The following is a 144,179-nucleotide window of genomic DNA, read 5'->3' as shown; positions in this document are numbered from 1 at the left end:
TGCCTGCTGAAGAACGGTCATAACCGAAGGGATTACCCAGCCCTGCCTCCTTTAACTCTTTCATGGAGGCCGACTTTGGTCTCCTCTGGGATTTGGAGTGATAGCCTGCATCTTTAGAGCCCCAGGATACCCGGGTCCTTGTTGGTACTGGGAGCTGATTCTCTCTTAGCCTCATTTTCTGCTTTTATCAAATCAAAATGGTGTACTAATTTGGAAAGTCACTATTAATCTTAAGAAATTATGATTCCTACGTCCTGATTGTTCCCAGAATTTGTCTCACACAAATTGTAAGCTCTTTATATGCAGAAATAACATTTTAAATTTTTCTTAGAGAAAAGAGGGTTGAGGAACTCAGAAACCTACAGTTAATGGAGTAAAATCTCTCAGACTGACACTAGTTGCTCCATCAAAAACATAAAAGCATAAACCACAGAAAGATAAATTAAAAATAATAATTTCTTAGCACAAAATTACTTAATATAAATCTTTTTTAAAACATTAGTTTTTCCTTATTATACAGTTAATAATAAATTTTTAAGTTTTGGAAAAATTTTAATAAGAAAAATCTTTTATAATAATTTAATGCAGAAAAAATTAAATATTCCAATTATATCCATTCTTTTCAATTTAGGGAGGAGAAACTACAATGATTTGTCCCCAGATATGGAGCAAATGATCTACCCTACAATTTTTTTCACATAATATTTTGAGCACTCTGTTATACTAGTAGTTTTTGAAATCATAACTTTGATAGTTACAAAATATTCCACTATGTACAAAAGCCATAATTTAATTTTTACTACCATTGAGAGACATTTAAGTCATTTCTGAATTTTCCTCGTTATAAATAACATTGCAGGGAACTTTCTAGTATATGAATTTTGGTGCTCATCTTCTCTTACTTCCTCAATTGGTATTAATTAATTAATTATTATAATAATAATATATGATAATTAATTATGTTATCACATTTACTCACATTATCACATTATCACATTATCACATTTACTCACATTTTTAAATGTGAGTAAATTAATTATTAATTAATTATCACATATGATTATTATAATAATTAATTAATAATTAATTTACTCACATTTAAAAAATAAGTTATTTAATGGCCAAAATTTTTGAAAGGTTTTTAAGCAAATGATGAAGTAGCTTCTACACTATTTTTCGTAAGGATCCTAATGTAAAGTCAAATGTGCAGTTTCATGAGGCAATTTTGACAGAGGCATCTAGTGATGTATTCTTTGTCATGTACTTGCAGAATCTGGTGGAAATATCCTCAGGGTTAGATCTCAAAATGCTGTGGATGCTCAGAAGTGTGTTGTCTGCCCAATATTTACTCACACACAAGTTTCACCATCTGATTTTGTCATGTGACAGGAATAAATATTTCACATGTATATCTTGCTGTGTAATTTACCAAGCACTTTCATATGCACTATTTGATCCCAACAACAAATGTCATAGAAGGAATATTTTATCTTATTTCTAAGTGAAGTAACTGAGAATCAGCTTTATCTTTCAGAAAAATAAATCTATGTCAAATCCCATCCTCTCTTTTTGAAAGTCTCTGTGGTTTTACCTTCATGGTAAAAACCTCGGTGGTAGGAGCATTCCCCAGCATGTAGGACCCTTCCCAAGCTCCCTGCCCACCCTCTTCTCCTGCCTCACCAAGTTCTTCCTGTGTTCTCACCACCATGCTCCGCCCACCCCTACCCCGCACCAGCCCTCCTTTGCCTTGAGGCCTCTCCATTCATTGCGAGGTAAACTACTTCCATCCTCTTAGACTGTTTCAAAGGGTACTTTTGCAAAAGGCACCCTAGAAGGCACAAGTTTTTCATTTACAGTTTAGGGTCCTCTCTTTTTATTGTTCCACTACTATAGCACTTACTGTAGTGTATCTGATTGCATGTACTTTTTTTCCCAAATAAATAGAGTACCTTTGGGGTAAAATCACTTCTTATCTCTGTAATCCCACTATGTAGCATGCCGCCTGGCACACAGCAGCTGCTTTGTTGAACAAACCAGTTTGGGGGCAGAGCCTCAGATCCTCAGTGTTCGCTGAGGTAGTCTAGGGACCCAATGGAAGCTACGAGAATAAACACATTTGGAGAAGGTGCTGTACAAATACAAACATGAGTTCTTCCGTTTGTGGGTTCCTGCCCTCCAGCAAAGGTTGTATAGTTTAAAGCAAACCTGCATTCTTATAAAGTTGTTTCTTAGAGGAATAAAGAAAAAAGCTAAAAATATTGAAGAACAATTTCACACGGAATGCAATAGCAGGGGTCCTGGTCTGGAAGCCACACTGCTTGGTTTTTGTCCTGGTTTGGCGATTATCAAATTAACTGGTAAATTAATGTCTAGCAATTAATGAATTAACTGGCACACGCAGCACCTTTCAGGCTTGGCTTCATTATCGAAGAACAAAGGATCTGGATTAGGCAACTCTAATCCCCTTCCCACTCTATTAATTAGCTATGAAAACACTCTGAGGTATAATACATAAAATTAATCCCTTTATACAAGATGAGGCAAAAGTATGTTTACAATTGTTCATATGGAAAATGATACAGTAATTAGTAAATAGTAACACAAGAATAAACTCTGTTTTGCATACTCACAACTGTGAACCGACGTTTGCCCCACACTGTATTACTTTGCAATTTGTTTTTTTTAGGATTTTTATCACTATAAATTTTCACTAAAATTACCTATTTCATATCTGTTACAGGTTTTTCAATATCTAAGGGGCAGGTGGGGAATGAAGTATTGTTTCTCAGCATCTCCTTCTAAACTGGCCAACCAAAGCACTCTCCTCTGCCCAGACCAGGAGCCGGGCTCCCTCTGCCCGGGCCAGAAGCCTGAGGTCTTCCGCTTCCATGTGTGTGACTGGGATCCGGTATGGCTCAAGTTCAGAGGTGCTTCTTCTAAGAAAAAGGACAAATAAACCCTTAGGCAAGAGTCAGTCGCCTTTCCTTGTGTTTTAGTCAGACTTGCCACCCTGGATTACTGTAACAGAGCCAGTTACAGGCCAAGCTAGCTTGGGGAGCTGCCCAGGATGCTGATCTATAAATGCCATTTAATCATCACTAATAAATTTAAATATGCAGCATACCTGAAGAAATGAACATTGGCTCCATTGAAACCGAAGCAGACAAAGCATTCATGTGAGGCAAAAGAAGATCCCCCAGCAAGTCTTTTTAATGCACCCAGGAGGCTGCAGGGCAGACCCCAGCATCTGCAGGACTCACCGTCATACCAAGTCAGCTGACAGACCTGACCTGGGGTCAGCAGCGTCAGACAGCTGACGTGCTGACAGATAATGATAGTGCTGAGAGTACAGGAAATTCTGTTTACAGAAATGAGTCACTGATTTTACCATTCTAATTCTGGGCAGTTTACTATGCCTCCACGTAGTTGCCTAGTTTGGAAGAATTGCAGGTAATAATTGATTTTTAACTCACAAAATAATAGGCATATAATATTAATAAGTGTAAAATTAGTTTCTCTATATGTGACAGTTACTTTTATGTGTCATTTGGCTGGGCTATGGAGCCCAGCACCAGTCTAGCTGTTGCTGTGAAGGTATCTTTTAGATGTGATTAACATTTAAATGGGAAACTCTGAGTAGAGCAGGCTACACTCCATAATGTGGGTGGGCCTTATCCAATCCACTGAAGTCCATAAGGGCAAAGATTGAGATTTCCTGAGGAAGAAATACGGCAACCTAGAGTTTCCAGCTTGTAGATTTTGGACTCAAGACTGTAGCCCAAACTTTTTCAATTTCCAGTCTACTGGCTTGCTCCTCAGAGTTCAGGCTGGTCAGCCTCCACTTTAGCAGGAGCCAATTCCTTAAAAAATTCTGTGTGTGTGTGTGTGTGTGTCTGTGTGTGTGTGTGTGTGTGTGTATCCTATTGGTTTCATTTCTCTGGAGAACCCTAGTGCGTTATACCCGTACCTAATTTCATTTGAACAAACTTTGAGAGTGCCCACCTACCAATATATTAAGAAAGACTACTCCAATGGAGGAGGGTGAGGGGAAGGATGGGGAAGGCAAGATTGGAGGGCAGAAATTCTGCCTGAAGATCAAAGGCTAAAGTAAACTGTTGAGGAAAGGTGGCTCCTAGGCACAGCCTCCAAGTGACAGGGCGATCCACGTATCTATATCCCACAAATAACCACGGTCTGCTGAGGGTGCTTTCCCTAGGCCAGGCACAGCTCTGAACTCCCCACACATGCTAACTCATTCATCAGGACAGCAGCCTTAGTGAAGGTAGGTAGTAGTTGTATCCTGTAACACAGATGAGGAGGTTGAGCCTCAGAAAAACAGTAAATTACCACCTATCTGTGGACCCAGAATCTATATCTAGACTCTGACTCCAGAAATTAACCTCTAAATTTAACCGTGATGCTAAAATTGTCCTCACAGAGAGAAACAATGTCTGCCAAACAATCAACTAAAGGGGAAAAAAAGCATTTTAACAGCAAAGAAATTAGAGAGTAGAATGGATCATCTGGCATTTGGGGACAGAGCTTAGCTAGTCTGGTCTAAAGGATTTTACATTTGACCATGAGTGCTCTTGGCCTTCTCATTAAGAGAGGTTGGGGTGTGGAAGAGCAACAGAACAGTAACAGAAGAGTAACATTTATTGAGTTCCTGCTATTACTGCATCCTTACTGCTCTCCTTGTGGGTTCCACTGACACCACAGGAAAGGGGGTGGCCTTGTCACCACTGGGCAGTGATGACAGGCCTGCCTGCCTCTCCACTAAGTGCCCTCTGCCACCACTCTAACCAGGAGGAGGTGGGGCACCTCTTTGATCCTGGGTTGGGTAGAAGTCTCCGCTCCTCACAAAGTCTTCACTGTTATTACAGGGGTTGGAGCTTTGTTACTAAAATGAGCGAAAAATCCGGTTCCCTAATCAGCATTGTCTGACACCATTTGGGCAGGGTGATCTGGATCTGCCTCTCAGAGCCCAAGCAGGTAGATAGAGTCCAGACCTCCCACTCCACCGGCTGGATGAGTGGGGGTGAGGCTGGAGTGCAGTGATTTGGGTCTAAAATTTTCTGCTTTGCTAGGCTACTCCTCACCTGGTTCCCTGGCTAGAGAGAGCAGGCCTTTGTTAGGGCTTACACTCATGGGTGTTTAGGGGTGATGGCGTCAGCTCTTAATTTGGGATAAATGACGCTAAAAAAATGTTAAAAACTCACCAATGGATCTATCACACCTTGTGCACTGAGGTCCCTAGGCAATCTGCATTCTTCTCTCACCTTTCAGAGTCTGCTTATGTGTGTTTTTATATTAATGCTTTTAGTTGTACTTAGTAGGAGGAATAGGGGGAAATAGGTTCACCCCATCTTCCTGGAAACAAAACGTTTGACCTATTTTTGAGCATCCGAAAAGCCAATCTGTCAAACCATTTTACAAATAACTTTAAGTGGGAGAGTTGTCACCACAAGTCTTAACGGTGTTTTCAACCCCCTCGTGGGTGTGGCCACTTCCACTTCATCCGGTCCCAGCCTACCGCCGTCTTTCTGAACATCTCTCCTTACCGTTTTTCCCCCCTCCACTGGTCTTTCCCATTTAGAGAAAACCCAACAAATCGTCCTGCCCACCCTCCTCCGAAATCTTAGAGAAGTGTGTTGAGTGTCTGCCATGTGCCCAGTTCTACAGAACGTGTCCAGCGAAAATCCTCCTTCACCTTGAACAGAGAGAAAGTTGCTGAAACATTTTTACCCTGATGTTTATTAAGTGACCCTGACCAGTTTCTAAACTAAGTCACAGATAATTATTATTTCAGGTTCATTTCATGTTATCCTCTGAAATATTTCCATTTTAGAAGCCACTGGGTATTCCAAAAGGTCAGTCACTCCAAGTCGTCTTTAGAAAAGCAGCAACAGAACGAGAGAAAGGGCTGCGGGTTTGTGCCCAGTGCCCTCTTTGCCTAAGTGACACAATTGAACCGATACAGTAAACTGAAAATAATGGCCATTAGTGCTTTTTAATTTGGGGGGGAACACATTTATATTTTTCTTCTAAAATAAATAGAAAATCTAATATAAATTACATAATAATGATCAATTACATAAGAATTCTGAGTCATTTCCTATGTACCACGAAGGTTATATTATTTTAAGAGTAACAAGTCTAGAAAAATGTGTTTGGTGAGATTCAAAAACCTATATTCAAGTCCTCGCATGAGGGCATTTTAATATGAAAAGCATTTCAGAATGCTTACATGAAAGAAACCCAAGGATTGTAAAAAACATAGTTTATGAAATATTCTTAAAAACAGTTGAGGTCTAAATATAAAAAATTCCAATTACACTTTCCATAAAGATATGTCAATTTTGAAAGAAAGGGACAGGTAGTAGAAATTGGAATATACTCGCAGAAATTACAAGTGTCATATAATAGGTTTAAAAACCTCCTTCCAAGGACTGCAAACCAGCACTGCGGGACAGACGACTCAGGGCCCGCACCGCCTCACCGCTGGGAGTGATGGGAGCAAGAGCAACAGCCCTGCTTTGTGTTACCCGTGTCACAGTGGGGAAGACTGGATACCCAAGTGGGAACGAACAGAAAAGGTCATCTCCGGGGGTGCTAAGTGCTGTAAAGATAACCAAAGATGATGTTTGGGAGCACGACTACAAGAAGGGTCTCTCTTCAGACAGGGTGTCTAGGGAAGGTCTCTCGGAAGAGGTGGCTCCTAAGCTGAGACCTAGAGGCTGTGACGACAACACAAGTACAGGGCTTTGGAAAGGAAAAAGGATGCCATGTTTGGGAATCTGAAAGTCGCCAAGCGCCCTGGAGGCCAGAACAGGGCAGGGGTGACGGAGTGGGCTGGAGTGGACAGCAAGTGAGATCACTGTTGGGAACCGCCCTGACTGGTATCAGAGGCTGAAACCCCCGCCTAAGCTAAGGCTAAGGGAACGCCCTTGGAACCGTGAGCCAGCAAGGAGACAAAAGCTTATCTCCCTGGCAGGAATGCTGCTTCTGCTGCTTTATTCATAACTGAACCCCCAAAAAGCTTGGTCGGTTAGCCAAAGACGGGTAAGATTCCCCACGGGGGAACGACCTAAGCCAGGCACGATCACTTTGGGAGGCCCCCCAAAAAGAAGGACTTGGGGGGCTGCAGCAAAAGGGGGTGATGGACCCTCACTCCTCGACTTTGACAAAGTCTGAGTTCTCAGCGTCTGGAGGAAAATCTCCTTATCTCTTGGTTGCCTTAGTTCCCTTGCTCCACCTAAGCCTAAAACAATGACAGGGTGGTGCAGCTCGGTACTGAGAAGTGCGGATTTCCCGGGGTGATCAGGCCTAAGAAAGAACATGTAAATTACTGTGAAACCTCCTTTGTTTAGAATGCTCTCAGTTGAATGAGAAAGGTCTTAGGAGGAAGTTAGTTTGTTCCTCAGTCTTACAGCTCTTTGACCCCAACTCAATAGACCGGCAGAGTTCTTTGTTTTCTATAGTTCCTTACTTCCCCTAATGAGTACTGTACTTTACCTGAATTATTATGCAAAATGAGCCCTAATAAAAGCAGGTATGGATGGTAAATCAGCGCGCTCCCCACTAGGGGGGGTGGCCATTCTGTCCCTACTTCCCCACAGAAACTAGTCTGTCTCTGTGCATGTGTCGTTATTTCTCGCGTGTTTATCGTCGAGCCATCCACAGTGTTCCGTGGTCACTGCTGGCCGGTGACCCACGCGCAACAGATCACGGTGACTGCACACCGCAGCGAGGACTCCGATTCCATGGGCCGCACCGTGGGAACCCACAGGGAGGAGCAGGGAGAGAAACAGGGTGACAAGGTGAAAAACATTCCACTACCCCCAGTGAAGCTCAAACTGTTTGTCAGCGTTTGGAAGGAGATGCAGCCAGGAAGTTAGATGTCTGAGCCAGGAACTCAGGAGAGAAGGCTGGTCTAGAAACATCGATCAGCGACCAGGGTGTATAGTTGCCATTTGTCTTAGTTACGTTTTCCCAGAAGCAGAGCCTGACACAAGCATTCTGATGCAAACAGATATTTGGGAAGTGCAGGAAGCCCTAACAAGGAAAAGTGGAAAGTGGTTCAGAAAAGGGAAGGTAGCCACTTAAAGATGCACCATTATGCAAATTACTAAAGTGGGTGGTGACAAGGAAAATCTGGAGAAAAGGACAAAACACAACAGGCTTTCCCCAGAGTTCCTTTGTCCCCACTTGAAGGATACTGAAAGCTAACTTTCAAGTCGTGGGTGGAGGGTTCCCTCCAGGCCTGCTGCATGCACAAGCAGAGCAGACTCTGCGACGGAAGGCCCAGAGCTGCAGGTGCTGGCAGGTGGGAGCTGGCCAAGCTTCTCCGAGGGGCCGTGGGACTCGGGGGAATGAGGAAGACTGCGTGGATCAGTCATCTGAGCAGTCCAGATTTAACACTGTGACTGTAGCTCTTGGTCCACACTCTTACCCACCACTCTCCACTGCCTTGTGATACAATGTGTTTCTTTCAAAATATTTAGAAAATACTGAAAACATAAAGATAGTAAAAATATCAAGAAAGTCTCCAAGTTTGTGAGTGCCGTCAATAAACTGGGAAGTGAATCTCCTACCTTCTACCACTTGAATCCTTGACGGGTCAGAGTAATTGCTGTTAACAACCTTTGCTCTAATAAACACCAGTTACATTTTTTAATCAAAAAGAGGTTAATGTGATTGTTCTTTAAGAATGGTCAATAGAAAAAAATTATTTGCTGCATTTCAATCATCCTCCCATGTAACCCAATTCCTTTGTCATCTGTTTTTGAAAATTCAAATCCTCATTATTAATTTGAATAGGATTAGCATTCCAATAATATATTTACATAAAGGCCATATTTTTTCTAGTGTGCTCCCTTTCACAGTTTTCAGTATTTGGTAGTCTTAATGCTGAGGGTCAGGGTTGGAAAGCTGCTGAGGGCGCCCTCACCAGCTTTATTTCCAAACTCACACACTTTCCTCAAAGCTACAGATGGGTCCTGAGGCCTTGGTCTACACAGACTTCTTTCTGTAATGCATGGGGAATGACCCAGATTTTTTACATGCCTAGGACCTTCTCTGAAATAGCAGGCTGCATTAAAAGAAGGGTTTATATCGGGAAATCAAACAATTTCAGCTAGGAACTACCCAGAGATTTTATAATTTGCCATTACGTAGGATGCATCTTTTGCATCAGTGATGAGAAGGCATTCTGCCACAGCGAGTCATTTCAATCGATCAGGGCTCATCGTCACAGGGCTAAGAAGGCAGAAATAATCTAACCATCCACCTAAGGAGATCAGCTGGAGAGCTTTGTAGATACAGCGCAAGAGAGCTAAGCAGGCTGTCATCAAAGAGAACACCTCTGTACCAAATGAAAACACTGTTCATTTTTCTGAGCCCTTGCTCAAATAATTTTTTTCTAGGTACTTAGAGCAAAAACCCTATTTCTAAATTTCTTCTGGAAGTGTGATATAAAAAATACCCAACATATTTACTAGAAATGTTGTTAGTCTTTTTCTAGGACACTGTCTGACTTTATGATATACCCTTAGGACATATCAAATACACCAAGACTTTTTATCTTCATCTACACAACTCTCCAAGGAGTGGTACCTTGAATTCATTATGGTTTCAAATTAAATTTAAATCCACAAATTTCTCACTCATGCTGTTCAAAAGAATCTACTCTACAATATTTGTTTATTAAATATTTGCACTGTTTGCTATTATCAATGCATTTTTAAAGTGGAAAAAAATAAAATTTAAAAATACCAAATAAGGAAATAATTATTCCCCATTTGGAGCTTAAGCCCATTGTTCATACACAGACCTTATTAAAATCAAATTCTGAACCATTTTTAGTACAAGCAAATTGCATTTAGTATTTTACGTAAATTTTACCACTACAAACTACAGAGTTGCATTAAAGGAAAAAGCCTTTCCCATTACCTCCCAGTGGCAGTTAAAAGCATGTGCAGTTGCATTTGAGGGCTTGCCAGGTCCTGGTTCTCCTTCCTGGCTCTCCAATACCCACATCTGCCTTGAGGCTGGTTTGAGGCTGAGCCTAGCTCCCCCTCCTAGCCTGCAGGTAGGGATGTCTAGGAAACTATGCCACCCTACCTTGACCTCAGTCCCCGTGAGAATTTCCCTGCAGAGCCGGCCTCCGCTGCCCCCTGCCTGTGGTCACCCTCCGCATGCAATGCTTGACCACTGAGGACAGAGAAGCCTGGGAAACAAACACAGGAGCATTTTGGATTAGAGAAACAGAGTATCAGAAATTATGGGTGTACATTTCACTCTTGGATGTCACATGAGAGTGGCTGAATTATTCGTTCTCAGTTCATAGCGCATTATCATCAGCCATCATATACCAGGTTTTCTTCTTTGTGCTGTTAACAAATTAATGAGATCATTTGTTTGTTTGTTTATTATCTTGTTCTCATAGCCAGTTCCCTTTCTACTGCTCTTCTATAGGAAGCTATTCTGATGTGTATGTATATATCTTTTTGTGTTAAATGTGTTGCTACAAAATGTTCGTTAGGGTATGTGGTGGGGGGCATGTGTATGAAAGAGAGAAAGAAACACAGATCTCACTTGGGATTTGGGGTGTTTGAAAGGTTTCTGAGGAGGTAAAAATACAAATACAGTTGATGACATAACCAATTTAGTCAATAACCTCTGCTCTGGCAAGGGCTTGGCAGTCACGCATCCCATCGGAGCCTACGCACTGTGATGTCGTTATAGAGCCCGGTGCCCTTCCCTTGGTATCCCTAGAAACACAAACCTCCTGACAAGAGACCATCATCCTGGAAGTTGAGAAGTAAATACCAGGTTTTTTTCTTACACTTGGTGGCACCTTTCAATCCCCACACTCCCGTTTCCTCCCTAGTCCCTTTTGCTGTACCCAGGATAGGACTAATAAACAGGGAGATCATTTGTCATAATAAACACTTGGGTGCTCTCCAAGTCAAAGTGTTTTCACCAACCAAAGAACAGCATGATGTAGTGGATCAGAATCTTCACTGCTATTTCCTGGCTATTTCACTTTGGAAAACTTCCACGTCCTCAATGAAAAATGAGATTAGTAATAACTGCCTTCAGCTGCTGTTAGAGTGATGACCAATGTAATTGAAGTGCCCAGCAGTGCCTGGCACATGAAACGCACTCAACAAAGACTGCTATTATTACGTATTATTTCTAGGGATGCCAGAAAGAAAAAAAAAACATAGGACACCAAGTAACTTTGAATTTCAGATAAATAACGAATAATTTGTTAGTATTACCATGTTCTAAATACATAGCATGGGCATACTTGTATTGACATTATTTTTTATCTGCTAAATCTGGCAACCCTAATTATTTCATTTGCTCCTTAGGGCAAACCTCAAAGTAGACACTGTTCTCGTTCCACAGGTGAGAAACCTGGGGCTCCAGGAAGTAAGTGAAGTGAAGTGATCCATACACCTCAGTTGGCAGAAACTGTTTTGTTTTTAACACAGATATTTCCCCCCTGAAATAGAGGGCTTTTTAGTCTCTATTTGTCTTTTTTCTCTTTACCCTCCTCTCACCTCCAAAGTTCTTTCCACAGCCACCTACACATAGACACTCTGTGCCCAAACAGCTGACATGACCCAAGAATGAGGGCTGGCATGGAGTTGCTGGCTGGCCTGAGCTCACATGGACCCTCTCTCGCTCCAGAAAGGAGAACTGACTTTAAACACATTATTGAGATGAGGTGTATTTTTTAAAAAGGTGGATAACAATACTGTTATTACTTAATACTGACAGAGCACATGTTGACTTCCACGCCATCTTTAGTAAGGATCTAGTGCGTGTACCCAGCCACGAACCGGCTCCATGTGTGAGGTGGAGGACAGGACGGTCCCTTCAGTAGATCATTAACATCCTCAAGGTCAGGAACCAGAGTGTTTTCTAGTATTTTGTATCTTATTCACCTGTCCCCCACCTACGTCATTTAGCTGTGTCTTGTTCCTCGTGGCTTATCAGCATCCTCATCAAAGGGCAAATGAAGGAGATGAGTCAAACCAAGCGCTGACTGACACCAGGTTCGAGTTAAATAGCTGTCAAGAGTTGGCCTTATCATTGATGATATTAGAAGGAGGTAGGAGAAGAACTTTAAAATCAGCTTTGGAAGACCTTTTGAGGGGCACACCCCAATGTGAAAACAACCATCCTGGACCTAGAGGTCAAGAAAGATAAATCTTGATTCTCATCGTAGGGAAGCTCCAGGGGAAGTATCCTGCCCCGGGTCCTTTCATCGTCTCTTCAGTAGAACTCAGATTTCTTATTTCTGCAAGCACAGCAAAGGCATTTTTTTCTATTGTAAGTATACACTTGGAAAAAAAAATTAACACCCCAGGCCAGTACTTGTCTATGGTGTTAACTCATGCGGCTAAAATAAGAACTCCCTGCACGGAGCACAGGGAGTCTTGTGGGCCCTCGGGTGAGCGCTGCGTCCAGAAGACTGGCCCCTCTTCCCCTACAGTGCATGTTGCTGACTTCTTTCTTCCCAGAGCCTCTTTTTACTGTACAGGGGTACCCTTTCCTGCCTATGTTAGCTTTTATTCTTATTGACTGACTTAGTTTGGTAGAAAAGCTGAATTTGATGTATTCTTTTTAATCTGCACGAAAAAGTCTCCTCTTTCCCCTTTCCATATTTATAGCAGTCTGATCCGACATCTCCGAGAAGGAAATGACTGTAAGGTGTGGAAAACACTCACAGCAGCCTGAAGAGTGACAGGCCAGCTGGGCCCCAGATCTGCTCATTGACAACCCCTGTATCTCAGCTCATTTCTGCATACCGACTGGAGGTGTCTGCCTGGAATTTCAATTGCTCTTTCTTTAATAAATCTGCAAATCCCTTAGCTCAGGAATCAGTTTCCTTAAAGCAATGTTTCCAGATTGTGGGCCACAGACCACCTGCATCAGACTCACCTGACATACTTATATAAGAGGCCAATATTTGGGTCCTGATGCCGACCTACTAATGAACAAGCATCTGTAATTAATAAGAAGTTTTTAAAACTTGGCTTTAGAGAGCATATAAATGTGATTTGAATTGAACTTTATGGCTTATTTCTTCAATTGCCAGCTAGTATGGTCTAGCTAATACCAGTCTGTGACTTCATCACTTCCCTGCCTCTGCTGGCCTACGAACCCAGGACGAGAATGGCCGAGGGAGTCAGGTCATGACCACCTCTGAGAGGATCACAGGGCAGTGCAGAGGGGCCATGTTGGGGGAGGCCAGCATTCATTCTGTCATTGTACCCATGGGCACAACTGGATTTTCTACAGTGGGTTCAGTACCTGCAGGACCCTCTCAACTGAAACAGCCTCCATTAGATCTACACCGGCGGAGGGAGATACAAATGCTAATTCCACACACACACAAACACCAGAATTACATAAAGCTTATTTAAGAAATAACTGAAGCATGAACACATTCGCTAATATATTGAAACTGCAAATTAAATATCCTGTGGTTTTTCCATTAACTTTCAATCCCTCCTCATTAGGAATCGGTCAGACTAAAATCATTAGTCAGATTTGGTTAAAGGAGTTATCTTTTACCCGATCAGGTCTGGGTTGGTTTTGTTCCCCCTTTGTCGGGCACCTGTGTTGTGACCAGCTCCTCTTCTATTTTAGGCTGGTCCCATTGGAATGGTCATTTCCTGATTATGTGACACCAAATGCCAGTATGCCAACATTTCCAGGCTTCCGGTAATTTTTCAAAGTCTGGATCTTATAACGGAAACTGTATCAATTTGGTCTCTGTGTTCTTTCTCCCTCCCTAATTACACAGAATTGAAGGAGTTCCTTCTGAGTCCTGATCTCTCTGAAAAATGTCTGTCCCCAGAGAAAAGCATGCAGTTTGCTGTCTGCCCCTCCCTCTGCTCTGAACCTCCTACTGTCGCCTGTCACTGTCACGGAATGGCTGCACGTGTCAACATTCTGGCAGATGACAAGACTTTCTGAATTGCAACCCTGTCCCCTGGGAAAATTTCCTATCTACACAAAAAAACCCTCTTATTTTATCACATTTCCAAACACTCTCGAAGCCATCCAAGATGTTCCTGCCTCTGCTGTGTAGGCATCACTATGGTGCTTGCATAACCCTCCCAGTCCATCTGCAGCGGGGAGAATAATGCTCCTTTCCTGAAGGGGCATGGCCTTCCTCTACCGCTTCCAGACCAGAACAGGTCCATAGCAGCTGGGAAAGCAGAAGTCCGTGGGACCTTTCTTTATCTAGTGGGTGTGCTGCCTTCACAGAGCAGCTGGGGAGATGAGGCACAGGTTCATATGCCATTTGCAGAGAAGATCCTGCTCCTGTTTGCTTTGTGAGTGATAATATAGAGATATTAGTAATAGGAGCTTTGGATGCGTAAGGGAGAAGCGATGATGTTGAAGAAGAAAGATGCTGCTCCCCTTCTCCCTTGAGAATGCACATAGTTAGTGACCACCCAGGTTCAAGTACAGATAATCATGTGAATTTTATCTCATGAACAAATTAGGCTATCGTTGCACCAGACAATAAATATGACACAGAGTCTTACTCAGTACATTGTAGGTGTTGTTGGGCCGACCATGAAGTCCTCCAAAGCAGGACACTGAGTTTTAATACATTCAGTGCTTCAATTTTGTTCAGATTTGATTTTCAAAAGGATGAGGTGCTGTAATTTTTTAAATCACTCCAGAAAATGTCTTTCTCAAAAAAGTCCTACTCCTTAAGGAAAACATTCCATAATGAAAAGCAATAAAGATCTACAATTGTAATGAAATGAGAATTTTCTAGTTAATTTGGGCAGAGAACTGAGTTAAGTCAGGAAATCTGTGTTGCAAATCTTTGATGCTCTCACTGAATAAAGATGCACTAGAGGCATTTACAGTCGTTTGTTTGGTGGGGGTTTTTTACTATAATTATTTTGATGATACTATGTAGGCCTGAATTATCAAAATAGAAGCTTGATTTGCTGGAATAACCTTCTTTGTGGGAAGAACAAAAAGAATTATCCCTATAACTTAAAAAGGGGGGAGCTTAACTGTAGAAATCCCAGGGCGCCTCTGAGCAGAACACAGACTTGCAGAGGTGAGAGGATGGATCCAAGACATGTATTTATTAATCAACAGGTATTTATTTATACCAGGAGCTTAACTGGTCAAGCAGTGGCCTTTCCTTTCACTTTAGTCATTTGGAGCAAACAGCAAACTGTGGTTGCAAAATGTTTCCAAAGATAAAGATGTGTATAAAGTAAAAGTGTTTTGCCTCCCATCTTGCCTCAAAAGGGTATAACAACTTTGTTACCCTACTAACAATTTCAAATGAGTCCTTCTATATTTTCTTTATTTAAAAAATAGACACAGACAAAACCAAAGGGAGTAGGACTGAGGGTGGGAGGTGGGGATGGCTGGGGTAGGAGGAATGGTGGTGGGGAAATGGAGACAACTGTACTTGAACAACAATAAAAAAATGTTAAATATAAAAGGAGGAAAAACTAAAAAAAGAGAAAAAAGTACATGTGCATATATTTATCATTTTCTTTATATTTATGTTATCAACTATAGTATTTATGTATACATATTATTTCCTATATATAATTCTTTTTTAATATATTTTATTGATTATGCTATTACAGTTGTCCCATTTCCCCCCTTCTCTCCCCTCCACCCTGTACCCCCTCTCCCACCCACGTTCCCCCCTTCAGTTCATGTCCATGTGTCATACTTATGAGTTCTTTAGCTTTCTACATTTCCCGTACTATTCTTGCCCTGCCCCTATCTATTTTCAACCTACATTCTATGCTACTTATTCTCTGTACCTTTTCCCCCTCTCTCGTCCTCCCACCCCCCTGCTGCTAGCCCTCCATGTGCCCTCCATTTCTGTGGTTCTGTTCCTGTTCTAGTTGTTCACTTAGTTTCTTTTGGTTTTGCTTTAGGTGTGGTTGTTAATAATTGTGAGTTTGCTGTCCTTTTACTATACATGTCTTTTCTTTATCTTCTTTTCTTAGATAAGTCCCTTTAGCGTTTCATAAAATAAGGGCTTGGTGATGATGAACTCCTTTAACTTGACCTTATCTGAAAAGCACTTAATCTTCCCTTCCATTCTAAATGAGAGCTTTGCTGGATAGAGCAATCTGGGATGTAGGTCCTTGTCTTTCATGACTTGGAATATTTCTTTCCAGCCCCTTCTTGCCTGTAAGGTCTCTTTGGAGAAAGCAGCTGACAGTCTGATGGGAACTCCTTTGTAGGTTACTGTCCCCTTATCTCTTGCTGCTCCTAGGATTCTCTCCTTCGTTTTTACCTTGGCTAATGTAATTATGAGGTGCCTTGGTGTGTTTCTTCTTGGGTCCAACTTCTTTGGGGCTCTCTGAGCTTCTTGGATTTCTTGGAAGACTGTTCCCTTTGCCAGATTGGGGAAGTTTTCCTTTATTATTTGTTCAAATATGTGCTCAATTTGTTGCTTTTCCCCTCCCCATTCTGGTACCCCTATAATTCGGATGTTGGAACTTTTAAAGGTGTCCTGGATGCTCTTAAGCTTTTCCTCGATTTTTTGAATTCTTATTTCATCATGCTTTCCTGCTTGGTTGATTCTATCTTCCTTCTGGTCCACTGTATTGTTTTGAGACTCAGATTCCTTCCTTTCACTATTGGCTCTCCTCCGTGTATCTTCCTGCATCTCTTTTATGGTAACCTGCATCCTTTCATCTAAATTGCGCCCAAAATCAACCAATTCCATGAGCTTTCTGATCACCAGTGTTTTGAACTGTGCATCTGATAGATTGGCTATTTCTTAGTCGCTCAAAAGGATGAGTCCTGGGGGACTGATCTGTTCTGTTGGAAACATGTCTTATGTCTTTCCCTGTATTTCCGGTCTGGTCGCTTTAGTTACGGTGGGGGGCAGAACCTTAGGTGTTCACCGGGGCTGGGCACCCCAGTCGCTAGATTGTGACATTATATGTGGGGGTGGGGGTGGGAGCGGGGACGGGAGGGAACAATGGTGGTAGTTCCATTCTCCTGGGCTCAGGCCCTTCCTTGGGATCCTGGGCTGCGAGCTCTGCCCTGGTCCACAATCGCTGCCCCACTGGGTCCGCCAGCCGCAGCTTGCGCACTCAGGGATCCCCGCTGCATTCTTGCGCCCCGGATGGGGATGGCTGTCGCGCCGATTTCATGCCAAATTTTCCCCAACCTCCACGCGCCGCCAACCCGCGCCCGCCCGGCTCATCGTCTCCTACCAGTCTGGATGTACGGGTCTACTTCAACTTCTTGGCTGTCCGACTTCCATTCAGATAAACCCTCTATCAGTTCTAAGTGTTATTCTATCTGTAAGTTATTGTTGTTCTAATCTTGGTTCTGCGAGGAGTTACGGTGCATCCACCATTCCTCCATCTTGCCGGAACTCCGACAACCTCTAATTCTTTATTATGTATTAATACATATCTAAAATAATCTGCAGAAATACACCTCATTATTTTACTTGACTACATAGTATTCTATAAACTGAAAGTCTGTAACTTAAAATTTTGATCACTACCTATTGGTAGACCTTCAGTTTCTTTCCTAGTTTTTGTAAATAAAAAATTGCCATAATAAGTTTTTTTTTTAATTTTTAGAGATCAGAAGGGAGGGAGAAAGAGAGAGAAACATTGATGTGTGAGAGAAACATCAATTGCTTGTCTCTCACATGCCCCCAGCTGGGGACCTGGCCCTCAATCAAGGCATGTGCCTTGACCAGGAATCGAACAGGTGACCTTTCAGTTCCCAGGATGGGGCCCAGTCCACTGAGCCACACCAGCCAGGGCTCATTTTTTAATATATACATTTATATGCAAATGTGTACATTTAATATACACTCATTTGTGTTTTTTTCTGTTGAATATATTTTCAAAGGTATGCATTGCTGTTTTTAAGATATATGCAGTTACTTTTTTCTTTTTTTAATTTAATCTTTATTGTAGTTTTTCCATGACCATTTAGTCTCCTGGTACCTCCCTCCCCCAGCATTTTCAATTTTAATAAAAATGCCAGATTACTTCTGTATAAATTATGGCAATTAACAATTACACCAACAATGCATGTGAGTTCCTCATACCTCAGCCAGCATTTAACATTACCATTATTTTTAATTTTAGAATCTAGTGGTTAAAAGTGGTAGCTCCTTTTTGTTTTAATTTAATTTTCCCCCATTACAAAGGTTCATATTTATTAAACATTTTCCTTTTCTTTTCTGTGGACTGCCTGTTGATATCCTTGGGCCATTTTTTATTGGATTATTTATCATTTGCTGGCACGCTTGCTAGAAGCACTTTGAAATATAATCCTTTGTTATGTGTGTTGCACACATTTTTTCCCAGCCTGTTGGATTGTCCTCTGACTTTTTAAAAATATTTTCTTTTGCCAGACTGAAGCTTTTAAAAACATTTTTCAAATTTTATTGCTTTTTTTTTCTGTCTAAGGAATTACTTCCACTACAATCTCCATCCAACAAACACACAGGCATTCTCTGCATTTGTTAGCTCTTACAACACCTGCAGGTGCCTCTAACATCTTGCAGAGCTGGCTTTTGGCTATTTTTTCCAAACCCTTTTCTGCATACTCTCTTCCTACTCTCAGCTTCAATTCTGAGGAGGGGTGGGAGTGTTCTGTTTTGGTTTTTGTTTGCTGACTTTGTTCTGTCAAAGAAGAAAATAATATGTGATTAGTATTAGCAGGGATATTTTCATTGTATAAAAGGGCTAGAGAGAAGGAAGTGCATAGTGCAGGGAAAGCAAATATACGACACAGGGCCCCATCACTCGTCACCCCCTGCCACACACACCTGCAGCACGCCCATGTGCCACGACCTGTAAATCCCTCTCAGTGAAGCACCTGCCGCAGGTGGCATTTCTCAAAGATGGCCACAACTGCATTTCCCATCCTGTAAGCTTTCTAGAACCTTATTGCTCCCTTGTGGAGATGTGGAATCTAATTCCCCTCCTCTTGAGTTTGGACAGATTTGTAGCTCACTTGTAACCAATAGAATGTAGCAGAAGCAACTTTGCTGGACTTCCAAAGTTAGGTCATCAAAGATGTTACAACTTCTGCCTTCTTAGCTCAAATGATAACTTTTGAAGATATACACACACACATACCTTCAAGAGTGATCATTTATGCATATAAATTGATATATATGTATGTTTATATAGAACTATACATGTGTGTGAATTATGTATATGGTGTGTGTGTATGTGTGCATACATAAGAGAGAGAGAGAGAGATGCCTTCTCAGTCCCCAGCTGCTCCAGACCAGCACTGTCCCAATCTCTGCCTAACTGTTCCACGTGGGAGACCCTGAGCCAGAATCACCAAGCTGGGCCCTTCCTGAATTCCTTACTTAGAGAAGCCAAGAGTCATAATAAAATGTGTATTGCTATTTTAAGCCACTAAGTTCTGGGACAGTTTGATAGACAGTAGTACATCATTAGAATGGCACACTAGATAGTGACGACCAATGGAAAGGAGTTGTCCATGACTGGAAACCTGTTTATCATCCCTTTCCTAATTCTAAGTAAAATTAAAGGCATCTATAAGTAAAATATTGAAACAGAGGAATATTGGAAGTACCTTGAAATCACTCCATTTTTTTTTCTTTTTTACCCTTAGGTATAATGCTTGTTCTGCTACCTTTGCAGATTATTGTAAAACATTCTCCCCTGCCCTGCCCCCCAAAAAGCATGAGAAAACTGTAAGTAAAGGATCTAGAACTGAGTACTGGAGCAGCATGAAACCATTTACATACTGCCTTCCGGTCCACATCAGTCCCTCACTGTGCCAGGCAAAATCCCTTTCAGCAAGAGCCAAGGGATTGTTTGTGCTGAGCCTGACCCTATTCACATATGTGCTTCACCTTATTTTTTTCTTGGTTCCCACTTGTCTTCTATCCTCTCCTTGCCTCATGTCCGAGGTAATCCATGGAAGCCACTTACATGTAACCTGTACCCTTCCATATTTTTATCTGTGCTGCACAGCCAGAGGTACACATACATTACTGTGCTAGTGCTTCGACACTTATAAATCACACAGGCTGTGTTACCTACCCAGAAGATGGCAAGCCACACCTCCATGCCTTCCTCCATTCCTCCGCATTTGCACCATGACGCAATCCCCACTACCTCTCCCGCCCCCTCCTCACAGGGCTTCCTGCAGTTCAGATCATGTGAAGCCACAACATTGCTACCTATGTTTTCATCTCTCCGTCCTTCTTTCTTCCCTTCCATCATGTTCTTCCTAAATGTTTAGTTATTCTTTGGATTTCATCTCAAGGAATTCAAGCTGTGAAACAGAGATAGGCACTTGGGCAGGAACTCGGGAGGAACGGTTGGCCAAGGCCCTTGTGCTTCTGGATTCGGAGAAGAGACAATGCCCGCCTCCCCCCAGGCTCGCTGACGTCTCCCCTCAGTAATTGCTTAGCTGCCACTTCCACACCTGCTATGCATTCCAGAAGACAAGTTAGAAAAACACTATTAGTTATTCCAGCTATCATTATCTTATTGTCACCATAGCGACAGATGTTATGTGAAATCAGCTGCATTATTATGAAAACAATGTAGGTTGAAATTTGGCCTTGGGGAAGTTGCAAGGAACACAAGATTCAATTCTGATAGACTCCCCTGTGGGTCTTCTTTCCTTTACAATATATTTTATTGCAAGACAATAATATGAAATAAAAAAGTCAAAAGGTCATCTTTTGAATTTCTTCAATGGCTGCTTGATTCAATATTATGAGGACAAGTCTTGATAGGACACTTGAAAGCAAAATCAAAAATGTGCAAATCCACAGAACTTCAAAGCAGCCAAAGAAACCCTAATGGCAGATGTGTTGTGTACTGAACACTGGCTGAGGTAGCATTATTCTTCTGAACATCAAATTCTATTTCTGGACCAAAATTAGGAATAAAAACACATATATTTAGAATATGATTCCACCCCATTAAGTAATTAGAGCCCTGATTCATCGCAAATGAGGCTATTTGGGATCCAAATGGCTGCTCATAAATCAAACTAAATAATGGCACAATCAACTTTTTAATGCCAAAGAAGACACATAGAGATACCCAGGATGAAATAATACAATGGATGGAAAAAGTGGAGTAAATTGCCGTCACCATTGTGCTGACAATGAATTCAGGAGACCTAGTAGCCTAGAGAGCATGTCCCTGCAGGTGGTTGGGGTGTGGCTCATGCAATAAGCCTTCAGGGTCAGAGGGACTTTGAACCAGGTTTTATTTCAAAGGCTTATAAAAAAAAAATTCTGATGACTTGCATGAAATTACCCAGGAAGGAGGCAGGCCTAAGACAAAGATGTTTTCACCATAGGAAAGCCTAGAGATCAGATTAAAAGAATTAAGTGGTAAGTAGACAGAAGTGTAGTTTCAGTTTCTAAATTGTGTTGTTATAACTATAAATTAGAATTTGGGTATATTGCAAAGACAAGTTTATAAACTTCTTTAAGAAGTTATGGATGCCAAAGGAAAATATCATGGATATCAAGTTGAGTATTTGCACCCTTTATCATCCTACTTTCCTGATGCTAAACATCATGTGGTAGTTTATGCAGACAAAATTCTTAATTAGGAAATAAAAAAACTTGAAAATCAAATAATGAAGTCTAATGAATCTTAGGGAAAGATATGGCTACATTTATATGTTTATTATTCTAAATCTGGCTAAGAAGACTTTGTGGGAATATAAGGCATTGCAACAGAAACCTACTTCTAAACTTTCAGTCTGCTCCTTACTAGCTGTGTGACACAGATAAAGCCCTCGGTTTCCTCGTCTGAATCTCCACCTCACAATGCGAGAATTGAATGGGAAAATGCACAAAGAGTTTATTTAAACTCCTGGGGCACAGAACTATTATAGTTGTTGTTGGCGTTCAGCTGTATAACCCACCTAACAATTTGAACAGCTTTTTTCAGAACTGACGAGGTTATAGCTAAATATATACATTTAAAAACAAACATTATTAATGGTTTTTTTCAACTGGTATGAGAGACATACCCATCGGTCTTCACATTCACAGTGATGCCAAACAAAGCCTGAGGTCTATATATTCCAATTACCTGGTATATCTGACCAGGATTAGAAATTATCACCAAAAATATGTAAATCTGAAGAGTTTCCTTAGAGGGTTTGCAATAATCTGAGAGACAGCAAAATAAAATGGCCTAAGAAGTAATGAGAACAAAGAAAATTGGAAATAGACCCATGTTCTTAGACTCCTTTTTCCATGATAAATGTCAGCCTTCCATTTGCAATATCATATTAAAAGAATATAAGTGTCAATTTATTTGGAAACTCATGTGTCTAGGATTTAGATCAACATATTAATATCATGGGTAAATGTGCTCCTACAGCCATCTGAGGCATAAGAAGAAGAGTAATTGGGAAACAGTGAAAAATTATATAATTATATTACATTTGTATATTCCAGTGAAGCTGACAGATAACCATTTACCTCTGAAATTGGTTTCTGAGAAATGAAAAGAACACAGGGAGCCTGTAGAAAAATCAAATGAAGCTTGGTGAAGGGCTTTTCAAAAGGCAGGGTACATCTATTCAGAAAGCCACTCCCACCCTGAGTCTTATTATTTCAGAACCACAACATGCAGTATCCAAAGTAACATGATCTGCAAACAATGGGCCTCAGACCATTTTAATATTACAGTTTTCCAAAGAGCTCCCTGAGTGTCTTCTGGACCAAACCCTCATTCACAAGAAAACATCTTTGGTCTTTTTTGATGATCGTCCCATCAGATCTCAAAAGGTTGAGAAGACATTTGGAGAAGGGCCTAGAAATGATGACCTCTTCCCAGTTGTGCTGCCCAAGGTGTCGTGCTGCCTCCGCAGGTCTTCGCCTGGGACACTCCTTCCCCTGCCGTCACTGACCTGGAGCGCTTTTCTGTGACTCCCAGGGGCTCTTAACCACACCCTCTCGGCCACAGTCCTCCTCCCCACCACTCCAGTCTGAGAAGTACCACGTAACTCCCGTTCTCCATCCTTCCCACTTGTTTATTACCAGAACAGCAGTATAGTATAGAGCAACCATGCAATTAAGTCGTTGTCCAACTGTCTAGGGGTCAAGTTAAATCTGATGTCTGACCTAGGAGAAAACATACTCAGAAAGTTCTTTTGTGAGAAGCTGTCTCAACTTTTCTCACCTCTTCACTGAGGTACCTCCCACTCTGATCTAACCGGAGAATGAATAACTGTGCTTTCAACACCCTGAGGATAGACACGTATTTGTTTTCTACAATCCCATTCAGAGAAAGCCTTCAGAAGTCTGGGTTGGCCGTGAGTCTCCTCTAAAGTCTCTCCTCTGTGGGTGGCCTGCATCCCACTTCAGCCTGGGGCTACAGTGACACACTCAGGAGACCCCACACTGTGGCAGCTCCAGGATTTCTCTGGGCCCCCAGGGCCTGTCCCACCTGATACAGCATCAAGACACGAGTGCTGGAACTCCAAGCTGGCCTTGGGGGGCAGAGGAGCGAGGAGTGCCACATCAGGCAGATCCCTGTGAACACCGAATTTCAAGGATAATGAATTTCCTGAGGAAATTAGACAGACAAGCTTGGGAAATCAAGTCTTCTTTGCCCCTGTTTCTTCAGTTAAAATGTGTTTCATGAGCACGGAGTTGTGCCGAGTACTTGTCACTTGAGTTGTCGGGGAAGTATAAATTCTAAAGCTCAGTGTGTGTCTACTCACTGACCTAACCTGTGAGTTGCATTCGAGTTACACACGCCCATCCCAAAACTCTGCTTTATGGCAGATGGAGAGCTCAGCCCTTCAAACTCTTCGCCAGTTAAGACTTGTCTTTTTATCTTGAAAATGTCTCAATTAGAAATAAATCTTTAATATCTGGGACCTGGGGTCTTGTCATTTGGCCAAAGAGGATATTCTTGAACTAATTTCCAAGGAAGTCTTTCTAACACCCATAACCTGGGCCAAAGAGGTCTGGCTCATTAGGGAACATTTCTGGTAAACATCCCCAACATCTGGATATTTGAGCACTAAGGTCAACGGCTTTGGGAACCCTTTTGTTGTTTACCTTGATGGCTATGAAAACCTGGAACACGATTGAGGGCTAAAAAGAGCTAAGTGCTTTAAGCGGAAATTCAGTAAACACACAAAAGAAGAATAACATGCATTTCCTGGAACAGCATGATGGGGAGATTTTTCCAAACCCAGGTCTGACGACCAGGTTAGAGATCTGGTGAGATGGAGCACTGCTCCCTGAAGTCCGGGATTCTTCAGCTAGGGATTGCCTGCTTACCTTTCCTCTCTGCTCCCTGGATTCTGGGATTCTGATAAATAATTGTGAATATTTTCCACACTGAAACTAGCATTGTCATGCTTTATGGCATCGAAATATGAGGCTTTAATGAGCCATTTATGTTTTATAGAATATTCAGATATGTTTTCTGAACAATAAGAAGAAAGGAAGGAAGGAAGGAGTTGGGGTTGGGAGGGAGGAAAAGAATTTGGTTCTGTCTACAAATAATCCATTGCCCTATCTTTACACAAAGCAGAATTAGGTAGAAATGCAGGCATATTAGTTAGATTAGTTAGAAAATAACTTAAATATTGTCAACCCTGCTCAGTTCAGTCTCAAATCATATAATCTGCTCTAAGTATGTAAATGTAGCAACTTATCCCCCACTCGAAATTCTCTTTCCTCAAAATTTTTCTTCTATATTTTCACCAATTCCTCCTTTTGTGTTACATGTATGAATCACTCCTACTGAGAATCATTAGGGAAAAAAGGACCTGAGGAATGAAAGTGAATATTTTTATATTCTGTTGAATATAAAAGTATAATTGGTGAGCTTTCTGAATAACAACTGAGCAATGTCCACCAAAAGTCTTTAAAATACGAATAGTTTTGACCCAGAAATTTCATTTGTATTGTTATAATTGAATACAATGCAAATGTTTAGCCACAAAATATTTAATATAGCATTTTCCTAGAGGGAAAAATATTGGAAGCAACCTCAATATCCTACAATAGGAGGATCAGTTCAGTAAATTGATTTTAGTCCATACAATACAATAATACACAACCATTAAAAGCTATAGTGCAATGCAACCTAGGGTTAGAGTATGATTTTCAAAAGGTTAAAAAAAAGTGTCAAAAATTTTAATGCATTAGTTAATGAAGAAACCATTAGATGTTAAAACTGGAGCAAAGGGTATTTGAGAAGGTAGGCACTTCTGTTTAATTTAACAAACAAATGTTTAGATTAGATTGCTGGTTAATGTCCAAGACGACAATGAATCACAGCTTTTGGGATTATCACTATCCACCCCCCACCCCATCAACCCAGTAGAAATTATTTGTATCTCAATAGAAATCTACAAGTTAACCTTTGCCTCTGTTGAGTTGTTAAGCAGTCTATCAGGCAGTAGAAAATCAATAAAAGTTGCCAGCTCAGGAATACCCTGGAAAGACACCCACTGATCTCTCTTACCTATTGCTAGGTTTCACATGATTTTCCTGATACCACCTCTGAGAGCTGACGTGAGGATTGCATGTGTTAACACGTGGGAAGCACACAGAAAAGTGCCTGGCACCAGTAATCATCATCATCGTACCATCATCACAGCTGTCCTTTCAAACTTTTGTTAATTTATTAAAAATCGTTTACTTATAAAAACAAACAAGACAAAGCAGAAGACAGAGTACAAGTTTTCTAATGAAACATATGTAATATATTGGAAGTTCAGGAAAAAAATTCATCACAAGACTGACTCTTTTCTAAGAGAGGGTATTGAAACATTCTTCACAAGTGCCATTTCATTCTATTTGTCTCTAGAACATTGCAGGTTTGGGAGGTGGAAATCAACAACTTCCAGTGACAAAATTTAAAAGGTCTTGAACATTTGGACTCAGAATGAGACAAACGAGGCAGTGGGAGGCAGAGAGGAGGAGAGCTTTTTAGAATGCAAATGATTAGCAGCAAAGCAAATGAATTTAAAAGCCTTCCCAATGGGGGATCATGAATATGTTTCTCCAGTTAGAAATGTTAAATGGAAATACATTTTTAATGCCCATACTTACTCATTTAAGATTTATAAAATGTCACTTTCACTTGATTTGTTTAATGTTTTGCCTCTATTGTGTTGTTTTAATAAGCATACAGCATATTATAACAGCTTTCGGTGTTTAATTTGTATCTTCAGTTCTACAGTCCCAGCTCTGTTTTTCCATAAGACTTAGGTTCCTCAGTCATGAACTCTTCAATCACAATGATTTCAAGAACCCTGGTGCTTTAGCAAGTCTCATTTGTACTTCAAGTTTGTGTAACAGATCTTAGCTGTAAGATCTCTATTTCCCAATTTCTATTATAACCACCAGCTACAGGAAATAATCCTCAGGAAAGGTTAGGAAAGCTATTTACTCCAACTGCTCTTACTTTAGCAAAACTGACTCCTAAGCATCTAATCAGAATTTTGGATCTCCTCCACAGGAAAATAAAATGAACGTATGCTCAGACGCTTTGTACATAATTTCAGGAGAGTTACTGAGTCACTGAAATCTCTCAGTGGGTCAGCTGAGCCTGTATATTAAGAATGGCTGCTTTAGGCTTGTTTAAGATTTTATCATAGAGGATTTCAAACACACCCAAGAGTAGAATAGACAGAGCAGTTTAATGAACCTCCTTGTACATATCACCCAACCCCAACATTTGTCATTTGTTTGGGGCCAATTCTGCACTAATTCTATCTTAGTCTGTCCTTAAATCAAGCTAGACCACCAGATAACCATAGATCTGAGATATATTACTGGCCCTTTCACCAAATGGCCCTTAGGCTTGATTATGACTTTGGAATGCCTTGATGAATACTCAAGTGACCCCTAGAAAAATTTGCTTCTGTATCCCTTATATATTCTTGTTGAGGAAGTTATGGCCTCCTTACCACTCCACCCTCTCCCAGAGCTCATTACTGGGAAATCTGCACTCCTCCTAAACTCCTTTCCTGCAATTATTTTATGAATACTATGAATCCTAGAACTGATCATTTTTTACTGAAGTTTTTGTTGGTTGTTTAAATATTGGTCTCAATTGCAAGTGTCACTTTTTAAATTATATTAAAACTCATTTCTGGCATAAATGTTCATTTTTGTTGTGATTATCTCATATTTTGCCATTTTATTGAACTTTAAAATTAATTCCAAGAATTTCTCTGTCATGTCTTTTGAGTTGGGTGTGTCTGATAATGTTCAGAGTGTGTGAAAATGACATCTGGAAACAAAAACACTGAGACTTCTTTTCTAACAGATCTTTCTGTGAATCCAGTTCCATATCTCATGGCACTGACCTGAAATTCCAGGGTGTTATGAAATAATAATGCTGATAAAGGATCATCTATCATATGTTTCTGATTGCAAAGGGAGTATTTTTGAGTTTCACCATTAAATGGAATCTAGGTTTTGATTTCAAATTGACGTGCTTTCTCACATTAAGGAATGCTCCTTTCATTTTTACTTCACAAAGAAATTTATTTTATTTAAATAAAAAATGAGGGGATTCTCTCAAATACTTCTGTGACCTACTTAAAGATGAAAATAGTCCAGTCTTAAATTATTCATTAATGTTATGTTATTTCAGTATGTTTACTGCTATTACATTTAACCACCATTATATTCCCAGAGGAAAAAAAACCCATTGCACGTGGTAGGTTATTATTGTACATACTAGTAAATCTTATTTGATCTTTGGTTCATAATTTTTACATGTATATCAATAAGTGAGATTGGTCCATAGCCTCTAATCTGCATCTGTTTGACTTTGGGGTTTATTTTATAAAATGAAGTGAACAATATTTTATCTTTTTCTATTCCAGATTCCTTTTTGTAGCCTGGAAATCATCTGATCCTTGAAAGGAAGCAATACAGTTAAAATAAATTCAAGGTTAGAGCCTATGGAGGAATATGAGTAACTTTCTCAATTTATTTCATATTTGTGCTTTGTGCGAATTTTTTAAAAAGACCTTAACAAATGGTTTTACTTTCTAACTTACTTTCATTTTTGTTAAAATGCGAAGATCTAAACCATGCCCTTAAAATGGGGAATTTTATAATATATAAATTATATTTTAACTTAAAGTGAAATGTGAGGGTGGAGCAACATAGAAGGAAATCAGTACTCTTGGACTGTCTAACGTTTAAAAAAATTGTAAGCTTTTATATTTAAATGTAGTTTGATGGGTTTACAGATATTTTAGTTTTCTTCTATGATTGTAAGAAAAAAAACTGGGAAGGATGGTTGTTATTTAAAGAAGTTATAATGATTTCTGCTATAAAAATCCAACACCGTCTTGCGCTATGTTAATGAAAGCAGTAGAGATGGGGATGTAGGGGTGGCCAGGCTTGCTCTGCTGTTTGATAACTACTGCAGCGTGAAAGAAATCCCAAGTCTTGTGCCAAGTCCTAGCACTAATGCTTTTCAGTCTGTCTGTGCTAACATGTTAAAATATATTAATATATATTAAAATATAGGAAAAAATAAAATAAAATAAAATAAAATCTATGGTATCTGGTATGTACTCAGTGATTGTGAATTCTATTTATTTATTTACATAATGTTCGTGTCCTATTGATGAGCCTATTGTCAAAATATTCAGAAGCTGTCAAAAGGAAAAGGAAAGACTAATTGCTTTCCTTGGTAAACAAACTGTAAAGCACTCAGAGAAAAAGGACATCCTAACTTACTCTTCTCAGTGTTAATGCCAAATCTTGGAAAAGAAGATTGATAACTGGATTGGACATACAGCACAATTCTGAATGAAGTAAATTATAGTAACTGTGTGCCAGAATTTTATATCCTGTCCCTGCTCATTATAATAGAATCCAGGCCTCAAACATTACTTAAGGAGTCAGTAGAGAGACTTAAAACATTTACAAGACCTTTGAAGCCATCTGAGGACTGGGCAGAGATAATCTTCAGCATCGCCCAGCCCCTGAGGAAGTCCTGCTGCCAATTCAGTCTTCGTAACTGAATCATTATAGAAAACACACACCCGATAATAGGCGTGGAGGCTGTAAAAGCCTCGTGAGATCTTTTGGAAGGCTCTCTGTTAACACAAAGAAAATTTGGCCTCCCTAGTATTTTTTAACTAATAGTAATAGAAAATAAGATTACTCAGTTCACAGAAGTGTCTTTTTATGTCAAGCACAGGCTTGACTAGGTCTAAGAATAAGAAGAATTAAGATTAAATTTACTGGCCCAAGGATACGAGCGACTAAGGCCTACCAGAGACATGTATCCAAAAGTAGTAAGAAAAAGCATGTCTGGGAATGGAAAATGAAGGCAGTTGGGCAGGAAGTGAGCATATGGTAGAAATGGGGGAAATTGTGGAGAAACTTAGTATACTTACTTTCTTCAACTCATCACAAGATACAAATTTGTAACCCCTGGGCTGGAGGCCCCTGCTATAAATGACCCGAGTTCTGACAGTCCTGCTGGCTTGAGACTATATAATCAATAACTGCATCTTACTATAGAGCCTACTGCAAACTCTGCCCACAGTGTATTAGTCTAATGAAGACTAATAACTAACAAAACACTGTATGTTCTTCAAAAGACAAACCATGTTAACAAATATCCCAGCTTCTCAGAGTGTCATGCAGATATTCTGCAACATTCTTTGCAGTACTGCAGACTCAGAGGGTCTCTGGCATAATCTCACAGCTCTCAGTTGGTTTCGTGAGTCATGCAGTCTATCACTTTGACAACTAGGGCACCTACTCCTGCAGGGTTCCACTAGGAAAACCTCAGAATCCCCCTCCCTATAATCTGGCCATGGTTTACAATTGGCCCTTCACCTAGGGCCAATCCTTCCACGTATGCCCCACCCACACCCCATACCTCAACTAGTGCCTCAACCAGTGTCCTCACTGCTCATCCCTTCTCTCTTCGACATCTTCCACTGCTGCCTCTCCACTCTGTCTCTCCTCTTAAAAACAAAACAAAAAAAAAAAAAAGGAAATCAACCAATTGCTTCCCCATCTATTTCCCTCTCTCCCTCCTTTTTGTAACCAAATTTCTCAAAATGGTGCCCATTTTCACCATCTCTGTGGCTACATCTCCTTAGATGATCCCCCACCCACTCTGCTGTGCCTGCCACCTCCCCAATTCTTCAAAAAGGCCTCACTCAAGTTCAGAATGGTTTTGGACTGCACCCAAAGAATGGCTTTGGACTGCACCTTATACATCCAGTGGTGATCAGGCTCTCAGCCACATCCTACGTGACCCTCACATTTGAATCATACTGGCTCTTTAGTTTCTCGAGGTTTAGATTTCATACTTGTTGTCCTTCCTTGAATTAAAGCCCCTACTAAGGGAGCTTATCACCAACTTATGTCAAGTTTTCATACATAACTGCTTTGTTCATTCCAAACCCCCAAAGCCTAGCACATGAGGCAGTCAAATATATTTATATTTGTTCAAAGATATATATATATATACATATATATACACACACATATATATATATCTTTGAACAGATATTTTCAGTTACAGCACTTTTAGCATGAGTCATTATTTCAGCAGTATTTCTTTAAGCACCCTCTTTGTTCACAACTCTTCAATTTCTGAAAACCTACCACCTTAATTGTACATGAAATCTAAAGAAAAATGTCCTTGGAGCAATTGAAAAAAGAACGGTGTTTATTCATGACAGAATAATGTCAAAAACACTAGAGCTAAAAAAATCCCTAGAGGTCATTTAATACCACCCACACTCCACACAAACATTATTGGTCTGCTGTGGAGAACACCGAAGTCTGGAAATGATTACTTAAGGCTTAGTAGATATTGGGTGGCAGAGCTGAAGCTGGAACCCAGCTGCCCATCCAGAGCTGTTGGTTCCGATGTAGTGATGAGATTTTGATGATGAACCACTGGGGCTGGGTACTGCACAAACATTGCATTTACAGTCACTGTACATTTTCCCCTTGGCTGCTTTGACTTAAAACTTGATTAAATTTCAATTCTGTGTGGAAATGGAATTCCAGATATGGAATTAGCCAGGTGTCATCCACAATACAGGACTTAGATAAGAGGTCTAATTTGGTTCTTTGTTACTATTTGTTAGAAGTTTTCATCCCAAGGTTTTGCTATTAAGCTGAGCAGCACTGGTTTGTCTTTACTCTGGTCCTTCTCTGTGATATAAGCATATCAGCAGAGTGTAATTCACCCAGTCACTCTTCACTCGTTTGCCCACTTCACAGCCCTCTTCTGAGTGCTTTGTATTTGCAGGACAGTGTGTTGGGTGCTATGGAGGATATGATGATGTGTGAGATGCAGTCTAGTCCTCAACAAATGAGAGAGGAAAAGGCAATTGCCTGATGCAGGATGCAAATAAGCACAAAATCCAAAAACCTGCAGGAAAAGAGTTAGACATAGAAGAGAGGAAGTCCTAAGAAAGGAAGAAAAACTATGCACCGAAATTTATTTATCCTGGAGGACCAGTTATTCCCAAGGACTGGGTCGTGTTGGTGACCTGAGAGTGATCAACGAGACTTTTTTAAACTATAGTGTAACAGAAAAATCAGAACAAGACTAAGATTGAGTCTCAGTAAAACTATAATTTTCAATATGCAAACATTTATTCACTAACATTTGTTGGGATTCTGTGTATGCAAAGAGAAAGTTCCTGTCACTGATGGTCTCCAAGACACCTGAACGAGAGACAGCTGCATGAAGCCCATGATTATAAGCGTCTCCTCAAGGTGTAATGGCAACACGAAACAGGAGCATTCACGGCTGCTTGCATGACAGCCAAACCTGTACAGCTCTAAACAGGTCCTCATTAAGAAATCCCTGAATTCAGAAGAAGGTAGGCCAGCCAGAAGAAATACGGTGGATTTGATTTGCCCGATGAGGTATAGACCCCGGTCTACTCCATTTCTAGTCTTCGGTCCAGTACTTTCTCTCTCTCCCACGTGAAAGACAACCCAGGGAAGGGTTTCCCAGTCTGCTCAGCACAGCGGCAGTGAGAGAAATGGGACTCAGATTTCAGTGTTCTGCCTGGTCATTGAATTACTCTGCTTCCTGAACACAAAGTAGTCTTAATTTCAAACAAGAGAATTTTCGTAAGCAAACAGAGAACATGGTCAGCCACAAAGGAAATGCAACAGAAAATTAAAGCTGAAGTAAATTCATTTGTGATTCTAACAGATTTTAAAGAAAACCTTAGGAAATACAGAATTGAGCTCACTGGCAAACCTGAACAATTCAAATGGCCTTATATTAACAATTTGAATAAATCAAGCAAGTGTTCATATAGCCATTCTCTGGGCTCAAGTCCATCCTACGTATTCCACACAGATGTACATCTTCATGGCAGCACAGCATTAAAGATGCAGCAGCAAACCAGCTCACAATGCAGAGTGTTCCCTGAAGGCCACCTCTCCCCACCCCCACAACACTTACAGCATGAAGGTGTGTGTGTGTGTGTGTGTGTGTGTGTGTGTGTGTGTGAAGCATAGCTAGAAATGGAGGTTGCTGCTTCTACTTACTCAGCAGGTATTGAACTCTTTAGCTGCTAAATATGTTCATCTCAGTGGAAATTCCAAAGCACGCTATTAATTCCCTGCCTAAATAATAGTTTCCATCATATGAAAGAGCAGAACTCAGCAGCTTCAGAGCCTGTTACAGCATTACTATTTCCAGCATCATTACAACACTGTTACTTCAGTGTCATCTAAGCTTCCTACACCTCTGAAGTAATATAACTCAAGCTGAAGTAGTTAATGGTTGGTGTGAAGCATCCTCTCTTCTCATTTTCTTGACTTTCAACTTGTTTCTGTAGCTTTTGAGCCACTGTTTTTAAGTACACAAGTAGGAAGATACATAACCAGCAAAGCACATAAATAATAAGATTTTTTGTTGTCATATACCAAAAAGGTATGTCTCACCACGAATTCTCTTAATTGCTCCTCCACTCTTCCTTCTTTAAAACAATAGCCAGAAAGTTCATATACAGGGTCCGGCACAAATAATGCCCCTTTTTTATTACAAAATCTTTCATTACAAAATCATAAACATGGAATTTTGTAACATAACAATATCATACTCAAGTACACCATGTGACATTTTAGGTGAAACGTTCAAATTAAAACTATAAATTATCACACCCATGTTATTCCCCCACCAACCACACTCAGTCAGGTGTTACTTCTACCAGAACTATATTATCAAGTTTTTAAATCTTACATTTTTGTTCTCTGAAAGGTAAAATAAAAGAAATCTCATTATTGTTTTAACTTTAGTGTAATTATGAGTGAGGTTTGTATCTTTGTGTATGATGTATAGTTTTAGTCAAGTTATATCTTTTTCTGTGAACTATGTTTTTTGCCCATTGTGGGACTAGAGTCTTTCCCATGGCACTCTGAAGTGCTCAGGGAACTCATCAGCAGTGGGCCATGGGCTCCCTTCAAGCCCGAAGAAGCCCTGCCACCATTTCTACCCCTGCAGATGACCTCCAAGACAGCAGCAAAGAGTCACTTCTAACTTAGGCTGACCACACTCTAACACTTCCACCAGAAATGGGGCAAAGGATTGCTCTACTCGCAGATTCCCCAACTTAAAGGGGGGAAGGGTCTTAGCATCCCCCAAACCAGAACATGACAGGGGAGGCATGGAGAGCGTGGGCCTGCCCACACTCCCCTCAGTACCCAACTCTCCTTCTTCTCCTGCCCAGGCCCAGGTGTGACGCTCTCATCTGGTCTGGGCAGAGGGGATGAGCGCCTAATGCAGCCAGTCATCTACCAGCTTGCAGCGACCAGCCTGTTGGACAAACAGGGCTGGTGACATTACACAAACACAGCTTTATTTAGTTTTCCCCATCTCTTAAACACTATTTCGTGGGTTATGCTTCTCCTTCACCAGGATAGTTTTAGGGACTCTCACTGAGGATCTCTAGACACCTTCCATAACTGGCTCTGAGTGTTTAATATTGACTGTATTTTGCCGTGTATAATGGGCACTTTTTGCCCAAATTTTTGAGGGAAAAATAAGGATGCGCATTATACATGGGTAGTACTAATTCCCTATCTATATAAATGCTTTTAATTCTTTTATTTATGCTTATGCATTAAAAGTACAACCCTAGAAAGCAGTAATGATATTCAAAATAATGATAATGATATACAAAATAATGATATACAAAATAATACCCTGGAATATGACAATCAGTTTTGTTTCTAAATATAAATAAATAAAAATTGAAATAAAAAATTAAAGTGAAAGACGTTTGTTCCTGAACATTTCGGCTAAAAACATGGGTGCGCATTATACACAGCAAAATACGGTACATCTCTACCCTTGAGAAGACTATAGTCCCCCCTCTTCCCAGTTTGACCTCCATCCCCGCTGCCTCGCCCTTGTCCATCACAGCGCCTCCATTGATCCCTTTCCCGAGATTCTGAACTGTTCTTGTGTAAATCCTCCATGATCTGTAATTAATGTGATGCACTTATTTTCCTGTCCATCACGTCCCTTGATTTGAATGCCCCATTAAGCTTTGCTCTGTATTTTCATATGTCACTTAACTCAGGTACCCCCTTCCTCCAGGCTTCAGTGGAGCCCCAAGGGAGCAGCTCTTACTTTCCTACAGCTGAACTCTTTCTACCACGCCTCTGAGGGACAGTCAATATTGTTTGCATGTTAAGCCATTTCTACATTCCTAACATCTTGAATCTTTCTTACATTAAAATATCCCTATATCTGTTTACTGTAAACTTTTTCTCTTCAGCATATGATGCAAAATATTTAATTTATGTTTTTATAAAATGCAAGAGAAATAGCCTTGCTACTACATGACCTAATAAGCATGTTAATATGACGTATTGTTTTAGAACTTGGAGATCATCATTTTTACAATCTCTAATTCTGCCCAAAGAATTCTATCAACAAAGAAAAAGAAAATTTTTTCAACAATGGCCTCACTCACTCCAACACAATGGATCCACTCAGCCATTTTCCGTGTGCACCGACTAGGTGTTTTGATCCATAACATGCAGGCAGTTACATTTTCCTGTTTCCGTCCGGTGCCTGACAGAGCGTGTACAGAGCCCTAGTGAGCATGGACTCTTTAAGACCTCAATTATTTCCTCATGCAGTGGCCACAAGAAGGAGCATTTTTAATGCTCGTGTGCACTAGAAAAGCACCATTTAATAGTGTGCTCCCCACCTGGGGGTTATGTTGCCCCCATCTGGAGATTTGGAAAGTGGAGGTGGCATTTAGGTGTCACAGTACCTGGCATCTGCTCCTGAAATTTAGCGTCAGGGGATCAGGAATGGTGACTTCCCACAACGCACAGAACCATCCCACACAATGGAGAAGTGTCCAGTTCAAAAACCAACTGTGCCCTCTGATGAAACAGTGATGTAGTGGAGTGTAGCCTGTATCACTGAGGGCTCTTAGTTGCAAACAACAGAATGAATTTTAGCTAGTTTAAGTGAAAATGGAACTTTAAAGGATAGTTGGTAGTTCACAGAATCCCCAGTGGGTCCAGAAAACCAGCCTGGATGGCCAGGCAACAAGAATGCCCCATGACACTGCCGGCTGCTCCTGAGGAAACTTGTTGGCAGGTACTATGCTCTGCCAGTGTGCACCACCTGCAGGGGGTGCGGGACCCCAGAGAACACCTTCCCCAGAGTGGACTGATCACAGGCAGGGTCTCCCTCTTGCATGGTCACTGAACTCCAGTGACAAAGAAGGTGGAGAAGGTGAGTTCCTGGCCTGTACCTCAGGGCCTGTACCCTGGGGAGCAGGGATTACAAGGTAGAAAGTTCCCCCAACATAGGAAGGGTATTCAAAAGGTGCTGGGTGGTCACTAAGCATGACAAGTGTCCAGGAAATCACTGAAAGCCCTCGTCACATTCCCCTCCATAAAGACACTTTCCAAGTAGACCTGAAAAAAATAGCTTCCAAATTTGTCTTCCAGAATCTTAAAAATATATACTCAGTGTCTCCCTACTTTGCATATTCATTATATTTTCTCTACCGCCATTACCATATCAGATACTTTTCGGATGGAGCATACATAGCACTTCTGTTTCTTTCCTCAGCACTGCAGTGCCTATGCAGCTAGCTATAAGACTCATTTCTTTGTCCTCTTAGCTCCCACACCTTTCTACACCCCACATAGTGTTTATAAAAATGTATTTTTAATTATGGGTAAGATAACATTCATGTGGTTAAAAAAATAAGCAAAGAAACTACAGTGCGCTTTGGTTCAAAGAGAGCCTCACGACATTGTGCCCATGCTAGTTGGCAGGAAGCGTGGGGAGCAATCGCGAGCGCTGCGCCTGTCTGCTCTGCGGTCACTTAAGAATGAGAGCACCATACACCCTACAGCTGCTTAGGCTGACAGGACTGTGAGCAGAGGGGTCAAAAACATCACACAAATATATAGGACAGTGTCACAAGACACTGGCTTTCCAAATATAATTTGAACCACTAAAGGGAAAGAAGCATTACTTTACTGGAAACAATTAGTTGATTTCTCGGTTTTATGGTTCCTGTCTTTGGTGGTGTAATAGAACTCCAGGGCCTTCAATGAGTGGCTAGTGATGGGATATGTAGAGGAATAAATATTGCAGTTTACGCCTTAAATGATCCTAAATTGCCTGAACTTATCAGTTACATTTAATGATATAAGTAAGTAGTTTTGCACATATTACACTAGAGATATTAGCACCGTCCTCCAGATCTCAAATGACCTTGTTACCCCCCAAACAGTGATTTAGGAAAGAAGTGCTGTGGACAGTGTCCGCACTGGAAATCTGCGGACTCAGAGCGGGTTGCTCCAATACTCAGTTTTACTACAAATGAAATAATCCACGGTTTTGCCTTGTGAGTGTGTGCACTGCCATCCAATTCACTTTGGGACTTAGGAACTTTTTTTTTAAGTAGACTGGGTGTATTTCCTTTTCAATATGAATTCTCTCTACCTGAAAAAGACTGGAACTCAGGAATGCATCTACAATGTGTTCAAGATAAAACTATTGGGATGAGATTTGAAAAGGATATAAACAATGGATGATGATAGAGTATCCATTCATCAATTTACATTTGGAGATACTATAGGTTTGTTGTATTTAATGATAAAATGGAGTAACTTATTAATTTGTTACATAATGTGGTAGCTAGTTTATGTACCTGTGACCAAGTGCAGAGGTGCAAATATCTTATTGGTCACAAGCCTGAAATAACGTCTAAAATACGAAGCCAAACTGCTTTAATTACCTCCTTATGGGAACACCTGACTGCTGGGGTGACTGGTGTATTTGAGGTTTTGGAGTGAATAGTTTGAATCTTAAGTATGTTCTTGATATAAATTTAGTGTATCTCAAAGGCCTATAGTTAGTTTAGACTGAGAAGATTAATACAATAATAATCTAAGATTCAGTAAAGCAGGACCAAGTTCAAGCTGACAGAATCTTGTCCAGCTGTTGAAAATATTTTTTTATATGCCTTAAAATATTCATATATGCCCTGGCTGGTGTAGCTCAGTGGATTGAGCGCAGGCTGTGAACCAGAGAGTTGCCAGTTCGATTCCCATTCAGGGCACATGCCTGGGTTGTGGGCCAAGTCCCCAGTGGGGGGCAGCCACACATTGATGTTTCTCTCCCTTTCTCTCTCCTTCCCCCTCTCTCTAAAAATAAATAAATAAAATCTTTAAAAATATATCCATATAGGATCTACTATTTTTCTGGTGACTAAAAATATTGAAATCTGGTCATAAATGTATGTGCCACTGCGGTTTCCCTGAATGGAAGTGACAACACAACATGACACAATATAAAATCTTCTAGAATTCCTATGGTTATTGACAACAGACTCACTCAGAGTGGCCCAGTTAAGAAGACCTCACACCTGAATAACTAGCTAAGTCAGTGGCATCAGTACAAGCAGCATCTTGGCACAGGCACAAAGAATCTGGAATCTTTGGAAATCACCCAGCCAAACTGCTTCAAACAATAGATTGGGAATGGAAGCCCCAAAAAGTAAGTTGGTTTGCTCAAGATCACTTACTTGTCAGAGGTGGACCCAGATCTTCCTCCTGGACCAAACCAATGCTCTTGCCCTAAGTGCACAGCCTCCATGTCAGAAGACAAGACTTCACAGCGTACAGTGCCAACTGGGACAATGCGTTCTGACTGTGTGACCCAACGAACAATTGTTCTATGACTCTGATTAATGGGGGCAAGGTCATTTTGACTATTTCAGAACCCAAACTTAGATTTTTAGAAGTTAATGTCTTATTAGTGTTTTTTTTTTAATGGAACCATCAGCAAAATGTGTTTTATTGTGTACCATCCATTGTCTTTGTAAGCCTGTTTAAATGAAGGTTTATTGATAAGGGTTAGAATCTTTAATTCCTAAATTAGATTATCTGGGTTCTTTTTTTTCCAGTGCTATGATAGCAACTGACTTCTCTCAGATATGCTCACAAAACTTCAAGGCTACAAGGAAGCTGGCTTAGTCAAAAGAAAGTGACTTTCCCTTTGTTACACATCCCGAAGTTGTGAAATACAGTGTACCTGGTAGAGAGAGGAAGTGCATTGTGGAAAGAGTATGACTTTGAAGTAGAACAGATCCAAGTTTAAATTTAGACCTACCTTTTATTGGCTTTATAAATAGCCATTTAGCTTTATAACCATTTAACCATTTAGAGTCCCGGTTTCTTAGTTTGTCATCTGTAAAACAGTACAACTTCCGAACGTGGTCACATAAAGGAAAGAAATGTAGTAACATGCCTAAATCACCTGGCACACAGCCGGGTATTTAACAAATGGAAGCTATGATTCTTAACTGCAATAACAGTATGGCATGTAACCCTAGATCAAAAAAATATTCTTAGTCTTCCAAATTGTTTGAAAAGATGGCAATAGCTCCTTGAGGACAAGATATTTATAGATATATGCTGGGAAGGGCTTTCTCTGAAGTATTGTTAACTTAGGTTATGGGACAGTGAAAATAGCCCTGAAGCCCTGGCTGGAGAGCTCTGTTGGTTGGAGCATCATTCCATGCACCAGGAGGTTGCAGGTTTGATTCTGATCAGGACACGTACCTCGGTTGCAGGTTTGATCCCCTGTCAGGGCACATATGAGAGGCAACTGATCAATGTTTCCCTCTCTCATCCATCTTTCTCTCTCTTTCTCTCTCTCCCCCACCCCTTCCTCTCTAAAATCAATAAACATCTCCTCAAGTGAGGATTTAAAAAGAAAAGAAAATAGCTCTGGAATTTCAAGGTGGGGCCCTCGGTTGTAGTTCAGGGCCAGGTCCCTCACAGCAAGCAGTGTGGCTTGGATAATGCACTCAACCTGGAGTTTGTTTCCTCATTTGAAAAACAAGGCAAGTCCCCACATATCTCGGCTTACAGACAAAGCCCTCTCCCACTGAACGGGGTCTCCTGGTAAGCAGCTCCCAGGTCTTTGCATCCAAATGGACCTGCTCCTCTCATCTTTGCTACTAATGTCACTTTAGTAACACATTATTAGCAGTTGATGAGATGCTATTTATATTTTCTTTGCATTTAACCTTGTGTTGTTAATGCTCTGGGAAGCTGATCTGAAGTGATTAACAGTCTGAAGTTGAACATGATCTGACAACTGCTCTGTCTCAGCATAAAGGATGAGAACCTCAGGTAAAGACACCCTGAAACCCGCAGAGCCGCCTTTAGACTTTCTTACACCAACAGAGCCAACAACTTCCAAGAGTGACAGACAATGAGGAAAAGCGACAAGGGAAAACAATACATTTATTAAGAAGCATGAAAATGCAAAAACATATTTATAAATAAATGTAGTTAATTTACCCAGTGAAAAAATAGCTAAATTCCAGGAGTAAACTGGATTTTATATTTGAAATGGTTACATATTTGATCTCTAATAATTTCCCCTCTATCATGATCTCTCAGTAGCAGCATTTTACAATGATCGTAGAAAAAGCTGTTAACAATGATTATCATACAAGGGGAAAATTTTCAACAATTTTCTTTAAAAATAATCCAGTGCAAACAAATTCAGATTATAAGGGATACAATAAGACCCGGGCTTATCTTCAGAAAAGTATAAAATAAAAATCCCAAACATTTATTCATTAAGAAATGAAAAGGCAAACTACATTTTGATCATTGAAAAATAATACATATGGCTATTATAAAACATTCTCAACCAGTAATTGCAATAATTACACTTATAATTCAAGTACTAGTATTCAATAAACATTCAAATTCCCATTAAAGTAACACCAGATACGGTCATGTGTGGACGATACTTCTTTTTGATTTACTATTACAACAAAAATCATGTCAACAGGAAGCAAGTGACTCTTTAAATACTCTATTTTTTTAATCTGTAAATGATTTCTCACAGTCTGTATATTTTATCTGTGAAGACCCAAGGACCATTTTACAACAGCTAATTAAGAAGTACTTTTTATAAAATAACCCTTGATACTAGAGAAACAAACATTCCCACACACATTTAGCTTTAAAAATAAAAATAACAGGACAGAATCAGTTTTCTTTGGCAAGAAGTTGTGAAATCCTTACCCAATGTTGGTGTGCTATAGTAAAGACACTATCAAAGCACTTCTTTGGCATTTACCAAAGAGCTATTTAATCAGCCAAAAACATTTCATAAACTGGTACCATGATATTAAGGCAGACCTTATGTCAAAGTTGCACGGAAATCAACATCATTTTCTTGATTACTGCTGTTAATGGGTCTTCCTTCAAAAAGCTCCCTTCTAATTTTGGCCTGAATCTCAGGCTTTAATAAAAGTTCTCTTATCTGTTTCACTTTGGACTTCAGAACCATTCTTTCTTGATGCAAAGCTTCCTTAATTAAGTCCCGGATTCCAATACGTCTCTTGCCTACAGAAAAAAAGATTTATGAAACATTTTACATACGAACACCAATGAAAAACATTAAATGTGGCACACTGACTTATCAAAAGAGGGTTAAAAAGAAACCTTTAAAATGTTGCCCACGTTTTTATAGAAAAGGTTGCATTTTGCCAAAAATATATTATTTACCTGAAACAAATTTGCTGTAAATAAAGATCACTGCATAGTGACAGCAGACGTAGGACAAACATAAAACGTTACAGACTGACTATATGTATAACCTCAACAGTGATTATTTTAAACTTAGCACTTGTTAGCTGTGTGTGTGTGTTGGCCTCAGATAAAGTAGTCAAATGCCCTGCTAAGCAATATAAACGGCAGTATTCCAATTATGGCAAGGCCCTTCCACAGCCTTTGAGTCCATGAGGCATAACCCAAAGTCCCCTCTCCCCGGCCATGGCTGAGGGCAAGTGAAAATTGGACCATTCTTCTTTCATAAATTAATTTTCTCTGCTAGTCCCAGCACTCCGTTTTTCTTCTGTTGAGTTTCAGAAATGCAAACACATTGATCATGAAAGCATCAGGCAACCTCCACAGACGGGACAAGAGACACTTCAACAGCACGTTGCAAATCAGTCCATCAACTCAGCAGAGGGGAGCAGGGATGCCTCTCACGTAGTAGCGGGGCCTGCCTGCCTTTGGGTCTCATTTCCTGTTGTTGTCATTGTCAGTGCCATTCCTACCAGCCTCTTCAGTTTTCACAGAGTTCCCATCCCCTGGCTTGTTTTTGTTCTGTGTTTCTTCCAGATACTGCTGGACAGCCTTGAGCACTGCATTCTCCACCAGCCTCTTACTGAGCTTTACCAGTTCAGCATCATCAGGCTCACTTCCATTCTTATCACCTACATTCCACAACAGAGAAGAGAGGTCACTGAGATCATACTGCCATAGAAACCCAGCATGCATGGGCCGGCCAGTTCACTTAAAAAGGGCAAATGTCCTTCAATCTGGTAAATTAAATCTACAAATCAAAGAACATTGGCGTGGCTTTTCATGGGGAATTTGCAGAAGCAGAAGACTGCCTATTCCTGAAGACTTCAGGTTGAAAAGTAGTTCATAAGCCCCAGTCTAAAAATATTCTACCTATAATGCTGGAATTTTCTCATTTCTACACGGAATTTTTGTTTTTCTCTTATCCAAGGCCAATTGCTGCTATTGAAGTTCATGTGCCCACCACCTGGAGCCTCAGACATGAATTCACCAACTAGATCTGTGTCCGCCTCTCCTTCTCCACTACTAAATGCCAGGGGATCAAGATTTCCCTATCAGCTAACTACTTAGGGTCACTGATTTTATAGTGTTTGCCTGTCAGTTGGTTGTTAACTAACTCTTAGCACTCATAAAACTAATATTCTTTTTAATCTCAGTGCTGTCACTAGAATTTATAAAATAGGAAACTCTTCAAGGAAGAGTTAGGCTTATGATAGTAAACTAGAAGATGTTGATATTTCATGGCCATTTTGTTTTCCTGTTAGCAATGGTCAAGGTTTAATTACTCTCTTTCACTTTACTGTAAAAGGGCTGGTTCTCGTCTATTCTCATGCTATGCATTTCCCACTCACTCTCTTCCTTGTCTCCCTTCACTGAGGAAAAGCACAAGGGAGCTCATCACTCGTGTCCATTCAGTCTCTCAACTCTTTCCACTGAGCAGTGGACTCAGAAAGGCAGATGACTGGAGGCGAAGATATTTGAGCACCTAAATATCTTAAGCAAATACTAACAGACTTCAGAGGAGTTATAGACAGCAATACAATAATAGCAGGGGACTTTGATACTCCACTTGCAACAATGGATAGATCATGTAGACAGAAAACCAGTAAGGAAACACTGGATTTGAACTATACTTTAGATCAAATGGAACTAACACACATACACAGAACATTCCATCCAACAGCACCAGAATATGTATTTTTCTCAAGTGCATATGGAATGTTCTCTAGGACAGACTATATGTTAGGTCACAAAACAAGTCTCAGCAAATTTTAAAAGACTGGAATCCATACTAAGTATCTTTTCTGACCACAATGGCATGAAACTAGAAATCAGAAAGATGAAAACTGGAAAATTGACAAATATGTAAAAATTAAAGAACACATTCCTAAACAACTAATGAGTCAAAAATACAATCAAAAAGGAAGTAAAAAATATCTTGAAATAAACAAAAATGGAAACAACATCAAAACTTATGGATATAGAAGCAGCAGTGCTAAAAGGTAAGTTAAGAGCAATAAATGCCTGTATTAAGAAAAAAAGGAGTATAGTCAATAATATTATAATAACTTCATATTGCATCTAGTTACTAGACTTACTGTGGTGATCACATCATAAAGTATATAAATGTCAAATCACTACATTGTACCCCTGAATTTAATATAATATAATATTGTATGTTAACTACACTTAAATTTAAAAATTAAAAAGATTTCAAGTTAACGGACTAACTTTACATCTCAATGAACTAGAAAAACAAGAACTAAGCCCAAAGTTAACAGAAGAAGGTAACAAAGATGACAAAGATCAGAGCAGAAATAAATGAAATATAGATAGAAAAACAATTTAAAAATCAATAAAACTAAGAGTTTTTTAAAAGATAAACAAAATAGATAAAAACTTAGGTGGACTTTAACAATAAAAAAGATCAAGTACTAAAATAATAAAATTGTAAGTGGAAGATGAGACATTATAACTGATACCACAGAAATACAAAGGATCATAAAAGATTACTATGAACAATTATATGCCAACAAATTAGACAACCTAGGAGAAATGGATAAATTCCTAGAACATACAACCTTCTAAGCTGAATCATGAACAAACAGAAAATCTAAACAGACCAATAACAAGTAAGATTTATTATTATCAGTAATTAAAAACCTTCCAATAAACAAAAGCCCAGGACAAGATGGCTTCATAGGTGAATTTTACCAAACATTTAAAGAAAATTAATGCTAGTTCTTTTCAAACTCTGCCAAAAAACTAAAGAGGAGAAAACACTTCCAAACTCATTTTATGAAGTCAACATTACTCTGATACCAAAGCCAGAAAAGGACACGACAAGAAAAAAAAATTCTAGGCCAGTGCCCTCATAAATTGAAATATAAAAATTCTCAACAAAATAGTAGTAAACCAAATTCAACAACACATTAAAAGGATCATATGCCAAGATCAAGTGAAAATTACCACTGGTATGCAAGGATGGTTCAACATATGCAAATAAATTAATGTGATATACCATATTAACTCCAGTTAAATAACAGAACTGTATTTTGGTCTAATCCTACTCACATCAGGTCTATGTATTTTTCATAGACCACATTAGACCTCTGCAGTCACATAACCAGTGCTTCTGTGATTTCTCTTGGTCCACAATGAAGTATACCTGTTACTTCAAACATTAAAAGATTTAAAACAGAAAAATCTTCCCATAGAAAGTTAATTTTCTTTTTTACAGCCAAGTAATATTTCATTGTGTAAATGTCTCCCTTTGCAGCAGTATGGCTACACCTGGAGAACATTATGCTAAATGAAATAAGCCAGTCAGAAAAAGGTAAATGCCATATGATTTTACTCATATGGAATCTAATGAACAAACTGAACTAACAAACAAAACAAAGACAGACTCATAGATAGAGAGCAGGATGACAGCTAAGGGTCCGGGGTAGTGTAAGGGGTGGAGGGGTGAAGCAAAAAGGAAAAAGGACTCATGGACATGGACAGCAGTGTGGTGACTGTGGGAGGGACTATAAGGGAACTAAATGATAATGGGCAAAAAATACAAAAAAGATTAAGTCAAAAAAAAGGATAAAAACAGTTAATTTTTCCCTTTAACTTTCCTATTTGTTTATGCTTTTACTATTATCCCAAGTCAACTAAGCTCAATAAAAGATTGTAACCACCTTTGACTACGATCTTTCCCTCAGCAACTCAATCATCAAGTCTTATCTATGTGCATTTCTTCAATGTATCTGATAGAACCTTTCTAGATTAATAGTTCTAAAATATCTCTTTTACTCTTCCTTGTCTTCACGAGAAAAATTAAATTTGTCTTGCAAGGCTTTCCAAAACTCACCTCTATCACCCACCATTGCTACACTTCCATTGTCAGCTTCCAATATCTTCTCAGGAGCCTCTACACCATTCCCTATTTCTAGATGGCACTCCCTCTCTCTCATAAATTAAAATCCCACCCACACCATGAAGCCTTCCCTGACTAACCAGCTAAAAGTGATGAACTTCTACTTGATTCCAATAGCTCTGACTGCATGTACAGTACATGGTCATTTGGTCATTCATTCAAATATGCACAGAGGACCTACTTATCCACATGGTTATTCTAGCCTATGGGGACACTGAAGAGAACAAAAAATAAGTCCATTAGTTTTCATAATTTCTTACAAATTATAAACATTATGTATTAATGCATTTATTTAAAAACTACTAATTCAAGTTTCTAAAGACATAGTAGTCTTAAGTGCAAAGACTGTGTCCTAGGTTTCTCAATTATCTCCTACTCTGCTAATGTATGACACAGTTTACTAAACATAATACGGGCTCAACAATATTACTCTGTCAAGTGAACTATTGATTCAAGTCCTTGCAGGCAGTACAGCATTTTTTAATGTTTCTATCTTTCTATAAGGATAGCCCCCATGGCCAGAAATTTAGATTTAATATGAAACTTAAATCAAGAGCACAGAATTCCAAAATAATCCAAATATCCATTTAAAAATGTCTATCAACTTTGCTTGATGAACCTGATCACTATGACAAAATATCCAGCCTATGGGGCAAATACTATCGGCTATAACAAACTCGTTAACCAATCAACAAAATAATACAGAAAATTTTATAAATGAATCTTCCATATCAGTACTAAATCCTAACTTCACCTTCCGATCTCCACAAACATCCTTAGACTCTCAATGTTGGCCGAGGGAAGAGTCTATCGGAAGGCTCATCACAGAGCCCTGCAAGAATGCAGCAAATCAAAAAGTGTGTGCATCTTCATTCAAATGTGTTCACACTTTTAACAAACTTAATTCAATGTCATTAAGGAGGTATCTTAAGTTAAAGTTATACTGTATTTTTCTCCTGCTCACTATTGAATAAAGGTACTTGTCTCCTGCATTGACCTCTAAGATAAATAACCGCATTCATTTTACCCGAAGCCTAGTTAACAAGGTACATAAGTTACCTTTTAATATTCCAACAAAAGTACACATGAAAACATTCCCAATAGTACATATTAAGAGTATGCAGCCAACTCTTGATAAAAAACATAATTTTTTGTCTACTTGGGTTATTTAATATCATAACTACTTAAACTGACAGATTAACCTTTGTCTTTGGCACTGTTATTTTGTAAATCTCCCCAGAATACCTTTGATTAATTTCTTAGGAGAATACTAAAAATATTTTTAAAGGTAATGAAAAAATTCTGTTAAGTCCACTAAACACAGCACTATCCCTAAAAAAGAAAACTTTTGTTCAAAACAAACTTAAAGTAAGCAATTCCACTCTCTTAAGAGTTGAAACATCAATCCATGGTATTATCCATACTTGTGTCTTTGTTTATATTACCTGATTTCTAATACCAACCCAGTGCAAGGATAAAATTTATTTTTGTGGTCAAAAACAAGAAAGTAAGTGAACTTCTTTCTGGCAGCAAAAATATTTTTCTACCTACTAAGTTGATTTAAGGCAACATGAATGTGGCTCAGCTGTTGTTATGTGTGATCTAACACAGTAACTGAAGGGCCCCAGAAATCATTACCACCCCCACTTACCACCAATAGCTAGGTGCCTATTTGTCCTGACAAGAATAAATCATGCTAATATTTTTAAAAAGGAAACAAAAAAATATTCTTTACAATGCCATGTAAGACTAAGGGAAAAAGTGCCACGATATTAAAAGTTTTCACTTGTCCCAATAGAAAGCCCAGCTAATTATTTTGTGGATATCAACAAACTGATTCTAAAGTTTATACAGCAAGGCAAACAAACATAACATAATAGCCAAGACAATATCGAAGAAGAAGAACAAAGTTGGAAGACTGACAGAAGCTGACTTCAAGATTAACTATAAAATTATATTAAGACAGTTTGGTATTGGCAAAAGAATAGGTAAATATATCACTGGAACAGAATAGAGGGCCCAAAAATAGACCCACACAAACATAGTCAACTTATCTTAGGAAAAGGAGCAAAAGCAATACAATGAAGTAAAGATAGTATCTTCAGCAAAAGGTGTTAGAACAACTGGACATGCTTGTGTGAAAAATAAACCTAGACACAGACCTTATACACTTCACAAAAATTAACTCAAAATGGACAACAGACCTAAATATAAAATGCAAAACTGTAAAACTTCTAGAAGATAATAGGAGAAAACTTAGATGACCTTGGGTATGGCAATGAATTTTTAGATGTAAGACCTAAGACATGATCCATGAAAGAAAAAATTGATAAGCTGGACTTCACTAAAATTAAAAATTTTTGTTCTGTGGAAGACAGTGTCTAGATAGTGAGAATACAAGCCACAGAATGGGAGAAAATATTTGCAAAAAATGGATCTCATAAAGGACTGTTATTCAAATATGTAGAGAACTCAAAATTAAACAATGAAACAACAACAACAACAAAAATAGAACAAAGAACTTCAATGAAACAGAATAGAGAGCTCAGAAAGAAACCCACACCTATATGTCAATTAATCTATGACAAAGGAGGCAAGAATGTCCAATGGGGTAAAGACAGTCTTTCAATAAATGGAGATAGGAAAATTGGACAGATACATGCAAACAAAGAAAAAAGAAAAGAAAAGAAACTAGATCTTCTTACACAACATACAAGAATAAAATTAAAATGGATTAAACACTTAAATGTAAGACCTGAAACCAAGTAAATCCTAGGGGAGGGAAAAACACAGGCAGTACAATCTCAGACACTTCTCACAGCAATGTTTTTTCTGACATATCTACTTGAGCAAGGAAAACAAAATTTAAAAAAATCAACAAATGGGACTATATCAAACTAAAAAGCTTTTATATAGCAAAGGAAACCATCAACAAAATGAAGAGACAACCTACTGAATGGAAGAATATATTTGCCAATAAAATATCTGATATAGGGTTAATATCCAAAATGTATAAAGAACTCAGACAACACCAGGAAATCAAACAACCCAATCAAAAAGTGGCAGAAGACCTAGATAGATAACTTCTCCAATGAGGACACACTGATGACCAACAGACATATGAAAAGATGCTCAACATCACTAATTATCAGAGAAATACAAATCAAAACCACAATGAGATACTACCTCACACCTGTCAGAATAGCTACCATCAATAAGTCAACAAATAAGAAGTGCTGATGGGGATGTGGAGAAAACAGAACCCTAGTGCACTGCTGGTGGGATTGCCAGTGGGTGCAGTCACTATGGACAACAGTATGAAGCTTCCTCAATAAATTAAAAGTGGAGCTACCTTATGACCCAGCAATTCCACTTCTGGGTATATATCCAAAGAAATGCAAAACACTAACTCAAAAGAATATATGCACCCACATGTTCATTGCAGCATTATTTACAATAGCCAAGATATGGAAGCAACCCAAGTGCCCACTGACAGATACCTGGATAAAAAAAGCTGTGGTACATTTATACAATGGAATATTACTTGGCCATAAAAGGAATGAAACCTTACGTTTTGCAACAGCACAGATGGACCTAGAGGGTATTATGCTAAGTGAAAAGAAACCAATCTGAAAAGGCTACATACTACATGATTCCAACTATATGGCATTCTAGAAAAGGCAAAACTACGAAGATAGTAAAAAGATTAGTAGTTGCCAAGGTTTAGGGGAGGGGGAATGAATATGCGGAGCCCAGGGAATTTTTAGGGCAGTGAAAATACTGTTGGATGCCATAATGAAGGATACGTGTCACTTATACATTTGTCCAAACCCACAGAAGATACACCACCAAGTGAAGTATAATGTAAACTATGGACTTCACTATGGAGTCATTACCATATATTGATGTAGTTTCATCAATTACTAGGGCTTCTCTTTTTCAGTTCTGTAATATTAGTTCTCTTAGTCCAAACTATGATCCACAGTGTTCCCAATACAATTCCTACCATAATGGTGGTGTTTCTTATTGGAAACCTTGGTGAGGTAATGGAACTACTGGTGGTGATATGACAGAACTTTGACTGTGTGCGTAAGGAAGAAAATGCATGAGATATATATGAGCTTGAAATCCAATTCTGCTATTTTCTATTTGCACAACATTGTTCACAGTCGCTTCAACCCTAAATATCCCTTCAATGGGCCACTAATGAGGACAGCATACCCTGCATTGCTGCTGTAAGCATCAGAGGTAAGTTATAAGAAGTGTCTAACATCGTGCCTGGAACACAGTAAGCCTTCCAAATACGGTAGTTATTTTATCAGTAGATTTTATACATGTTTTATGGTTAAGAAGAATGAGCTCAATGCCTAATAAATACCAATCATTAGTTTACTCACTTTATTAAGTGTAACTCTGTTGCTGAAACCTATTTCCAAGGGGCATGTGCTCACTGTGGCTTGTTCTGTTTGCTTGTTTTACCTTGTATTGTTTATAGATTCTTAGGTGCTTTTCCACATCATAAACTATCTCTATAAAGCATGGTGGTTTCCTCCCTGAATTCTGATTCCTGTATTTGTTCAGGTTGAAATGTAAGGAGTTCTAATATCCCTGACTGTTTGCTCAGAACCACTATATGTCCTTCTGTGCTGCAACTGATGTGCAAGTTGCAGTTTGAACAGTGATAAGAGAAGCAGACAATGCAAACACAAGTCCTGGTACAGAGAAGTAGCAACAGAAGTATAGCTATCACTGGAAAATTATTCTCATGAAAAAGAAGAAATATGGTTTCAAACATGCCAAAAGGATAACTTTTCATGCAATCATGGTCTTTGGCAGAAAAATTAGGCCAGAAAATAAGCATTACTTCAAATCTTAAAATTATTTGTTCATGTATGTATTATCTATTAAGAGACTTTTACATAAAACTTAAATGTATTACTAGCTGGAATTAGTTTTCCCTTGTTTGGCTAACACTCCTGTTCATGATAATATATACTTTTCTTTCTAGGCTGATATTCCAGGGTAGGAGTTGGTTCAAGCAGAAATAAAGGTCACTTTCCTGCTCTGAGGCAATGTTCACCAAGGAAGAACAGCAGCATAAATGTTGCCAGCAATCTAATCTAGTTAAATAAATCATAGTTGTAGATATCACGCTACCTCTTCTACAAGCAATAAGGACACACACACCCTGATCAGAAGGCTCCACAGGCTCAGAAAATCCCCACGGTGCCAGGTCACTAATAGCAGTAACAGAAATGCCTCTTTCCATTCACTTAAATAACACTTCACATTTTTCAAAGTGCTTTCAGAAACATTATCTTATTTGGTCTTCAAAGAAAGTTTATGAGGTAAAATAAGTGTTATTCTCCCCATATTACAAGTGAGAACAATGAAACACAAGAGGTTACGTAAATTGTCTAACATCACACAGTAGAGTGATGGGAATCAGTAGCTCTCACTCAAAATCAGGAAAATTAGTTCCTCCAGGGCACCCACCCTCAAGCAGACCCCCCACAGCTCTCTGGTGCACCTTCATCCTGGGGGGATGACGTACACATATGAGAAACACCTCTTAATTTAATGATTGATTCACTGGAAAAGGGGAAAATTCAGGAGGTTTCATTCTCAGATTGAAATTTTTATGCTACATGAATATTGATTAATGCAGCACAACCCCTTTCTTCTACCTGCCTTCTTTCCTTCCTTCCTTCCACCCTTCCTTCCTCCCATCTTTCCTTGTATGCACACTCACTTTGCTCTCTGTGAGAAGCACTGTTGCAATGAATACAGAAATGATTCCCACGTGGGCCCAACCTTTAAGACACCTGCAATTTAGTAGTGGCCTGTCTGGGTAACTGCAGAATTCAGTCTCGTATAAAGTGACCGATGAGGTGAGAGGAGAGGGACGAGGCTGGAAATGTACACAGAGGGGAGACTATAAAGATTCCTGGAGGACATAGTGAGAAGTCTGCACAACATTTGTTTATCTGGAGCACCTATTATGGTCAAATTATGCTTCCACATTCTGTGATACACACAAATTATTAAGGCTTCTCTTTAAGGAAATACTTATTTCAAACCATGAGGTATAATGTTAAAGAAAATTAGATTTTTCAGAACACAGATAATATTTTAAAATGTAAGCTTGGGTCTCAGAACATTGCTACTATTTTTAGGAAAACATCAGATACACCACTAACCAGTGATTTTACTTCATTTTGTTTTAGGTTCAATGCAAATAACCAGTCATTAAGCTTAGTGAGAGACACTAAAATATAACTAAAGTGTAATCAAGAGCATCATAAATACTTTAAATATCATAGGATGGAAGAAATTGTACTTTCAAAAATTATTCAAAACATAGCTCTCTCTAACTCAGCTGCTTAATCCTAAACCAAACCCTTTTTGGATAAGCATGTAGAATGCATTTTATACCATATAAATTTCAATCTATTTATTCAATCAGCCAACACATAAAACTGGTTAAAGTGCCAGTGTTTGTTTTCTTTGATGGGTTCCAAAACCTAATTTTTAAAGTCTGACCATGAAAAGCCAGGTGCATAGGACCATTTGGTCAGTGTATTTGCCTTGTGAATACTGAGCAATCTGTGAACTGATTCTACTGGGTTTTATAAAAGCCATAATATTGGATCAAATAAAGAATGTGTAATGCTTCAGTGAAAAAACTATGTAATGCTAAAGAAAACTTAAAGATGAATAACCATTAAAATGATATTCAGAGAAAACTTAAAATTTTAAGTCATCCATGGCCATGAATGTAAACTGAAAAAAATACCAAAGGATCTCACTTGTAAGTGGAATCTAATGAACAAAATAAACTAACAAACAGAACAAGAGGCACCGAAACCTGGCACAGACAGACAGCTGTCTCAATGCAGAGGGGAGGAGGGGGCTGGTTGAAAGAAGGTGAAGGAATTAGCCAAAGAACACAGATGCATGACCCATGGCCATGGACAACAGTGTGGGGATTGCTTGAGAGAGTAGGGGGAGCTAGGAAGGAGAGGGGGAGAAATGGGGAAAAATTGGTACAACTGTAATAGCATAAACAATAAAATATAATTTAAAAAAAGAGAAGATGGAGACATAGGTAAACACAGCTTTCCTCCTTTTGCAACCACATCCAAATTATAACTAAACTATATAACAACCATCACTCAGAACCATCAGAAATTGAGTTGAATGGAAGCCTGACAACTATGGAACTAAAGAAACGACATCCATCCAGACTGGTATGAGGGTCGGAGACAGACACAGAATAGGTTGGTTCCACATTCATGTGTGGTGGATAAAAATTTGGGAGGAATATCTTGGGAGTGAGGAGTCCCAGCCCCACACTAGGTCCCCAGCCCAGGGTTTCAGTGCCAGGAAGATAAGTCTCCATAACTTCTGACTGCAAAAACTAGCAAGGATTGAGTTGGTAGAGGAAACTTATGGAGTACCAAGCAGTTCCTCTTAAAGAACCTACACACAAATTCACCTACTCAGACTCACTCCCTCTGGGCTCCATCTCTGGGGTAGCAACTTGAAAGGCACTAGTGGCATATGGGAAGGAACAGAAGTATCTGTATCAAGGCAAGAGCTAGGGAACAGCTTTTTCTTAGACAGAAAGGCAGGCAGAAGTCACTGTCCCTTTTCTGAACCATCCCCCCACAGAGCTACAGAGCCACCATGCAGGAACCATATCAGAGTTTCTAACAACCTGGCTAACACAGTTTGTCCCACTCAAAAGATTCCCTGAGGCTCCACCCCACCCATCTTATGGGCCCACCCAAGCTGTTAACAGCAGCTTTTCCATTAGAATGGTTGGTCTTGGCTCATGCTTTACAACTTCTGAAATTATTTCAAACCAGCAACAGCTGGCCTCAGTAAGCCCCCAGCAAACCCCTAGCCCCCATGCCTCTTGCTAGGTGGCCCCAGGCCTGTCACTAGCAGCAGCCAGCCTAGATTCACAGTTTGGCTTTTCCTGGGCATCTCCAAGCCCAGCACAAGTAGCAGCCATCTCAGATTGCTGTATAGCTCAGGCATTGTGGGCCCAGGCAGAATACAGGAGGTGGCTGACCCTGGCCTTTACCACCCAGGAAACCACAGAGCCTGCACACCCAGTGGACAGCTACAAGCCACATCAGAGTACCACCACTCTTCCCATGAACAGTGGATCCTCCACGAAGGGTGGAGGTTGGTGGTCAGTGGTCACAGCCGGTCCTTGTGGCTGACTAGCCTGGGTAAATCCTTCCCATTGACCTGCCAACAGCAAACAAGGCTCAACTATAAGATGATAGTATACTCAGCACACATGAAAGGTATACCCCAAGTACCCAGCTTGGGTAATAGGAGAGGCTGTGCCACTGGACCCTACAGGACACCTACTACAGTAGGCCACACTACTAAACAGAGAGTCATAGCAGCCCAACTGATACACAGAAACAAACACAGGGAGGCTGCCAAAATAAGGAGACAAAGAAACATGGCACCCCTTCTGAAATGAGAGTACAGATCAAAACTCCAGGAAAAGAAGTAAACAAAACAGAGATAGCAGTCTATCAGATACAGAGTTCAAAACACCGGTTATAAGGATGCTCAAGGAACCTAGTAAGGGCTTCCATGGCATAAAAAAGACCCAGTCAGAAATGAAGGATATACTAATTGAAATAACAATTTACAGAGAAACAACAGTGGAATGGATGAATTTGAGAATCAAATCAATGATTTGGAATGTAAGGAAGAAAAAAAAAAAACAACCAATCAGAAAACAAGAAGAAAAAAGAACACAAAAAAACAAGCATAGTGTAAGGAGCCACTGGAACAACTTCAAGCATTCTAACATTCACATCATAGGGGTGCCAGAAGAGGAAAAGGAACAAGAAATTGGAAATCTTTTTGAAAAAATTATGAAAGAAAACTCCCCTAATCTGGTGAAGGAAATAGACATGCAAGTCCAGGAAGCCCAGAAAGTCCCAAATAAGATAGATGCAAAGAGTCCCACTCCATCATACTTCTTACTTATGATAATTAAGATACATCATAATTAAAATGTCAATAGTTAAAAATAAAGAGAGACTCTTAAAAGCAACAAGAGAGTCTTTGGGAACTCCCCTGTAGGGTAACTAACTTCTTTGAGAAATCCTTTAGCTGATTTCTCAAAGAAACTTTGCAGGCTATAAGGAACTGGCAAGAAATATTCAAAGTTATGAAAAGCAGGGACCTATAGCCAAGATTGCTCTACCCAGCAAAGCTATCATTTAGAATTGAAGGGCAGATAAAGAGCTTCCCAGACTAGAAAAAACTGAAGGAGTCCATCATCATCATCAAACTATTGTTATACAAAATGGTAAAGGGACTTATTTAAGAAAAAGAAGATCAAAACTATGAACAATAAAATGTCAATAAATACATATCTATCAAGAATGAAATCTAAAAAACAAACTAAGCAAACCAGACGAAAAGAGACAGAATCATGGATATGGAGAATGTTTTGATGGTTGCCGGATGGGAGGGAGGTGTGGGAGAATGGGCGAAAAGGTGAGGGGATTAAGAAGTACAAATAGGAAGTTACAGAATAGCCGTGGGGGTGCACAGTATAGTATAGGAAATGGTGTAGCCAAAGAACTTACACGTATGACCCATGGACATGAACAAGGATGTGGGTTTGCCTGAGGGAGTGAGGGGTGCTGGGTGGAGAGGGGCAAAGGGACAAAAATTGAGACAACTGTAATAGCATAATCAATCAAATATAATAAAAATGAAAAGAAAAATAAATAAGGTCATCTATGACCATTCTTCCAGGCACATGATAATAAGGAATAAAGACACTGAGCACATTTTCAAAAAACTGAAGCTTGGTAAACTCATAAATGCATTGCTTTAGCTTCAGGAGCAATGACTGAATAAAATAATTTAGTACATACTTTTCTTTTCTCAATGACCTAACACAATTCACTAGAGGATTCCAAAAAATATTCAGACAAAAGTCCAATAGTTTTAAAATTCTCTTTGGTGATAGCTACTGCTCATTAAAGTTCTTTGAATATGTGAATTCCTACCACAAGAAATTAAATTAGCATTTTCGCTTGTTGAATGACACACTGATGTATAGAAACGTAAATTCATTTCTTCCATCAGTGGATGTTTGCTTCTCAAGTTCCTGATCTCTAAGTGTGGAAGAACCACTCCCACTCAAAGGAATAGCAAGTACAGTAAGAAAGGCACATACGTGGTACCAGAGGGACAAAGGGCAATCATGATCACACTGGGCTTCCGCTTCCAACCATTCTCAAGACAAGCTTGACGTCCCTGGGGAAGGCAGGGCACTGAAAGATGGTTAGAAGAAGGGGATAAGAGATGGTCCCGGTCTTGTCCCCCATCACGTCCACTGCTTCTCTCTGAACCACAAACCCGAGCCTGCATCTGCTTAGGGCCTCCTCCCCGGAGCTCTGGAGGCAGAGTGAGGAGTCATGTCCCTTCCCCCCAGACCTAGTGTCCTGCATAGTGAGTCTGAGGACTCCGCATACTTATGTTTTCATAACATATATCATGTAACATTACTTAACTTAGTTGTAATAAAATGAAACTGAAAAAAATATTCACCAAAAAAAATCATGAGTGAACAAACTTCTGCAGAACACAAACTTTAAAAGATTACATAGTTTTTAGAGAATTTTTATAAACTCTGACTTAGTTTAAAAGTAATTTGTTCTTTTAAGTTTGTGAAATTGATATGAGTAAGGCTTTTCTTTAGAAACATCTTATTAACATTTGTTTGAATTACTGTAGCCTACCTATGTTCTTTCAAAAAAAACTGTATTCCTTTAGAATTATTCACTTTCCTACATAATTTATTAAAACTTGTGGAATTTCATACAACACTATTTAATATCATTGTTATTTTTTTAAGATTTTATTTATTTATTTATTTTTAGAGAGGGAAGGGAGGGAGAAAGAGAGAGTGAGAAACATCAATGTGCGGTTGCTGGGGGTCATGGCCTGCAACCCAGGCATATACCCTGACTGGGAATCGAACCTGCAACACTTTGGTTCGAAGCCCGCACTCATTGTTATTTTTGTCTCAAAAAAAATAAGGACCGCAAATTGACATAAACTAAATGCTTACCTTAGAACAATGAAAAGAAGAAAGACATTGAAACAGAGCCACCACCTGTGTGCCCGTAGTTAACTACTGTCCCGGAGCTCTGAGCCCATCCTTCCTCACTCAGCCTTACGATCTGCAGCTGAGACTCAGCAAACACATTTCTCCTTTGCCTGCAAGATCCCTGTTAGGTTTCTCCAAGGGCTCCAGAGGGAAACTGGAGGGCTTCAGGGAGGGACAGAGAACTTGCCCTTTGCTATTAGCCCATTCTTCCCATCGGTACTGCCCGAAATACAGCCAATCTCCCTGACAGTAGCCACTGGTTCCAGTGTCCACTTTCTTTCCACACTCACTCCTGGAATTCACCTCATTGCATTCCCTCAGAGTTAACAGCAAAGCTGGCCAGGGTCCCCTGCTTAGAGGCCATAGTCATAGTTTCTGCATGTCCCTTTGCTGTGTCCTGGGACACCTCCTGGGAGACAGCAACCTCTCCTAAAAGCTCTGGGTCTTAGTTCCATTGGGCCCTCAGACTGAAATGTTACTGCCTGTGTTCTTCCTTACTCCTGCCTTTCCACTAAAATGTGTTCAGCTAATTCCTTATGCTAAATTCCCTCTGTTAAAACAACTGGTGTAATTCCTACTTTCTTGGCTGGCTCCTACCTGAAACAAACTATTTATGTATTTTTCCCTCACCATGTTATTTTTACAATGGACTAAGACATGAATGACAAAAGAAAAGGGTATAAAGTTAGAAGCAACTATGAAGTTGATTTTTCTTAGAAAAACTGCATATTTCATGAACTTGCTTTCCATAAAACAATTTGTTTATTTTGCCTTTTAATTTAATGTTCAAATTCCATATAATTTTATGTGTACATTTTTGGTTTCTAAATAACTTAAAAACCTGTAAATCTAATTTTACATTGAATATTAAGTAGAGTGTACAGTATATATAGTAGCAGGTATACTATAGCATCATGATGAATTTTTATCTTAAATTTACTATGCCCATATTGGAGAAAACTAATTTAAAATAAATCTGAGTTTGGACAAATATTTTCATAAAAATTTCACTTATAAAGATGATCATACAATAGGCAACACATCTTCGTTTGTTATCACTAGAACTTACTGATACCGACTGCCAGCTGTCACTGCCAGGCTCGGTGAGCAGTGCTTTATGTGGCACATGGGTGACACAACAGTGTCCCCAGACGACAGCCCACAGTTATGTGTCACATCTCTATTTTAAGGCAAGGCTTTTGATCCTGAAGGTAATGATTGAAAACAGTCATTTAATAGTTATTATAAAATAAGAAATAACAAAAAGGTATATATTTTTTCATAAAAATTTTGGTTTTCCATTTAAAAAAGGAGTTTGTGGCTTAGAACAGTTTCAAAACTCTGCCTTAAAACATCTGCCTTTAGGCAGTGATTGAGAGTTATTAATGCAACATTTGACGATGACTCCATTTCAGTGTTTCAGTTTCAGGGCTCCATTTCAGTATTTCCATTATTGAAAACAAGAATTATTGCAAACATAGTTAGAATACTACTGGACTGAACATACCTTTACCATTTGGCTTCTAAAATCACCGAAAGAAAATGTGTTAAAACAAGCACCCAATGTCCTAATTTTGTCCCTTGGAGCCACACAGAACAACTCTTCTTTCCCTTCCTCATTAAAGACTCCTCCAAATAGTTCGAGACAGCTGATCCATCTGCCTCCTCTTCTCCTAGCTAAGCAGTCAGTCCGTCAGCCCTCCTCTTCTAATGTGGTTTCCAGGCTCCTCACCACCCTCACCTCCCTCCTCTGGACACACTCCCACTCGCTCGCCAGAATTCTCAACCGGACTCACTACTAGAGACCTAGATAGAAGGTCTCAGATTAACCGATCATCTGCTTGCCAGTTTATCAGCTACCATTACATCAATCAAAACTCTCAAAAAGCTAAGCTTCACAGCTAACTTTGGCTGAATATTTTAAATACTAGAAAAAGTGTGAATTTTATTTTTGCTCTAACAGTCAGATGTAAGGCATCAAATTGAAATTCGATGTAATTTACATGGCAAATACCAACACCAACTATCTAGCCACAAAGTCAGAGGGGAAGTGGGAGGAGGGGCTGCTGAGACGTGTGGAAGAAAATGTCAGATTCCTTCTTCCCTCTCCCATTAGCATTACACTGAGGAGCTCTGTCTCTCTTGGGAATATGAAATTCCCTCTCCATCTACTCTAAGCATTCTGATTTTATATCACTTTCTCCCTGGCACTGTAGTTCTTCTGTATAAATATCCTAGGCTTATAAATGTGCTTGACTATATTTATACTTTTGGGGGCAGTTTGTACAAACCGAAAATTTTAATTTCTCAAATATCTTTGCCTCAGCCTTTAGTAAAATTAACATCATTATATCCTAGTTAAGTTAGACTTCAAGTTAAAACTACCCCTTACTCTTTATATTTTCATCCTACAGCTCCATCCCTGTCTATGACTACCTGTTGAGGGCAAAGCACTTTATTGTACAGCGGGGAGGTTGGTTTTAATAGTTCCAAGGTCTGTTAACTTGTACTTTGACATTATAAATGTTTGTTATAGGAAACTTTACTTGCTAAGATGTTTGTTTTAGAAACTGCACTTGCCCACATCAGGCTGTGGCTGCTGCCTGTGACTGGACCTAGAGGGGAGTTCCGCTCTTGGTGGTGATTAACTCCCTCCCACTGGACCTGGCTGGTATGGAAGAGGTGTGGCTTCACCCCCTAGACTGAAACCTTCAAGACCTTTTATCTTTGCTTTTCCTCAGTTGGGGAAGAACAAACACTGGGACCCAACACATCTGGTTTTTAATCATGTAAATTAAAAAGTAGCCTTCCAACAACAGGTACCATGTATCATCACTGCATCTTCCATAACACCTGGCTTAGTGTTTTCAAAATGAGGTGTGGTCAATGATATTAGCTGAAGTGAACTGAATCATTCTTCATAACAGACCTCAGACAAATTTCATTGCCACTGAAATGGCACCTGAAGCTTCAGAAGATATCAAAGAGTTTTCACTTCTTCACTGGGTTTGGAAATGTATTTGTTCCAGAATGGGCCTACGCTTACATACACTGAGGGTGCTCAAAAATAGTACCTGAAATATTTTGGTTGCAAGTAACAAAAAAGAATTAACTCAAGCCAGTTCACTCACACACACACACACACACACACACATACACACACACACACACACAATGCTATGTGTAATGAAGAAAGTCTTAGTCACAGCTGAAATCAGAGGTTCAAAAATATCATCAGGACTTTCTCCTCCAGCCTCTTTCTTCTGTGTTTGTGCTGGCTTCTCTCTGGCTCCCTACGAGCTGTCAATCCTATGCTTACATCCTTTCCACTCACGACCCAACAGGAAGACAGATCCTCTATCAAATCTTAAGGAAGACTCTGCTCGACTCCGCTTGGACCACATGTCTCTCCTAGGGCAGGGAAGTAAGGCATCATGATGCACAAAGCCCAGAAGGAGAAGGAGAGGGAGTCCCACAAAGGAAAGGATGTTAAACAAATAAATGTTGGAAGTCAACACAACAATCCAAGGTCTGAAACTCTTAAGTTCCTTCTTTCCCTTCCTGGGCATGATGGAAATAAAACTACAGTTCAGCTGACTTCTGAGGTGCCCACTTAAACACTACACTCTCATTTGTTAAAAAGAAATTATATTTACTGCATCTATCATACACCAACCCCAGTGTCAGGCATTTTATAGACATTAGCTTATTTAATTTTCACAATAAGTAGATATTTAAAATGAAGGTACAGAGGCTCTGAGAAATTATATAGTAAATATTAGAACAAAAAATGCAAAATGAGTCCATCCATCTCCAAAAACCCCTGATTTCAGCACTGAGACTTTGGGGCTCTTTTTAGTTTCTTGACTGTAAGTATCAGAAGTTTACAGATAAAAGCTCATAGACAACTACATACTGGGCTGGGCCAACTTAATTAAACAGAAGGCAATTATCCACAGGAAGTGATTTATCAGATGCCCTGAAAGAGTTTTACTATCTGCCTGAAATTCCTCCCTCAGAGATTATTTTGGACTAAGTCATTACCACTGCTTAATTTATTTTGTCATTTACTACAAGTATTTCCTAAGAGCACAGAGGATAATTTAGTATTGTTAAAATGCATATTCCTCCAGAAGGGGTAATTTATGAAGTTTTTTGTTTTTTAACCAAAACCTTTATACCCATGATTTCCCACTCCTCTTCTCGCATGGTCCCCAGAAATAAGACGCAAGGATGGGCCACATCACATTGCTTGACAGGGCATCTGGGTGGCTCCCAGCAGCCCGTGACTACACTAGAGGCTGGGAAAAACCCTACATACAACCCTCGTACTCCCAATGAAAATTACTCAGCATTTGATCACCGAATCCAGACCAATTCTAAGGTCTGAGAACAGCAACGAAAGGAAATATAATTACCATATAGACTATGAATAAATAAAAGGAATCAGGGAGGTGAGACAGAATAGTAACTTTGTGCATTTGCTCTAATGTTCCTATACTTAATTTTAGAAACATAAACCTCTTGGGTGTACATTATTTAATAAAAGAAGGAGTAAAACCTAATCTTCAGTGACTATGGTTAAATGTTTTATATTGCACAATATTACTGCTGCTACAATATTACCCACAGGCATCTGATGCAAAATGCAGCCTCGGCTCCACAGCAGCGCCGGCTCCGCCATGCCTCGCTGCTTCAGGAAGGGGGCAGCACCTAACAGGGCCTGGGTCCCAGCCTCCTGCCAACTCCAGGCCCACAGCACCCCTGGGGGATGGTAACTGAAAACTGTCCCAAACTACTAGCTTTTAGCCACCTCCTCTCTTACATGGGAAATTGAGCATTCATTTTCTCAGTTTCATTTCATAAACAATTTTCCAAATGATCGTGGCATTGTGCCTGGCACACAATAAGCATTTGATAAATTAAAAAGAAGAAGAGGAGGTCTTTAGACCATCCTGGAGGAGGAGGAAGAGGAAGAACAATAGAAAAAACAAAACACTGCATCATATCTAAAATATTTCTTAGACTCTTACTCTAAGGGATCAATGGGGAGTCAGGGGGAATGAATAAACTTTCAAGATCATGGTAGTTCAGCCACCGCTTCTCAACTATGAGGAACAGAGGCCCAGAGATGTTAGCAACTTGCCCAGTGTGAGACAGGATATGACAGCAGGCCTGGTTTGCCACCCAGGTGTCCTAACTCCCAGTCCTGTGTCTTCCTACTGTGAAAACTGCATGCCAAGGGAGGGACCTCATGTTTTTACCAGGAGGCAGCTGAGCTGGAGTCACGCTGCATGCCCTGTGTACAAACACCTTTCTACTCACAAGGAAGGAAATGAATGGTGCTGTCCACTGATGGGAGGTTCCCCATCACACGTTTCCTGGGGCTCACGCTGGAGCATCTAAGTGAGAACCTGCTAAAATGTTTTTCTGATACATTCAGTAACCAAAGTCCTTTATAGATTCTAACACTACACAGAGTCATCCCCAATTCTGTCCTCTGATAGGCTCAATAATACTGAAAGTTCTTCCATATTCACTACAGGAAATGGGTATCATTCTCTTCATTAATGAACATTTGGAACACACCCTCCTGGGTAAGTCACTGAATCTGGTTCCGTTGCTAGGAAAGAGATGCATGCACCATGGGTCCTGCCAAAGAGGGGCTTGAAATCTGTCATGAGACACAGCACATGTATGAAAGCCAACCTCAAAGTCAGTGTTTTTAAGTGCAAATAAGAAGAGCAAAGTATAAGGCTATAGGCTTTATAGGAAGCCTTCTGGAGAACTGGAACCCTAAATACAGAGTTCCTTTAGTATAACTGAACAATAACCACCATGGTAATTAAGGTTCAAAAATTTAAGTATTCACCAGACATGAAATTAACACTGCTAACCTCTATTTGTATATTGGTGTTATACCATCACATTACAAAGCATCAGAAACAAACCATCAAAAGAAAAAAAAAAAGAAACAAACTATCTTGAGGTTTGACTCACATTTATGAAATGAATGCTATATATGGTTCTGGTAATGTCCCACACAAAAAGACTATATTGGAACATATTTTATATATGAAAGTAAAATGTGTATGTATTGTTAAAGCACATACTTATAAAATTAAAATGTGTCATTATGATACATATTAACATCATTTTATTTTCAGCAGCACAGACTATCAGGGATAGAAGTCACTGGGCTGGCAGTGTCTCCGTTCCTGAGCTGTTCCAGTCCTCCTTACAACATCCCTGGGAGCGGCTTCTCGCCCTGTGCTGGACTGCCTCCCATGCCTGCAAACTGCCTGCCCCACGAGGTGGGGTGGTTCATGTTTGGACAGTCACCTATTTCATCCTACACAAAAGCAATGCTCTTCAAAGAGGGAAATCTGCAACAGGAAAAGCACAAGTGAAATGTTTCCTAATTAGTTACAGAACTGTCTCTTTAGTGAAGTTTTCTTTGGAGGTTAACTTAGTAAGATTGACAAGCTGCAATGGTCGGTAAGCCTGTGCAACAACAAGCCTGTTCATGGACAGCCCCTTCAAGAAGTATGTTGTGAGGAACTAGGTGGTTTTAAAAAACAAGTGCTGCGTAAGAATTCAGCAAGAACTACATAGGAGATGATCTACAACATTTGTGAATCCCACAATATATACAGTAATATTTAAAGTTCCTGTGTAACAATAAAGAGCTTAGTCTTCCAAGAAACATGCATTTATTGTCAGTATATTCAACTTATTGTGGCCAAAGAGCACAGTCTGAGAAAAATGTTCAACTGCTGGATTTAAACCAAAGGGGTCTAACTGCTTTGCAATGCATTAACTGAAATATAGGCCATGATGAGCTCCACTGTATTTGACTATTCACCCCATTATCAAGATTTCTAGCTATGCATAGAGTTAACTTTCTACATAAATTTAAGCCCCTGTACAACTAGCTGATTTTTTAAAACATCATTTTGCTTGCTATCCATAGATTAAAACTGTAGCATTAATTAATCAACCAAATGAGAATACTTTCCATCTACCACCACCAAGGGCAGAAGCAGAATGAAAGAGCAGTGGGAGGGAGCGGGGTCACTGGATCCTTACCACTCGGCCAGCTGGGCACATCCTTTCTGTAGCTCTGCAGGACGGTAGAGGACTCGCCTGTGTTTTGAGAATGACATCCACAAATGTAAACTTCCACCACAAACTCGTTGAATTCTCTACAGTTTGAGGGCCCATCACTCTACAGCAGAATTAGAAGAGTGCAGGCACTAGCGTTTTTGTGCTCGGTCCCTAGCAGGTCCCACTAAGCATGTGTCTGTGTGTCTCCAAGCAGGCTAAGGAGGCTTCTAGGTAGGGACACAAAGATGAGTGAGACCCAGGAGATTACCATAAATCTAGCAGCAAGATCAGAAAAATGCTAGACCCTCCCAAATGTCTGCTACAGGTTCTTATACATGGTATCAACACAACTTGTGGACTGGATATCTACCATTAATGCTAATTTACATGTTTCTTGAAGCATGCTAGCTAATGAATTCTCTGCTACTTTTGTTTCAAGTCCTCTTTGTAAGCACTTTTAGACATGTATTACCAGCAATATAGCAGTGTCTGGCAGAGAAGCTTCTCTTTAGAGCATCCTATAGCAACAAAATTAAACACAGCACCAGAAAACAGCGGATGGGGTGTGTAAATGGAGTGTGGAGCAAATTAGGAGGAGAGAAATGGTAAAGCAATGACAAAAATCAAAGACAGTTGATGGGAGAGGGTGGGGAGGCCCAGGGGCCAGTGGGATGAATGAGGGGAGAGGGGGTGCAAATACATTGATTTCTAACCATGATTTGCACTTCTGGATTACAACTTCACTTTAGACACAGTGTCCTGTCTTCATTTCCTTTTTAAAAATTTGGAACGTGAGAAAACAAACCCAGAAAGCAGTATACACCACTTCCTGCCAACCAATATTAAGAAGCACTGTATGTAAAACACAAGACTTTGCCCTCCAGTGACCCAAAAGAAGACAGAAGAGAGCAAATTCTTCACTGAGGTGAAACTTGACTTCAGTTGGAGCCAAGAGGACTGCTTCCAGACAGGGAAGGGGAGGAACAATAGAAGGAGAGCAGACATTCCAAGCGAAAACCTGGAGCGGTGGAACAGGAAGTGGGAGGGCAGGAAAGAACTCACTGTCCCTACATCTGTCCATACCAAGGCTTTTCAGAGAGACATATTCCTTAAGGAAGGAATCAGTCAACCAAAAACCCCAGGAACTGTAAATAAATCATTCTGACAAATACCTAAAAAGTTTCAGGCTGCCAAACGAATGCCAATGCTCGTTGTTAGAAAATGAAGAATTTTCCTGTGAAGTCATCTCAGGTTTTAAGATCAAGATCATCACGCACTGCACAGTATAATTTTCACAAGTAAAATTCAGAGCACAACTTATTCGCTCTTGCTAATAATCAGGTGCTCCAAATTCTTCTAAAATTTATCCCAAGCATTCCCAGAAGATTTGTTGCAAAACTGGCTTATTTCTCAAGTGAACAGGTATAGGATACGTATTGATTTTTTAAAAAACCTGTTTCTGGTTAGTTTCCTGAGGAGCAAGCAGCAGGAAATATAAGCCAGGCATGGACATCTGAGTATCTGAACCAGATATCATGAGATTCTACAGACCTACTTAAATTTATTTAAATAAAGCACTGACAAGACAGAAACGTGGATGCAGAATTAGTAAGTATGACTGTGAATATTTTATTGAAAAAAGGAAAAAATTCAATATTTTGGGGCAACTAGGGTAAGGCAAGTTCTATTTGGCACACTAATTAAAATGCCAGTACTGTATTTCACAAAGCTAATGCTAAGTGAATACACACAAGCCAGTGAGGAAGAAAAAAATCAATGCAAATGTTATCACTTTAAGTTCTGTTTTCTGGGCCATAAGCAAATGTGGAATCTGCCTGACATTTGTTTAAAAATATTCAGTGAGGTTTTTGCTGGAAGCAAAGTGGCATCACTTGTTTGGAGTAGCCTTATAAGTTACACGTGAACAAAGCAGAGGAAACATGAAAATATCTAAAAATATATAACACATGTCATTTTAGAGCCAGCTTCACTTCTCTATATATTGTTATTGAGCATTGCTTTGAAAATATCCCAATTTCAAATAAGCAAAATGAAGCCTGGCTTGTACCATAATATCAAACGGCAGGCAGTGATTTGAAGAAATTCAAAACTAAACTCTGACTCCAGACAGTGTGATAAAAATAAACTGTAAGATTACCAACAGATGAATATCAAAAATGACTTTTCAGTATTTTACATTTAACCTAGCCTCTTTATTGAATTAGTGTACTTTTACAGTTAATCATTAACTACACACCCTCCAATCCTTTTAAGAAAAACCCATGAAAAATCACAGCTAATTATTCTGCTCATTCCCATAAGAAAAAAAAAACTACCCCTAGAAGACAGCCACACAAAACAGTCAAGCACTTAGGATTCTGCACAGTACAAACCACACTTACTGATTTTTTCCTCATCTCTGGAGAAAGGGAAGCAGCAGAGCTGGCCCATGGCACTGGTGCCGTCCTTCCTTCCTGGTGCTCTTTCCCCAGGGACCCCAGACAGAAAATGCAGTTCACACCCGGTCTGTGAGCACACCCTGCCTATTCAACTCCGAGGAGCAGTGCACGGAGCATGCAGAGCCAATGCACAGCCGGGAGAGAGAGAGAGAGAGAGAGACGGGAACTCGCTGCAGTGAGCAAAAAGGCTCCACCTCCCAGTCCTCTAGCCCAACACGCTGCTCTGCTGCTCCAGGACTGGCATTCAGTGGAAGAGGTGCCCACATGCTGGACTAATCCTACAAAACTGTGGGCTGGCGGCCACAGGCAAGTCCCACATGTGTTGTATGGATCTCTAGAGCTGTCTATAGAAAAGGTAAGAAAGAGCAGACCACCATGAGTGGTCTTACAGACAGATATAGTAATTACACAGGGAAATTCAAAGGAACAAAAAACATTTTCTGCCTGCTTTTAATGAGGAACAGCTTTCTTTTTCCCCAGAGGATTTGTTTCTTTGTTTGTTTTATCAATGGGGAACCTGACCTTGCCAACCCTGAAGGCACAACTTGTGTAAAGCACCATTAACTACTTAACACACAGCATGGAAGGTAGAAATGACAGGGGAAGTGGGGAGAAAAGGGAGTATGGATTCTTCTCTGTACGTCAGGGCACACCCTGTAAAGTTAAAGATCTGCTTTCTGAACCCTGCTTTGTTCTACTATATCACTAATCAATACTATGAATTTTGAAATGGTAGAGTCAACTATGTCAATAGCCCAGAAAATTCTCCAAATCAAGACCCATCACTGAGAAAAAGATCAGGAATTAGAGCATATTTCTCATTTAAATCACAAGGTGGTTAAGCAAATTCAGGGGCAGCAAAACAACTAATTGCAAAATACAACATATTTAGAACTCCATGACATGAGATCATTGATTTCATGTCCTTGTTCAAATCTGTCCTCTTATACAGGGAAGAGCTGTCCTCTGTTCTTAATGCCAGAAGTACCATCCAAATTCTTCCTTTATTCATCTACTTCCTAGCTCATCACATACATCCACTTACTACGAGGCGGGAGCAGAGGATGATAGATAATGAAGATTTCTAAAGTTCTGAATGCAGTGTGTCTACTTTCACACTCATCTAAACAAAAAGTGTGTGCAGTCTGAAAGAATAAAAATTGTCATTTTTTTAATCCTAAGGATTACTTTTTGTGTTAAAGAAAGAAATATTTGCAGTAAATACTTTTCATTCCTCAGTCGTCCATATTGCTGTGGTGATACAATCTTCAGAATAAGAAAGCCAGAGGTTTAAAGCCCAAATCTGTCAGTTATGAAACTCTGACCTCTTTGTCAGAGTTTTGATATTTTCATCTGTAAATCAGGCAAATTCATTGTACAGTTTTAATTTGTTGTTGCAAAGTAGGTAGTGCTTGGGAGGACGGGAAGAGACTAGAAGGGATTGGCTGAAGGCTGTATCTGTGTGCACCTCAGCACCAACAGGCAATTTCGTCTACTCCCTTCCCATGTCCTGCCCTGCTGGCTGCCATCCGGAGTTACTGCTTATACGACACATGTGACCTCCAAGCAAGAAAGCCTCTCACCCTAATGCAGTGCCCAGGAGATAAGTGCCCAGGCACTTGCTAAGGGCTTTTATATTTACTGATTCGTTTAATCACTACTTAGCTTTACGACGTATGTACTATTACTATCCCCATTTTACAGATAAATAAGTTTGAGCTCTAAAAAGTAACTTGGCCAAAATCTCTCAGAGAGTATGTAACAATAATGGGATTTGAATTCAATTTGGCCACATAAACCCTGAGCATCTGATCCCAGAGGTCTGTATTATTAAATACAACTTACATGTGTTATCAGATATATATAAATACTTTATGAAACAGCTATCTGCAATTACAGATAACATGTAGAAAAATAGTTATTTAACCAAGCTCTATGGTAATATGTTTTAAATGTCTTGGTTTCTCAAATTTGGTGCCAAGTTCCTTTATTAATGTTCCTAGAGTCACATACTCCTACTTTAAAGCAAAGGACACAAAGACAGACTCTCTCCTTGAGCTGGACTGGCACTGCTGCCTGATGCCGCGGAGAGACTCCATCTGGAGCACAGAGGGACCGCGAGGCCCCAGAGCACTCGTCTTCCAGGAAAACGGCAACATGTGCCACTCCCAAGTAATCCCCAAGGATGTTGATGGGTTTTATCAGACAATTATCACACTGCTTTTAGTAATGTATAGAGATCCACCATAACTTACAGATATTTTTCAAAAGTAAGCTTAACTTCAATGAGAAAACATATCTGATATAATATGTTCACGAATTCAAAAGAATAACCTTTGCATGTTTCTTTTCTCACAGGCCTGGCTATGGACAAGTCATGGTTAGAACAGTTGCCTGTATCAGCTGTAGCAATTTCAATTGTATTATAATGGTTAATATGGCAGGAATAAAACTAAAAACCTGCCTCTTCTCCATGTACTTCAAGATAACAGCTCTGATTATTGTCTCTAGTGGGAAAAATTATTTATTATGACTAAAAGCTCTATTCTCTGTGTCATTGGTTGGCATTATTTTCTACCTTGAACTGAATACGTATATATTTGGATTTCTGAGCAACCTTACTGTAAAAGTCTGACTCAAGAAAAAGAACAAATCTTATTGTAAGACCCTGATTTTATAAAACTATACAGATTGCCAACTCTACTGAGACCTCTAACTCATTAATTAAAGGAAATCTGAGTTTGACAACTATAGAAACACATGAGAAAGAAAAGAATGTTTCTATATTCAAAAAAGCAGGAAGAAAGAGGACTTTAAATCATGAGGTATAAAGAAAGGGAAAAATAGTGCTTTATCCCTCCAAATTCTAGAAGCAAACCTCAGGAGACATGCCTTTAAGCACAAAAGACACTTCAGGAAAATTTCATTACACAGCAGGATGCACACTTAATGGAAACTGCTATGTTTCCAAGAAATGTTGCCGTTTCAGTAAAAATGTGTGTAAGTTCAGGAAGTGCTCAACAATTTATGGAAACACAACTCATGAAAATTGGGATATTTTAGAATACATCTCAATTTTTTTATGTTGACACAGGGCTACCAAAAGACAATTATTCTGGACTTGAAGACAGCTGGATGAAAATACCCAACACTGTGTTCTGTTTAAGTTATGCTCTTTTAAAACCAAATATCAAGCACTGTATAAAGGACGCATGGACAAAGCCAAAGGGGGATGGGACAGAGGGTGGGAGGTGGGGATGGCTACAGTGGGGGGAAGTGGTGGGGGGAGAAATGGAGACAACTGTACTTGAACAACAATAAAAAATTTTTTAAAAATTAAATACAATTAGAATTCAGTTCCGACATTACAGATTTAGATCATTTCTATCATCGCAGAAAGTCTGTTTGGACTGTGCTACTCTAGGTTGTATTAGTGTTACAAAATATAAATAAATAAACAAATAAAACCAAATTTCAGGTCTCAATAAGCAATCCACAATAAGTATGTATCTATCACACAGATGCCCCTCCACTGTTTAGCCACTGCTGCATCTTCATAGCCATTTTGTAACCAAAGGGCAAGCTTCTGAAATTATATCATTAAATATTGATATTTGAAAACTGTTCTTATGAATGTTTGTAAGAAACTGAAAAATCATAACTGAAAACTTTAAAAATTATCTGTAAATCTCACCATTAAAGTCCTGTTTTTAATTACCAGGGAAAAGAACCTTGTTCTGTGAAATTTGAGAGCCAAGAATCTATTTATTTTTACCATTATTCCTACTTTAGTCATATTTTCAAGGACTTTTTACTTCTCTTTGCAGGGCTTTAGCTGTTTTTCTAGAAAACTGAAAATTGTAGGTATTTGTATCTGAAGTTGCCATATGCTATATAATTTCAGTGTGCAGTTGCAAAAAGACTTGTGTTTTCCCCCATGAAATGCGTGAGAAAAACCATATACAGCATATGTGCATTTAGAAAGGGGGGTGAACAAGCAGAGACCAGAACTCCAAAAGAAGTCCTTTACCAACCCGTAATGGGCATTCCTGAATGTCTGCTGATGCGTCCCTGTTTCCCACCAATTTTCAAATGCCTCCTCCACACTTATTATGCAGTTGGTTCTCTTCTGTGTGTGGTCCAATCTTAACCAATGGTAGAGCTAAAGACAAGTCCAGAATTGGTGAGACATAAATTAGGGAAGAGAACCTATGTCTCCGCTTACAGAACAGAAGGCAGTGGAGCTCCTGAAATAGAAGGCTGGAAGAAGGCCTAACAAGTCACATTGTGTCTTTTGACACCTGGAATTTATATTATACCATTGTAGCAATTCAATTTGATTCAAGGAACAATTTATTAAACACTTAGTATGTGCTTATGTGGTAATTACATCAGCTCCTGGGGTGACGTTAACTCCAGTGGAGATGTACCCCCAGAGTAGGTAGGCAAGCCGAGGCAGAAGGAGGGAGGAGGCGGGCAGCGGAAGGCACGCCCCTGCAGACGAGAGCATTCACTCAGCGTGTGCACTGGACAGCCCCGTGAAGACAGTGCAGGAACCCAAGAACCAGGGCCGGTAACAGTCGTCGTCCAGACAGACACTGTTCAGTCCCGCTTCTTCCAGCCCGTCCTTCTTTCCAAGCATTAACAATAAAATCACAAAACGTGACTAGAGTTACTCATTGAAGGACACATTAAACTTCTGGATGTTAAAACCTATTTAAGAATAAAAAGTAAAGGATACAACTAATCTTCCGGCCAGTGTTTGTATGACCTGACAGGGCTGCTTTCTTATTCAAGTGCCCTTAATCCTTTAATGCCCAAGACTTTCAGAGAGAAAGCAACATCCTTCACAGAAAGAAAAAAAAATAAATAAACTTCAGGAAAGCCAATAGGGCCCAAATGAGAAGATTTTATTTGCAGTTGCAGAGTATAAAGTTCGGTTCTATAGTCCCTAATTTATTGGGGCTCTTCATAGGTCCTAATTATTCTTTATGTGGAATCTCGTCCATACACACTTAGCTCTGAAAGTGGCCCACTGTGACCTTGGACCAGGCGACAGTGAGTCACATTTCCTGCTTTGTAAAGGATTTGAAGACTTCACATAGAAGGTGCTTTAACAACTCCGAGTGTTGTTATTAAAGCATTTTTCCTCTAATAACACTTAAAGGGCTAAGGAAAAGTGAGAGTGAATCCCCAAGATAATAAAAAGAAAATTCACATATACCAAACGAAATGCAGTTAAGTGAAGATTGGTGTTGGCAGGTCTCAGGATCTGGCGTGATCCCCCGCAACCCAGGCTGACATCCTTCTGATGCACGTGTCAGCCTCCGTTGTGTTTATGCATGCTTCTAACAACATTTGATAACTGTCGGAACTGCTGTTTAAACATTCATAAAACCAAAGTGCTGAGTCTATTTTCTATTAAGACAGTTCTTATTTCACATTTGAAATGTGTGTGTGTTAGGATGCACTCAGCTGCAGGTAACAAAACATCTTGACTCAAACGGTTAAAAAACAATGCCATCTCTATCATCTGAGGTGGGGTGGCTCCAGGGTTGGTTAATTCCGTGGTTTAACAAGATCATCAAGATTCACCATGGTAGCTGCTAAGTCTGGGCACACAGGTATACCCAACAATTTCCAACTTAGAAAATGACATTTTCTTCTCTACAAATCTCTATGTATCACCAAAAACTGTTCTCTGAGGTTCCAAGCAGACTTCCCTTCACAGATCAGAATGAGGTTACATGCCACTTCCTAAACTCATCCCTGGTGAGGAGAATGGGCCCGATCACCTGCAGGCTAAAGCGGGGCCCACACGCCCTGAAGCCCACAGCCTCATGGGGAGAGGAGGGGGCTCTGTCAACGGGGAGGAAAGGGCAAAGGGAGCAGACTCAGAACAGGGAAAACACTAGTGACCACTGCAGCTTTGTATTTACCTTTGCTTTAGTAAAAAGACGGTATCCACATTTAGTAAAAATGTGGTCAACTAAAATTAGGGAAGTGACTGAAAGAGTCTAAAAATTATTTTGTATAGCAAAAAAAAAAAAAAAGCCCTAAAAAAGTAAGTCATTGAAAAAGAGTTTCGCGCTAATAAAAAAAAAAAAAACCCATCATATACAGATATGCATGCCACATTTATAAACTACTTTCTTGTTAAATGTGTAGCTGGAGAACAAGCAGCAAAACTGTGAACTGCCTCTCTCTAAACCTTATTATGCTAAGATTGACTTCTTAAGCAAAACCTTTTCCTTGGATGAGAGCTGTTAGCAATGAAAATATATTTGGCGGCTATGGTTCCCTGGTCTGAAACATAAAACTTGTGAAATTCTAATGCAGTTTCCTTTACTCATAGTCAGAATCAAGACAAAATATTCCCCTGAATACTAAAGTCAATAGAAGATCAAATAAAACCACAATTCATGAATTGAGAAAATGTTGTTTTCTCAGTTAGCTAGAATTAGTGTTTTAGGTACTTTATATAAAACATATTAAAATCAGATAAAATATCAAAGGACCTTTAGAGATTAATGAAAAAAAGATGGAAAATTTAAACTTCATAAAGGGAAATAATGTATACTCTGTATTTCTTTTACTCTCCTTATCCCTCTGTTTTTATGAGGGATACATTCCTCTACACATTCTCTGTAGAGGAAGTAAACTTGAATAGTAAAGGGAAATGTTTATGTCATTGCTGTCCAGATTCCATAAGCCAACAAGAAACAACAAATGAATGTCATATTTACTTAAATAATTTCTACAACCTTTTATCTCTATCCTAGCCCCTTTTTAGAAGTCTCCTTTCTTCCTCTCCAAGAGTTATCTCAGGTAACTAGCTGAGAAACTAGCTAGAAGTCCCAGGTTGCCCAGGTGCCCCTCACCACTTCATTCATACTCACACCTTTAACTACCAACCTAATGCCACTGTGCCCCACATCTCTCTTGGATATATCATATGTGTCCCAGATTTTCCTCCTGGGTCTGTTGCTTGATTGGGCCACAGGTGCTTTGTGTGTGTGTGTGTGTGTGTGTGTGTGTGTGTGTGTGTGTGTGTAAAACTGAACTCATCATCTTCTTGTCACCAAAATCTGTTTTCTCCTTTATCCTCTATGCGGGTATAGGGCACTAGCACCTACTAGCTGTCTAAGCCCCATGCGTGGGAGCTATCCTAGAATTCTGTCTTTCATACTCCAGCCTAAACATGAAAACACTGCTTCTCCTGCCTACCTAGATCTACGATGCATCCCCCTTTCTCATCTCCACTGCAAACGCTAACTGCAGGCAATCACCACCTGCTTGGACTCACAGGTAGCCTTCTTACTCATCTCGCTGATTCAGCATTCTATTCCCTCTCGACAACCAAGCGCTTATACCATTGGAAGACTGACCTTTCTGAAGCACAAATCTGATGGTGACATTCAAGCTCCCATATTGTTGATGATCCCCATTCCCTACAAAATAAGATCTGAATTAAGATAAGACCTGAATGACAAGTAATTCATGTGCAGAGCGAACTACTTACACTCCTCTGAGAAAACACTTCCCTTCCTTTTCTCCCTCCCCACATTCTCATTTTTCAGCTCAAACCCTACCTCTTCTATGCAGTCTCTCCTTTTAATCCCAGACCAAATTAAAAGAACCCCCACTGGGTTCTCATTAACTTCATCACAGTCATTATCAGCTTAAATTGTAATTGCATGATCACCCACTAGAAAGTAAACTGCTGGACAGTACGGTCTATGGCGGCACATCTTTCATCCTCAATACACAGACAGCATAACGCTTGGCACTTGGCAGTTTCAATAAATGGCATAAATAAATTGCAATGACCACAAAGACACTAAAGGAGTTTTACAGTGAAGGAGGAGTCTTTCTGTGCACAGCTCTTCAACACACCGAGGAAGCTAGGAACGAACTGATGGCTCAGGCAACATCAGTGAATCTTGAATTTACTCCACCAGGGCAGCCAACCAAGAGCCGTTTCCTCACTACAGTCATACCCTGCCTTCCAATTCCTGTTTTAAGAGTAAATATGTAACAAAAGAATACAGTGGGATGGGTTTTCAGACAGAGCTGGACAATGAGAATGTTACTACTTCTCTTCCAATTAATCAGAAAGTCTAGCTTCAGCAAAAACTAAAATACAACAATGTAACACAAAATAAAGAACTTGTGAGTTATCACAATGATGGAAGAGACATCGAGAGGTCACTCAGACCTCCAAGTTGGATGACCTCAGAAATGGTACTCTCTCTTCCCCCTTAAACGTAAAGATATCTCACAAATCCCTTCACACCTTGTTCCAGTGTTTAACAATCTTTCAGAGCCCAGAGTTTTTCCTAATTCCTAGAATAGTGTACAACTAGTAAAGATTAAGAAGTTGACTTTTTAAAAATACTAACCCTTCCTGCCCTGGCTGGTGTGGCTCATTGGTTGGGCATCACCCCACAACGTGAAAGCTCACCAGTCCGATTCCCAAGCAGGGCGCTGGTGGATGTTTCTCTCTCACATCAATGTTTCTCTCTCACACTGATGTTTCTTTCCTTCTTCTCCTTCTCCCTCCCTTTCCCCCTCTCTCAAAATAAATAAATAAAATCTTTAAAAGAAAATACTAACCTTTCCTTAAGTCAGTCTTTGGGCTGTTCTGTCCTGGACATAAGAATTCTACATACAATTTGAAATAAAAACAGCAATGATAATGGACACTAGTGAGTGGACAATGAGTATGTATCAGGCATGATGCTAAATGCTTTTTGTGTATTATTTCATTCCATTCTGATGATGTTATGAGGTAACACCATTATTAGCCCTACCTTATAGGTTTAGGGTCATTAAGTAATGTGCACAATATTGCTAGTTGGGAAGCGGCAACAGCCACTGGAAAAGGACTGTTTGATTGGGAACTCCTGGGGCACTCTGCTTTTCTCACTCTAGCACACTCTCTCCGCTATTCTGCATCTTCTCCAGTTCCTCCATGCTTCACTAAAATGGAGAGGAATTAGTGAGTTTTGTACGTTTGCCTCTTGTGATTTTACCACATTATCAAGTTAATTTTTTAGATAATACTACATTAAACAGAATAGATCTGCCTAGTTTATTGTTTCCTCCCAAAAGTCAAGTTTTCATCCTTGCCATTGTATGTATATATATAAATTATATACAATGTGGGGCAAAAGTAGGTTTACAGTTGCTCTTATGGGAAACAATACAATAAATAATAATGCAAGAATCAACTGTGTTTTGTGTATACACAACTGTAAACCTACTTTTGCCCCACCCTGTATAAATATGTATATGCAATATAAAATACTGCATAAATACATAAATTAAAGTACCTGCCATATACAGAGGTGAGCAAAAGTAGGTTTACAGTTGTAATACAAATAAATAATACAATAATTAATAAATAACAACAGAATAAACTGTGTTTGTGTACTCATAACTGTAAGCCTACTTTTGCCCACCCCTGTGTGTATATGAGTATACATATATATAGTCATTTTTATTTTGAAATGCACCAGTGTTAATCACATGCCAATTTCAGGAAAACACAAGAATAATGCAAATCCATATAACCTGAAATGAGCATCCTGATATTAGAAAAGTAAAAATACCATTCTAATAAGCATTCTAATAGAACTAGTAAGACTATTAACATTAATAAGTAACATTTTATAACACTATTTGCCAGGCACTGTGTTTAGCACTTTTAAAAAATTAATAAGCATTTTCAGTATAGTGAAACAATGTATTTGGAGGCAATCGGGCAATATGATGGACTAGTTAGCCATAACTTTGGCAACTGAAAGGGTCTCTTAACACTAATTAGCTATATCTTAATGGGTTGGTTTGACCACAGGCTCACCACTTCGATCATTTCGTTCACGCAGTTCATTTTCCTTTTCATTTGGAACTCAACGTTGACCATGTGGTCAATAATACTGTAATAACTCTACATGGTGTCAGATGAGTACTAGATTATCGGAGTGGTCACTTGTTAAGGTATGTAAATGTCTAATCACTACGTTGTTCACCTAGAACTAGTATGTCAAATGCAACTGAAAACTTAATTTAAAAAATTAAAATAAGCATACACATGGGGAAAAATTTACTTTCATGTTTTCCAGAATACACTTAAAATAGAAGGCTCTACAAATAAATCATAAAATGACAAATTTTTATTGCATCATTCTAGCAGCAGAGCTTAATTTTCAGATAGTTAAATATACCATATAGCACTGCCCCTTTAATACGCGGAGTTCCTAAAGCATCTAATATAAATCACAAGGTTTGAAACCAGGCCAACAGATGGTTGAATTTTCAAAATAGCCTGAGCCACAGCTGCCACTTTGTATTAGTGTCCAGATTAAACGCTGATACACCATTTAAAACACAGTGAGCCATCACTAAGATTAATTTTCTCAGTTACTTAATCCGAAGCTTCCTCTAACCCAAGTAGATATAAAAATAACCTGAGAGTTCTGATTATGAATTGCTTTTCACTTTTGTAGGGCGTATAACAATGAAATTTCAAACACTTTCTTCTCGGAAGACATGTTTCATCAAAGGAACATTTAAAGAGGGAAAATTAGGTTACAAAAGGAACCAGATTGGCATTTGAAATATCGTATGTTAACACGTCAAAGGCTCTGCTTTTTAAAGAGCATTATGCTTTCTAAGTAGGATGACATGAGTCCCAGTTAAACCCAGATAGTCTTGATTTTCTTCTTTTATCCCAGCATAGCACACTTGTAAGCATACCATTTGAATGATAAATTATATACTCACTCAATTTCTGTGTCATAAAGAAAATAATGAAATATCCTCTACTGATTTCCTCTTAAATTATTTGATAATTTTGAACAGAAAACTTCCAACTGCTAAAGTTTTCAAGTGAAAAAAATGTGTAGTTTTCTCAGATGATAAACTATTTCCCTCTTCTAACATGCTTGAAATAGATTCATCTTAATTGGCCTAAGTCAGTGATTTTCAACCGTTGTGCCGCAAGAATTTTAAAACATGCCATACCGGACTACTCAGAGGTGCTGACCTCTTTTCCCTTAGACTGTTAAATAAAAACTGACAACAGCCAACACAACAATATCCATCTGGTGTGAATAAATAAAAATTATACCTATTTTTTGGTGTGCTGCAGAGTTTTTTGATTAGTTTATAGTTGCTATGAGATGAAAAATGTTGAAAACTGCTGGTCTAAGTAGTGATAAAATTTTCGGAATCATCTCCCCATCAGTCTGTGCAACCACCACCAAAAAAAAAAAAAAGGTTAAATTTTAGTCCTGACCATCACAAAAAAGACATTTGTATATTATAAAATATTAACATAATAGTGTTTTATGAATAAGTCACATCATATAGATATGCTACTGTCAGCCTGGAGTATTTGCACTCATATCTTTACCAAAGAAGGAATGCTTGAACGGAAATTAAGGAGGGATATAGAAAAAAATTTAGGTGAGAGGAATAAAACCAGTTTATATTTTATAGAGAGACAGCTGAGTAGCCATCAGAATTAATGTAAGAAGAAAAAGTTGGAACTATTAATCAAAATTAATTTCGAAGAACTGCCTGAGGATCACACTGTTTTCTGGTTTCTCTGGACCATGAGAATTTGTGCACGCCTTGGCTCCAGGACCGCTTTCCACTCCTAAAAACTTCTGACAATTTCCCTCTCCAATAAAAGCTTTTGTTTATGTGGGTTATATTTGTCATTAGCAATAAATAATGCCAGTTTCCTTGATGTGACCGTTTTATTTATTTTCAAGAAAACACCTGTTAGGCCCAAGCCTGACAATGATGGTTTGTCTGTCAGTCATTCTTCAAGAAAAAAAAATGGCGTTCCAAGAAAGAAAGTGGCAACTTTATCTTGCAGCTTAACCAATCAAATGCTTTTCCTGGAGTCAGCCTCCTACTTCGATATGCAGTAGAAGTGTTTATGCTCACTTCCCATTTTTGTTACATAGGATATTAAAAAGACACATTCTTAAAGGTTGAGATTAAATGCAATTAATAATTTTTATGACTCAACAAGAACATTCTTACATAAAACTTGACAAAAAAAATTTTAACTGCAACCGCCTTGATTCATACTGGCCATGCACAGTTGTTCCCACGGTTGCTTTTGCATCATCAGTATTAATGTTAACCCAGTGGAAAAAGCACATAATGTCTTAACATTATGATCAAAATTGTTTTGCCCTCACAGACCTCTGAAAGTGTCTCAGGGACTGCCAGGGATCCATGGACCAAAGTTTGAGAACTAGTGAATAAAAGTATATTTTAAAAGAATTTAAAATCTAACAAGAGTGTAGCCTTATAAATTATTAGTATATTAAATCATTCAGTGAATTACATTTTTCTACAGCAAAAAAGTAAAAAATCTGCATGAGAAAAATCAACATCCAAGTGCCCATCTATTGCCAATACTGCTATCCACTAAGTAGACCTTCACATGGGCATATGACATTTAAGCAATATAAACATTTTCAAATTAAATATTTTAAAACTTTATTATTTATCATTGATCTGATATGGGTTAAGATTTAAAGATTCTAGAAAGCTCAAAGATTTTTGCCCTAGCTCTGTCTTCCAGCCATAGAGAAAAACCGTTGACTTCTTCCTCCCTCCAGCACTCCCTGCTGCAACCACCAATGGAGCATGACTTGGACAGTATTTTCTTTCACAGAGAAGATCCCATACCTACACACTAAAGTCAGGCAAGGTCCAGAGCTGTTGGAGCTCTGCCATGGTCCCTAAGGATGCAATGGCACTGAAGATTAGGTCACTAAAGTCAGAGCTGAGGGTCTCTGCAGATGCAACCCCAAAGGTCCTTTCCTTTTGGCTGGAACATGACTTAGGTATGACTACTGGAAATCACTGGATGAACCATGACAAGCATTTTAAGACTGACAGCATCGGTCTAAGCTGCTCATGTCTCTTAAGGGGGATTCTCAAAAAGCAGGGACATCTGGATAGAATAAATTCACTGACTCACTCAGAATTCTCCATAGAGTTTCAGCCCATAAAGTCTGGAATCTTGATCTGATCTGTCTGGCTTTGGATACAGGCTGAATAGACTGTAGCTATGACGACTCTAACTTACCTGATATATATGACCCTTTTCCCCTTCTATCTCTATATCTGTGTGGGCCTGTTTGCTTCTATTTGAGCCTACGGTTGACATAACCCTACCTACTCATTGCCTCTGTGCTATAGTCTTGAAGGTCTTATCTTTAGGGTCCAACCCTGTGTCTGTATGTTGAGTATTAAACTTCATCCTCTGTTTATCCCATATCTACTCAGTCTCCTTTATTACACATTCCCTGCCTCAGTACCCATAATTGTGCCCATCTTTTCCCACCTCCCTCACCAACTCCTCAAACACACAAACCAAGACACCACCTCCTTTGTAGCTTCCTCCACTAATGAGACAGTAGACTCTATCACTACAGCCTTTGAAGTATGGCTCCTATCACTAATACTGCCCTCACCCTACCTCCCAGTCCATTGCTTCTCTACCCCTGTAAATCATACTAGTGCTCCTAGAAAGGGTGCTTTTTTTACTGTCCATCTGTCTGCTCCTTGATCTCATCCTATTTATTCAAACTCTTGTACTCACCATCTTCACACTCTCCCAGAAGGTGAAATTGCAAGCTTCTTCCACTGTGTCCTATGCCAAAGCCCATTACTGCTATGGACAAAGCCCCATTCATCCATTCCTCTTCCATCTCTGTTTCTCAGATGTAGTCTTAGCTTCCCAGTGACTCCATATCACCCTTAAGGACTGTGTCTTATATTTCTTGTATTTCATGATACCCAAGAGAGTAGTACACACATTGTACATGCTCAATAATATTAAATTAATGATGGATTATTATTAAACAAAAAAGGGTGATGGTCCCAGAAAATCACTGTTCCCAACTGGGCTTGTAGAAATTATAAAGAAGTATACTGGCCTGCAAAAGAAATACCTTCCAGACCTTTCCAAATTCCCTACTGCCCCCCTACAAAATAGTCCGACAGCTGAAAGCAAACTAGTTTTTGCAAGCACTAAATTGCTCATCAGTCTTACAGAGGATGTCATTTAGTCAATTACCTTCCCTAAGGAAATATAAATGGAACATAGCTGCCTGAGAAAAATTAATTCACTCAGCTCCAGTAAGTAGTTCATGCAGAACAGCTTTCACCACCCTAAGAATCTGAATCACATTTCATTCCTAATTTCCCTCCCTTTGGGGGGTGGGTTGATAGAGTAGGGGGTGGTTGAATTATAGCTGGTTAGTATAGTTAGGTTTGTAAAGAGTTATAGCCTGATAATACTAAGTAGGCATAGTGTCACTCAAAGTTTTGATTATGAAAGAACTAAAATGTAGTACCACTCCTTGTATCTAAAAATCCAAATGTTACGTCCATATCCTAGCAAACTCCCCCAACACTCCACATCAAGGTACAGATGAGAGATGACAAAAATGCACAGCATGGAAATGCAAAGTAGGCACAGGGAATAGCAACAGCTGGCAGCGGGGCCAAACTCAAGTGCCTTCAGGAGTCAAGTAGGTAGTGTGAACAGTTAAGCAAAGTTTATAAGAAAAACAACAGAGTAAGGGGTGGAGATGATAAAAAGCAGCTACTTTCAAGGTCAATGTGCCCACTACCCCATCCAGAAAATCACTGCCATGCAAGAATGTTGGAGCAGATAGTTCATAAGGTGGTAGAAACCCAGCTTTTTTTAAAAATGAAATCACCCCAATATTAGCAAGTCATTCAAATTAGAAAAAAAAACCTTTTAATCAAGTACAACATGAAAGGCTGATAATTTCTGATCTTTGGAACACAGACTAAGGTTGTAGGGGTATAAAAAGTTTGTAAATATATATTCCTAAAACTAAATCCCTACTTCACACTCACTTTTAGTAACTGGATTTTCTGTTAATACTCTGTCTGAGTACTTATACTAATGATCATGACAAGTAGCTTGAAAGTTCAAATGAAAGCCCTGGCCAGGCAGCTTGTTTGGAGCATTATCCCAACACATCAAGGTGTGGGTTCGATCCCCCATCAGGGAACATATAGGAATCAACCAATGAATGCACAGAAAAGTGGAACAACAAATGGATGTTTGTCTCTCTGTCTCTGTCTGTCTATCCCCCCACTACCAAAACCAATAAATAAGAAAATTAAAAAATTTTAAAAGCTCAAATGAAAAAAACTATAAGACAATATAAATATATCTGTACCTGTGGATGGAAAAGGGACCACCGACTAAAACTGACCATCTCAGGGGAAACTTCCACGGTGACCTTACAAACTCAGACACCAACGGTAATCGCATGGGACAGTCTGAACATAAAAATTCCTCACCAAACTCGAGTCCTGGTGGATAGTCACATCCTAGGCCTGCAGCTTCCTGACAAAGGTCACCCTTTACCTGAACTGACCCTCTCCAGTCTTTTTGCATCTAAGATAACACACCTTTGAAATCTCAGGTAATCTCATTTGCCAGACCCCTCCAGGCACAACCACACCCAAGTAGAGACCTCACTACTCCGCACCACCCCATACCATCTCTAAGTGATATAAAGTTTCATTAGTAACTCATCCTCTGCCCCCAATGTAAAAAGTATGTCTCTCTCTATTTTACTTTTTATCCAATCTCAGAGATTTTCAATTTGCTTTCTCCCACCTCTTTAACCTACCCCATTGGATTTCATGTAACCCTCCTCACTACTCCTCCTCTGATTCTAATGCATAAAATAACCTGCAAAACTGCCATCCTGTGGAGCATTTTCTCAATCCATTGAGATTTTGCTTCCCAGCAATTGTCTTCAGTTTGGTTCAAGTAAACTCATAAAAATCTCTACAGGTTTGGACATTTCTTACGTTGGCATATTAAATCTCTGGTTTGGAGATGACTCTAGTCATAATAATTAAACCAATCACAGTAGAACTTTTTCAATCTATAATTTAACAAAAATTTGAAACATTTAATATGAAAAATAACTTGTGACCAAAATTAAGTGCAAAATAAAATCTGGAAAGTATTTGAAGCCAATATGGCAAGCCCTAATGCTCTTTACTCTTTGAAAAACCTCACAAATTGGTGAGACACAAGAAGAATGAACTCCAACCTGGTGGACAAGGATGGTTTGCAACTGCCAGCTCCTCACCCAGTTCAGAGCAGGGTACCTATGGGACTAGGGCTGACATCTCTAAACCACACATGGGGTGATGAAGAGGAAACATGCAAATGGGCCCTCAGAAAAAGTTAAAAACCATCAGAGGAAATGGGGTGCCACAACAGACCCAACATATAGAAGAATTCATACCCGAAGAACTAGAAACTTAAAAAATATGAAAAGAACATTAAATACAAACTAGGTTGAAATCCTCCAAGAGAAAAATGAAGGAATAGCATCCATGAAGCAAAGAGCAAAACAGGAAAACATGAAAAAGAATCAACTAGAAATGAAGCATATACTGCTGCTTGGAATATATCCTTATAATCCTGAAACTTATGCACCCCTATATTTATAGCAGTGCTATTTACAATAGCCAAGTGCTGGAAGCAGCCTAAGTGCCCATCAGTAAATGAGTGGATCAAAAAAATAAGGTACATTTACACAATGGAATGCTACAGAGCAGAAAGAAAGAAGGAGCTCCTACTCTTTTTGACAGCATGGATGGAACTGGAGAGTATTAAGCTAAATGAAATAAGCCAGTCAGTGAAAGACAAATACCATATGAACTCACCTATAAGAGGAATCTAAAGAACAAAATAAACTAACAAACAAAATAGAACCACAAGCATGGAAATGTAAAACAGATTTACAGTGCCCAGAGGGGAGGTTGGAAGAATGATAATGGAGGAAAGAAGGGGAAGGGACTAGTCAAAGAACATGTATGAGTGACCCACGGACATGGACAACAGTGTGGGGGTGGACTGAGGGAGCGGGGGGTGGGATGGGTAGAGGAGAGCCAAGGGGGAAAAACTGGGACAACAGTAATAGAATAACAATTAAAAAATGATTTAAAAAAAGAAATGAAGCATATAGTCACTGACATTTTTTAAAAAGACACTTGACAAGTTATTTATACAAGAAACATGAAAATGAATTGCCAAAACAGACCCATGCTAAAATAAAACCAAAAGTAGTGAAAAATCAGAGAAAGACATATACTGTATGGTCTCACATATGTGGAATCTAAAACAGCTGAAACATAAACAGAGCAGAATGACGGTTACCAGGGGCAGGAGGAGAGAAATGGAGAGATCAGTCAAAAGTACAGACTTCCAGTTACGAGACAAATAATTTCTGGGGGTGTAATGTACAGCATGATGATTATAGTTAATAATACTGTATTATATACTTGAAAGTTACTAAGAATGAAGCTCTTAAATGTTCTACACACACACACACACACACACACACACACAATGGTATATAATGTAAGGGGATGGAGGTGTTAATATTTTGCTGGTAACCACTTCACAGTATATAAATGTATCAGGTCAATACGTTGTACACCTTAAACTTACACAAGTTATATGTCAATTATATCTCAATAAAGCTGTAAAAAATAAATATTTTTAAAGAAAGAAATATCTTTAAAAGAGAAACAAACAAACAACCAACCAAAAAAAAACAAGATGCCCTAAATGATATGGAAACAGTTGCAAAGAAAATTGGGGTCATTTGGAATCTACCAGTCTCCAAGAACGCACCATTAACAAATTGAGAGATAGGAATATGCAAATCTAATAAATTCTTTCCCCAGAAAAGTCACATATGTTCCTACATACACAGTCATAAGCAATTTCAGGAGGTTCCCAGATTCCTTGAAACCCAACTTCCACCCTAGCATTCTGAATACAAAATATCTTAAGATCAGAAATCTGATCCACTCAATATATACAAGATTCTGGAAACAAATGTTAAATTTGTGCTAGAATCAAGTCAAAGAGAAGCCAAACCAATATAAACCAATTAAATCTGATCAAGAAATGAAATTCACAAAGAAAGTATCCCAAAATCCTGGTAAACATTGTTTCAAAACTCAGGTAAGATTGAGAAAATCAATAATTATTCATAGCAAATAAAAGAACCCTAGCGTGTATTAAACTTGGTTAATTTTAACATAATTATCATTTTAGATGCAGTTATTATTTTACAGTTCATACTAGTGTCACAAAATGTGACTAAAGAAAAGTTTGCAATGAGCAAAAAAAAAAACTTTTTAAAATAATGTTAAATGATCCATATGGGGATACAAGGTCAGTGGAATCTGAAAGAAGCTAAATTGCTCTGAATTAGAAAAGGATGAGATATAAAGAAGCCCAGTGGGAAAAAAATCTAGGGAAATTGCCTAAATCTAGAGAAATTTGGGGGAATTTTTGAAACTAAGCTGGAAAAGAGCAATAAAAAAAATCAGTGGCCAAAACATAATGACTTGGGGAGAGTGGAACACAACTGTCTGGGTGAAGGACACTGTAACCTATATAATGCAGTCCCACAATATCTCCAGTCAAATTTACATGTTATTTTTTAAAACGAGACTGGGAATAGGAGAAGCAAGGAAGTACATAGTTCTCCATAAAGGCTGACCTAAAGTAATAACAAAGAAGACATGGAAAGCTAGCCACAATCTGTACTACTCTAGAAGGATTCGAATTTGCCTTTTACAATGAGCCAAAGCAGAAATGTTTAGTCCTCATCAAAACTTCAGTGGATTAACAATAAAAAAAAGAAAAACAGCTCTGAAAACATGAGAATCTGAAACCAAAAAATATTCCTTAAAATAGATTTGAAATATTTTACACCATAAAATTCAAATGACATACGGAGTATCTTCTGTTTAAGGAAGCTAAAATCTTTGGAAGGTAAAATGATGACTTCTCTGAAGATCCCCAGTGAGAATTTGGAAATAAAATTGTGTCTCTTGAACATTTTTTAATGTGCTTTAATAGACTTCAGGATTAAGATTCTTTCAGGGCATATATTTCCACAGGTTCTCTTCAAGCTGAAGTGGAGAGAAATTCTCTTGGCTAAAGACCTTGAAATATTTAGAATCATGTATTTATCTTCTTTGAGTATTTTCATGTTAGGTTGTCTTGAAGTTCACAATTTTATAAGAATAGTGCCTGGTTTGAAATAGTGTATCTGAATCACGACAGACCAGGATCCTATAAAATACACTCACGTGGCAACCATGGGGAAAGGCCTGTTCTGTTTTTGTTGTTGTTAGTTGTTTTTTTTTTTTCTTTTTTTAAAGAAATCTTCATTTGATGCACACAATTTCCACTTGGAAACGTAAGTGTGTGTGAGCCTGTCTCCACATGCCATCTCTCTGATACGATGCTAGAGCATGCATGCATGAATTGTTGTTTCCCCACAAAACACATTTCCTTGAGGGAAGAAACTGAAGGATGAGTTTTCAGTCTTTGCAGTCCACCTACAAAGGCTTTCCCAGAGTGAAACTCTATGTGCTAGAACGTTCTATTCCTAAAAGCAGCAAACATGAAAATGTCTGGTGTAGAATGGTGTAGTCATTTAGGCCTTTACTGGAGAAAATGCTTTCTTCATATTCATGAAATAAACTAAAATACATTTTGAATCAACATTTTAAGATTTCATTATATTTAAAGCACAAAAGCAGAGAAACTACATGTACTAAAATCTTGACTGATAAATATAAGTAGTAGATATGTTCTATAAAATTTTCAATAAGTATTCCTAAAACATACTTAGAAAATTATATCATTGAGAAAAAACATATGCAATTAATCCTAAATATTTGCCAAAATAAAGGCTAAAGAAATCAAAAGTAAAAATGTTCAATACATTGAACTTAAAATAATAAATGATTTTCAAAAGGCACTCACCAATCACAATCGAAGACTCGCAATGATAATAACCATTACTTTGCTTTTTCTTCAACATGGAACAGAGATCAATGCAATGCACCATTTCTTCTCCAAATCTGTGACTGATAAATTTTTCATATAATTTTGGGTCTATTTTTCTCACTCCCTTGAAATGACAAAACAAAATTACATCAATCAATCATTTCATCTAGCCAGCCAGTTCATATTTATATCACTTTTTTAGAATCTGACATTACATTTTGGTACACAGTACCGCCTACAGGCATTTGAAAATGGATACCACAAAACTGTTATAAAGCTGTTTTTAAAGTCTCTTGGCCTAGGATGAGTTGTATTAAAAAATAATTAAAGAATATTGTGTTATGCCCTGGCCAGTGTGGCTCAGTGGATTGAGTGCCAGACTGTGAACCAAAGGGTCACCAGTTCAATTCCCAGGCAGGGCACAGGCCTGGGTTGCAGGTCAGGTCCCCAGTAGGGGGCGATCAAGAAGCAACCACACACTGATATTTCTATCCCTCTCTCCCTCTCTTCCCCCTCTCTAAGAATAAATAAAATCTTTTAAAAAAGGAATATTGTGTTTAAATTTGCCAATATTCAAAACTTCAAATACTTTGAGCTTTAGAAGTAATGAAGTATATCATGTTGAAATTTGCGGTATCAAGAAAAGAATAATTATCTCCAACAACAATGGAGAAATGGATGAATTTTGAAAAGTGATAGGATTTTAACATTTTAGAGTATATAACAGTTTTAGTAAGATGGATGCTATTTTTAAACTCCTTAAGTAAGAATTATATGAAACACCACTAAAGGTTATTTGAGTTGGGCAGAGCATCGGTTTTAAGCACTTCCAAGTGCTTCTCTGCCTGCCCCTCATTCTCAGTGTCCTTCATAGCAGAAAGAAGACTGGTTGAAAAATCACTCTGAGATGCCCTTGATACCTCTGCAGTTTCCCGAAACAGGAAAAATTACATTCCCATCCCCTTATCATACAAGTGTTCCTGCACCCAGTCTTACATGTCTCCAAACACGGTCCATAATGTAAAGGTGCAATACTTTCCTTCTAATTTATAATTTTTTAATATTACATTGGCAATACTTGTAATGTGTTAAAAATTTAAAAATATGATGAATCTAGACAGAAATAAAAATCATTCATGATCCTATTTATATGAAATCCATTATTAACACTGGAGTGTATATCCTTTAAATCTTTTCTAAGCATATATATTATTTTCAGACTATATTTATATAAATCTTACTACAAAGTGTAAATAGTATATTGACCTTTTTAGTCACAAAAACTTATTACAAATAATGTAAATAGATATAAAAACAAAAAATTAAAAATTAAATCACTCCAAATTGCTACTACTATAATTTTGCTATGTATTTTATCTTCCTTTGCAAAACAAAGTACTTTTTATTTCTTTATAGGAATGTGATTATGCTATAAGAACTATTTAATAACCAGCTATTTTGATAGTTCTCCAAAGGGTTCCCATTTCTCTCAAGGAGTCAAATTCCCAGAACAGCCTGCAAGGTCCTGTTCTGTCCTCTCCAAACTTCTTGGGTCTGGTCTGCTAGTACTCTCCCCTGTGCCTCTCCAGCCTCCCTGGCCGCTTTGCTGTTCCTTGAACACGACAGGCACAAGCCCACCCCAAAGCCTTTGTACTACCTGCTCCCTCTCCCTGGAATGTTCTTCTCCCAGATATCCTTACAGCCCATCTCCCAACTCCGTTAACTCCTTGCTTAAAGGAGTTAATTTGTACTATCCATTTAATTTGTACTCCCACCCCCAAATCCTCTCTACCCTTCTCTCTTCATATATACATTTGTATATATTTTTCCATAGCACTTACCATCTATGTAACCATTACATAACATACTATGTAATTTACTTTGTTATGCTGATTTTTTATTATCTGTCATTATCTATCCCCCTCCATTAGAATGTCAGCTCCACACAGAAAAGGATTTTCGTCTGATTTTTAGTCACTGAATATCCCCAGTGCCTGGAACAGTGCTTGACATAGAGCAGTGGTCAATAAATAACTGTCACGAGTGCAAAGGAGGATAAAGCTGCAAGAAGAGGATTGCTCAGTATCAAACACTATTCATTCAGAGCCTGATAACAATGAGTGCAAGTGGCTTTCTTTCCATTTGGTGAGTAGAATGCCACAGCAGAGCATTATGCTGAGTAACACTGAGGAGCAGTCAGAATCCGAGTTCAACTCCAGGCTCTCCATCTTTCAGCCATGTGCTTTGCTTCAGTTGCTCAGCTATAACATGAGGTTAGCAATAGTACCTACCTCGAAGTGTTATATGGACTACAGAAGTGAATTTATGAAAGTGCTCACACCAGTGAAATGCAGTAAATGCCACTGTGTATGTGTGGGAGGGTATGTGTTTATCATTAGTGAACTTTAGGGAATAACTCCAGTAGAGGTAAGATTTAAAAAATTTTTAAAGACTGAGTAAATGGAAACTGACCATTCTTTTTTGTCATTTAAATGTGTGTGGTCGAGGGAGGTTTGTAGGGGACTGTGTGTGTTTGGCCGGTGGGGGGGGGGGGGGCCGGTATCAGACCAGACCCTTAGACCAGAGGGAAGCAAGTGACAGCAGAAAAAGGACTTTTAGATATCAACGCCAGCTGCACTGGCTAGCCATTCTAACCCCCATTTCAGTTTGAAAGATATCATTTTTTTAAGGTAAGAAATAAGGAAAACATAAGACAGACTCTTATCTGTTAGGTGAATTAATTTAATTTTAGCAAAAAGTAGGAACCAACTATTTTGTAGGAATTGTTCAGAGATAACTCCCAACATGAGCAGTAAAATGAAATTAGTTCTTCAACTCAATTTAGAGAGTGAGCTGAGGTTCAAAGAGGCATGAGTCCTGGGAGGCACTGAAATTATAAGTGCTTATCAGAAAACATCATCAATAATAATGTATAGAGAGACATAATGTGCTTTATCTGATATATAATATTAACATGCTCCTTGTTCTCCAGGGAGGTTTTTGTTTGGCAATACATTTTTTTTTTCAGGCCCTTTGTCCCATGCCAACATATTTTCTTCTAGTAACAGTTACAGCTGAATTTGACTCTGCATCCAGCTGTAGCAGACGGTATTTCTCTTTCATAGTAAAATAAATACCTAGTATTCTAAGAAAATAAATGAGTATATCAAAGTTGGATATCACTTAGAACAAGGGTACGAAATCTCCTATGTTATGAACAGATCAATGGGTTGCTTAAATAGCCCCAAAGACATAATACTGCAAGGTTATATTTTAAAGCTAAAAAGGCTCAGTGATGGCATTATTTTCAGGTTTTGAACCCCAAAATTATTTTCTGCTTTCCTTCTTCATAGGCCAGAGTACTTGTCATTTAAGACTGAGGTACACCATATTAGGAGAGCTCAAAGAAAACCACAAAAATGGTTAAAGGCAGGAAAATGTGACCTATGCAAAGGTTAAGAGATTTGGGGTTACTTCAAATGCAGAGAAACAATCTATAGGGTACTTTCAATAAAACTATGCCAAGGGTGCTTCAACACCTCAGAATTCTGCATACGTCTGATTAATTGTCTAGTAACTTTTTTGAAAATTATTTTGCCTTGGATCTAACATGGACAAGGTCTATTCTTCACATTTATAACTGTACCAATATCGATTATACAACATAATATTGAAAGAGAAAACAGGAAGTTAAATACAGGGCATCAGACTTTGAAACAATAAATTAGTGGCAATAAACCTCAGACAGAAAGCTTTTCAAGGCTGTGTTTATTAATCATTAGAAACGACTGAAGTTTTACTTCCCATTAGCCTAGATTTGGTCACAGTTTAGGGAAAATTATCAGTGTATTCAAAGCATTTGATAACCTTTAATACAATGTACCATGAAACCCCAAGGAACTTTACTCTTGATTGTAACTTGACACCCAAACAACCAATACAGGGAAAAGGCCACTGAGAGCATGATGAGTATTTTTAGAATCATCTAAATGCTGCATCTGACAAGTAATGGGAATTATTTACTGAGGAAGCACTCACCATATCGTTTCCATTTAGCTAAATGGTGTATATCATTTAATATGGACAGAAGAGGGCTCAGACTTATATTACTCTGCAGCCAATTCTATTTCCAATATAGAAACTGAAGCACCATGAAATATGAAAATTCACATTAGTTAACAATCTGAATGTGAACATCATTCATTTAAGGTTCTGAAAGATAAACTACTGATTATTCTTCTTCAATTTCTATGAAAAACTTATTACCATCAAAGGAAAGATGAAATGTCAGTTTTATTAAGATTAAGGCTTTTTGTATAACAGAAGGTAACTTCTTTTTTTTAATATTTTACTTATTTAATTTTAGACAGAGGGGAAGGGAGGGAGAGAAGCACCAATGTGTGGTTGCCTCTTGTGTGTCCCCTAGTGGGGACCTGGACCACAGCCCAGCCATGTGCCCTGACTGGGAATCAAACTGGTGATTCTTTGGTTCACGGGCCAGTGCTCAATCCACTGAGCTACACCAGCCAGGTCGCAAAGCTAATTTCTTATAGTGACTTTATAATAATCACAGTTTCCATGATGAAAATACAAATAGGCTGCATATTAGACAAAGAAATTATGTGTCCTACTGATGGTAAGCTTGATATTCCTAGAGCTCTACTGTGTTTTCCAATCGTTTATTCCTGTCATGCAGTGGCTATAAAAGAAATGTATACCTTGATTTGAAACCAAAATTCAGAAGTTAAATTAAGAGTCAACCCAAACTGGCTTGTCATCTTGGACATCAACTGGTTAAGGAGAAATGGTAATTTTTTACATTCATTTTCCTGAGTACAATAAGGTTACATACCTTTAGTGGTATTAGTTAAAAAAACTAAAGTCATTTTTAAAGGTCACTGTTCCTAGTGAAAAGTTACATATTAGTGACTCAAAGTTATCAAAAGATTATATATTGACATGGGGCTTCTTTGAAGCAAATCTTATTTTATAATTCTTTTTCTCTTTCTTAAACAACTGAAATTTACTTTCTCACAGTTCTGGAGGCTGGGAGGCTGGGACCGAGGAGCCAGCACACTTGGCCTTCCCCAGAGGCCGCTCTCCTTGGCTTGCAGAGGGCCACCTTCTCGCTGTGTGCTCACATGGCCTTTCCTCTGTGCGTGCAAACCCCTGGTGCCTCTTCCACCGCTTATGAAGATACCAGTCATACTGGATTAGGGCACCACCCTTACGACCTCATTCAACCTTAAATACCTTTTCAAAGGCCCTGTCTCCAAATAAGTAACACTGGAGTTTAGGATTTCCACATATGCATTTGGCTGGGGGGAGGCACACAGTTCAGTCCATAACACACAGTCATGCAGTCATCTTCAGGAAATGAGGAATGGGCAACTTTAGTGCATTCAGAATGCTCTATTCGCACTATCACTCCCTCTCCCTCTTTCTCTCCCTCTCTCTCATCTCTCCTCTCTCTCCTATGCCTGAAGAATCGATTTCTCTCCCTAGTTCACTGTCATTGAAGGGGCTTTTGATTTGCTTGCTATGCATTTGTCCAGAGAGAATGATTTGTTTCTCTGGGTGAGCCAGCTTCCTGGGAGAGAGAATCTAAAGGTCCAGCTCTACTCTGATGTCCATAAGTGATTTATGGACAAAGCAAGTGCCAGATTACTGGTTTATTATAAAAGGATACTCAGGAACAGCCAGATAAAAGAGATGCACTTCCATTTCCTCTCCCGGCGCACAGCTCTCTCCAAACTCCTTCTTTTCACCAGCCAAGAGGTTCCTACTCTATAATTCTTAATGACCCCTTCTCCCCTTGGCTGACTACATTTCTGGCTATTACTTGCACAGTTTCATTCCACCTCCCTCCTGACACGGACCCCCTGATGGACCCCAGTCAGCTGCAGTCTTCCCTCAGCCTCTGTCAGGATAGCAGAGGCCCTTCCCTCTCTGGCTCCGTTCCGCCCACACCTGTTCTTGACAGGGATGGAAGGAGGAGTCTTCACCACACCAGCCAGTGGGCTCTAGAGCAGTGTGGCGATTTCAAATCCAGTGTCCAGCAGCCCAGTGGGAACTGCCATGCAGCCTTCCCATCGCCTCCGCCCACCACTCTGGGCCAGCTTATAGGTCTGGGTTCTGCCTGGTCCCGGGTCCAGCACACACTGTTTACAGCCTGGCTGTGGTCCGGATGCTCTACCTAGTGCCTATAAAGTATCTCAGTGAGCAGTTCAGTAACTCAAAGAGCAAGTATCACTCTGTTTTTAAAGTACCTCTCCATGAGAGAATAAAATTCTAATGAATAGTCAAAATTAATCAGCTCATGTTTAGGAATGGAAGTATAATATTAACGTAAACTAGTTTTAGTTTTGGATTGCAACACTAGTTTCTTTTCAGATCTAAGTGGGGTTCTCAAAAAAAACTATAGCTTTACCCTCTTCTAATCATGCAGTTAATTACAACTAACAAGAGGTGGTTGATCAGTGAGTGTGGCCAGTCTTTCCACTAGTAGAGAAAACCTTATTGCCACTCACACGTTTTGAGCTGGTTAACTTTTATGTGACTGTTCAAGGGGATCGGAAATTAGTCATCAGTCACTTATGAAACAAGCTAATTCAGTGTCAATACTATTGTGGAACAAAGTTTAAGTTTTCTTGATCATAGGTCCTATTTTGCCTTTAACCATAATCAATCCACTACGGGGCTTTCCAATTTCCTGCAAGATCATTATGCGCCATTCTTTCCTTGACTAGGAAAATGGCATTTATGAAGTTTCAAAATATCTAAATAATAGATAATAACTGGCTTGTTGAGAAAAAAACTTTCCCATCACTGATGGTAACAGCTGAGATAAACAGAACATTTATATTTTAATATAATTAAGGCAAAACCATGAACTCTAGTTACCTTGAATATTTCATTAGTTTATTATTTAATACCAGTTCTAAAACTCTGTTCCTTAATTATACTTAAATTGAAATTTTGTCTGTGGATATGAATACTAGAAAATAACTAAATATGTCCACTGAATCTGAATGTTTAAAGCAAAAAAAAAAAACATTGAAGCCTGAATTATAAAGATCAACTTTTCCTAAACCATGTTCTGCCAAACACTAATGCTACAAGATGATCAATGGGAAAAAAAGGACTGGCAGGTCAAGTACACTTAGGAAACAGTCCTTAGTTAAACTATGTAACTGTTCAAAAGATTCGCTGCCCTCCTTGTGGTGTCCCTTTCTGCAAATGGACTACATACATCCTGCTCTGTTGAACTCAGAAGGGACCGTATGACTTTCTGTGGCAAGATGTGAGCAGGAATGACATGTGTCCTTGCCTAGCAGAGGCTTTAACAATCAGCTTGTGGGAGAAAGGGAGTATAAGGGGACTAAATGGTAATGGGGGAAAAAAAAGATTAAGTTTAAAAAAAAAAAAAAGAATCAGTGTGTGATTCTCCCTCCCTCTTTTCCTCCTGCCAAGAGCAACAAGGTGCCAGATGGAAGTTGCTCAGCCACGGTCTCGAGCAAAGTCACTGTGGAGCAGAGGCACAGATGACCCATGTCCGTGAACCAAAGAATGAAACAAACCATTGTTGCTCTAAGCTCTCGAGATTCACAAGAAATATTAGCGTGCCAGAAATCCTAAGCAGTCTTGAAAGAAAAAATCTGATTTAACTTTATTTAACTCATCATTGCTAACATTCATTTAGTCACAGAATCCCTGTCTCACATAAAAACCTGAGAGATGTTCTAAGAGAAGAATTGCAGGAAATGCCAATGAAAATGCTTGTTTTAAACAGCCAGTCCGCTTGGCCCGGATTTAACGTTAAGTTGACTATAGCTTTTCGCTTCACAGGACAACGCCCAACCCACCGAGCCACACCAGTCAGGGCTGGTTATATCTTTTCTTCTGGAGTAAAAGTTTTCAAAATCTCTAACAGAATCAGAGTTAACTGGGAGTTGTTTGTTATTCTGACATTAGTCAATACTTAGAATCTACTCTTGAAATAATTCAGCTTCCTGTGTACTTATTTCCCATGTTTCAATGTTTCAATATGTATAGTACTGAAAGGTTTCAGGTGAACAGTTTGCCTCTATGGATATTATTCCAATTATTAAATAATAGTAAACTTATTTAGTTTCTTACAATATATACAGATGGGTAACACCACAGCATGCAGCTGAAGTGTGCATTAGAAACATGAGTGAAGTCACTCGCTATAAACACAACTCAGACACACAAGAGAAGACAGTTGGCTCACGGCACTTAGAAAATCTCCAGAGAAATTTTAATTCCATCTCCCAGCAGGTTTCCCTGAATTTTTAGTTTTAAAAAACCACTAAAATAGTAAGAGATGTGTCATGATTTATTTGCTGATTTTTAAATAAGAACAATCTAAGGAGAATTCTACACCATAACTTTAGACGAAAGAGCACATGATAATACAAAAGGAGACTCAAACCAACTAAAAACTGTAAGTCATTGGGTATTGAGAAACTCAGGAGTAGGTTACTAAAACAACCTGCCTTATCTTGTATGAAGAATCCTTTTACAAGCTTCTGTCTGGAATAATACAGGCTCACTGATCCCAAGGGCATCTAAAGTGCCTACTCTCAGAGACAAGCTTCAGGAATTGGCAGGCTGTCCTCCAGCCTCTCTGCTCAAGGCTTCCTCCTCTTTTGCTACCGTGGAGGGCTGACTTTCTTAACAAGATGGGCCCCTGTTCATCCTTTCTAGCACCAGCCCTGGGCATCCTCAGGGCACCTGGAGGCATTCCCCGCCCCTTCTGAAGGTGGTGCTTCCTCAGATTCTTCTCCTCTGGGACCCCTCTCATGCTTTCTGTGCCTCTTACAGTGGAGCCCTCACCCTCTGTGGGGGAAACTTTGCTGATGATCACTGACATCTGTCACCAGTAGCCTTCCATACCCTAAAACAAATGCTCACACAAGTCCTGCTGGTTCCCATTGCTGCCCAACACACTTACACATAATTGCCATTTATAGATCTCTCTAACTCAAAGTGTCACTGAAGATGAAGTTGGTGGTGTTTTCCCCATTATCTTACTGCTCTGTAGGATTTCCAGGAGCAGAGGTGGAAAGATCCCAATTTAAAGTGCCACCATCTTCCTATCAGTACTCAAAGACCTATTCTCATTTTTGTCATTCTCCTTCCCTGCATACGAGACAGCCAGTCTGTGGTTTAAAAAAAAAAAAATGATCTCTGGGAAGCCAAACTAGCCTATTTGGTCAAAATGCTAACCTTATAGACATTTCAGAATAGCACAGGAGTGAAAAGTCATTGAGACCAAGCTCACTATGAGTAAACAAACGGAGGTTAAGACAGGTTCTGAGATTTTTCCAGGGCTAGCCAGTAGAGCTAAAACAGGAAGACTCACGCCCCTTCAAATTTACTACAGACTCCTTTGTGAAGTAACAGTCTAGTACTTCTGAGTTTTAAAATGGTTTATAAAGGCCCATTAACATGCAGAGCCAGGAAAGTGAGTGGCAGCCAAATTATACGAGGCTGGTTATCAGATTCCTGAGAAAATGTGCTCTCTGATAGGCATATCAGAGTAAATAATGGCAGTAGGAGAAAAAAGAGGCAGTAGAGGGTCCTGGCTGGGGAAGGATGTGGAAGGACTCAGACAACCTAGTGTAGAATTTTCATTATAATCTTAGTCCTATATATTCAGTCACCAAACAATTCAGGGACTGGGTTACCTTCGGAACAGAATTTTCCTCCATACACTCTCCTTTTCAATTCCCCACTGGTATTCGTACTGATGACAGCCCTACAACTTACGTCCTCTCAGCCTCACCATCATCTGCTCCAATAACCACCCCTCCGCCCTTGCTCTTTGCAGAGCAAATTCTGCACTCAAAACAAACCACTCTAAGCGACAGTAGTAGCAACAGTAGTAGTTTCAAAAAGGATCATTTCTTTCATTCTAGAGTCCTCTAATTGTCTGACTGTGAAAAGCTGCTACAAAGAAGTGCCCATTCATAAACTGTAACTATGATAGTTTAAGTGCTACATTAGTAATTTCAAAGAGCTATAAATCTGAAAAGATATCTAAAAATCCCAGAAAATGATTTATGCTTAAAAACATGGGATCTATCCTTGAAAAGGTCACATTTATTTCTTGAAACATCTAGATCGCACCAAGACGCTTGTTTCATTTGAAGCTGGTCTTCTTCTGCCACCAAGTGTTAGCAACCAGTTTCTGCAATGCTTCCGTCACAGAAATACAAGATCACTCAATAAGAAAATTAAGTCCAAAAGAATGGACTATGAAAAGCACAGGGTAAACAAGTAGCAGACTATGTGAAAAAATATTCTAAGGACACTATACAAATAACTTGAATTTTAGTTACTATATCAGAGACATAATAATTTAATAAGATTTTCTGAGGCTTCATTCATGTGATGAAAAACTTACAACTCTGCAAGTACAATAAGTAAGCAAAATAGCTTTAAAATACACAACTACTTTCAATACTGTCTTATGTGATATATCCCATTAGCATTTTGTTAAACTAAGAACAAACAAAAGCAACACGTAGACTAAATGCATCTAGATGTTCAAAAAACACATAACTCCCAAGAAAGCCTTATGTTTCCCAGAACGTGAGTTATAACTCAGTGCTCGGGCTGGGGAACCAGAATACCATGCATAACAGTGGATATTCCCTATCAGGAAGTCTAAAATAGAGTTTCTATATTTTCAAACTTCTGAACACAATCTCCAGAGCTTTTGGCTGGCCCACTGGGCTTTTGATTACTTCTCCTGAATGGTATTATTACATGTCTTCAAGTGGGTGGTACCCCAGAAGCCCAGGGACTTCCGCAGCCAGCACTGAACAGCACTGGGAAATCCTCGCACTGCTCTCTAAGGCCGCCCCAGGGGAGAAGAGCACTCATCCCCTGCACCAGACAACTGGCCTCATCTTCTAGGGCAGCAACAAGTTTAACCTTCAGGAACAACCCAAGTTGGCTCCGACTTTCACTCCTTTTTAGTTATGTTAGCATGGATACTGGCTTTTTAGGTCATTAAAAAAAATAACACATTATACAATGAAAAAAATCAATTATACTACTATAGAATAATTGATTATGCCACCTGTAGATAATAAAGAATGACTCATGTATCTCAGAAATTATCTCAGAATTTGCCTCTAATGATCTACAGCACCCCCCCAACCCAGGATGCCCTTTTTTACCTGTCTGCCCTGACGACAGCACCACCAGCGTCCTAGGAGTGCACCAGTTATCCACTTACTACATGAAGTGATTTCCAGACGAACTCCCAGCAGGTCAAATCAACAGATAAGGAGTACGCTTACTGGCACTGGCCTTCAAAACAGAGTGTCTTCGTCACAGATATCATTAGCTCTTTCCTAGACCGTCTCACTATGCACCGCCCACCCACACCAAAGACTAAGGGCACGCTCCTCAAAGATCATGGAAAACCTTCGCGTTTTCTGCATCCAGTGGCTGCCCCTCACCCTGAAGTGTCATGGGGCACCGAACTTGCCCATCATCACTTCCTTCTATCCTCAGCCCCTCAAGGCTCCACTCTTCCTCAGAACCCAAGCAACCGCCCACCCAACCAAGACAGAAATCCTGAGTATGTCAGGGGATTCACTATACATATACTCCAGGTGACATTAAGGTCAGCTCTATTCACTGATTTACCACAAAATTCTCAAGCTAAAGAGTAATTGCGGGAACACACATTTTACCTCTGAAATACACTGACGCACATTAAGATGTGTTCAAGACAAACCCAAGGAAACTATTTTTATACAACTTTAAATATAGTATATAGTCTATATTTTATTTACCTCTTTAAGCTATTATACAGTTCTTATAAGTATATATTTTATAGCTTCTTAATCATTGATATGATTTATCATGACTAACTTAAATATTCCCCTATTGTTATAGAAGCTATCTAATTTTCCCTATTATAGGTAATATTTCAGTAAACATCTTCATTCATAAAGAATTTCTTCTTTTAAATTATTTATTAGTTATAAAATAAGTAAGTCCTGGGGATGCAGTGTACAGCATAATCACTACAGTTAATAACATTGTACTGTATATTGGAGAGTTGCTAAACGAGTCAGTTTTAAAAGTTCTCACCATTAAAAAAATGGTAATGGTGATGGGTGTGTTAACCACCTTTATTGAGGCAATCATTTCACAATATATACATATATTAAATTATTATGTTGTATACTTTAAACTTATACAATGTTATATGTCAATTATATCTCATTAAAAATATTATATTAGGATAATTTCAACAGCATGTATTTCTTAAAAAAATAAGTATTTCAATTTGGGGGGGTGGGAATTTTTTAATTATAGTTCAAAGGGCCATACCAATTTATAAGCCAGCATCATAATCTTTGATGGTCTTTCTACCTCAAGTTTATCCTCACAAATATTCCTCTCATATACTGTAGTTGAAAGTATAGCCTGGCACCATTACTTTAAAGGGCAATTCACAGTGTTTTGAAAAGTTAAAATATATACAACCTTTTGACCTTGGAATGCCACTCTAAGGAATTGCTTCTTTGAAATATTGGCATATCTACCCAAGGAAAAACTGACAAGGATATTCACTTTAGTATTTTCTATGGTAGTAGAGAAACAGAAATCACATAATTATTCATCAAAGGGAAAATAAATTATGACACATCGATATAATATCCAGTTGACCCTGAACAACGCAGGAGCTGGGCGTGCCCAACCCTACCACCACACAGTCAAAGCCTCCATGTAACTCTGGAACCCCCAAAACTCAACTACTGATAGCCTGTTCTTGGTTAGAAGCCTTATCAATAACATAAACAGCTGATTAACCCACATTTTGTATGTTATATGTATTATAAACAGTATTTTTACAATAAAGTAATCTAGAGAAAAGAAAATGTTATTAAGAAAATCATGAGGAAAACACATTTATAGTGTTTATTTTCTTAAAAAAATCTGTGTATAAATGGTCCTGCATAATTCAAACCCACGTTGTTCACAGGTCAACAGTATATTTATTTCTGTTTTAAAGAAACTATATGCTGCATCTATATATATTTTCAGTGTGTAGGGAAAGGTTAGGAGGATATATTTGCAGTGGTAATTTACAGAGGAAAATTATATTGAAAGAAAGGGAATGGCAGAGTGGTAAAAAGGAAGAATTACATGGTTTATATGTATTTGCATTGTTTATAGTGAGCATATATTTACCTAATACTTTTATACTAAAATAACTTTTGGAGTAAAAAAGTTCTTGGAATGAGACAAACTTCCTAATATTTGAGTGAAAAGAAACCTATTATTTCACATACTTCTTTCTCTCTCTCTCTCCTTTTATTTCATTATAAATCTAAACAAAACAATGCTAGCAACACACTCCACTCCTGATTTTAACAGTGGCCACTCTGCTGTAAATGAGTGGACCAGAATAAAAAGCCAGAAAGGAATTAGTGCTGAGACAGGAAAACAAAGAGTGGGGAATGTAAAAAAGTTAAGCAGACCTAAGAGCCACATATTTTCAAATAAGCTGCTTTCCAAATGACAAAGCATAATAAAAACCTACTTTTATGCATGTCACCTTTCATATTGCCTTCAACTTTTACAGTGGAACCAATGATTTGCTGCAGAAAGGAAATGCTGCATATTTACTTAAGCCTGTGGGTCTCAGAGTATACAGCACGTCTTCCAATAACAACATTTCTTTATGATGTTGATGAGATGCCCCAGGAACTTAACGCATGCTTGTGTCAGGGTAGAATTGGTTTCATTATACCTCTTTTCACCAAAGTTCCAAGAACCTATTGAAGACATTAAATGGGGGCCTACTGTGCTACTCTGCAGGTTATCTGGGTCAGCATCACCCGTGGGACTTATTAAACGTCAAAAGCCAAGATCTTTTGGTCCATCTAACTCCAGACCTGAAGTTAGAGGGTGGAAATGTGCAGCTTCACCAAGCAGCGCAGGTGACTCAAGAATCCCAAAGTGTAAGATATGTGTATTTTTCCATGTGTACTTGTTGCCCAAATTCTTTAGGGAAAAATAAGTATGTGCATTATACATGGGTAGTACTAATTCCATATCTGTATAAATGTTTTTAATTCTTTTATGACCAAAAATGTGGGTGAGTATTATATATACATGGCAAAATATGGTCCAATCTTAAGCACTGAGAAACACTGAACATCATAATTGTAAACAGAATCACTCCATAAATTTAAAAAATAAATTCTTATTTGGCTTTCTAAAAAACAGTATGGTCATAAATCATTTTTTAAAGATTAAACAATTTAACCTAAACAAAACCCAATCTGATTTAGAGTTTATGTACCACACAAGCAGGTACTGCTTCTATTTTGATCACAACTCTAGGCCCAGCACCCAGTGTCTGGCACAGAGTAGGCACTTGATAAAGATTTGTTAAATTCATATGATTTTCCCTGGCTGGCATAGCTCAGTGGATTGAGCATGGGCTGCAAACCAAAGCATCGCAGGTTCGATTCCCAGTCAGGGCACATGCCTGGGTTGCCGGCCATGGCCCCCAGCAACTGCACATTGATGTTTCTCTCTTTCTCTCTCTCCCCCTTCCTTCCCTCTCTAAAAAATAAATAAATAAAATCTTAAAAAAAAAGATAAATTAAAAAAAATTTCATATGATTTTGGACCAGGTTACTCCTCACATGTAGGAATTAATTTGGATAAACTGGGAGTGGCCAGTGGGAGGGAGGAATTTGAGACAAGATGGATCCCACACAGGGCCCTGCCACTGGGGAGAACATGCTCTCATTTCTGCCGCTTAACCTTCCTAAGTCTCCCATCCCTTTTGGTAAAGTACGGGAACAGGCTGTGTGAAATTAACTGCAAGGAATCATTTCAGTTCAGTCTGAAATACTGAAATTAGATTCTAGAGTTGTCTAAATATTCCTTTGACAAATGTCCTTGGGTGCTATCATTTTAAAGTTAATATCGTAAAGACAAAGAAACATTTTGAAATGTGGATTATTACCTTCACCACTTTGTCATTCTGTGATTAACCATGAGGACAATCCATTTGAAAGCAAAATAAGAAAGATAATGAGTAAAAAAGTAAAATGTCAGTCTACAAGTTGTGTCAGTTGTTATCATTCCAAATTACAAAATCGATTACTTATACAAATTATTTTCATCTAAATATTCTAGAATGACACCTAATATAATTAGTATCGAATGTGAGGCATAGTTAGCACAAAAAAAAACCCACATGCAAGCTCTCTTTTTGAGAAGAATTTTACAATAGTTCATAGAAAACTCATAACCACGGGATGGTCAATCACTTAACCACATGTTTCAAAGACTTTCTGAGCACAGAGACAATAAATACAAAATGTGCCAAATTTAGAAAACAGATCTACTTACTAATAAACATGACCTTCATTTATAGAGCTGCAAATCAGTCTTAATTGCAGCCGAGGGTCATGGAGAGCAGGAGCGAACACTAATCTGCATGGCCACCTCCACAACTCTGGTATATCAGAGCAGGTCAGCAGATGTCTTAACTGGTGAGAAACTCCCTAGGCTGCAATGGGAAAAACAATGAAGGGTGCCCTTAAGATTCCAGGAGAAATACTCATGAATCCAGAAGGAAGTCAAAAGTCATCCCAACCTCTGAAGCAGAGGGGGTGGCTTGGGAAGGCAAAAAGTCACCCTGAAACAGGGGGAAGTCAAGACACAGGTACCCTGGCTTGCATCACTGTTGACCATCCTAAGGGAGAAGTACATTTAAGTACAGGATTCCCCACAGTTACCCTCTTGCCCAGTCCCAGGAACACTTGCTCAGAGCCCCCAGTAGAGACAGCCACTGACAGAGCAAGGTGGTCTTTCCGAAACCTTGAAAGACCCACATGAAAGAGGGTTAAAAGACTTGTCCCACCTTCAGGAACCCACTGTGGTGGGCAGCACCAGTGTATGCAGGGCAGTGGAGAAAGTATGCTTAGCAGCAGGCTGCAAACAACCATTATTAAAGAAAGCAGAAAATAAAACCCTGGCACTACCTCAAGGCTCTTTGAGGGATAAAGCAGATGTGGCAACAGACAAAGCAGCAGTGAGTGTTGGCTCTTACCTATACAGGTAAGAGCCACAGTGGCAAAGGAGGGAATCATTGGAACAGCCTCCATGGAGGCTCGGGAGCCAGCTCAGTCAGCATCCTTGGGAACTGGACCCAGGAGCGATAGTACGTAGGGTGTCAAAAAGCACTACAAATGTCACTCATGCCCCCAACCATGCTTAAGGCTCGTGTAGTCAGCAAAACAAAGCTTGCAATAAAAGTGTCCACTCACCATCTTCCGGAGCCATGGTACTTTGGACAGTTTCATGAAGGTCAAATGAGGCTTAAAAGTTCTGCTTTCTCCTGCCAAGATGCCTTTTTCTTGAAATGTCCGTTTTGCAGCCTCTAAAGTAAATAAGAAACACGAAAAATGTAACTGCAACATATGGCTGTCTTCATAAAAATAGCAATTCAAAAAATAACAAAGTATCTTATAATGAAGATTACTTCATGTACATTCTTGGAGACATATTTTTTTTAAAAAAAGAACAAAACGCCATGTGCATGGTAAATATATTTACTACAGCCAAATCTGCACTGATTTCAAACTTCAGGTAAAATGCACAATTTCAAAGAGAAATGTTTAATAAAATGACTGTTTGGCTGATAAGATGCTGACTTCCACTGATTATACCAGTGGTGTCCACATGTATAAAAAAGGACTAGTTGATCTGTAACCTTCACATCTAAGACCTTTGCTTCTGACCAAGATGGCATAATAGGAATCAGATTTGCCCTTCCATCTGCAACAACCAATAAGAGGACAAAGTATATGAAACAGTGGTTTGTAAGACACTGTACACACCAAGCACTGAAGGTCAGTGCTCTCCCTACATGTCTAGGCCCCTGCTCAAGGAGGAGAAACCCAGATGGAGCCCAGTCACCTCACTGGGCTCAGAAGAGAGTTAAGAGTAGGAAAGACCAAGGCATCTGGAGCTCACAGGGCAGAGTAATGGAGGCGTGAGACCTGCACAGAGCAAAACTCCAGAAATCCATACAGGGTCCCCTTGAGTATTCACAGACCAGCACATACCTATGAGCAAACTACGTCCTATAAAAACCCTTTGCTGCAAGTCAATGCCACCAAATGATCTTTCTTCTCTCTTCTATGGTAATACAGAAGGCTAAGCAACTGATCGGTAAAAAGCCAAGAAAACACTGATTCTTTGTTGCAGACAGCAGAAGACAACTTTGGCTCAGTTACGCAGGAAAGGAATCTATAGAAGAGCATGGGAGGACTAGAGCACCAAGCTAGAAGGGCGTGAGGCCAAGATGCCCAGAGTTACGGAGAACAGACCCAGTGACAGCACAAGGTTTTCCCACTGGCACCACTCACACACTGTGCACAGCAAAGGGCTAGAACTGCTGCCGTCAGCCTTAGACTGATGGCAGCTACCACCGACGACACGACCCATCCCAAGAATGGGTTCAGTACAGTTCTTTTTTGTTCTAGTTACTAGCTTCTGATTTCAAGGCCTGGGACAAAGCAAGAGCATGTTCCTACCACCAAAGGAATCTGTGATAGAATGTGCCTGACATGGGAGATAATGAGGAAGAGTTTAGATATTGGTCAGCCAAAGAGAAAGAAAGGCAACAGACCAACATACATGTCTTTTAAAACAATAAAGAATATACATAACAAGTACTGTTATGTAATTAATTTATCAAAGTTTAGCTCATATAAGTTATAAACAGGTATACCTTTTCTCAACTACCTTGTCAAACCCACCTTTGACCCTCTCTATTTTGACATGTTCTCAACTATTTTTAATAGACCTGGAGTTAAAATATTAGGCTGAATCATACAAAATTGTCATTTTTATGAGCCAAAAACAGTCAAACATTCGCAATGTCTGATGGTTTAACCAACAACAGGGTAAACTAACTTGCTAAGTTTCTAATATTTGAGTGAGGGGATCAGAGCATATTCTCTGAGTCTTCGAGTATTTGAGGAATCATCACATAGACGAGCTTATGATAGAAATTTACCAAGAGGTTCAGACCAACCCAGGAAACAGAAATAGCGTGAAGGTACAAAAGCAAAAATTCCTTTGTTCTGTTATGTTCTGAGCACTTCCCAACATGTCAGGCACCTTACCTGCTAACGACAACACATGGGTCCCTGCTTTTATGGAGCTTGCAGTCTCATGGGACAGATTTCAGCCCAACAAAGAGAAGGACTCAACAATGTTCAGAATTATCAAAACGTACAAGAGATACAATGAAAGGAGTTTTATTAACAAAAACTAAAATAGTAGGCATCTGTATTATTCATTATTATCTACCTTAATCTTTACACGTTATTTGATTCTAAAAACAACAGCATTTTTCAATTTACTGGTCAAATTTTGAACCAAGAGTTCTCATTATTCATAGAAATCATTGAAGTGATTTCTGAATAATGATTTCATGAAATCATTATTCATGGAAATCTATTCACAAAACTGATTTATATATTTGTCACAAAGCACATTTAATTTTCATTAATGTGTTTTTCCAGGACAGTATATTCTCTAAGTACATAGATACAGGGAAAAAGAAAATGCCACCTTCTTTTTGAAAAGTACTTCTTAGTATTGATTTTATATTCCTAATAACTGTATAATCTATTGCTTAGGCAGAGTACTGAATAATAGTTATAGATATAGCATTCTTGAGATAAGAAGAGTTTTTGCTAGTGTGAAAACCACATGTCATTCTTCATCTATGTTAATTTATATTCTGGAAAAGAAGCTTATGAATAATTTAAGAGACTGTTCAATTCCTTCCAGTACCGCAGACATTCCTTCAAGCACTAAATAGAAAACCACACAGCAAATTCATCAGATAGCCTTCACAAGTCGCCTAAGAATGCTTCCTAAATAATGTAATTTACCTGATAGCTAAAGATGAAAATTGTCTGAAGAACAATTTCTTAAAATACATTATAACTACAGTAGACTTTGTTATATAAATGAACACTGGAATGAATAATTTAATAAAGAAACAATACTTTTGTTATCCTAAGAAACATAGTTTTATCTGGGGGTTTCTTGTTGGGAGGGGGGTGGTTTCCATCTATTCAGCAAATATTTATTGAGCTGCTTGGTACTGGGCAGTTTTATCTGTTATTTAAGTTTTTTATATATTTTTTTACAGAGAAAATTTCTCCAGGTAAACTCTTTTAAATATGTAGCAACAATAAATGTATACCTAAAATGTAAAGAAATTGCTGAAAGTTGTATAAAAGTAAACTGTAACACATCAATTTCAATAAACTTGTGTATTTTTAATTATATACACTTTCTTGTGAGGCAAATACTTCTCCTTTTCTTCCTTTTTTCCATTGTCTCCCCTGTTGGGAACCGCCCTGCCTAGTTTCAGAAGCTGTAACCCCCCATGGCTAAAGCTGAGTGAGAGACCTTGGGACCATAAGTCACTAAGGAGACAAAGCTTATCTCCCTGGCAGGGGCACTGCCTCTGCTCCCTTTTACTTCACCCTGCTTGCCCTGAGCCTGACCAGTTAGCCAATGACAGGTAAAATTCCTCAAGGGAGGGACAACCTAAGACAGGCAAGATCACAAGAGGAAGATCACAGGCAAGACCCTCAGGGAAGGACTTGGGGGCTATAGAAAAAGGGGGTGATGGACCCTCACCCCTTGGCTTTGACATAGCCTGAGTTCTCATTCTGTCTACAAGAAGTCTCTTAATCTCTTGGCTGTCTTACTTCCCCTGCCTGACTTAAGCCTGAAACAATGACAGAGGGTGGTACAGCCCTGTGCTAGAAAGGGTGGGCTCCCCAGGGGCAATCAGGTCTAAGAAAGAATACATAAAACCTGCTTTGCTAAATTGAAAATGCACTCAATTTTCTGATAAGGGTCCGAGCAGGAAATGAGTTTGTTTCCCAAAGTTTTATAGCCCTTTAGCTAACTGGCCCTGACTCAGAATAAGCCCTCCTAGTTCTTTGTATGTTATCTACTGTTTGATCCTTACTGCCTGACAATGATTGATCAGCTTTACCTGTATTCCTGTGCAAACTGAACCCAATAAAAGCCCATTGAGGAAAAGGCTCCTGGTCCTTCTCCTTTGAGAGATCAGCCACGTTTCCTCCCCAAGCAGATGTCTTGGTAGACTTATTCTCATCTGCAGCGGACAGGGGACTCTGAAGGCAAAGCTCTCCCACACTCCCCTTTTCTAAAATAGTGAGGTTTTACATAATAGCATGATCCATGATTTGAGAATATTTACAAAGAGAGGTAATTTTCTATTGAGATACACAAAGAAGTTTGTTTATAAGAATAGTCTAGGCCCTGGCTGGTGTAGCTCAGTGGATTGAGCGCAGGCTGCGAACCAAAGCATCACAGGTTCGATTCCCAGTCAGGGTACATGCCTGGGTTGCAGGCCATGACCCCCAGCAACCACACATTGATGTCTCTCTCTCTCTCTCTTTCTCCCCACCTTCCCTCTCTAAATAAATAAATAAATAAATAAATAAATTCTTTTAAAAAATTGTTAAAAAAAGAATAGTCTAGGATACTAATATAAATTAGGTGGTCCTAATATATTCTTAACTATATATGTTGTATTTCAGTAAGTGGATGCAACAGAAATAATAAGTTAGATTTTAGTTTAAAAGACTGACTTGTGATTAAACAATACACCATATAATAGATTAAGTGCTAAGTTCTTTCCATCCTTCCCAACTGGTAGACACTTTCTAAGACTATTGTAAGATATAGTAAAAGTATGTCACATGTAATATTAAAAATCTCAATAAAATTTTAGAGTCACTTTTTAGCCATCTAAAACTTTAAAGAAATAAAAACCACACAACTGCTTTTGTCGTTTCCATTTTATTACTATTTGAAGGATTCTTATTTCCATATGCTGCTTCAACTATTTCATTTTAAATGGTTTTAGTATGTCATTTGAATTCTATGTTCAAACATAAAGGCTGGCATAATGTTAAAACCAACTTCAATTTAAAACTTTTACAGTCATCATTCTAAATAAATGTTTCCAATCGACTGCTGTATAAAACTATCAAATAGGACTTTAAAACATTAAAATCAAGTCTTTAAAATTACTCCTTGATACTAGAGGAATCACATTAAATCCACTGTAATTGACAAACAAGAAAAAAAGACCCAAATTGAGCATCCTAGTAACATTGGCCCAGTTCTCCTATTATTCAACTTGTGTTCTTGAGTGGGTCATTTAACTTGACAGTAGAAGTGATGAGGTCCCTTCTCTCAGGTCCCTTCTTATCCTAACAACTGAAGTAACCTGTCCGAGAGCTCCAGTACATTTGCAGGGGATTCTAGACACCAGGACTGGATTTTATTCTCATGCAAACAGTTAGACATGAATGTCAATGAGGGAAGAGAGACTATCTACAGTTAAATGTTCTTTGGATTAGACTTTTAGGTTTATATCTAATTTTTTATTGGTTTACGCTATTTAAAAATACATGTTTATTGAACCTCTATTCTGTACCACACTCTAGAGACAGAAAAATTAAAGATTCCCTCAGAGAGCTTTCATTCTAGTTTAGAAAGATAAGATTTCAAAATAACCAAATGCCATGTGGTATCACAGTTTCTACAGCTCTCTGTCTACAAGGTAGGGGGCATTAGAGGAGAAAATGATCATTTCTCCTGGGTTGGCCAAAATGTCTGTTTAGTTTTTTCCATAAAATAGAAGACACATTTTTCATTTTCACCAATAACTCTTGATTTGGATAGTTCCACCATGTCAGCTAACTCCCACTATGGGCTTCCAGTGGGCAGAGGCCAGGGGTGCTGCTAAACATCTTCCTATGCATATAGCCCCACAGCAAAGAATTGTTTGGCCAAAATGTCAATGGTTCCAAGAAACTTCACAAACCACTTTTGACAGGCTCAATCAGTCACAGTACCTTCTCCATATACTGCACAAATCTTTTTGGCATTTCAGTTCCATTTTTACCTTTCTTGAAATAATAAAGCATAATATGCCAAAAATGTTGCATATTTTTTCCATCTTCAATATTAAAATGGTTGCACAAAAATTAACCAATTTTGGTAAATTTTTTTTAAATGCATGCTGATATGACAGCTGTCATAATACAAATCTAACAAAATTATTTCAAATGAAGTTAAAGACAACTAAGCACTACTAGAGCCACTGTATGGAAAAAACTAAATGAACTTTTCGGTCAACCCAATATTCTGAAGAACTAAAAAAAGCCTTTATTTTAGAGGTAACACTTGACATGAGTCTTATAAAAGATCAATGATAGAATCCAAAATAAGATTAAGAAAACAATTCCATTTAAAATATTATCAAAAATAAAATATTTAGGACAAAACTTTAACAGGGAGGCAAAAACTTATACACTGAAAATTACAAAATGGTACTGAAAGAAATGAAAGAAAACACAAATAAATGGAAAGACACCTCATATTCATGGACAGGAAGTCTTAATATTGTTAAGATGTCAATACTACCCAAAGCAATCCCTATCAAAACTCCAGTGATGTTTGGCAGAAATAGAAAAATAATCCTAGAACTCAACTTGGAATCTCAAGGGACCATGAATAGCTCAAAAACCTTGATAAAGAAGAACAAAGTTGGAGGTCTAACATTTCCTGGGTACAAAATTTACTACAAAGCTAAATAATCATGATCGTGTGGTACTGGCATGAAGACAAACATATAAATTAATGGGATAGAACAGAAAGCCCCGAAATAAACTCTCATGTATGTGATCAAATGGTTTTTGACCAAGGGTGCCAAGACCACTCAATGGGGAAAGTACAGTCTTTTCAACAAATAGTGTTGCAAAAACTGGGTATTCACAAGCAAAGGAATGAAGTTATTAGACCCTTACCTTACACCATATACAAAAATTAACTCAAAGTGGATCTAAAATATAAAAGACTAAAACATAAAAGCTAAAACTATAAACCTCATAAAAGAAAACAACTTCATTACCATACTGTGTATTTAATAATTATTTGTTGGATATGATACCAAACCACAGACAACAAAAGTAAAAATAGATAAACTGAACTAAATTTGAAAACTTCTGAAGTTAAAAATTAAAAGCCTTTTAAAATTTAATAAGTTAAAAATTAAAGCTGGAAAAAATACATTATATTTAAATAAGTGGCATTATAATAAATTCTGAATATATTCAAATGCACCATTTACCATAAAAGCCATAAATATTAAACTAATAAACTGCATTCAAATGTGTTTTAGTTAATGTTTTTTAATTGAATTAATAGAACAGCCTAGAAAGACCCAAAGATACCAGCACCCAAACAGATTCCCCACAAAGGACACATAACAAAGGGCATATTCTCTCCATCTTTTGGAGGAAAATACAAAGCAAGAAAAGTGTAATATTCAAATGACTATCCTAAAATTTTTCATTTTTCTTTTTATGAGATAAGTGCACTTGGAATCTTTTATCATGCTAACCAAGCACACTTTTCTCATTTTAAAAAAATTGCAAGGACTATTATAATTCCAGTAAGCCTAATTTTTAGCAATCGCTCAATCTAAAATACATCTTAACAAAATTACAGTTCACTAAAATAAAAAAGAAATAAAAAAGAAATCATATTCATTTGCATGCAAAAAACTTTCGGTGCAATTTCATCATTGTAAAATGTGGAGAAATGCCATAGAAATGTATAATTTTCAATATCTTCTTAGCTCTTTGAGCTGCTGCAATGCTAGCAAGGGAGAAAGTGCTATTTTATTCTGGGAAAAGAGGATCCAAGTAGGAAGCTGAGACACAGACTCTGCTGTCAACCGCCCCCAGCTCCCTCAAGCAGCTACCGACATAGGCCTGTGTGTACGTGGCATGCATGAAGAAGTGCTCGGTCTCTACCCATCAGGTATTGACCAGAACTAAGTTATTAGCACCATATCCAGATGTACAATTCAAGAATTGATGTAAAAGTTCATCAATTCAGAACCTGTTAGTTTAAAATTTCTAAATTACTCATTGTCCTGCAAATTTTCAGCAATATGTTCACATATTTGTATCTAAAATTCAGTCCTTTTTTTAAAACAAAAATGTTACATTTTAATAGTTTGCTTCTTTTAACTTGCAAATTTTAAAACACTATGAAAATTAGACAAATAAGATTATTCATGAATTATAATATTAAACTACTTTTCAAGTTAGTTTTACTTCATGATATGTACTTAAGTTCATTATCAATATTTTAATGATTAAATTTATTTTCTTTAGAAACTATCTTGCTTACCATTAAGCCAAACTAGCTCTGCCTCCATTACTTTGAACAAATACGATTTTAATATTTTTGTATAGGCATACACATATACATAGTTTATTACAAAGTTTGTTATATATCCATGGAATATATCTACGGTCAATAGATATATTCTTCTAAAAGTTGGACTATACCATTTCAGTAGTTTATAAAACATGACACAAAACAAAATCACATTATTTTACTGATACTATTGAACTAAGCAAAACTGAATCTGAGTTATTCTTTTAAAAAATAAATCTAATGATGTAAAATATTGACAAAAGTCCATATATCGAACATTCTATCTAAATAATGCATAAATGAAGTACTGAATTAGACTTCAATAAAAACTTTGCATATGGATATTCAAATATTTATATTTCTTATAAAAGTCAACAAAAACAATAATCAAAAGCAATAGTGTAATATACACATAAAGATTTAAAGCAAGATTAACAGTGATTATATAAGGGGGACTGAGTGCTTTTCTCCCTCTATTTTCCATTTTTTGGTAATGTTTTAAATTTATGGAAAAACATATACATTTTTTTAAGCAACAGTCTCTGGGATCAAGAAGGGAATTGCAGGGGTAGGGGTCTTTTCTAAAATGACAAACAACGCCCTTGGGTCCACAGTCATACTACAGCTAAAGTTGGGTTCACAGTCATACTAAATTTCACATTCCTCAGCACACAATGGATCTTTTATCAATACTGGAAACTGCCTTTGTGGGAATATTTGCTAAAAATGGATGGAATTCTCAGTGTTGCAAGCACCCATTTAACTATTTAAAAGAACAATAAATTAGTGACTAATTTAAAATGTTTCTTGAGTTCGGAGATATTTAAATCACAACAGAAGAGACCTACATCTACCACTTTCTCCAGAGCTGTCAGAGAGAACAGACTGAGTTTGTTAACTGTGGGCTTTCCCATCAAAACTGTCAAGAGTTGTCTTCTCCTTGGCCGAGCAATCATGTTAAGTCCTAGTTCTACTTGACTCATACATATTATTTAATTGTTTGCATATTTGTTTGTTTAGACATATATATACTTTGCTCCACAAAAGAACTTAACCAGCAATTAAATGAAACCCAATCTTCATGCTCGCCTCATCCTAAAAAGATGTGCACTTTTGAACGGGAAACTATAAAACTGCATAGAGACAATATAATATTAAGTTAAAAAAAACGTGTATCTCAAAAGATCATGTACAACCTGATACCCTTTTTATAATTTGCCCTGGCCTGGTGGCTCAGTTGGTTCGAGCATCATCCCATGCACCAAAAGGTTGCGGTTTGATCCCCAGTCAGGGCACATTATCTAGGTTGTGGGTTCAATTCCCCTGTCAGGCATGTATAGGAGGCAAGTAACAGATGTTTCTCTTTCACACTGATGTTTCTCTCTATCTCTCTGTCTCTGTCCCTGTCTCTCTTTCTCTCTCACTCCCTTTGTCTCTCTCTAAAATCAGTAAGCATATCCTCAGGTAAGGATTAAAAAAGATTAAAATCAATTAAAAATACATATACTTTGGGAGAACACAAGGAAATAAATGCTGACTTCAAGATTACAGTTAGCTTAAGTGAAAGAAGGCTAAGAGGTGGATTGATGAAAAGAAAAATAAGGTCAGATTACTACCAAAAACAACATCATAGATTACTGCATAGCTTTCATTTTAGGTTGGGGATTCCCTGGTGATTACGATATTAATTTAAGACAGCTAGTTAGATAGATAGACAGATAAACAGGTAAAAGTAGACTAAGCATAGACCAATGACAAGGTGTGTTATGAACTAAGGGCTACTGAACCTGAAATGACATGATGTGAAATAATGAGATGAATTTCCTTTTCGTATGAAAGGAAATGAAAATGAAAGTGGTTTACAGTCTTTAGACTCACACCTAATCTATGATCTGGATCAACTCAAAAGCCACTCATCCAGGTTATATAATTTTGTGCTTCTACTTCCCCAACAATTTTCAATTGTGCTGCACAAAGTGACATGTTCTCCAGTGGATGTGAGACCTTGCACCGTCAGAGGTGGACCTTCTGCTCAGAAGTAGTGCCTACAGAGGAGGGGGGAAAGTAGCACAGAGGAAAATGCGGCTGGGTCATCTACTGACTCTCTGGATTAGGGCTGGCAATCCCCAAAACCTCTGAGTGGACAACTGGTGCTTCTTCCTCATTCATTCAATACTTATAAAATGCCACCTACATGTCAAGTGTCATGCTAATCCTCAGATCTTTCAGGTTCAGGATTAGGACACTCCTAACAAATACTTGAATCCAGTCCATCACCTTTCATAAAGCCTCAGAATCAATATATTCCTCAGGTCCAAGAATCAAGATGACTTTTCAGGCCTTTAATGTAGCTTCTTACCCACACAAGAAAATGCTGAAGCAGCTCACTTATCAAGTAAGGTTATACTGGCTTCTCAGAGTTAAAAGATGTCAAATCTCTATAAGCAGAATTGGGGGGAAAATTACTTCTTCAACAGATGACGTTTCATACGAGTGTGCTGCTTTTTCTTTTACCTGCAATCTCCAAAAGTGGGTTTACATGATCTCCTTCTGCCAACTTCACAAATCCAACCTGATTTCCAAATGTGTCAATCCCCTGAAAGGGCAAAGTCAAATGTCTTCCCTGAAGGATTTCTTCTATGAGTGGTTGTAATTCCAACAAAGCATCAATACCACTAACAAGAGATAATATATTTTTCAGTAACATATTAAGTGATAAAATGTACAACACTAAACATGAAATAAAGTCATCAGTTTTAGAAATATAAAGTAATCTTGATATTTGCACTAATTTATTAGCACAAAATATCTTCAAAATCTAATCTATATAATTAAAATAAAGATAATGTTAATTTTTAAACAAAACTATGGAAGAATTGAATTAAATCTTTACCTAATTATAATGTCTATTATATTAAAGACATGAAAGAAACTATTTTATAGTTCATCAAAAATTTTTCAACAAAGAAATACTGCATGTACATTTCAGAAAAAATGACTCATAATATAGTTCAAGAACCCTAACACCTATAAGAGCTTACGACAGATTGTGTGAAAAGTACATTAGAATCTTGTTAAAAGTACTATTACTCACACAGTATTTACTATTTGCAAGGCACTCTACTAAAACTTAATATAAATTATCTCTTAAAATACGTCTCCATAATAAAATAATTTACTGTACTTGGATTCAACAAAAAATGTAAGTTTATATTTGCCAAATACAACGATATAAGTTTGTTATATGTGCTTCACCTATGTCATTATAGAGCTATTCTATTTCAAGTCCTTGACTTTTCCTTATAAAATCAAATATTTACTACATTAATTAATTAGACATTATCAGGTCTAGAATAGTTTATAAATTAGGATCAGTTATTTCTGTCTTAAAAAGGATTTGGGTACAGCTACTCTATTATGAGAAAGAAAATTAAAATCTCACTAGAGGGCAGCAATTACTCAAAAAAGAAATAAGTGTATTCTTAGTTTATGGAGAGGGCTTTGAAACAAATACCTCCTAGTGAACCACCATTAAATTATCTTGATCAGTGATTTGCTCAACAATAATTACATGTTAAATGTATATAAAATTTAGGTATTTTTCTAGATATTTCATATCTATAAATTAGTTTTCACATAAAGTTTTTAACTGATGATCCTCCATAGCTTCTACAGTGAGACTCATTTCTGTCACAGCATAATATACAATACTTAAAATAGCTCTGGAAATGTCAACATTTCTCATTAGATCTCCAAATCCCCATTCTAAATCCAATCTCTCCTGACTGTATTTATGTTCATCCAAAAAGACACAATGCACACATTTCTACTGGAATACTGTCCCTCGCCATGTGCTCTGAGTTAAAGCATGTAACAGCAGAACAGCCACTTCTGGCTCATCTATCATAAATCAGAGGAATTCAAGATACTCATTTTAAATGTAACTATGTGCTAAAGCAAACCATCTAGAGGTTAGGGCTTTTCAGAGACGGAGAATTCTATATCCCAATTTTCTTTAAAGAAATATAGATAATCTAAACTTAGCCCAATTTTTCAGTTCTCTAGTTACATAAATCAATACATTTGTCTTACAGAGATGTCATCAATCACAAAGTAAGAAGGAGTCAGAGATCTACGGTAAGTATTACTAACTTTCAAATTCTTTTAAATAGAGTATCTTTTCAAGAGTAGTTTATGAAAAGACTTCTGTGTGGTAAAACGAGGAAAAAGTATACACATAAAGGAAACAGAACTCTGAAACTGGAGGTCAGCCCCAAAGACTGTATCTGAAATTTAGATAGGACAGCCACCCCCCGAGGGAGAGGGAATTCTGCCTCCAGTCTGCCACTGGACCTGAGACTGCGGCATCAACTCTTCCGGGTCTCCGCCAGCCAGACTGCCCGACAGACTCTGGACTTGCGAGGCCCCACAATTAGAGGAGCTAATTCCTTAAAGTAAATATACATATAGATATATGTGATACACAGGTAGATATAGATAATGATAAATAGATAGAGGTAGGCAGAGAGAGATATCAAAATATCTAGATAACCACATAGAGGCTCTGTGGAATCTGATGAGTTCTGTTTCTCTGGCGCACGCTGGCTCACACCCTTCTAACACACACAGGGCAAGTTCTCTTTTTCCCTAGGGCTTTCATCTGTGTTACCACTTCTTTGGTCTGTTTTATTTTAAGACCATCAGAGTTTTGTTTTTGTTTTCATTTTTCTTCTGACTGCCAAAATGAACAGTTAAAGTCAGCCAAGATTTCCACTTCTCTCTGCCATTGCAGGGTGCTCAAGACTTGCTCTTGGGTAGAGCAGGTTGGGGTACATCAGAAGCCTGATCTCCGAAGACATGAGGTTCTACTGTTTAAAAGACAAAACTACTAGAATCACAATGATGCCCTGGCTAGGGGCTCAGTTGGTTGGAGTGTCATCCCATGCACCAAAAGGTTGCTGGTTCGATTCCTTAAACTTGAGCTAATTCCAGAGGGCTATACAGGAGGTAACAGGAAAGGGGTGATCTCATGGGATACAGAGTATCCCAGAGAATCCCAGGGTGGGGAGCAAGGTTTCTGGACTCCAGGTTGGAAAGCAACAGTCAAAACTTTTGTGGCACAAGTCTAGTATTGGGAGTGGGGAAAGTACAGGGATTCCAAGACTGAGAGAGGCAAAGCTGAAATTCTACACTGACCTAGCTGAACAACAGTTCTAATAGATAATAATACTGGGTGTCTACTATGTGCCAGGCCCTATATTGAGAACTCTTACATCTATTAGTCCTGTTATTTTCTCCATTTACTTAAAAAGTAAATAATTTTTTCCAAAATCAGGCACCTATTAGGAGATGATTATGCCATGGCGTATTCCAGAGTCTTTACCTAGAATCCTAACCTACACAGCCAGGCTCCAGAGTGCCTGCATAATTAACATGGGCAAAAAACTGCATAATCAAGGGCTACCATTTGATAAGAAAAACAGAGCTTAAAGTCTAGATTAGAAAAAGCATTTACACAGCTAATTCTATACACTGACTATTAATTGGAATAAATTAATACAATAAAGAATACTTCTGTAGAATTTAAGTGCCTTTTGGGTTCCGCTATGTGTATTCATATCAAAGTAATACTTTGAAAAACAACGTTCAAGAAAGACACATTACTCACATGTTTACTTCATCTTCATTTAACAGCTGCATCACCAGCAGGGTAATGTGAAAGGAACCATGACCAGTCATTGCCTTGGCCAGCCGCTTATCTTGTTGGATTATTGCATTTTGCAGGATCTTAATTCCTCTTGTAATCTAATCCTCACACATACACACAAAATAGAGATTAAGTAAGCAAAATTTCCTTATGGCAAAATGTAAATCAAAAAGAAAGTTAAGCAACAAACCAAAATTAGAAATGGCAAAACCCTTCAACCTTCAATCCTTCAAATAATACTTAATTGTCTACCTGTTCTCAAATATTCTAATAGATGGCTTGGAAAGCTTAATAGCATGTATAAGTTTTAAAAATCATAAGATGGACAGTGCTTGTCCATCTTAAGAACATGGAGCCTAACATCCTTATTTTGCAGGCTGGGTCACTGGTTGAGTAGAAAAACTTTCAATGGCGTGCATTTCCTCAGAAACTTGTCTTTTGAATGTACAGTATGACTTACTATAATTATGATCTTCCCTAAAAAGTTTTATTCTTGCATAGAAAGATCAAACTAGCGAACAACAATCCATTTCTGTTGAAAGTCATATTTATTTTTTCCCTAATGAATGTGTCTAAGAACTCATCCTTCATGGCCTTATTTAAGACTTTTTAAAACAGCAATAATTTCAACTGGAACAACCACAGTCATTTTTCCAGATGTGTGAGGAGGAAGAGTGGCAAAGAAATGCAAACAGGTGTGTTAGAAAAGCCGTTACCATTTGCATCCAGGGGAAGTCCCAGGTCCCTTATCAGCCTCTCCTCTCACTCTCTACTTGGAAACAAGAAGAAGAATGATGCCTCTTCCCTCTTTGGGTCCAGTTACATCCAGTGCTAGCCAACTTCTAAATGTGAATGTACTGGAAAACAGTTCAAATACGAAGTAGTAACCTGGGCTCTACCTGAGAAAAGAGAGCAACAGGGAGCCCTGAAGCAGCGGAATCCATCAGAGAGAAAGGAGAGGGGGAAGGGGGGCATGGCCTCAGAAGCAGAGTCAGTGAGAAGACAGAGAGATAAGGAAAAACTGAATCATGAGCACAGCAGACTGCTCTGAGACTAGAGCAGCTGTTTCATCCTGAGCAATGCTCCCCTTTTCTGAAGAGAGAGACTGGGCGAATCATGGGATGCTCTCCTGGGACCTGACTGCTCAAGCGTCTTTACAATAAATCTACATCACCCAAAAGAACCTCGGCATTTCTCTACTCCTTGTAACCTGGAAGAGAGGAGCACAGGAAACAGCATTTTCCTGGGAGGAATTTACACAATAACCGAACATAATATTTGCCTACACAAGATGTCACTTCTATGCCACCCAAGAAAAGAATACTGATGGCCTGGTAAATATAAAATGCTCGTAACATAACAGTATGCAAAGATCTTATAGAGCCACAGTTCCCTCTACTCTATTTTGATAAAACTAAATTATAAACTTCTGAAGGGCAATATCTAAATCTTCTAGCTCACCATCTTACCACAGTGCTGGCTAATAATAATAAAAACAATATTTAACCAATGACAGAAGTAACTAACCGTTATTGTGTGGCCACTTGGTTCTAGGCACTACAGTAAATGTCTTACATATCTTAATTCACTGAAGCCTCTCTTTGATCCTAAGAGGTAGACATCGGTATTATTTCTAGCTAAAAAGTTGAAACACAGAAGGTTAAAAAAATCCCTTTAAGATCATACACCCCAAACAGTAAAGGACCTTGAAACAAGAATAAATTGCAGTATATGAGAAAAGATGAGGGAGGCACCTAGAAGAAAAGGATCAGGAAAGGTGAGGAGGAGGAGACGTAGCTAAAGGGCACTGGAGTCAGAGTTACAAGAAATTTGTTTTCACGGAGGCAAGGAAAGGCTCAGAGATGTGGGTGCTGACTTAAGAGATGTAACACCAAGGGGAAAAAGGCATCTGAAGGAGATTTTTTTAGGAAATCTTACCAGATACTAAGTAATGGAATACACCATCCTCAGAAAAAAAAAAAGGCTATAGTGTAAGTCTATATTAAATGTTAAATGTAAATTTAAGAGTTTTTTTTCCCGGTGCAATGAAGTGCTGAAATTTGCTTTTGGGAATAACAAAGCAGCTCAGGAAGGTCCAGGTTCGTATAGAAAGGGCCTAAATAGGTTCTCAAAGATGTCAGACCTCAAAACAATATAATTACATCTGCTAACCTTAGCTGATACTGATGGTAATTCTGGTTCAGCTGTAATGAAAAAGTGGCTGAGGATGCGAACTTTGTTATGTAACAGAATGATGTAACCAATGAAGGCTGCCGGCCCTGCCGCAGAAATCCTCACTTTGAACCCCATGTCTGCCACAGGTGTGACCCCATCCAAGTCACCCCGTCTCACTGGGTCTCGGTTTCTCTCACTGCCAAACAGGAATAATGAAATGTGCACTGCCAAACTTACAAAGGTGTGTTAAAGACCACGGCAGACAAGCTACACGGTAAACTCTACCATTTGCCTAACATAAGGTCTGCAACATTGGTGATATTGTTAAAATCAGTGGTTCTCTATCCTGGGCAATTTTGCCTCCCAGAGGATATTTATTTGGCAATGTCTGGTCACATTTTGGTTGTAACAACTTAAAGTTTGCTATTTGTATCTCATGGGTACAGTATTTGCATTTTCTTAGTTTTAAAACATTAGTTTTCATTCTAAGGTCAAATAATAATTATATATAAATTCAGGACAACACTCAAAGAATTCCATTTATTTGCATATGCAACATTTTAGTGCAATGTCCTACACATGGTAAAACAGTTTTAGACCATTCATATCTTTGAATTATCCAATAGCTTGTAAAGTTGCTAATTAAAAATCGTACAACACTTTGAAGACAATTTCTCTGAAGTCGCACAGTACTTATAATGCAAGGTTAACCTCAAAACTATGAAAATTATAACATTAACCTAATCAAGTAACATATGTCTAATTATTCTTTGATGGGCCAGATTAATTTATGTATTCCTTGATATCATCTTAACATTTTTGAAACACATTTTATTCCTAATTGCATTCTTAAGAGATAAAAAGAAAAAATACTTCAGAGTCTTGTCCGTGTGCCATTAAAAAAGTACCAAAGTCATTAAAGGCCAAAGGAAACCTAATTTTTATAGCCATTGTTTAAAATGCTATAAATGCATTAAAGCTTATCTTTCACCATAACCCACAGCCATTGGCAGTATTGCACAATGACTAATACTATAAAGTCATATTAAAATATGACATTGAAAGAAACTTTAATAATAAAAAGCTTTATTAACTTCACTTCTGGTCAAGACGGCAGTATTGACAGACATGGCTCACTTCTTCTTACTACCATATCAAAATTACAACTAAAATATACAACAACAGTCACTGAGAACCATCAAAAATTGAGTTGAATGGAACTCTAACAACTATGGAATTAAATAAACTCATCCATCTAGACCAGTAGGAGAGTTGCAGATGCAAAACCAGCTGGTCCCTCACCCACATATAGTGCATACAAATTCGGGAAGAATTTCTCAGAGCACGGAGTCCCAGACCAGGGTCCCAGTGCCAGGAAGAAAAGTCCCTATAACTTCTCATTGCAAAAACCAGTGGGGATCAAGTCAGTGGAAGAAACTTCTGGAGCCCCAAGCAGTTCCTCTTAAAGAACCCACACAAGGACTCACCTATTCAGACTCACTCCCTCTGAGTTCCAGCACCAGGGTGGCAGTTTGAAAGGCACCAGTAGTATACAGACAGAAACTGAAGGGTCTGGCATCAAAATGAGCAGAGGCCACAGTCCCTTTTCTAAACCCTCCCCCTACACACAGAGCCAGCAAGCTGGTGACAAATCTGAGACTCCATCAACTTGGCTAACACTGTTTGACTCATCGACAGAGAATCTGACCCACCCAACTTACACACCAACCCAACTTTCAACCCACCCAAGCTGTTGTTCCATATGAATGGCTGGTCTTGATTCATGCTTCACAACTTCCTAAATTGTATCAAACAAGCAGCAGCCAGCCTAGATTCACAGCTTCTCCTGGGAATCTCCAAGCCCACCACCAATAGCAGCCATGTCAGATTGCTTTAAAGCTCAGGCAGAGTAGACTCAGACAAAAACATAAGCAAGACTGACCTTGCCCCACATCACCCAGGAAACCTGTCAACCTTCACACCAGTGGACATCCACAGACCACACCAGAGCACCACCATGCTGCCCCCGCACAGCTGATCCTCCACAGCGGGTGGAGGTTGGTCGTCAGAGGTCATGGTCAATCCTTACAGCTGACTGGCCTGGGTAAATCCCACCCATTGACCTGTGAACAACAATCAAGGTTCAACTATAAGAGGAAGGTGTACTCAGCCCACACAAAAGTATACCCTGAGTACCTAGCTTGGGGATAGGAGAGGCTGTGCCACTGGACCCTACAGGATACCTACTACATTAGGCCACACTACCAAGACACAGAGTCAAAGCAACTCTTCATAATACATGGAAACAAACACAGGGAGGCTGCCAAAGCAAGGAGACAAAGAAACATGGCCCAAATGAAAGAACAGATCAAAACTCCAGAAAAAGAACTAAATGAAATGGAAACAAGCAATCAATCAGATGCAGAGTTCAAAACACTGGTTATAAGGGTGCTCAAGGAACTTAGTAAGGATATTAACAGCATAATAAACATCCAGTCAGAACGAAAGATACACTAATTGAAATAAAGAACAATTTACAGGGAAACAACAGTAGAGAGGATGAAGCTGAGAATCAAATCAATGGTATGAAATATAAGGAAGAAAAAAACAACCAATCAAAACAAGAAGAAAAAAGAAACATGCCCCCCCTCAAAAAAGGATAGTATACACAGTCTCTAGAAAAACTTCAAGCATTCTAACACTTGCATCCTAGAGGTGACAGGAGGAGAAGAAAAAAGAGCAAGAAACTGGAAATCTATTTGAAAAATTTATGAAAGAAAACTTCCCTGATTTGGTGAAGAAAATAGACATGCAGATCCAGGAAGCACAGAGAGTCACAAACAAGATGGATGCAAAGAGACCCACTCCAAGACACATCATAATTAAAACACCAAAGGTTAAAGATAAAGAGAGAATCTTAAAAGCAACAAGAGAAAAGGAGCTAGTTACTTACAGGGGAGTTCCCATGAGACTATCAGCTGATTTCTCTAAAGCAATTTTGCAGGCTAGATGGGGTTGGCAAGAAATATTCAAAGTCATGAAAAGCAGGGACCTACAGCCAAGATTACTCTACCCAGCAAAGATACCATTTAGAATTGAAGGGCAGATAAAGAGCATCCCAATCAAGGAAGAACTAAAGGAGTTCATTATCACCAAACCATTATTACATGAAATGTTAAAGGGCCTTATTTAAATAAAAGAAGATCACAACTATGAACAATAAAATGGCAAAAAATACAAACCTACCAACAACTGAATCTAAAAAACAAACTAAGCAACAAGAAGAACAGAGACAGAATCATGGATAGGGAGGGCATTGTGATGGTTGCCAGATGGGTGGGGGGTGCTGGGAATGTGTGAAGAGGTGACGGGATTAAGAAGTACAAATAGGTAGTTACAGAATAGCCGTGAGGATGAAAAGTACAATGTAGGAAATGGAGTAGCCAAAGAACTTATACACGCAACCCATGGACATGAACAAAGGTGGGGGAGCTGCCTGAGGGAGTGGGGGGTGCTGGGTGGAGGGGGACAAAGGGGAAAAAATCAAGACAACTGTAATAGCATACAATAAAATATAATTTTTAAAAAAGTTTTATTAACTTCTTAAATATTTCATTCACTGAGTAATTTCTTGGTGTTTAGGGGATAAATCAGACATCCATCTGCTATACCTCACCACTAAGCCACATTCCACATGCATGACAACAATGCAATGAGAAAATCCATTTTTATATCTTTAAAGCTTTCTAACTGAGTCAAGCATATATGAGCTCAAAGAAAATACCTTAAAGTTAGTGTCTGAGGGAGTGTGTGCATGTTCTACCACACAGCCCATGTCTCTGACCTCCACTTTCCACATGTCTCTACCTAACTTATCTTCAAAGCTGTTTTTCTTCTTGCTTGTCTGCAACCATAAAAAGAACTTTAAAATAGGATGATACAGTCATAACTGAAGAAAAGTAAAACATCATCCTCAAGTAGAATTTTCTATATCCACCAAGTGCTTAGCATACATGATGTTAAGTCCTTTCACAATCGCATTTCCCAGAAAGAAACTGAATGCACAAGTCTACTTTCACATTTTCCTAAGACCAGCAATTTTCACATTACAAAATGATGAAATACAGAATCAAATGTAACGAATGCCTTTTAAAATCTCTAAAGAAAATCATATTTTTCCATTAGTATAAAAATCTTACAAAAAAATTAATATACTCCTAATTTCTTCGATCCACTTCTGATTGTTCCCTTACATTTTTTAATGTTGATTTACCTTATATTATTACTTCTCATAAGAGAGCATATAAAATCTAGTCAGTTATGAAACATTGAAGATTTATTATAACTCCATTAAATTTTCTTCTTTATTTTGATATTTAAACTAATATATGACTGCAGGTAATGGAGAAACACATACTTTCCACATACTTGAAATTAGGATATTTTTATGCAGCCAGTCCAATTGACTTTCCAATTCCATTTTTTAAAAATATGAAATCATGATCCTCCACTAATAAAGAATTTGAAATATCTAAGAACATGTTTAAAAATCAAAGATCCATGTAAGTTCGAAAACTTTTTTCTTTAAAACTAGATGCCAACAAGTAGAGGCCAAAAGTAGAGCAACTCATTGTGACTGTGCTGGCTCCCAAAAGCTTGTTTGCAGGTCACTTAATTGGAGTTTGGCATACAATCTCCCATTGAAACCATGTTCTAAATGCTGCTGCTTTTCCCAGGCCTTCCCACAAAAGCTCCAGTAAGTAGCTTAAAAAGAAAATTAACATTAGATACTTGAAAACAAACAAACAAAGAAGATGCTCATACAAAAGATATAAAATGTATCTCCTGAGGTCCCATTCTTATTGTTCAACCCCATGTTTACACTTAAGCTTCCTGTTACCTACAAATAAGTCTCTTGAGAGGGAAACACTGAATTATTTGGTTTCGAGGTCACTTGAAAACTGTATTCCCCACTATTACAAGTTACCCTAGCTCCTTGAAGACAAACTACTGTTGAACCTATATTATAAAACAAACATTTATAACTTTGTATTTACTATTTGTAATGTTCTGGTTATAACTTAGTGTGCCAAAAGCACATCCTTTGTCCCTGAAATGACATTATCTTGTGTTTATTCTTGGCCAACCACTGTTCTAGGTACTGCGAATGAGCTGAAAATCTTTGTGAGGAAAACTAACAAGTGTCAAATTGGAAGGATGACAAATGACAAAAAGAAAGCTATGAAAATCTTTTGGGGGGAAGGGAGGATTGACTTAGTCAGGGTGGTCATGGCCGAGAGGCTTGAGCTGAGATGTTGGCATTAGTAAAACCAAGAGAGGAAAGAAAACGCCCAGCCAGAGAAGGCTTTCCCTGGGGCAGTGGGCACTTGGCAAGTTCAAGGAAGGCCAGAGGGGCCTCCAGCAGGAGGAAGCGGGCTGTAGGGGAGGTCAGAAAATGCAGAATCTTACAGAATATGACAGGCTTTGTCTTTATCCTAAAGTCAATGGGAAAAGACTGAAATACACAGGCAAGGAGGCAGGCAACATGTCCAGATTTGAGTTTAGAAAATAATCATTACCACCTCCATTTCACACCTGAAGAAACAAGCTACAGAAATTCAGTAACCTGACCTACATCCACAGTAGAGTTTGTGACCCAGCTGGTATTCGAACAAGGTCTGTCAGACTCCAAACCTGTACTCTTGCCACACAACATCCCAGAAGCTGAGAAGCAGAAACAAAGGCTGTTTCGTGAGAAGTAAGACTTGCAGACAAGTCTCCCGTCCTCCTTCCTGTCTGTCACCCTGGAACAGGTGTGAAGGGAGACACGGAGCTGCTGTTCGGGTCACCAGGAAAGCCACCAGTGGAGGGGTGAAGAGAAAGGGAAGGTGAAGAGCCCAATGAAAGCAATGTATGGAAGCTTTAACAACGTCTACGCTGACTGACTCTGTAGGGGAACACTCTTTAAGCAACAAATCAAAAAAGGAAATTGGAGTCTCTTCCAGTCATCAGCCACATGCCCTTGGGGAGGTCACTTCTCCTATTTCATATTCTGTTTCTGTAGGACCTGGCTTCTGACTGCTGGGCTAACCTTCGATTTCCCGCTCTCTTCCAATCCCATGTGCACATGAGAGCCTTTATTTCAGAGAAACCTTTCCAAATAACTCACAGGTATTTCAAAATAATATATATTTGCTGGTTACATTAAGCTAAATACTTTTAAGAATTATTGAACTGTTAACCCACTAGTATGTACCAGTAAAATCAGAATGTGATTCTAAAATCTTATTGTTAGGAATATATAATATCTCTTTTTCTTTGTCCTCTCTTCCTGGCTACACCTTACCGCATAGACCAGATATTTCCTAAAGTGCCTCAACAGAATTTTTTTCTTTTGATATTTTTTACTTCAATTTTGTTTGATTTTTAAAAATTCATTAGCATGCCCTAGAAATATTTTAGTTAAATAAGGGGAGAAGCAAACTGAAAATGCACCTAGTAAAAGAGATTATATAACCCACAATCAAACAGAAATTCATATTTGGCTCTTAAATTGGGCCAGCGTGAAAGCAGTCAGTCCTGCAGGTGAGGCACTCTTCTGTAGGGCATCTCATTTCCGACCTCCCCGCTGTGGCAGTTTTAAGTAGACACTGTAGTGTTCTTCTCCAGCCACATATAAGGGTTTCCTAGTGCGGGCTAATCGGCTGATCGAATTTCCTATTCATATCATTAATTTTTCAGATTTTTAGTAGATTTCTACCAAGTCTGTCATATAGTATTAAGTTGACGTGACAATGAGTAATTTTTAAAGAAACTGTGTTGTAATAATCATCATTATAAACAGGACTAAGCAGCAAGAAATCCCAGCTTACCTCCCCAGCAAAGATTTCAGAAGCCTCTTTTACCACCTTGTCCCTGCTCTCAGCTTCTGAAAGTTTCCTGTGATTGTGAACAAATGCTTAGAAAAGAATTTAACATGCCATCTGGCAGTACTTTTTCAAATGGCTTTTGCAAAATTGTCTAAATATGACTGTCGAAATAATATTTTTCAAACTTATTTTTAAAATATATTCCATTTAAGTAGGAATATTCCCTGTATGGCCCAGTTACAATGTCAACAAAGACTCTTAAAAGCTGAGAGCAGATGGGCTTACAAGTTAAGTGTTTAGTGTACTTTAAATATAATGTAAAACTTTATAGTAAAAATAGTTGCGTGTTTCTTTTTAAATAGCACCTCTTTGTTGGTGATCGGAATGGATAGGAAATAGTTGGGTTGATAGTCTTTGTGCTTTTTTTTCCTCTTCTTTATTTGATCTTTACTGATCCGTTCATTTTCTTCACCTTTCTCCACATCTATTTGAGGTGCATCAGTGACTAGAAGAAAAAAGTAAAATGACAATATATCCAATGCATTAAAACAAAGATAATATAGTCCAAAAAAAGAAATAAGCACTATATAAGTAGCAATCATTCATAATTGTCATTTTCAGACCTAAAGCAGGAGTTGGCAAACTCTTCCATAAAGGACCTCACAGTAAATACTTTAGGCTTTGCATATCACACACTCTCGGTCATAGCTACCCAAGTCTGTTGTAGACAAAACACAGATGAATGTGTAGAGCTGTGTTCCAGTAACACTCCTACAAAGCTGATAGCCAGTGTTACTAAGTTCTGACCTAACGCATGACCAACAACTATTCTCACCCTCATGCCACAATTTTCATGAGTAGGAAACATTATTTTTTCATCCGTCCTATACATGTATATTTGTGACCCCTGCAATATAACCACTTGCAGCAATGCCACTCAAGGTTTGGTTTGTGGCCAATGTGACACTACAAACTATTTCTTGTAAAAATTAAAAGACTGTTTTAGAAACTTTCACAGCAATTAGGCAAAATAATTTTATCTATTGAATTTTGGTTTCTACTGTATTGGTCATTTGTAAAGCATTTTTCTAATTTAAAGCATTTTTCATCATTTATTTATTTATTTATTTATTTTACAAAAGTAGCAGTTACAAAATTACGAACGGGTAATTAAAAAAAAAAAAACTTGTCCTTGAACATAATTTGATAAGCACTTAGAGTACTTCCTTTTAAAGTCATCTTTAAAAGACTCATTTACAATACCTAACAATTGTAATTATAAAACTACGCCCCAAAGCAGTGCGAAATTGTCTCCTTTCCTACAGACTCTGTCAGGGGATGTCCAGGGGCATACAAACCCACCATTAACTGAGTTTTCAGGCTGTGTCTTCTTCAACAGCAGCTTACTGTTTCAAAATAGAATGCCCCATCAAGACTTTGTAAAAATATAAATATATTTTCTCAGGTGATTTGGAAAGGGGTGGAAGGGAGGAACCAATTTACCTTACATTTAATCCCATAGGTTGGTTTCATCTCTGGATCAATTCTAATTGACCATAGTGACCACTTACACCCAATTCCTTGAGAAGGGGCCGAGCCGACAGCATGCCCGTGTGCCTATGCAACCCCAACCCTTACCGAGCCTCTTATTTTACATATGATGAAGCAGAAGAGCAGAAAAACTTCTAAAAACCGCTCACTACCACAGAGTGAAGTCTGATATCTAAACCTCAACTCTCCTAGTATACTTTCTACTCAATCAAACTACTTTTCTACTTCAGTTCTGCCTAAGTAGTTATTATTGCACACAAAACCAGAGACATAATCGTCCATACTTTGTTATTCTTTGAAACAATAATAGCAAACAATTTTAAGTGAAGGCCACAAATAGTATTTTAACGCTAACTTCTAAGGAAAATAGAGTATGTTTAAAATTTTTAAACTAAGGGGTGGTAGAAATAGACACGCTTTCTTTCTAGGACTAACATATATTTGTGAGATGTAGAAGACGGGGTAAATAAGAGCAGGTGACATGGGTAACAAGTCCGACTGTGTCATTGTGAATTGAGACAAATATCCTGGCGCGTGTGTGTATCCATTTCACTACTACATTGCTCAACAGCCAATGTGGTTAAAATGATGTATTTCTCAACAATATGCCTAGTGGTTAATGTGGTTAAAAAATTAATGTGCTTAAACAGAGAACACACATATTTGAAATATAAATTATTATTGGCTTCTTTTACACACACGAGCTTCTCAGAACTTTAAAAATTCTATTGCTAAGAAGTAGCCTGCAACATTCTCATCAGTATTATGAGCATGATCTAAATTGCCTCATATGATGCCACTGGGTTTTATTTCCCATGCAATTTTTTAACATGGAAAATCAAATCAATATGTTTGATGAGCTATTTAGAATTCTAGATATCTAAGAAAAGGTCCCATATCTGATTGGAGTAACACAAACTAAATATACTAATTTTAAACCGAGGCCACAGACATGGTAGTAAAGGACCACACATACTATTAATCCACTCCTAAATACATTTCTAGCCCAACTCCATCTGCTCCTAGTACACTGGTACTCTGAAAATGAAAACCAGTCTTAATATTGTCTGGACCCAGAGGGTCTAGGTGGGAATCCTGGCTCCCTGACTTGTTAGTGTGATCTTAGAAAAATCACATGAACTTTCTTTACCTCAGTTTCCTACCCTGTAATTGGAGGGTAATGATAATAGTGTCATTTTGAGGATTAAGTGCGTTAATACATGAAAGCTCTTATACTACTTCTTGGTACAAAATAAGATTATTACTAGTTATAATTGTTAGATATTCCTCAGAACAAAATGTAATTAGGGAGATAAATCTGTACTTGGTAAGATCATTTAAGAGACTTCAAAAAGAAATTGAGATAATTTATAAACTATCCATTGTTTTTTATCATCCAGACCACTTGGAATATGAAAAGCAGTCATAACAGTTTTTTAAAAACTGAATATAATATTGAAAAAAATTTCAAAGGCAAGACACCCATTTTTTAAACTAAAATTACAAACCTATTTCTAAATAAATTCCCAACACCTTTCCCCTTATATCTCATTGCCCAAATCAGGACACAGGAAGCTTGGACAGTGAGTATACGGCAGCTGTCAACCAATGCCAATGTGGAAAATGTAATTCACAGACGGAAAAGGGAAAGGCTGCTGGCAGGGCAACGAGCGTGCCTGCTTCAGACCTGCAGAGGCAGCACTGAATAGTGAAAAGGGCCCTGACCCCAAAACTAGTCTTCCAACAGCATCTTTCCATCAAGTGACTTCATTTCTCTACCTGAGAACTTAAGAGTCTGGCCAATCCTTGGAGATGCAGCTGATTCTAGTTCCGGGGCACAAAACATACCAGAGGACCGTGGACATTCAAAGACTCCCGAGACTATGTCAGAAGGTCTCCAGAGACAATTTGAAAGTCTCGCCATTGGCCACAGATGGGACAATTTGAGTGTCAGATAAAATAGTACTTTCGATGATGTAAAATATCTCAAATAAGTTTAAATCCCTCAGTTCAGAATAATAAGCAAAAATTTAAAATAAAAAACTTAGTAGTTCAGCTTTTGAGGAATCTAAAGAACTGTTATTCTAAAAATCTGATGATGAAAGGGAAGAAAAAAAATCACACATTTATCCTATCTTTTCTTATGACCAAAGAGTCATAGAGGAAATCAAAGAGTTAACTAAGGTAAAGTCCTCCCTTATAGAAATTTTCAGCTAATAAATGCAAAAGGATAGAGTTAAAATAACACCATTTTGAAATACTTGATAGAGTAATGGGTCAACCCAAAGTTCATCGATGAATAATCCATTAGATAGAAAGCTGAGGGGAACTTTCATAATGAACACATCAGATGACACAGTGGAAAGCCACTGATTAATCCTAACATCACAAAAAGACAAGGCCACCAAACATTCGTGTCTCCCGATGTCACACAATAGGGAATTCAAAACACTTTTAATGTGCAGCATTGTTGTCAATATTACAAAATTTAGTCATCTAAGTCATTAGTCATTTGTCATCTTAGACTTAGTCATCTAAGTCTAAGTCATTTAGTCATTAAGCCTCCTAATATAACTACCAGTTTACTGGAAACATGAAGAACAGAAAATTATGTTCAATGACCATAATAGGATACTTCCACACAACATGACTTCTTCAACAATAAATGCATACACTCACATACACACACCAAAAAAAAAAGATCAACAGGTGAAAAGAGATGAAAGAGACGTATCAATCAAAAATATAACATATAGACTTTGGTTCCCAATTCAAACCGGTTTTTAAAAAATTATGACAGAGCAGTTGTGCGCCAGGTCCCCAAGATGTCACTCCCTAAGTACACGCTGTTGTGCCTGGCCATCTTGCCCCCTACCCTCGACCAAGGTGAACAGACTCCATAAACCTAGAAGGTGCAAGCCGAGCAGGTGGCCATAAGATCTTGGCTTAAAAGGGAGTATCTGCTCAGTACAATGACCCCGGCTGCCACGGGCCCATCGAAGGAAGGTCCTGCTTTGACGCGCTGGACATACACAACACCAGCAAGGTCTATCCCAATTTCAGACCCACTCCCAAGACCAGCATTATGTTTTTAAAACTGCCAGAGATAGGAAACAAAAACTTATCCAGGAAGGAATTTGGACGGAACATTTAACATCTCATGTAAAGTCTGGCAATGATGACTATACATATTATTATTTAAATAAATTTTCTATTAATCATATTTAAAAGTTATGACATAGACAAGTGTGAATACTGACAGGATATTTGATGAAATTAGGAATTACTGTTATTTTCTAGTGTGGTAAAATGGATATAGTTTTGTTTTTTTTTAAGATTCTGCATCTTTTAAAGATGCACACACTATGGTTTTTACAGAAAAAAAAATATTTGCAATTTACTTTAAAATAACCCAGTGAGAAAGACATAATGAATATATGAGGCTCATTATAATATTCTACTTTTGAATATGCTTAAAAGCTTCTAGAGCAAAGTTTAAACACACAGACACAGCCCAAGAGCAGGGAAGTTCTCGTTTCTGTGATCTGTGATAAAGGTACTAACTGTCAATGACTACCATCTAGCACATTTGGTGGTGAAATTAAATAAAGAATAATATCCAAACTAAACTTAGCATAGCAGAAAGAGAATCCTAAACCTATAGGTTTTGTTTTCCTTTTTAAAACTGCAAGTATCAACCTACTTGTGGATTATGAAATCATCTTTAAAAATAATAAAAAAGCATTTTTTAAAAACTGGGATGGGATGAAAAAATGGAATAGAATTACTACAAACAGTACATTGTTTATGGTAAATTTAAGTACTGCTTCATGAAATTTGAGTTTTTTGCATACATATGTGTATTGGGTAGGAATTAAAGTGTATTTATTTCTTACTGTGAACATAAGACCCAGAATTATTTTTGCTGTATTTTACTCGATATGAGCAATACTAAGAAGGGAAACAGACTCAATAACATGATGTTTAAAAGACCACCGAAGCTTTCAGCATTTTAAATTATTTCATACCTTATCCGTTTAAAATTAAACTGTTCTGTGTATAGCAGCTATTTTTGCCATTTTGAACATTCATAAGTCTATTTTGCAGACATCCAGAGAGGGAAAAAAAACATAATCTCTGAAGGCAATACTGTTAGTTATACTAGCAATTCTGGTATCATGAGAATGACATAGTGTAAAAACCCCAATTCAGAAAACAGCCTCTTGGTAAAAATAAAGTAGTACAAAGTTTCTCTGACTTCCTTAGCTTTCTCTAATCTTACCAATAACTATTTAACTTTCCTTTGAACTGGATTATCTAAATTTTATTTTGGTAGGCATCACAGACAGGGGAAAACTTAAAATTGTCTGATGACAGGTGGGTAAAAAAGGAGATAAATCCTGTGAGTATTTATTGCTACAGTTTTATTTAACCTTGTTAATTTATATATATATATTTTTTTTTTAATTCAGGTAGTCCTGCTGAATTATATCCAGCCATTACCTACCAAACACAGTACCTCTTTTTTCCTGTTTGCACATCTTTGTCTTTTATTTGTAAAGTTTATTTATATGGCCAGAATATAAAATCCCTTTTTTTCCTTACTGAACTTCATTTTACTTATAACTTTGAAATCACAATCCAAGTTCCAAAATTCAATGTGCTATTATTCTTTTTATTTAGTTCATATGAAAATATAATGAATGAAGTATTCGTGTAAGATCTTGTTTAACATTAAAGATTAGTGACCATAGGAGTTAACTGCAGAAAGCTTTGGCCATATGCCCTGGTCTTTCCCTAGATTATTTAGAGTAATTTTCTTGTTTAGAAAAATATTATGAGTAGCATATGCCTTGTAAACCTATCTCATAAATTTATTATACTTATTAATTTTCATAATGACTTCAGTAGCCATTTAATATGCTCCAATGAATCTAGTATTGTCGACAAAGGCTGTAACTCTGTGATCCATGAATTTGTTTTTTTGTTTGCTTTTTACCTAAAGCAGTACATGTCATTTTATATAAATTATCTAATTTTTCCTAATGTTTTATTTATTCCCTCAAAAAACTGCAAGGGAATGAATTATGGAAAAAATTAATTTAATTAGGTAGTCCATCTTTTACTTGTGGTTGATTGTTCTCTCACTTGCTCTTAGCCCCAAAGGCTGAGATAAACTACACTTTGTTTTGATATTCTTTTTTTTTCTTGTTATTACTTCAGCAAAGTCTTTGAAGTAACCATTCTTAAAACCACCAAATTATGTGAATTAGTATATTACATTTTATAGTTGATAGAATTCTTCCCCCTTACTAGCTGAAAATCTTTGGCAATTCACTAAAAACTGTAATTTTACTCTCCTCACTGAGTTTCCATGAGGATTAAGTAAGATAATATACAGCATTTACCATGGTGCTAGAAGCACTCAATATTCTTATAAAGTAGTGTTCAAGGGGTAAATTTTTTTAAAATATGTAATTTGGCAAATATATTTAGGCAAAAAATTTTGGTATTACTAAATTAATAAAAATACATACAAGAGTCCTGCTTGGTGGGCCTCAGTTGGTGGGAATGTCATCCTGTAGACCATGGGTTCTAGGTCATGGGTTTGACTCCCAGTCAGGGCACACACCCAGGTTGCAGGTTCAATCCCCAGTCACAGCATGTATGAGAAGGCAGCCAAATGATATTTCTCTCTCACATTGATGTTACTCTCTCTCTCCCCCCTCAACCACCTCCCCTCTCTCTCAAAAAAAATAAATAAATAAATAACAACATTGAAAAAAATGTCCTCAGGTGAGGATAAAAAAAATTTTTTTTTAATTTACGGAAGCTAGTTCCATACCATACACTATGCTAAGAACTGTCCATGAGTTGAATCCTCCCAACAACTCAATAACTACAATTATTATGACAATTTTGCAGATTATGAAATTGATCCTAGACCCTTGACCAAAATACACATTAAGGAAGTATAGCAGCAGATTTTGAAGCTTGACATTGAACTCCACTGCCCTCATCACCACAGTTCAACACCCTTAGAGATATGTTAAGGACAACATCAAAGAGGAATGAGTTCATGCAGCTCTCCATTGACTAAATCAATGAAGCTTTTATCTTTACAAGCAAGTTTTTAATCACAATTAAAATGTTTAATTGTATTATTTCACTAAAAAATCAAGAACATTCCTAAAATTTGAAGACTAGAGAAAGGAACAAAAATTTGCTCATAAACCTATCTTAACATAATCACTATGAATTTGGGTGACAAATCAAAGTGTTTACATGATTATAAAAAAACATAAAGAGCACATATATTTTCCCCCACTTTTTCACTTTGCATTCTATATAGGAACTGTTCCCTTAACATACTTTTTAGAAATATTGTTTTCATAATATATAATTGCATGATATATAATTTAAGGCACTTGTACAGCTTATTCAACCATTCCATAATCCTGCACATCTGTGTTTTCTCCCAATATTTTTACTATTTCAAAGACACTGTGACACATGTTTATGAATGAAACTTTTCTCCATAAGTAAGACTATGTCCTTTTATTGGGAATCTCATGAGTGACTCTCACATGTGAGCACTGCTAGAGGTCTCAACAAACTCCATTCTAAAACAGCTGCAACAGCACACTGTCAGGAGCAACGTTGATATGACATTAAAATTACTATTTTTTAAAGATATTGCCAATCTGGTAGGTTATAATCATATTTTAATATATGCCCTTTGATATTTATAAAGTTAAATAACTCTCCATATATTTGTCTACTAAATGAATTTTATCTTCTACACCTTTGTCTAACACCAATAATAGCAGCTGGTACATAGCAGGCATTCAATAATTAAGTGTTGAGTAAATTAATATATCTATTAGGCTTTTCTAATTTGTATTTGTTTTCCTGTTTGTTTAAAAAAAAAAAAGGAAAAAGATATCAACCCTTTGTATTATCTGGGACGAATATTTGCCTTAAGTCTTTCATAGTAAAATTTGGAGTATGCTTCCCCAATCAATTACAGACAGGAAACAGAACATAATTTACCCTTTTTAAAAACAGATTAAGCCTTGGCTGGTGTGACTCAGTGGATTGAGCACCGGCCTGCGAACCAAAGGGTCACTGCTTTGATTCCTAGTCTAGGGCCCAAGGCTGGGTTGTGGGCCAGGCCCCAAGTAGAGGGTGCACAATAGGCAACCACACGTTGATGTTTCTCTCCGTCTCTTTCTCCCTCCCCTCCCCAAAAATAAATAAATAAAATCTTAAAAAATAAAAACAATTCAGGATAATCACTTACTATAACAGAGATAGTGATTCAATTTTTATTTGATACAGCATTTTCTATAACAATTTTTTTCAGGTAAAAGTATGTTTCCTGATATTTTAAAATACTTAAAATAGTTAAAGTACTTTTAAAAATACAATTTAATAGTATTCAATAACAAATAAGTAATAAAATAATAATTCCCACATCTCCAAAATCTCCAATAACTACAAGGTTAGAATTCTCTGTTAGGTGAGATCAGGTCTGTAATAACTTCTACATGAGGAGAACTGAATTCCACACGTAGGACAGACATGTTGCTAAAAAACAAACAAACAAAAAAACCCCTCACTCCAATACTTCATTTTCAATCTTGATTAAGTATGGCTTGACAGTTAAAGGCTATGATTCACTTAAGAGAATAGATCAAATAAACTGAAGCTCTGCACAAATGTATACTTTATGGGAAGCACACTCAGTTTTTCCTGCCAGCAGTAAATGACTCTCCCTTGCATACTCTCATTCACCTTTCAGGGGCAGGACTAACAGCAACCCCATCTTCTGGGTGGTCTACTGGGTTTCAAACCTGTGAGTGACACCTCCCCCTGAAAAGAGAACAGACCCATCTAGGTCCAGGTCAACAACTCACTAATGCTGGATTTTCCCCCAGAACACGTCCAACCTACAGAACCAGAGGAGTGGCTCAGGTTACATGGCTTCCTCAATATTTCTAAAAGATTTTCTTTTGCATATGCATTTGCATATTTTATTTCTAATATATATTTATATTCTAAAAAAATCATATATTTTACATTTAATTCTAATAATATTCTAGTACATTTTATACTCTAATATATAATTCTAGTAAAATAGTCTCTTCTCAGAAACTATAGTCTCATTGCAGCCAAGCAGACTGCATGACACCCAATTGTACTGCACCCACACTGAAGGTAGCACGGCTGGCAACCCAGACACACTCAGAACCAAATATCTGGGGAGGAGTTTTCCTACTGGCAAGGGTTCCCCTTCCCACGGTGTTCTTATTAGCACCACTTTCCCCATCGCTCTGCCAGGGTTTCAATCAGCAAGAATTTCTTGGCAGTTAACTCACAATTTCCACCCACCAAAGGAAACTGAAAGAACCAAAGGCAACAACCAGCCACTTGAGAATTTTAAGGTTGTAGTCTACCACAGAGCCATTCAATTGATTAAATTTCCATGTTACTAAATGTAAGAGAAAGCCCCAAATCCGTTCAGGCTACCAACGAATTGTCCTGTGTTTTGGACACAAGCACTATGACTATATCGTAAGGTTTAAGGGTTGACAACAAAAATCCCACATTTTGTGTCTTTCTATAAAAGTCTCTCTTCACAAAAACTAGTTATCAGTTTCTGGTTTGCAAAGAACTTTACTATTTGTTCCTTTGTGTTTTACTAAATGCTATTATAAAACTGAGAGAACAAGTTGTCCCCAAGGAACTACGGGATACACTTCAAGGGTTCAATAAGTAGCATTTGTACATTATTTTGCAATTAAAAATATTGCCTTTCCACACATTACCTCTTTTGACCTGCACAGCAGCACCACATGAGGTAAACAGAAGGAAATGACCCACGTTTCCCAGTTGAAGAAGCCCAGCTCACACCATTTAAGTGTCCAAGGTCACAAAGGAGAAAATGAAGTAACCAAAACTTAAAACCCAAGTTTTCTGTTTCTCTAATTATACCACACTGACTATGTGCAAGCCGAAGCTTGGGATTTGAAATCGATCTTCCCACAAAGGTTAATATGACACATGGTGGTTTGGAGTCTAGACTGAGCCACAAAGACTTTTAACTCACAAAGTCTGAACTATCAGAAAGTGGTACAGCGCTAGACGCCCAAAAATGGATTTCTGTGGGGTGACCTGAGCAAGACCCTAACTTAATGGATAAGATCACATCTTTGCTAAGAAATGTACCACGTACTGCAGGAGAAGACCCCTAGTCCTATGAAGGACTGGCTGATCTTCCCGACACCCATTCTCTGAAGAAGCGGCTGTACCTCTGAGAGCAAGAAAGGACTGCAGAACCACTGATACATCCCCTCCCTTCTTTCTGGTCCCCCTGGCCACTGTTTCTCCTTACCAGTGGAGATATAAGAAGACAGTAGCTATAGAAATACTAGTTGCTTTCTGGGATTGTGGTAGTATCACTCTCAATCCCCAGTAGAAGAAGCAGTTTGTTTCATGTATATCAGATACATGTAAGTCAGAAGTACCGATAGCCAGAATGGTAGACACGTCTGATCTCTTTTTCCATCTTACTGACGAGCACTCAGAGGCAGTGATTCAGAGACCTCAACAAAGATCAGAGGGAAGAAGAGTGGATGGGAGATGCCCACCATGGCACGCAGACACGATTACTCAGGAGCTTTCTTCTTCATTTTATATCCAAATTGGAGGGAGTAATGAAATCAGAAAGATGGGACTGCATTTTTTAAATATATTCCTTTCATTTGCTCAAAAGTAGGACATTAGGAGGAAAACATGATTAAATCACTGCTATTCTTGCCTCTCATTTCCAAAGGGTATCTTCTACTTAGCAGGCATACTGATTTTTCAAACGATGGTTTTTCTAACAGCTGTGAAAACCATAAAAGCTATTCTCTACAGGCCAACTATAAAGGAAAAGATGGGAAACCTGGGTCCTGACTGAGCAAACACCTCTTCACACTTCCTTTTCCCCTTAATATTATGGAATAGGAAAAACTAACTAATAAGAGTCCAGAGATTTCATACATTTTAAGCACCCCTCCCTTACTTCTCCCCAAAATGTAACCCAGCTTTCCTATATTGGAAGATCGTGTGAGCATCAGAATGCTCACGGGATACTTAAAAAATAAAACAAAAAGGTTCCACCTGACACAGAGGTGGAAAAGAGGAATCTGCAATTTTGTATTACTCCACAGAAAATTCCGATGATCAGGTAAGTTCAAGATGGTTAGCACAGAGGAAAGAATCCTGGAGAGTTCACACTCATCGGCCAGGCCTCCTCCGCTGTTCTCAAACCTCTGGGGAGCCTTCCAGGACTCCTTTACCCCCATGTCCAGGTTTTATACCCCTCTTCACACACGTCCTCACCCCATGGATTCCCGCAGCACCTTGCATGGCATCCATCTGTTGGAATTAGGGCTGTTAATATATTGGCTCCTCCTTGAAGCTGTGAGTTTTTGATGGTCAAGTATTTCAACACTGTTATGTGTTTCAATTTTCCCAATATCTGGCACCAGTACCTGGCATTTGTCAGGTATCCAATGAATGTTCATCAAATAAATGACTAATGAATCCGAAATGACAGATTTCATAACTAGTTCTTTTCATTTGTGTGATTTTAGTTGATGAACTTCTCTGAGTCTCATTTTCTCTTCTCAAAAATGAAGACATTGAACAAGATAATTTCTTACCTCCAGTTATAGACCCCCAGTCAAGATAAAACTATATCAACTCATAGCAAGGTTCTAGGTAAGGCTGCAAATGGTGGGTGGCACGGAATATATAGTCAATAAATATACGTGGAATACACTGGTGCTTTTCCTTATTTTCCTATTCACAAGTAACTGACAAAAAGCAAATATGTCACATTTTCAGTGGTGGTAGCCTCACATATCATGTACAGAACTGTTTTCACAATGACAGGAAATTCAGATTTAGAGAGTTATGTAGTTCCAGCAGCACTTTAATCAAGTAAGCATCAGTTCTCTAAAGTCTGTAGATGGAGCTCTGAAGGACTAATCAGTCTAATAAATGCATAATTGATTAAAAGTTTAACTGTTTTCAACACTAGCCTGTTAAGCTCCACAACAGCAGGGACAATATCTGTCTTGCTCACTGGTGACTCTCCCAAATGCCTAGCAAAGTGCCTGGCTCACATCAAAGGGCCAGTAAACGGTTGTCACATGAACAGGTGCTGCTGAAATCAGCACTGGCTCCAGAATAACCGAAGGAGGCCACGAACTACGGTGTGTGCTGCCCCACTGATTGCTGAAGTTCCTTATAAACTACAGGATGATCTGGCCCAAACTTTGGGACATGTCTTAATATTCCCTGTGATAGTTTTGACAATAGAATACCAACAGATAACCATAAATTAACCCAAACTCAAAAACATGGCAAGTATTTAAGGTAAATTTATTAAGAAAAAATATATACATATATTGCTAAATTTACTACTGTTTCTAAATACATATTTATTTAATAAAGTACTTACTTCCACAATCATCTTTAATATTTATAGTAGCGAATGGCATATCTACCAGAGGATCCATAGTATTGGCTTCAGGTTCTTCTGCTATTTCCCTTTTTCTTGACATATTTTCACAACCATTGGAATTTACTCCTTCTTTAACATATCAGAAAGAAGAAAGATGTATTATTAAACATAATTAACTTATATCCTAAGCTAAAAATAACTAACTGACTTCAATATAAATTAACATGTTAAGAAATGATACCACTTCTATTCAAATATATGAAACTACTTATATTAATATTATGTATACCATGGTCTACATTTTCATAAATGCACTTTTATGCTAAGCAGCTGTAATAACTTTCTGAAGCACTATACTCAAATCAGGGTTAGATGAAGACTTAGTAAAAAACAGTCTTCAAGATCTTTCACAGCTATATTTTCTTAATTCTAAACCTATATTTTTTCACATACCTTTTGAAAACAGACCAACACAGTTTTGCAGGCCTTTCTCATGTTTATTTTTTAACAATATCACTATGTATTCTCATTCATATAAATTCTGACCTTTATTTTTTTTCTTCAGTAAAGACTTTTAAATCTTTTCTCTCCATTATTACAGTAAAATTGGAAATTCAGTAAAAAATATATGGCTCTAAATATACTATTATGGAAATTCAATGATTAAAAGACAAAAGACCTTCCAGTTTACTATGAGTCTAATCATAAACTCGCAACTATTTTAAATATGTAAGAACAAGTAACTGTTTCCTTTCTATTGTTATGCTTGCACTGAAAACTACACTTTATTCTTAGACAAAAATTCTAACAGACCAATACAAAAGCTGTAACAGATAAATGTGTATCCTGTACCTCTGGGCACACGCAGCTGCACGTAAAGGACCATCACTGACCATGGGACTTACACCTGGGAAGCTAGCAACAAAGAGCAGTGTTTGTGCAATTCAATATGCACAGTCTGAATGAAAGTCAGAACAAAATGAAATAAACCCAACACTTGTTGTTCTCTATTTTATTCTTAATCTAAGTAATTAGTAATAATTTCTAAGGATCTAAGGTACGGCATAGTGACTATAGTTAATACTGTATTATACACTTGAGATTTACTAAGAGTAGATCTTAAGCATTCTCACACACACAACAAAACTATGTGAGGAGATGCATGTGTTAATTAACTTGATTGTGATAATCATCTCATAGTGTATACTTATATTAAATCATCAGGCTGTTCACTTTAAACTGATACAATTTTACATGTCAGTTATACCTCAATAAAGCTAAAGGGGGAAAAGAACACAGTAATATGAAATTGGCCCATTTAACACTGACATCTTAATACTAGCTCCCACATCCCTGGGCCACTTGGAAATATACTAGATTCTTGGCATTATGTGAACCTTTATGCTCTAATGACACATTCTGAAGTCAAGAAGGAACATTAAATAGCATGGTTAATTAAATTTAGTCACCTTCTTTAGTGAAAAGAGTTCTTGCAATAGTTTAACATTTAGTATGTTATGCTCAATTAATCAACAACAGAGAACAAGAGTTATGCAGGTCACTGGCTGTACCAAAAAGAGAATCATGCAGTGACAAGGGTGACAACAGTGGCATTTAGGTAAATGATGAAGGCAAGCTGGCTGCTGTAACAGAAAGGGTTTGAGACTAGACATCAGTCTAGCTGTGTGATCCTGGGCAACTCGTGTGAACTACCTAGGCCTCAGCAGTTATTTGATCTCTTACATGACAAGGCCATCGTGGTTGAAAAATTCTCAACCCTGGCAGCCCATTAGAATCACTTAAGGAGGTGTTTTTAAATTACCAGTGTCTGTTCCCTCCCGTGGCCAAGTAAATCACAATCTCTGGGGATCGGGCCAGCCTCCTGTATTTCTGTAAAGCCTTGCAGGGTGACTCTAATGTGCAATGGAAGTTTGAAAAACACTACCCTAGAAAACCCCCTCTTTCACCTCTGTCATACTTTGTTTCTACACCAGACTAAGGGACTGTGTTAACGACTGAGAACAATCGGTTTAAAGGCAAAAACTCGAACCAGGCGTTAACTATCAAGGCAATCATTCCTGATCCCCAGTTCAGGGCTGACTTAGGTAATGCAGTCTCCTTCTAGGTAATCGTGCTTCCTCCTGTCACAGCACGAACACATCCTGTTACAGATGCTCACGTGGCTGTCTTCCCCTTTAGACTCTAAGGCAAAGGGACTTACAGTTTGCAGCCCAAACCCAGACACTTTTGAAAGTGAATAGGGAAGCTTTTCATAATTACACTCCTATCAGTTAGTAGGGTCATCTTACTCTAAGTTTCGTAAGTGCCATGTCTTATTCTCCTTGGATTCCTCAATGTCTAGAACAGTGTTCAGCTCACAGTAGGTGATCAATACATTTGTACTAAATGACTGAATAAAGGTCACATACACATTTGGGAGTGGCTAATAAATTATTCCATCTGCGCTGCAATATAGCTTTATCGCAACACCCACGAAAAATAGCTCCTGCTGCTTAAACGCAGCTTCGACACATCAGATTCTCATTTTCACAGAATGAATGAAGGAAAGGTACTACATCCCGTATGACAAAAAAACAAATACTGACGCATAATATGACTTGCTCAACACCATTCTCCATCTTAAATAAAGCATAGAGAAACTCTTGATGGCAATGTGATGTCAAAATCCACAAGAGTCTAGAACATGAAAAATGAACTTTGTTCCATTACATTGCAGAATACTTGAAACTATTTTTTATAGTTCTTAATTATTAACTCAGGAAAAAGAGAACATTTTGTTCCAGTAACTCTTGAAAGAACTGCTGGCCATTCTATAGAGCAATGTTTCTCAACAGGGTTCAAATCTAGAAGCCTTCTTTCACTTCTCTAATCTAAGCTTTAGCATTAGGCAGAGGCTGGAAGACAATAATTATCCAAGACAAACATATCCATCATAACTTTTATAGAAGGTATACATATTTTATTTTTAGTAACTGCCTTAAAATAACTGACCCTTAAATGAAGAACTTAAACTGTAAATTCATTGTTTTCAGTACTTAAAATTTGGCCTAACCTTAGTTAAAATAAAATTCTATCTTTTATAAAAATCCAAATAAAATCAATGTTTTGACGTGCACTAATAACATAAAAACGAGGTCAAACTGGCAAACTACTACTACTACTACTCACAACAGCAGCCAATACTATGAGTCTGTACTATGTGCCAAGCACAGCTAGAGAAGTACTTTACAGCTAGTATCTCCACACAACCATGCTATCAGAGAGGTACTACTGGGTTGGCCAAAAAGTCAGTATGTTTTTTTCCACAAAATAAAAGACATTTTTCATTTTCACCAATAACTTCATTGATTTGAAAATTCTGAGTATGTGGGCACTTCTCCCGCATGGTAGAACCTTGATTGTTTTCAATGTTTCTATTTGATCGCTAACAACTTCAATGGGTCTACCCCAGTGACCACAGAGGGTAGTACAGGGGGAAATCTCCAGCACGAAACTTCATAAACCACTTTCGACACATTCAATCAGTCATAGCATTGCACAAATCTTTTTGTGTGTTTCTGTTGCATTTTTACCTTTCTTGAAATAATAAAGCATAATATGTCCAAAATATTGCTTATTTTCTTCCATCTTCAATATTAAAATGATACACAAAATTTCACCAATTTTGATAAGTTTTCTAAGTGCACACTGATACGACAGCTGTCCCAATACAATCTAACAAAACTATTTCGAATGAACTTAAAGACAACTAAGCACTATTAGAGCCATCCTATGGGGGTGGGGGGGACGAACAAACTTTTTGGCCAACCCAATATTATTATAATGATTTTACAGACTAGCCAATTAAGTAACTTCTTCACTTCTTTCAGTGAAGGGGAGCAACATGTCCTGCTGCCTCTTAATATACACAGTTCATAGTTCTGTAAATTGAAATTATCCTCTCAGAAAGCAGTCTGGCAACAGATCAGGAGCCATGAAAATGTTCTTCTTAATGACATATACAGTATGCTGTATATATCATATATGTGTCATATACAGTATGCTGACAGATTCACCACAGCTTTATTTAAACAAAAAAGAAAAAGTGGAACAGCTTAAATGCCTAATAGGGATACGATTACACAAAATGTACTCACTCTAATGGCAACTAAGAATAATGGCTATGAAGACCGCAACAACCGAAAAAAAAGTGTATACCAAACCTTGACTTTTTAAAAAGCAAATGTAACACTACGATTACAATTAGGTAGGAAAAGCCTAAAGGATATAAATTTCTAAATGCCGGCATAGTTGTCTTCAATACATTGGTATTTTCCCACTTTCTTCTACTCAAATGTTTTAAACAGAATTATTATTACTTTTGTAAGAAAAAAGTATACATTTTAAATGTATTTAAAAACCATACACTAAGTGTACACTAATATTCAAATATATGTGAACTGCAACAAATGAGTTCATCATAGACAGTCCAGTAGGGACGAAAAAGGGCAGTTTGCTCTTTGCCACACAAAATGCCAGCTTCCTATTTGGATAATAAAATATGACTTTATTAAGCAACACTCTTCACTCTACTAAGTATATATGTTTGGTATATTCCCCAAGAACCAAAGGACAGGGTCCAGGCCATCCATGCTAGTCCTGGCTTAACTAGTAAAAACAGTAGCATCTTACATCTGGATAAATGCTGACAGCTGCGTGACAATCAACAAGTCATTGACCTCCATGCTCCAGTTTCCTCATCATAAAAATAAAAGGACAATGCAATTGCTAGAGAGAAATGGACGAAATAAGATAATAATACCTGAAAAGGAATGCAAGGAAACAGTAACCTCCAAAAATATCTTAAACTTTGTGTTGAAAAAACCCAGAGATGCTCAACCACCCAAACCCTCCGACCCACCCACAGCCTTAATCATTTTATTCCCAAGAGAATTGTAAATGTATTTACACTAGTTAACAGCTATTATATAATACAATTAACCTTTTAATGTTTTTTATCTTTTTCTGCGTTTACACTACAAAGGGCTTGCAGAAGAGCACCTTTTGTCTAACTGATTTCTGTCCCTTTCACCTAAAGTCCAACCCCTAACTGGCTCTTAGGTTTCGCAGTAAATGCTGACCTAAGCTGGAAATTAATTCTGGGCCCTACTACAAATTTGGCACCAGTTTAAAAAGGTCTCCTTCAAACACTTAGAATCAAGTTTTCAACGACACGCTATGGTGGGTCAGGTCTTTCATGTTTATGATACAGAATAAAAGCCGAGATTCTCGAGGTTTTGCTAACCACACACCGTCGGAAAGTGTGTGTTGGCATGAAGTCTATACTAAGTAGGATCACAAGATCATAAAGGGGGTAATGAAATTGAAACCTTGGGTGCATTCACACCGATCGCCCCCGTTGCATCAACAGTGCGCGCAGTAAACCGCTTAGTTACGAGTAGCACTGGTGACAACCGGCGGCACCAGGCTGCTTGGTGGTACGCCAAGTCTTGCTACGGAGGGAATCCGCGCGGGGTCACGCTCCACGCGAGGGGGACCGGGGCGCGGGGGCGAGGCGGAGCCCTCCCCGAGGCCGAGGTCGGAGTGGGGCCCTGGACCCCCGGCTCCGGTCAGCCCCCTCGGCCAGCTGGGCAGCCCCGGCTCACCCGCTTCGGGGCGCTCCATGGTGTCGGCACTAGTGGGCAGCGCGGCTCGGCAGGCGGAGGCAGTAGTGGCGGCCCGGTTCGGCGGCCCCTGCCTGCGCGCCAAGCGGAGGCTGGGGCGGGGCCGGGGCCCAGTAGGCGGTGCGCTGGGGCGGGGGCCGCTGCAGGCGGCTGGGGCTCGGGCCGCGGCGAGCTGGTCTACGTAGGGGCCGAGCCCCCAGAGCCGCAGTCCCCGGAGGAGCTGCATGCCCAGGCCGGGGACCCGGAAGGGGCGGAAGGGGACGCCCCGACGCGCAGTGGTACCCGGATTCGGGCTGCACGCTGGAGTGGGAGGAGCCGCGGAGCCGCGACCCCGGGGCCGCAGAGAGTTGGGGCTCCCCGCCTCGGCCCCGAGCAGGGTGGCCCCTCTGCCGTCTTTGGCTGCCTTCAGTCGTTTCCCGTGGCCGGCTTTTCCTGCCCCACGCTTTGAGGGGTGACATTGGGACCCGGCTGAAAGCATTTCCTGGCCTAGGGTCTCCTGAGGATCCTTGTGT

The 144,179-nt window shown here is 38.5% G+C and overlaps 1 protein-coding gene across 7 annotated transcripts; it reads right to left on the bottom strand.

The window, feature by feature from the left end:
- Positions 1–39,812: 39,812 nt before the first annotated feature.
- AKAP7 (A-kinase anchoring protein 7) lies at positions 39,813–143,953 on the bottom strand. 7 transcript variants are annotated; one of them, XM_045843811.1, is made up of 9 exons: positions 143,650–143,739; positions 142,676–142,771; positions 137,981–138,112; positions 125,277–125,416; positions 115,829–115,965; positions 112,675–112,835; positions 102,120–102,232; positions 85,750–85,897; positions 39,813–40,951 (listed from the first exon to the last, which is right to left on the bottom strand). In XM_045843811.1, the coding sequence occupies exons 3-9, from the start codon at positions 138,081–138,083 to the stop codon at positions 40,746–40,748; spliced, it is 1,008 nt and encodes a 335-aa protein (XP_045699767.1). In that variant the 5' UTR covers positions 138,084–138,112; positions 142,676–142,771; positions 143,650–143,739; the 3' UTR covers positions 39,813–40,745. The 7 variants fall into 7 exon arrangements, 6 of the variants coding, with proteins under 6 accessions (XP_045699767.1, XP_045699763.1, XP_045699762.1 ...); XR_006786196.1 differs by lacking the exon at positions 142,676–142,771 and adding an exon at positions 41,114–41,826 and having other exon boundaries at positions 40,818–40,951; positions 143,650–143,948; XM_045843807.1 differs by lacking the exon at positions 142,676–142,771 and having other exon boundaries at positions 137,981–138,109; positions 143,650–143,944.
- Positions 143,954–144,179: the final 226 nt, after the last annotated feature.

Source organism: Phyllostomus hastatus, unplaced genomic scaffold (genome assembly GCF_019186645.2).
Source record: "Phyllostomus hastatus isolate PE091 unplaced genomic scaffold, TTU_PhHast_1.1 phas_contig_40, whole genome shotgun sequence".
NCBI lineage: Eukaryota > Metazoa > Chordata > Mammalia > Chiroptera > Phyllostomidae > Phyllostomus > Phyllostomus hastatus.
The sequence above is the reverse complement of the archived record's forward strand: the minus strand, read 5'-3'. Positions and strand labels throughout refer to the sequence as shown.

What these genes read in the sequence shown, in the direction of transcription:
- AKAP7 (XM_045843806.1), bottom strand. Translation starts at nt 143,893, where the DNA reads ATGCAGCTCCTCCGGGGACTGCGGCTCTGGGGGCTCGGCCCCTACGTA. An exon ending in CATGGAGCGCCCCGAAGCGG is followed by an intron (nt 138,113 to 143,649) that starts GTGAGCCGGGGC and finishes GATATGTTAAAG; the next exon opens with AAGGAGTAAATTCCAATGGT. An exon ending in AATGAAGATGAAGTAAACAT is followed by an intron (nt 112,836 to 115,828) that starts GTGAGTAATGTG and finishes ATCTCTTGTTAG; the next exon opens with TGGTATTGATGCTTTGTTGG.